Source organism: Cuculus canorus, chromosome 3 (genome assembly GCF_017976375.1).
Source record: "Cuculus canorus isolate bCucCan1 chromosome 3, bCucCan1.pri, whole genome shotgun sequence".
In the NCBI taxonomy this organism is placed as follows: Eukaryota; Metazoa; Chordata; class Aves; order Cuculiformes; family Cuculidae; genus Cuculus; species Cuculus canorus.
In genome coordinates this window covers 5,793,533-5,937,711 of record NC_071403.1, presented here as the reverse complement: position 1 = coordinate 5,937,711, position 144,179 = coordinate 5,793,533, and the positions used below count along the sequence as shown (strand labels likewise).

Sequence of the window (144,179 nt, the reverse complement as noted above, 5' to 3'; positions counted from 1 at the left end):
GTTGTGAAAGGAAGACAGCAGTTTCAATGTGCTTTAGTCCTTCAAAGACGTAAAACGTTAACTAATGCAATAATGAATTATCAAAATAGGTGTGCTTTATATTTGAAAATATACTTGAAGCTCTCTCCCATAAGGAAGAATATAAACTGGTTTACATCAACATCAGAACCAACTGGATTGCTGAAAGTAAGTGTAACAGGGAGTTGACAGGTTTGGCTTTGAAACTGGCTCTGGATTATTCTGTAGTGGGGAAAAAAAGTCTCAACAGTGTAAACTCTAGCTCAGAACCAAAGAAATAGTTTTAATAACCTCTTCTACTAGTTGGATTCTTATTTGATCTGTGTTACTCTGCCATAGTCTTGTGTTGCTTGCTAGAGGGAGAGAAGTGAAGATGTTACCATTGCTGAAGCAACTGCCTAGAAGGAAAGGCCAGAGACCCTTCTGGCGTTTGCACATAGTCCTTAACCAGAAGTGATATTCTCATCACACAGGGTTCTATTTTAATGTCTCTGCCATTTAGAAGAGAGACAGTTAGCATGATTTGGGGATTTTTGCAGAGCTTGGGAGAATGCTGCATCAACGAACAGATATTGGTTATAACACAGTATTTCAGACTGTTTTGCTAACATGCAATTACTTAAGATACAATTTATCTTTCTAATAGCGGACCTTAGTACAGAGGTAATTAGTGGAAATTGAGAAGAACAGTGTAATTTTGTTTGCTTTTTTTGTCCTTATTTTTGGATACTACTGCCCACACAAGGAGCCTAATAAACAATGAAGACTTGATGAAAAGATCATAATATTATATGTTCTGATTAAAAAAAATATTCCTATTACTCCTATTTAGTGAGTAGGTAAAATAGAGTTTGGAGTGTGTGGAAGAAGATATTGCTTATATCAATAAAGCTCTGCTGTGTTTATTACTAAGATTCTGATCTGTAAAACATGAGCTATATCAAATTAGTTAAAAAAGCTAATCAGCACATCCAATTCTGTTTCCTAACATATGGAACTTGGTTGACAGTGGCAATCTGGCTAAGGGAAATATCTTCATGAATTATAATATAGCTTCAGTAACTAAAATTAGATTTTGGATCTGGAGAGTTAAGTAGTTACAATCTCCAGCCATTAGGGAAGGAGAAAATTAGAGAAGTACACACTCACAAGTAATTAAAGTCAAAAAAGGAGAGGCAAAATGAAATGTCCAGAACACCTAAAGCTAGTGATATAAACTCAAATATGTCATTTCAGTTTTAAAAATACGCTAACAATTTAGCTTTACTTTGTTTCCTGACTCTCATTAAATTATAATATATCACTTTAACAAATAGTAATGCAGAAGACATCAGCTGAGCTAAGGCAATCTAAATAAATACCTTCAAATACCTCAGTCAGAACCTATGCTTACTTTTGGGTTAGTAAATGAACAGAACAAGAGCATAGGCTGCAACCGTGGTCCAAGATTACCACAAATTCTCAGACTGGTTGAAATTGGAAGGAACCTTTGGAGATCATCTAGTCCAATGTCCGTGCTTGAAACAGCCCAAGCAGGTTGCTCATGGACATGTAACATCAAGTTTTTAATACCTTTAGGGATGTAGACTTCACCAGCTCTCTCTGGGCAATCTGTGTCAGTGTTTGGTCATCCTCACAACAAAATGTTTTTTTTTCCATGTGTTCAACAATCATCTAGTTTATCAGCCATTGCTCCAAATTTTGCACTATCTGTGAAACTGCTCACAGTGCACTCTGTTCCATTGTGCAGATCTTTAATGCAAATGTTGAAGAGGATTTGACCCAGTATTGACCAATATGGTACACCACACTAGCCTGCAACTAGACTGAGTCTAACCATTCAGCATGTTTTCATTCTACCTCATTGCCTGCTCACACAGCCCAGGCTTCATCGGTTTCTTCATGAGAATCTTACGGGAAACAGGGCTGAAAGCCTTACTGAAGTCTAGCTAGGCAATATCCACTGCTCACTCCTCAGATACCAAGCCAACCATTTTGTCATAGAAGGTTATCAGGTGGTTCAAACACAATTTCACCTTTTCCAACTCAATGTCACCTGATTACCTTCCTGTCCTTCAAGTGCATGGAAATAGCTTCCAGGATTAGCTGTTCTGTTGACTTTCCAGAAACCAGAGCGTGGCTGACTGATCTGTAGTTACCCGAATCCTCCTTCTTGTCCTTTTTGAAGATAGGAGTGATATGTGTTTTCATCCAGTCCTCAGACACCTCTCCCAGTTCCCATTTTCATTTACAGGTAATCAAGAGTAACGTCAAAATGACATCAGTCAACTCCCTCAGCAGTCGTGGGTGAATTCCATCAGGGCTATGGACATATGTACTTCCAGTTCACTTAAGTGGGCTCTAAACTTATCCTCTTCCAACAAGAGTACATCTTCCTTGCTCCATAATTTCCCCCTGGTTTCAATGTCCTTGAGTATCTGAAAGCCAGTATTACTAGTGAAGATTGAGGCCAAAAAGACAATATCTCAGTCTTTTCCACGTCCTGTATCATTAGAGCACCTGTCCCACTCAGCACTAGGTCTGCTTTCTCCCTTGTCCTCCTTTTGGCATTCTTCACTGTATAGAAACACTTCTAACTGTCTTTGACATCTCTCACTAGATTCATTTCCAGATGGCTTTCCTAACTGTGTCTCTGCATGCTATGTCTCAACAGTGTCTTTATATTCCTTCCGGGTTTTCTGTTCCTGCTTCCAACCACTCTGTAGTTCATTTTTATGTCTGAATTTTGCTGTGATCTTGTTCATTCAGACGGGCCTTCTGACATTGTTGCTTGACTTCTTGCTCATCGGGATGGACTGCTCTTGAGGTTGAGGAGGCGATCATGAGAGCAGAGGAGAAAATGCTAAGGTCAAAGGAGAACAGAGGAATAGGTAGGACCAGAAATCAGCTACAATACATTTGATTTATAAATCTTGATACATTGACAGAAAGAAACAAGTTTTGTATAAGCCACAAGGTTTTATTTGCCATTGAAAGGGTCATATACTGAAAGAATTTGAACAGAGCATGGCTCTCTGTCAGTGGACTCGTTTTAAAAAAAATGAAAAACATTTTTCAAAGTAGAACAGCACAAAAAGGCAAAGACAGTGATATAAAGCAAAAGAAGAAAGATCTGAAGAGAGATTGGTAGAAATAAAGATAAAGCCAATGTGAGCACTTGAGTACAAATGAGCTAAATAAGAGATTAAATTGGGGTTTACAGACACTAATGAAGATAGACATACGCTCATTAATAGATGATTGTTTAAGTCCATCCAGCTATCTGCACACGGAGAAATGTATGATACTATGAGCCTAACTAGAATTTTGCTAGAAGATAACAATAAAAATATATTGATAACATGGGATATAAATTGGTTTTAGAATGAACAGCCAGTGTAATGATGCTCGGGCAATTAAGACAGAGAGGGAGCATTACAACTATGATATATAGGTAGGCAGCTGATTTTGCTGATGCCTCTCTCATGTATTCTTCAGCTAAAAAAATTTTGGAAGTACTGCAGCTGAACAAAATCACTGTGCGGGCTGTATTCAGAGAGTGAAAACATGGACTCCTTTGGCACTTACAGGTTTATGGGCCATAGTTTTGAACATCCTAACGTGGAGCGTACTTTATTAAAGTCCTTATCTCAGCTAGGGCACAACTTGTGCTATCTTCTTTTAGATTTACTGGTGTCTTTAGGGGTATGTTATTTCAACTAAATACTTTTCTGGGCATGCCTGCATAAAACTATATCCTCTGTGTCCATAATCCCAGAGGCTGTGATTTAGTTTCAATCTCTTTTTTTTTTTTTTTTTGGGGGGGGGGGTGTTCGTTTGTTTGTTTACTTGCTTTTGCTATTCAGACTCAAGCTCTTATTTTACCTCTAGCTTTACTTTTTTTTCAATTGCATTTCAAGTTGTTGCTATCTCTTCTTATTTATAAGAATAAGCATATCAGTAGATATCAGTAAGGATTATCCCAGTGCCTTCAGTTTGTTCTCCAAGCACCCAAGGATTGGGGAGATTCATAAGGAATTAAAAGGAAATCTGTGACATGCAGCTAATCCCCTAGAGTATCCCTCCCCTTGGAGAGAGGGAAATGTAGAATTTAGGAAAGCATTTGACATCAGCCATATAACAACACTTCAGCACTAAGGATTTAGGCCTCCTGCTTCCCAATGAAGATATCATGAATGGAATTTATGGTGAGCATTTCATACATGACATAAGCACACATATTTCATTCCCTTTCCCATTCTTTTTCAACAACATCCATATTTTCTTCTTCCACCTCTCTTCAGCTGATGTGTTTCTTTCAGAGTTGATACATATCTCCTCGACACTATTAAAAAGAAATCAAATGTCTTCACTGAGCTGCGGTTCAAGACTTTGGATCTTGGAACACGTCTGTGGCTTCGTATGTCTTTTAAGAGGAATTTTATACATGTGTCACCTGTAAGGCCATTCTTAGCTGTTTGGAATTAAAAAAGGTGAAGGTTCAAAACACAACACTAACAGAAAAGTATTGATGCTGCAACTCTTACTTATTAGTTCTGTAATTGTGCCAAGAGACTGCCGGCATGAAGCAGGACTTCAATGAGCTGTACGTTGCTTAAATACTAAAAGAAAGATGGTCCTTTTAAGTTCCGTAAAGGATTCACACCTTAAGGCATTTTTAAGAACTTGCTGGTTTATTCCAGTAAATTAAGACTGGAATATGACTGCTGTCTCCGAATGTGTTAGGGAGACCTAGGAACAAAGGACCCAAAACAAATTCTGATTCTAAAGACTAAAGTAAGTTGGTCTGATATAACCATAATCTTGAAAACTGACGGATTTTTTTAAACTATAAGGTTGAACTGAAAGACATACTTCTTTTAGACATAGTGTATACAGGGATTTTATAATGGAGTTAAGTATGTTTGTAAAGTGCGTGGGCTGTTCAGCGTTCTAGAGACTGTTCCCAGGAGACAGTTCAGAGGGAACTGTTCTGGAAGAAAAGAGATTTTGGGCATATGAATGCAAGCTGGGCCATATCATTTAGTCTAAGGATGGTCTCTGGCCTATCATATTAGTATGATAGCAGTACGGTTTGTAAGTCCACATTCCCTCGTTCTATTGACTTTCTTATCCCCAGACACCATCTTCCTCAGGAGGGTCACATTTTCCTTTCTTTTCTAAGCACCATTTCTCCCCACAAGCCTCCTTATACTTCCTTTACCTTTCCCCCGACTTCCCCACTCCTACCATTTCACTATACTGTGTTAGAGGCTCTGTCGCCTGTTTTGGCTATGACAGAAGGTCTATGTATGCCCATTCCCCTTTCTTCTGTCAACATTTTTTGTTTATGGATGATCAGAGAACAGCTTTGAATCAAAAATATTTTTAATGGCATTTATGCAGTTCTTTCATTATAAGAGAACTTTAATTACCTTCTGCCCCTCTAGGGAACAGATGACAAATGTCCATGGAGTTAGGTCCTTTGTTGCGGGAGCTGTTTCATGAAAACCTGAGACTCTATAAAGCACAGCACAGTGAAATTTGGATAAAAACATATTTGTCTTTAGTTCTTAGACTTTGATAGTTTATTTTAAGTTATGGCAAGGAAGTAGGCTTAAGCAGGTGTCAAGGCCCATGTGCATGAGTTACAAGAAAGCACAAAATATAGTGTTTCAAAACCACGGTCACCTTATACATTAAGGAGATAGTTTGCACCTATTTCAGGAATGACAAGGGGAAAGGTATTATTCTCCAGAATGATTTTAAAGAAAAAAAATAAACAGACCCAATAAGAAGTAGGGACAGAAAAGAAACAAAAATATGTTTTGGTTGCATTGCCATTTTTAATGATGGAAAGTTATCTTCACCGGCTCAACCTTTTTGCCAAGAAAAAATGCAAATACTTCTTCCACAATACACTCCTAGTGGAAAACAGAAGTTTGATGAGAAGTTACAAAGTGGTTGACATCAACTTGATAAAATGCTTTCAGCATATTTTCTGATGTTGAAGATTTATATCCTTCAGTAAAATTATGCTGTCAGTCTGTGCCTTCCACTAGGAACTTCCTAACCCACTGGTTATTTTAATATATATCCCATAAATCAAAGGCTCAGGTTCAATCAAAAAGAGTAAAAAATCCCAAAGACCATAATAGAAAGGACTTTTAAAAATACTAGTTACTTACTTTTCAAAGTATGGATGTTATTTATTAGCAGACTTGTAATGAAAATTTAAATGTGCTATCGAAGGCATAATCTGATATCAGTGTTGATGAATTTACTGATATGGTAAACTGGTATCCAGAAATTATTCGTGAAGAATTTATTTTTCCATGAAGGAAACTGAGATCTGAACCTATTTCAGGAGAAGCCATTTTGCCAAGACCAGCACAGACACTCAAAAAGTGAAGAACGCTTTATGTATTGAAAGGAAACTCAAATATATTAGAAATGGAAATAGAAATAGAAACCATCAAAACAGAAATATTGTAAAAAATCCAGAACTTGCATCATTTCCCTACTGAATAACACACTCTTTAAAGAAAAGTGCAATGTCGTCTGGAATACAAAAATTCCAGAAAAGCTGCTTAAAATAAATGCTAAACTACCCCGTATAAGTGGCTGAACTTATCGTGATACTTTCAAGGACTGTGATGCAAAAAAGAACCATAACATCCATTTTTTAATCACATCTTTCATTTTTACCTTGATTAAATTTAGTTTAATAATACTAAGACAGTTTTCCATCACTGGGAACTCACATGCAGCACTGTGAGATCCAGCACTGTGGTAGTATTTATGATGCTGAAGAATAAATATGGTGAGATATAAGGAAGAAAAAGTAAACCTCCATAAACTTACATGTGGTTAACTTCTATCCAACCTCGAACTTCTTTCTCAGCCCCAACTGCTCAGACAGCTAAAGCCAAGCAAGACCTGACAGTCCTCTGGTCTTGGGAAGCTCCATTCCACCTATGACCATTGGCAGTAACTGGACACAGTGCAGAAGGCAGACGGGCCAATCTGTGGCATTTTAGAGGGCACCAGCTCCCTGAAAGTCTTCATAAAATTTAAACCTAGAGATGAAAATGGTATATTAAGGCAAAGCTAAAATTGTTATCCTTTGAGGTTAGTATAGTGGTTAGTGCAGAGTATTAAAAATGGCTCAGGCGCATTCCTCTATATAATGTTTTTAACTTTTCCTTTCTTCAGTCTTAAATGCTTTGACTATCATTAGCTGGAGTGAAAAAAAACAAACGATGTAATTCTTGTAAATAACAGCTTGGTTTGTTAATTTTAGTTTAATGAGCCTATAGGATTACGTGAAATTTGGTTTGGACTTAGTTTTCATTTTAGTTCAATGGCTTTTAAATCAGGTCACTGACCAGAACACTTACCCATCTTCAGTTAAAGCAAATATATCCACATTATGCTTTGTGGAGCATTTCAGTGTAGCAGTAAGCTCTAAGAATGCATCATCTAATCCTGCAGATAACAGCGTACAAATTTATGTGAACAGCAACACTAGTTAAACATGATATGTCAGAAGAGTTTGCAATCACGTCTCATTACAGTTCTTCACTATTTGTGTTTAGTATGATGACTGGCAGTTAAATCTATTAAAATCTATTGATATCTCAGGAGCTGTGTAACTGCAAGGTCAGGGCTAAATTTTGTTTAATTCTTGAAGAAAAGAAGCTGTAACACTGTGAAACTTTGGCATTTTTCTGTGTTTTCTATATCTGATTACTTTTCAGTTCTTATCATAAATAGTGACACGAGTTGCTGTTACATTAAATAAAGTTTTTATTAAAAGCTTAGGCTTTTTTATTGGATTTTTTTTAGCTATGTCACATTAGAGTGAACTGTACATTGCTGGATTTTTTTAATATAGAAATGTTTTAATTTTGCTTCTTATTTTCATTATTATTATTTGTTTGTTCTACCTATTATAAGGCCAGTCAGAAACTCTCTTACTCTCTTATTGCTTTATAAGAACCTCAAAAGAGAAAAATATTGAAAAGTACATTTAAATAGCCTTTAAGATTACATGATATAAACATAAACGTCCTAGAAGTACTTCTGCAAATCAAACATTTTAAAATGCTTGTCAAAAAAACCCCCAAACAAACAGATTTTATGGTAATACGAAAGAAGTCTTTAATACCAAAAAGCATTAATGTCACACAATGTGAAACGTTTCTCTACTATAATGATGAAAGTGGAATTGAAATATTGGAAGACTAATCTTAGTGAAAAATTGATTCAGATGAGAAACTATCTAGTCTAGGAAGAAAGTTCTCAACAACTATAGACTGATGCTGTAATTAAAAAGTTACTATAAACACATAAATTCATTCAAATAACTCAAGATGGAGGGGGGGAATCTAAGGGTTTTAATTTAAACATTGAAGAAGAATATAGTTTCCAGCACCTTGGGTATAAGACCTTGAATATCTGTATACAAGTTACCTGCTGTAGAAGACTTTGGTTAGAAATATGAGTTACAAGACAGAAAATATTTTGGAGCTCTTCCCATTTTACTTTGAATAAAACAAATGCAGGCGGCATTTAGGCATTTTTTCAGTATTATTTTTCACTCTATCTTCACTAGATTTCACATATTGCCTTACTTTTCAACATTAATCTTCGACATGTTTTAGAAGTTGTGCCTAACAATGTCCCCTTCCAACACAAATTGTTCTCTGATTTGGTGATCTGCAGCCCTCCACTCCTTGGTGATGGGCAGGATGTCTGCTGCATCTCTTGCGCCACTTTGTTGGATGCCCTCCCAATAGGTAGAAGCAGTTTAGGGCTGGAACCAAGAACTCTTTCCCCACGCATGTAAGGGTGTTGGTTTCGATGTTCTACCTCAATGACAGCAATTAGTATGCCCAAACTAAAAAAGCATATATGATAAAAGATACGCTTTTCTTCTGAGAGAAGTGAATGATTACGCCCTTTCTGAGGTACTGGACCCTAATGAAGAATATGCAGTCTGAGGGGAACACAAGATCTACGTAATGAAGAAATGTTTTGAAGACTTCTTTTTAATCATCTTAGAGAACGCCACAGTAAAGAACCTTCTTGTTAAGGAAAAAAAAATAAAGAGCAGAGCTCTGGTCCAATTCAGCAGCCTCAGCAGTAATATGATCAACTCCTAATGTTGCTCCAATGTGTGCAGTCACTCCTGAAGCATCTTGTCTGATACCTGAGTGAAAACACTGGAGAAGCAATATTTGATAGTAAAAGAGCAGAGCAATAGCTATTGCATAAAAATTGGGTTTGTCCTTCTAAGCTTCCTTAAATTCTCAGAAAAGTACATACTGTGTACATATTATATAGTAATCTGATAGCTAAAATAACTCATGGTTGTTTCAATAAGCAAAATGCTTATTATTTTAGAAGTCTTAATAATAATTTCTGAATAAAAACTGCTTAAAGGAAAATGAATGCAATTATAAAAATAATATTATATTTTCTCACATATATTAACCTATTTTCTATCACACTGACAGAGATGATCACAAGTATAAGGAAATCATCTGGTTGCAAAGGAACATTAAAATTTGAAAACGGTCTTACAGTTCATTAAGGATTTTAAAAGAAGTGTAACCTAATCAACATCCAACTTTTATGTTCTAATTACATGATAATCAGTAATCACCATTGTCTCAGGTTTTATGAACTAATAAAAATTTCTCCCAAGTGCACAATAATGTGCCGCGACATTAACTGAATCACATAGTGAGCAATTTTTGGTTTAACATTTTTAGTAGACTTGATTGCATTGTTCAGAGCTTTGGTTTGTTTTGTTTTCTAATTATAGTGAGTAGGCAGAAATGAGAGATCCTTTCCAAAATTAAAAAAAAAAAAAAAAACTGATGGAAAATTCTCATTTAATGAGCTTTAGTTCGTTTCTATTCTACTACGGTGGGTTTCAGAACAATCTCCTACAGAATCCTACAGTGGTGCTATGAACCACGGGCAGTACACTGGCTTGGAGGAAATTTCCACTTCTCTTCTAGATAGCTTTGATAGCAAGTTTAGAATTGAAATGCTGCTGAATTAGTAGCATTACAATCTATCAAATGTGTAAATGATTAATTTCTTTCTCTTCTCTTTCTCTTCTCTTCTCTTCTCTTCTCTTCTCTTCTCTTCTCTTCTCTTCTCTTCTCTTCTCTCCTTATTGAATAAGTGATATAGAAATATTGATTAAATGATCATATGCTACTACATCATGCTGAGTGTACTGCCTCAGCCTATAATTTATGCTTTTTGCTCAGAAAAAAAATAAAAAGATGAAAATCTATTTTCAGAGAGTGACAAATGTCAACATTCAGCACCCTGTGATCAATTTTAATTTCTGTATGGTGCAAACACACATGTTAATTTCCTGTCATTACAGTAATCTTTCAGTAATTATAATTAAAATAAATATGTATCTGCAGTTACTTTATAGTTGTACCTTGAGCTATTACCGCCATTTCTCATTCTAAATGTGTGTACCTAGCTGCAAACATCACACGGAAATTGGACAGCTAGATTTTTGTGCAGCAAACACTGAAACAACAAACATTACCGGTTCTTACAATTTGGGACAGGAACTGAGTACTGTCAAGTATTTAATGAACTAGTGAAGTGAAAAGAAAGATTTCAGAAGCACGATATTCTCATACATCTGCAGAGATTTGTATTATTTTGGTAGATCTTTATTGAAAGTTAGAATAAAATTCGATACTTGATTGCTGACAGCTATAAATGTATGAAAAATTGGGGAAGCAGAACTTTTAAAGTATACATAACATTTTGAGAAAGGCAAAAAATGAAACGTTTTCTTTTGGTAAAAAATATTTACTTCCTTTTTTTTTGTTGTTTTTTAAAAGAAAATTCCCTTGCATTTAATTGAAGTTTACAAGACCTTGAAAATAGAATCATAGAATAGTTTGAGTTGGAAGGGACCTTAAAGATCATCCAGTTCCACCCCCCCTGCCATGGGCAGGGACACCTCCCACTGGCTCAGGCTGCCCAAGGCCCATCCAACCTGGCCTGGAACACCTCCAGGGATGGGGCAGCCACAGCTTCCCTGGGCAACTTCTGCCGGTGCCTCACCACCCTCATGGTGAAGAAATTCTTTCTTACGTCTAATCTAAGTCTGCCCCTCTCCAGTTTATACCCATGAAATAACATGAAACATTTTCTCTTTCACATCAGGTTAAATGCTTTGGCTTGTTTATAATGAGTTTTAAATATATTTATTCGTCGTTTTGTTGAGGTAATGAAAACAGCAGGTTTTAAAAAATACAAACCCTGTATGCTTTATATTCCTCCCTGCTGAGTGAGGGTTGTGAAATGTTCAGGAAGAGCTGTAGATTCCTGCTGGCATATTGTGCAGCTTTGCAGAAGTGTTTGTTGTTCTTGCAGGCTGCAGCTGGGCTCACACGCAAGGGCAATCTCAGCTGTGCTCCAGGACCCTGACTGCCACCGTACTTGCCTGCCCTTCAAATCAGCACAGCAGTGTTTATGTCGCAGAAAAGTCAAATTTAGCTATGCCTGACTGTAAACTGGTCTTTCAGCACCTTTTCCACAGGGACTGGCTCAGCTCATTAGGCAACACAGATAAAAAGTTGATTCGTGTCTGTAGGTGACACATCAACGTTTGTTTGTCTTTGCATAGAAGATGCCAACTGTCGCACTCACCTGGACAATCAGGGCACGCTAAAACCAACTGAGGTCTTATCAGAAAGGAAGGCATACAGCTGAGAAGACAAAAAAAAAAACCTTATTAAGCCTCACAGGACTCCCAGTAATTTCTTTTTACTGAAGGGAATCTCCCTTTTTGCCACCTGCCTCACTGTCATAGTTAGGAGTGCGAAGGGCTCCAGACAGACTGACGCTCGAGGCTACCATCCAGAAAGCCTGCTTGATGTTGCAAATTGAATACCTGCTTTAAGTTTTCTGGGAAAAATAGACCTTTGATCATCAGCATGGCATTCTTTTGGACTGCCTCCAGCCTGCCCTCATCTTTCTTGATTTGTGGGGATTGGAACTGGACACGCTACTCCAGATGTAGCCTGAAAAGCGTTGAGGAGAATGAGGAGATCCCGTAGCCTTAAAAAAAAAAAAATGGTCATGTTCCAGTTACTCATTGAAGGTAGTTTCCGGCTTGTGCCAACTTCATGGCATGCCCAGTTGATCAGGACAGTAGTAGCCGGGCCAGGCCATAAACTGTGCCAGGGAGCACTGCAACAATTCAGCTGTACAAGCAATTCAGTTGAAGTGCGTGCTTGAACCCTATTTAATCTACTTATATAGACAAATTCTATGATTCTAAGTGATGGGACTCTGCTGTAGGTTCTAAGGGAATTGTTCCAGACTTCCCAGCATTTAGTATAGCTGGGGATGATCACCTCTCGCTGTGAAGGCACTTGACATCCCACTAGAGTCACACATTAGAATCATCTTCAGCACTCTCAGTCATCACACCAGGTGACACACTTGGAGTCTGCAGGAACTGGATGCACAGGAGGGAAAGCAGCAAGCTTTAAAAATTCCTACGTAGCTGATTATCCCTTCCCTTCTTGCAGCCTTCCTCTTTCTCAACACTTCCATATCCATCCTCATTACCCTCTGTCCCACAGCTTCTTAGCCGCTTTATCCTTGCAAAGGCCAAACTGATCACTCACACTCCTCTAAGAGTATATTTAAAGTACAAGAACAAAATACTGACCGTGGGTCTCAGTTGTGAATACTTGTCTTTTCCCAGTTTCCTGCAGCTATCAGATCTTTACATATATGTATATCAGTATATAAGTATAAAGGTATAGACTGCTTATGAGTTGTGATTTCTATTTTGACATTCACTGCAATAGTCTTTCTTACGTTAGGGAGTCTTTCTTAGTAAGGAGTGAGTCTAAGAAGAGTTGTTTGGGAAGCTTCATGGTCCTCATGGACCTTTTCATCGTTCTTAACATCATTGTTCTTAACATATGATGAATCCTGAACTAACTGAGCTGGACCACTGCAGCTTCTTTGGGATCTGGAGGGACAAATCCAAGGTATTTAAGAACACATTCAAGCAATTGAAGCTTGTGTTATTGCATTTGGAAGTCAACATTTCAGCTGTGATTAAAGGAGTCCCTTTAACAAAACACATGAAGGAAACACGAGAATACTCTTGCTGCAGCCTGGGTTTGCTTCATAGCTTCTACATACTGAGAACCTGGAAGGAAAATTTCCCCTGAACACTTGCAACAGGGTAAATGTGTATAGGACTGGAAGAGATTTCCTGGATCAAATCTGTTCTTCTGTTATCACAGATAATGGTAAGTGTGACAAACTGATAAACTGACCAAGATATAGCTAACTCAGATTCCTCTCACTATTCATAATAGAGCTTCTTAGAACTCCAGTCCTGTGGTGACAAGACCCCTTCCAATTCCCAACCTAAGCGTATTTATATCTCCTCTGTTCCTATATCGATATTGTCAAATACAAGCACTTTTGTTCTTTTGCCTTCCTCTCATGAAAGACTTTTTCACCTTTTTTACCATCTCAGAATCCTTGAATCATCTTCATTGAATGCATTTTGCTAGTGCTTTATACTAATAATCCTTCTTTATCTTTCCTGGAAACATCCCGACCCAATAATGCCCATGATCATATTTATTTCTTTCAAAGCTACATCACAGTGATTGCTTCTAGTCATCCTGCTTTAACGAATGCACCTTCTTCCTATTCTGCTTTCAGTGGCACAAAACAAATATGAGCCCCTATTGTTTAGGACTCATCCGGGCTAAGATTAGCTTAAAAGATAACAAAAGAAAATCTCTTTGATAAATTCACCTATTACTGAAGCAGCATTTTATAGCAACTTCAATATCCAAAGCTGCATAATTTTATGTTTAAAAATTGTTTGTTTTCACTTGTTTTCTGGCTGAGATATTTTTGTGTGACATAGGTGAAAACGGCTAAGCAATTTTTAAGTAAAGTGAGCAAAATGAATACTCTGTTGCCATTATTTAAATATCTTAGGATGAAATTAATATCTGTGGCTTGAGGGGAAAAAAAAAGCCTTGATATTTGACAAAAGAAGTTTTGGAAGAATCCACAGGGCTCTGTAGAAAGCCAAAACTATAGGTAAACTAAGTGGAACAACTTTTAAAACCAGATATTCCCAAGTTTTCTTGATACCATGTGTATCTATAACAAAGGAACTGAAATAAGGAGGAATATATTAAAAATTCTCTGTGGTTATGTTTATAGGATAAAATAGGAACTTCATTTCATTCAGCTGAATTGAGAAACTGAAAAGACCAACAGAGAGGCAATGAAGTGCTTTGACTCTGCTCTAGAGGAAGACAGTGTAAAAACCAGCAGTCATATTTATCTTGCTTAGAGGAATCTGCTGTGGTATTCTGCACTGTTTGGAGCTTCCAAATAGCTGGTAACTATTTCTCTTATCTTCCACTGAATCAGAATTAATCTTAGAAGAGGAATATTAGAGCCAAGAAAATTTCTTGCCTATGAGTGGTCTTTGTAGAATACAGGGCTTGACCTGCAGAGGACACTTAAAACCATAGCTTTAAGAGTACACAAGATGTGCCAAGCAACAACTTTTAAGAGAGACCTATCTAGGCAAAACAGCATTCGTCCTTTCTACTTCCTCCAATATAAGATAGCTGAATTCAAGTTGTCTAGTGAGAGAGGTCCATGACCCATGTTCACCCTGAACCCTGCCAAGGAACCATTTGGGAAACTGATAGCTCAAAAGCATGCCAGGAACTGCTCTGGCAACTCACATGGTGAAATTTCAGCATGCAGAAATGTTCCTCGGCGTTATAGCATCCACTAGTCAAAGGAGCAAATAGATGTAGTCACAGTGTACAACATTTATGCTCTTCACCGGCTTTCAGCTTGTGTTAAATGGCTATTAATTTCTACATGGTCTGAGAGAAGGATTAAGCATCTCATAAACTCTGTGACTGTAAGAACCCATGGCCAATACCCAGTGAGATATATGGCAGAGAAGAGCATGCCCAAGTGTCTCCAGAAAGACCTACATTCAACAACAATGCCAGAACTGTGGGCCTGATCCTCAGATAGGTCTGAGTTGCCTGCTCCATCTCTCCTTTCTGAAGCTGTTTGATGTTACCTAGTCTTCAGATAAAACCCAGAAATAATCCTGTGACTAGAGAAAAGAAGCCACATCATCTGTCCAACAGGAATAATTTGCCATACAAAGTCATGCTTAATCGTATATGTTCTTATTATCCTGAAAATCTTGTCACCACCTTCGCACATCAATACAGAAAATGAAATTCTATGGAAAAGCTGCAATGTAGTTCTACCCAGAAAAAGCCATTTTCACATTGTTCAAATGTTATCATGAGGAACATGGTCAGGAACACACAAGCTGAGAAGGGAATTATATCAGTTTGAAAGAACTTAAAAGGGGAATGGTAACAGCAGATATATTTTGTGAGGTACCAGATACTACAGGTGTGAGTCAGGACACACTGAAAATTGAGCCTCAACTTTCTTTCTATAGACGTGTCTGGAAAAATTCACTTATTTCTACATCTTTACTGGGTTACAGATAGGACAGTTTGTTCTGTCAACCTGGATATCTCTGGAATACTGTGTCACACCAAATTCTACTTTTTTTATACTGTCTTTTATGCTTTTTTTGGCCACAGTTTGATACCATAGCCTTTGGCTGGAGAAAAAAAAAAAAAGGAAATAAATGTAAAGAAGTTATTCTTTTTCCCTAAGTCCAATTACCAGCATTCCACATAAATACACATGCTTCAAAACTCCTCTCCAAACAGGTCATCTATAAGCACAGAGAATGATAGGAAACAAAATAATTTCCTCCACTTACATATTCTATTTTCTGTGTAGCTTTTATACTGTGCAAACCATGTGAGTGAAATAGTTTCTTGGATCAAACTGAGCTGAAAAAGCATTAGTGACTGCCTAAAGCAACATAAATAAAAGAACAAAGTGATGGGTTTTTATTCAGTGTTTGACTTTTGTTCTTGTTTTCCTTTCCATTGCTGAACCACACTTCTCAAAAAAAAAAACAAAACAAAAAAACCCACACCTAATGTTTGCAGGGCACTTACATAATTTCACCTGGGGACTGTAAGCTTTAGTTCTCAAAAACCTACTCCAAACGTAGCCAAGAACACAAAAAAAAAAGATGAGCCACTTATAAGCACTAGGAAGTTTCCATTTTTGAATTCTGCTGTAAAGGAAATACAAATTTCAGCATGTAGACATAAAGTAAGCACTCCTGTAGTTAAGTCTTCAAGACCCCATATCCTCAAATCATCTGGAGAGGACTGCAATAATAAAGGAGAAATAACATGAGGAGATTCAGGTGCAAGGATAATACCAGTATGGAGGGAGAAAACTTTTCAGAGGACTGACTTCTCAGTTAAGTTATTTGCATTGCCTATACACATTCATCACTTGTAGTGCTCATGAAACAAAGGGATTTAAAGATAATTTACAGGTCACTCATCTGAAAATACAGTAGTGAATATCTGTCACCACTCGCAAACAACAGACAGACCACCTTATCAAGCTTGATTTTCGTTTTCATCAGTGTAACCTTGAGCATGCCCTAAACCTTTGTAAACAGATATTCATTTAAGTATTATAATTCTTATTTAAATGAAGTGAAAAAGTAATAATTCCACATATTGCGAAGCAAAGTTAGGGATCTAATTGTCCTGTTGTGTTTCATGCATATTTGTTTATCGGCATGAAGCAGCTTCTTATCTCTTTTCCAAGCCCAAGGCAAACAAAGTTAACATTTAATTAGAAACCTCACTTTCTAAACTTATTGATGTTATTGCCTTACAGTGATCTCCCTGCTCACTGACAAACACCCAAACAGCACATCTTTCTACATGCTTGTATCAACTAATGAGGGTAAACTTGTTATTAATATCACTGATTGCCTGTTGTTATGTAAACTCCTTTATATCAATGTCATTTGAAGAACCATTGAGCAGACAAGGGTTGATGGTTTAACCTGGTGAACTGTCCACTAGTGGTTTAGTCCTGTGAATGCACATACAAATGGCTGATGATGACTTTAATGGAAATTTGCCTACTTAAACATTACCCTCTAATGGGGGAGGGGGAACAAGAGCTACTCAGAATTTACATTTGGATCCTGCGGTTCATAATCTTTTTAAAAGAATGGGTCTTATTGTGCTTTTATGTACTACTTTGATTAACCTTCCATCGCTTCATAGACTTCGAAGCTTCAGGGATCTTCCGATCATCTAGGCTGATTTCCTGGATATCACGGACCATTTATTTTCAACCAGCAACCCTTTTATTAGTACAAAAAAAGCCTCAAACCTAACTGCCTTATGTTAAAGCATTTCACTCTGCAGAAACTAGAACTGTTGCGTAGCTCGAGGAGAGAAGCAGGAAAGCTTAGGGTACAGCAGCACTTCAGGGGCCCAAAATAGCAGAGACCTAAATAGAGGATATAAGCCTCCATAATCCTGCAGGTGCTCTCCGCTTCAGGTTGCCAAGGAGAAAAAAAGAAGGAATTCTGCAGCCCTATGAATATGAATGGCAAGAATATTTCTTTCCAGTGCTGACAGTTACTCATGCTGTAGTTTCCTGAACACAAACAATTGTTTTACTCCCCAGACAGGTGATGCGGTCCACCTCAGGGCACTGCCTTCTACTATCTTGTTCACCTCAAAGGTGAGAGAGAGGAAAAACAAAACAAAATAAAATAAAATATATAAATAAATTACATGCTTGGTGGTGCCTAGAAGAAAACTTTTCTTCAAATCCTAGAGAAAATACTAGAAACGGTACTTTCTAATCCAGTTTGTCCTAATGTCGAGCTGCACTTCTTTGGACAATATTAATGTTCTCAGAAGGTAAACCTTGTTTATATTTGTCTGAACTATGGTAAGTCCATTAGCTCCCTAGTGCTTAATTACCTGCACTGCAGGTAAAATTCTTCTTACCTTAAGGCCAATTTTGTTAAACATTAACTTCCATTCTTTGAAGTCTGTTTCGACTTTTTCTGGAGAAGTTAAAAAATTTCCACCCATCAGATTTATTTACGTGTGAAATGGTCTTTCAGCCTGCTTTTCAACAAGCTCAATGGGTTGAACACTTTAAGTCTCTCATTGTTTTGCAATTCATAGATCATTTTGAGTGTCTTCCTTCGCTATGTCTCCATACATCTCCCTTAAAATATGGAAGTAGATGCAGTGGATTATCATTTCAGCCTTAACAGTAGTGCAGCCAGAGGCAAGCTCATGACCCTATTTTTACTCTTTACCTACACAAGGATCACATTAACTTCTTTTGCCTCCAGCATTCCACTGTGGAGGACATGGGGGACTGGGTATTCCTGGTATCTTAAAGCCCTATTTTCCAAGATTTATGTTCTCCTGTAGACTCTCTGCGTTTCTTACCTAACCTAAGTTATTTTTCTGCATTAAAGTGCATTTAGTTGGGAACTGACTACTTATCCCGGTAATTTATAACCCTGTAAAGGAATATGCAGTCCTCGTCGTTTGTCCCCCCATCAGCCATCATGTCATGGCTGGATTTGCCCTTAGAGTTACTTCATCATCATTAAGAAAACTGCTATATAAGTAAATACTAAAATGTTTGTCCAAAGAGAGTCTTCTGTTATTTGTAACAAATAACAAGTAAATTTAGAGATTTGCAGTAGGTTAGCCTCTAATTCATCTGATAGATTTCCTGTTATTTCTACAGGTCAGACTTATTGATTAGCATGACATTAGATCTCATGTTATACCGCAAAATTGCCAATATAAATATACAAAATCTATCCAAAAGCAGTTCTAACTTTGTGGTTAAAATTATATTTTTAGGATTTTAAAATTCTTCACTAAATTCTAAATCCCAATATTTTTTTTTGTGAAGATGAAGGTCCAGAAACTTGTTCACTTTAGTTTCTTTAATGCTAAAAATCACAGACTCAGCCATCCATTTCTTTCACAGCTCTAGTATTAATTAAATCAATATTTTAATTAATTAACTAAAGGAATCTCCTTAAATAGTTCCTTTAATAGTCTTACATATATTATCTATCCCCATTTTTCTTACAGACTTCTAACAACTGTTCTACTGATAACAAATACAAGATACTTTTACCTCATAGAATCACTAGGCTGGGAAAGACCACTAAGATCATCGTGTCCAACCATTCCTAATTCCAACCTCATTTTAATACAAAACATTCCAAATGTATTAAATTTGCCTACCTTTTTTGTGCCACTACTGATGGGTTTATCATCTGCCACTATACGCTCTAACATATGGTTGAGGAGATCCTTCTTCTACTCTTCACTGGAAAAGCCACATCTGGGTTATTCAGCCCTGGACTCCTCTGGGCAAGAAAGGTTTGGACATGCTGTACCAAGTCTAGCATAGAGTCATGAAGATGATTAAGTAATTGGAGCATCTGAAATATAAGGAGAGGCTGAGAGGGCTGGGGCTGTCAAGAGAAGGTTCGAGGAGGGGTTTACCATTGTGTTTAAATACTTGATTGGAGGAAACACTTTTTTCAGTAGTGTCTGCTGGTGGAAGGAGAAGCAATGGGCACAAACTGAAACACGTGAGATTACATCTGGCACAACAAAGCCACTTTTTACTGTAAGGGTGGTAAAACACCAGAACAGGTTGCCCAAGAAGTTTGTATAGTCTCCATTCTTTCCTACAGGAAAGCTGGAGATGGGCTATTCGTAAAGGTTTGTAGGGATAGGACCAGGGGGAATGGGTATAAACTGGAGAGGGGCAGATTTAGACTGGATATTAGGAAGAATTTCTTCACTATCAGAGTGGTGAAACACTGGATCAGGTTGCTCAGGGAGGTTGTAGCTGCCCCATCCCTGGAGGTGTTCAAGGCCAGGTCAGATGGGGCCTTGGACAGCCTGAGCCAGTGGGAGGTGTCCCTGCCCATGGCAGGAGGGTTGGAACTAGATGATCTTTAAGGTCCCTTCCAACCCAAACTATACTATGATACTATGGTACTATGGCACTATGATTCTTGGTTGTGTTCAAAACCCAACAGGACACGGTACTGGATGGCTTGGTCTGCCCTGCCGGTGGAGTGGCATTTTAATGTTTGATTCTTGGTTTTGTTGTTATTTCCCAACACCCAAATTGGTAATGATATATTTAGATTAATTGGCAATAAATTAAGTTAACTTCCCCAAGTCAAGTCTATTTTCCGCACAGTAGTAATTGGTAAATGATCTCCCTGCCCTTATCTCAACCCATGAGTTCTCTTATTCTGGGTTTTCCCATTTACCTCTCTGTCCCACTGAGGAGAAGGAGGGCTGGAGTGAGGAGCAACTGCAAGGTTCCCTGGCTTCCAGCCCAGGCCAGCTCACTATAGATGGGGGGATGTGACATGCAGCTGGATTCTTAAGAACTCACATCTCCCAGAGCTGCAATGAGGACACACTTGAGCAGTGATCTGACTTTGTGTATTCACTGGAACCAGAGTTCGTTTGGGCTTGTATCAGCAGCAATGTTTGGAGACACTCATAATTTAGGTTGAATTATTCATGTTTATTTCTCAACAGAGGAAATTAGCCCTAAAAAGTGTAACAGAATTCCAGGTGATGTTGCCTTTTGACGATGGACTGCACAAATAAACCACAGAAAAGGGCTAGGATGGTAGATGTCTAGCTTATTCTGAAATGTAACCACAATGGTGGAGGGTTCAATGTGTCTTCTCTACCTGAACCAGCCTCCCCAAGCTGTACTTGAATTTATGTATATATTTTATTTATAAACATTGGGTCCTTTCCTTCCCAGAAGAGCGTTCTAAGAGGCAGTTTCCTACTTTCCACTAAGCAAATACTCATGGCCTATAAAGGGCAGGAAGCCAGGAACACGAAATATGCTGCTTGCCACTTCATCCTGTAGTGCTTAGAGTTTGAGGTGTGGGGCTGGATGACTTGGAGGTAAAGTTTTCCATCATCTTCTTGAATTGCAGGCATGGGTTAAGCTCACGTCATTACAGGAGATTGCCGGTCGATGTGGTCTTAAAACTGACGGTTATCTTGATTGCAAAAATCAGTACGCACTGACGTTTCAGTAGTGCTCAAACTTTCTGAAGAGATTATTTGTCAAAACACTGGCTAGGTGAAAGGAAAAGCCAGTCGCTTTTCGTTTTCCCTTTACAGGAAAGTCACTGTAGTTATTGCTCTTTGCTTGTATTTGATTGGCTTCCAGAAGAGATATATTAGTCTAGTCCTCAATTTTACTGTGTTTCTAAGGGACGGAAATATTACTGCAAACCCAGAGAGGTCTCAAAGGTTTGTTATTGTCTTCAAAAATGTTAAGACTCCTTGCACAGGAACATCTCTTTCAAAGCTTATTGACGGCTGCTGATTCAGAAACACATTCGATAAAACAGCAAAGCGACTCAAGAAAGTGGCAAAGGCAAAAAATTCCATTAGGAATGAGACTATCTGGTCGTTTTTAACATGTGGAGTAAGAACTACAGCACTTAAGGCCAAGATCCCAACATCTTCTGAATGTTTTATCACAAACATCCAAACTTGTCAGCTTTTTCTGTAATTAATGTCAAAGAAAGTATTTCACAAGGCTTTTGTCACAGCTTAAAAAACCAGGAATGTGCATTAATAGTGTAATATATGGCTGAAATAATGACTGTAAACTGGAAGTGCCACAAGCTCAAATGAGAATAGATATTTGATAATCAGACATCCAACATTCTTAGAAAAGCTGAAAGGACAGGCATGTATTCCATAGCCAAAACGTTCCAAAACCAGCACTTTCTACCACAAAAATAACATGGTATCCATGATGTTGCTAAGAGCAGAGAAGATGAACCCTGGAAGATCACCATGCATTAAAAAGCATTGTGAAAACACCATGTACTCCTGTATTGCTTCTATGAGATATAGTGACTTGGTTTACCTGTTTATTTCGGTGCATGGCAGGGGTTAAGGGCACAATTCATTTCAAGAGACACTTCCTGCCAGTGATAAATAGCATGCACAAGTTCTCTGCATCCTGTTATCATCTCTCTTTAGGCTGAGCAGATTGACCACCTGCACGTTTTTGAACATGCCTGCCTATGTAAAACTAGGCTATACAAGATAAGTAAAACAAATTCTATTGTTCTTAGATAAATTTGAACAAAAGATTAAAAACAGATGAGCTGTTGTAAAATTAAGCTCAGATATAATCCATAACACATATTGCATCTGTGTACTAACACACTCCACTTCTCATTTGAGTAAATTAGCCTTCATTTAGCTCTATGCTAGGCTGCCAAACTGCTTCCAAGCAGTTTGGTTTTTTTTCTCTACTTAATCCTGCAATTTAGACATCCAATAGAATATAAATATGAGTGCAGACTTTAAAATGACAGAGCTGGGAAAGAAACTATAAGAGCATGCTCTTGTAGCACAGAGTTTGTTTCTACTATTCCATCTATAAGTGAACAAATGCAAATGGAGAAACAGGGAAAAAAAAGAAGAGAAGAAATCATAGAATCATAGAATCACCAGGTTGGAAAGGACCCACTGGGTCATTGAGTCCAACCATTCCTAACACTCCCTTAAACCATGTCCCTAAGCACTTCATCAACCCATTCCATAAACACCTCCAGGGAAGGTGACTCGACCCCCTCCCTGGGCAGCTGTTCCAGTGCCCGATGACTCTTTCCCTGAAGATTTTTTTTCTGCTATCCAACCTGAACCTCCCCTGGCGGAGCTTCAGGCCATTCCCCCTTGTCCTGTCCCCTGTCACTTGGGAGCTCCCTCCTCTCCACAACCTCCTTTCAGGTAGTTGTAGAGAGTAATAAGGTCTCAAAGTAGCACTCTGTGAGTTTATGAGAGAAAGAGAAAGCATAATTAGGAAAAAACAATCTGGAAAGCTCAGACCATATGCCAGAGATTATTTCTAAGTATTGGATGCAATAGGCAATATGTACAGGTGGTTTATTTCCTGTATTCAAACCTACACACCATTTGTGCCATCAAAATTACAAAGTAGTTGTCCTATAATCCTTTTGGCAATCCTTCTGTTTTGCGGTTGTACTGCAGATTGACCATGAAACGATTTGTTTGATGACAGATACCCACACGGCAGCCGAGGTGAGCGTTGGCCCCAGGCGGTGGGGTGGCTGGATCACAAAATTGGAGTGCTGTGAAGATCGAATAAGAGCCTACAGAGCATAACACTGAGACCAAAGAAAGGGAAAATTATGGAACTCACTTGGACAACAGGCATGACAACAGTCTTCCATAAGGAGACTCAGTCATAACAGATTTGTACGTGTCAAATTTTGGGTTTGGGATATTTAAACAAATCTGCCTGGTTCTATGAAGGATAAGCTGCAGAGGCAAGAAAGTGCAGTATGGGTTAGAGTATAAGCACACATATATATATAGGAAAATATATTTCTGAAACTAAAACCCCAGGAAAATCAGTGCTCTGTGGATGGTGCTGGAAATTGTATGATGTTGTACAATGGAATGAAATACTGAGAAACACAGAGAGCATTCAGCTAAGATACTATGATAAGACATCACAACCCTAGGAGAGAGGAAAGCACAGGACTGGGAGTTTAGCTTACCGTGACATGAATCAGTATGGAAAATAATGCTGAAATCATCCTCATTCCCCTATTTTCTTCTTTCAAATACTCTTTAAAATTTTCTTTTGCCACAGTTGCTACAAGAAGCGAGACCACATGGCACCTATTTGCACGCAGAGCTAACCAGAATGGTCTCATTGTCTTCTACACACTCCTCTTTTTCTGTCTCTCTGCTGACTCCAAATTGTTGCTTCTCCGACATAACTATTTTGTGCCCTATTTGCCCAGTGTGTGTTTCGTACAATTGATTCCTCTGTATCACAATATAAAACTATTACAGGGCAAAACTACTTTTGCTCCTTATAACACGGCATATTGCAAAGATTTTCTTCTGTAAAGAGCTTCATAGGAGAAAGACATCAATATGTTTTATTGTCAAAATATGAATGTCTTTCCTATATCTCTACTAATCTACAGATTACATTTGTTGTTGTTATAATTAAACTGCTCTCCCAACCCCTACTTTTACTGAGGTAGATTTAGCAGGCTTTGTACAAGAATCTAATATCTATGATAACAATTGAGGTGGAATCAGGCTGCTTGTAGGTTTATTTTACATCTTCTAATTAGCTCCGGGGGGCATTCGCTTCTGAGCAATTGACAGAGATGCAGAATAGTTACCAATCCAGTTTAGAAAAAAAATCCAGTGATTATTCCCCTAACCATAACAATACAGCCAACAAAAGGCATAATCCAGTAAAGAACAGAAGAATTCATTGTTTTTAAAGAAAGTAAGTGTTCTGTTTCACTAAACAAATTTTTCCAAGGCAGCAACATCATATTCATATCTGAATTGAGCCCAGGAAGAACATTCACACTCTTTCTTTAACTTCATTTTAGACAACTTGCAATGAAGTAAAGAATTCAAATAATTGTAATTATCCTCTAGGAATAAAAAATTCTCCATGTAGCATAGTAAATTCCATTAAACTTTTAATACCTTCTGAAGGTGTTGTTAGCAACATGATTCAGAGACTGAAAAGAGAAAAAGAAGTGAAAAGGTGTATTTTTACATTTCTGTATGAGCACTAGGTGTAACCCAAAGCTTTTTTATTACATAGGATATTTTTTTATTTTGTCCTTTAGGCAGAAAAATATCATTAATCACATATATTCCAATGGATGTGGTAAGAATTCATGTCATGACTGTTGTCACTTCAATGTTTTTAACATTTCAAAGTTGGTAGCAATGAGAAGGTACTGAGATGGTGGTGAGTTGTTCAGCAGAATAGTGCCACAAATTTGTTAATTCTCAATCATTGAATCTGTTATTTACACACACAGAACGTTTGAGGTTGGAAGAGGCCCCAGGAGACCACCTAGGGGCAAGCAGGGTCTCCTAGAGCCAGTTGCCCAGGGCCACATCCAGATGGGGTTTACATAGCTCCAAGACAGAAGACTCCACTCCTCTCTAGGCAACCACTGCTGGTGCTCAGTCCAAGCTTACATATTGATTTCTTTAACAAGTTTTGATAATCGTACATGTCTTCTGTATATGTAACAAATCCACACACAGAATACCTATAGGAGATGGGAGATAATATTCAAGAGATCCCAAATTCTCAAAGGAAATGGGGGACCGAACATGGTGTTCCTCTTTTCCAGCCTCAGACATTGACATCTACACAAGTCATCTTCTTCCAGATTTTCTCCAGAAAGAAAGTAATAATTTGTTCACTTTATCTCAAATGTCTGCACCTGAACTAGTCACAAGTACACTTTTAGTCAAAGTAATCAGCATTTTTTTTTAATGTGCAAGTTATTTGATAGCTTTAAAAGCAATGCAAAAAGTTTATGATTAGCACTTCACAATAACATAATGTTTGTAATATGAATACTCATTAAATCAAAGGTATCCCTAATAATTATATTGAATAGATATGGAAAACTTATAAGAGCTTTCTTAAATGGTATGAAAGTTTTCTTAAACTTGATAGATTTACTAGTATTTTAGTTTTGCAAAACATTACCAGATATTCTCACTGTCTCAATTAAAACATCTGTGATTTTGGTACCACTGATTATAATAAGGAAAAATTATAAAAAAAAAGAAACAAAAGGAAAAGCAGTGTTTGGCTTCCTACAGTTACTGCCAAACAAGTATAAACACCTTTCATAGAACCATAGAATCATAGAATCATAGAATCACTAAGTTGGAAGGGACCCACTGGGTCAAAGAGTCCAACCATTCCTAACAGTCCCTAAAACATGCCTCTCAGCACCTTGTCCACCTGTCCCTTAAACACCTCCAGGGAAGGTCACTCAACCACCTCCCTGGGCAGCCTCTGCCAGTGACCGATGACTTTTTCCATGAAATTTTTTTTCCTGATGTCCAGCCTGAACCTCCCCTGGTGGAGCTTGAGGCCATTCCCCCTTGTCCTGTCCCCTGTCACTTGGGAGAAGAGCCCAGCTCCCTCCTCTCCACAACCTCCTTTCAGGTAGTTGTAGAGAGCAATAAGGTCTCCCCTCAGCCTCCTCTTCTCCAGGCTAAAAACCTCAGCTCTCTCAGCTGCTCCTCATAAGACTTGTTCTCCAGCCCCTTCACCAGCTTCGTTGCTCTTCTCTGGACACTTTAGAGCCTCAACATCCTTCTTGTGGTGAGGGGCCCAGAACTGAACACAGTACTCAAGGTGCGGTCTCACCAGTGCTGAGTACAGAGGGAGAATAACCTCCCTGTTCCTGCTGGTCACACCGTTTCTGATCCAAGCCAAGATCCATTGGCCTTCTTGGCCACCTGGGCACACTGCCGGCTCATGTTCAGTCGCTGTCAACCAACACCTCCAGGTCCTTCTCTTCCAGGCCAGGATAGGCAGACTTCTCCTAGTCTGTAAGCACTGATAGGGTTGTTATGTCCCACGTGCAGGACCCGGCATTTGGCCTTGTTGAAACTCATGTCATTGGCCTCGGCCCAGCAGTCCAGCCTGTTCAGATCCCTTTGCAGAGTCTCCCTACCCTCCAGCAGATCCACACTTCCACCCAGCTTAGTGTCATCCACAAATTTGTTGAGGGTGCACTCAATGCCTTCATCCAGGGCATTGATAAAGACATCGAACAGGGCTGGACCCAGTACAGAGCCTCTTCCTTCCTCATCTTTGACTTTTTCTCATTGTCTTCTGGTCTACTTTTGTTTTTCTTGGAGTTTCTTTCAATATTTCTCTGCTGCTTATTATTCAATAATTCCTTTTTTGTTCTTCCCTCCTGCACGTCGTTATGCGGGGCTGTCTCTGCTCCACAGTCTCCAGATTCAACATAGCAGGATTATGTTATGTGTGGTACTTGAAAGTATCTGAATTTATGTGGTGGGTATCAGCAAAAAAAGTTATTTGCTAGAGAAACCAGTGTAAGAAAAATTAAATCTTGGTCAGATATTAAAAATACTTCTGAAAATTAGGACAAACATTCAACCAGAGTAAATGATCATAATTCTATTGTCTTCAATTTACTGATGCACCCTTGAATAACTGCTTATTGCATCCTGCTTTGGAAGTAACTACATTGTGGTGATTTGCTCGAGCCAATAGCCTGGGAACAGCTCTTCAGTGGTGGAGAGGATAAATTAGACAGGGAACCACTGCCCCTCTATCCTTACAGTAGGTAAAGCCTTTCTGCTTTGCAAATAGCATCTTTAATAACGTCAGCCATGCTAGGTTTGTGTGAGTGGAATGGCACACATCACTCCGAGGAAATGAAAGGGAACATCAGGAGGCAGCCTAAATGGCAGTGTGTTTACTTCAGCACTATTCATATATTCACACCAGCTGAGGATCTGGCTCCTGAAGCTCCTTTTCAGTCCAAGAAAGCAAAGTACCTCATCACAGAGCAGTAAACTCCTCACAGTTGGTGCCATTCAAGATGCAGTGTGCAAAAGCAGGAAATACTGGAATAAATGAAAGGACTGTGGGTTTTTGTCCAGTTTACTCTGACTGTCACTGAAACTCTTCTCAGGTTCATACGAACCACCGAAACACTGTGAGATTTACTGCCAGTCCGTAAACTACTGAGGAAGCAAAAACCTGAATAGTTACTGGTGTTTATGTTTGAAAATTAATAACTCTTCTGTTAACATTTATATCATGCCATAAAAATTGTAGAGAGTGTTGTGTGGATATGAGATTTTCTTGTTTTCATAATTCACAAAACTCCCTTTCTCAAGCAGGCAAACCACCCACTCAAGCAAACCTATAAATCCAAAAGAGGCAGACCCAGCTAAGATGGATTTAGTTCAACAGTGCAGAAAATATGCTTTGTTACATAAAAATAGTTCTCTAGCAAAGTATACAAACAAGTAAAGTAATGATATTGGATTTCTGTGTATTTCTTTATCAAGAACTGATTTAATTTACAAGCTAAGGCTAGAAAATGCTTACAGAAGTAACATTGTTTAATTACATCCCGTTCAAATGATGCTGTTTATTATTTTTCAGGATGAGTGAATTTCTTTTGCCTCATTTCCTGTACACTCTTAAGCATCACAGGCCTAATTCATGCTACTGGGAGACTTTGAGGCAGGTTAGGTTTTGGAAAGATAGGACTGAATAGTGGGTGACTACCCAGCAGTATTGCCTACCAGCAGTATTAGCGGCTCCAAAAGAAACTATATTTAAGTAATAGCTTACCTCTGTGTGCTATGTATATGTAGAAGAGGAAAGTATGCAGACTGGGCAAGAATTCTGGCTGTGGTTAAGCCCCTTCATATGACAGCAGCACAGCAGCAGTCGGCAAAGAGCTGTAGTATGTGCCGCTGTGACCCGGACCAGGCAACATTTCCTAACTGCAGAAATGCAGAAAGCCACTAAGTGCTTGCCTGCAGCGGAGCAGTGTTGGGTAACACTGGAAAACCTGCATTAGCCTGCATCCCCTTGCCTTCTTGGACACCTGTGTAGAAGAGTTTGCACTTGATTTCTATCTGATTCCTTGGTAAACAGTCCCATCTCCTGCTTTGTACTTCAGAAAAATGAAAAGATAACAGGCTTAAAAGACCCTGGAGAAACGCAGAGACAGACAAAAGCAGAGAGCCCATAGAAAGAACCTGAAAGTGAGAGGACAGTGGGCTAAGAGCAGTATTAGTTTACTTGGGGAACTTCATTGTGCATCCTTTCTTGTCAGAGATTTGCTTCATTCCTGGTAACAGCTTCTCCACAGTCAGAAGAAATTCTGACCCGTAAAGACAATGACAGCTTAAAGTATGCACCTGTTTGAGCCAGTCTTATTCAGCCTTTTCCAAGGTAAGTTAACACACAACTTAGCAAAATGTTTTCCTAAATCACCATCTCTCAAATGTGGGGCTGAGGGAACAGAAAGCGGAGTAAGATTTTCCACAAATGGAGAGACTTATAACTGGTCTGTGTTGGAAACACAGGTCCCTCCCAACCATAACTATTCTATGATTCTATTATTCTATGATTCTATTACTCTATGAAACAGCACAGGCTACAACTTTTCTACACAACTGCTTCTCTGGCACCTCTCCTACCGCTGGCAGTCCCAGCTACAGACATGAACATTCTGAGAGATTGCTCCAAAGCCCATGTTCCTGAGCTCCCAAGCTTGACTCATTACCCTTCTCCTCTGTCATACCACACACCATCTTCGGCGAGTGATTCTGTTCAGCCTATTTCCCGGAGTCTGTTTTCATACAGCTCCACATAAACGTGTGTTATGGTAGCCCGTGGGCAAGCAATTCCTGCAGAGCACACAGAAGCTGTTCCTGTTTGAGGAAGCGGGTTAGGGCTCCAAAGCCTTCCCCGACTGCGTTTATGTCAGTCTGCTCGTGCGTAGGAGTGGGGATTCAGGAAGGAGAGAACAAGCAGAAGCAGGGGGAATGAGCAGCTTTTTGGCACTGACAGCAGGAAATTGAGACTGGCTAGTTGTTTAATTGGAAGGCCATCCTGAGCCCAGACTCTGCGTCTTACCTTGAGCCTAAGTTTTATATATCGTAATTATCGTTACGTTCTCTACTCTGCACTGGAATCACCAGTCTGCACACACTTTCAAAAGCCATCTGTAGACCGTATAAGTGTTCAACATGCTTCTCCATGGCCAAGATCTATTCTTTATCAGCTATAAACTGTGGGGAAAAAAATGATTATATAGTGCACACTTACAGAACCACAGAATAGTTTGGGCTGGAAGGTACCTTAAAGCTAATGCAGTTCCAACCCCCCCTGCCATGGGCAGGGACATCTCCCACCGGATCAGGCTGCCCAAGGCCCGTCCAACCTGGCCTTGAGCACCTCCAGGGATAGGGCAGCCACAGCTTCCCTGGGCAACCTGGGCCAGGGTCTCACCACCCTCATGGTGAAGAAATTCTTCCTTCTGTCTAGTCTAAATCTGCCCCTCTCCAGTCTATATCCATTGCCCCTCATTCTATCACTACCAGCCTTTGTAAACAATCCTTCCCTGGCTTTCTCTGGGCAACATTTCTCTTCAGCCAACAGGATACACCACTGCCTGTTCATAACCCATACATTCACACTTAAGGTACCAACACAAACAGGAAAGATGAAAACTTCCTATGTTCTTTGTTGCCATACTTTCAAAGGATAAAGATCTAGACAGAATCAATCATTTTCTATATAAAACCAGTATTAATTGGAGTGAGACTAATTAGTTGCCTACCTTTGATGAGAAATAAGAAATGTGATATCCTCCTCCTCTCTTTTTTAAAGTGAAAGATTTACTGCTCAATTTTGATAGCATTTTAAATGTTTCCTGCTCTTTTAATCTGTGGTACTAATTTAATATAGATACCTCTGCTGCAGAGAAACTATCTGCAAACAGATTCTGATACATAAAAGGAAGCAAGATCATTTTTCAGTACATTGTTGGAGTCAACAGTAAGCTGAATATGGTGCTCCGCTGCTGAGCTCAATTAATAAATTTGGGCTATGGATTTAAAATGTCAACAGCTGATGTAAACTCTAATAAATTATATTATAATTAGTATCTCTGACCATAAAATCTCCATTCCAATCTCTTTTAAAAGCAAGCAAACTAATATACCTCACAACTTGTGCTGACCCAATAAAGTCATGCTGATTACCACAGAGTAATGAATATATATCACAAATAGTTTCAGTGGCTTGAAACATCTGTAGTGAACATAAAGTATATATTAATGGCAAACAGTATTTCTAGAAACAATTTACTTAGTTCTGCTGAGTGTAAGAAAAAAAGAATCTACTCTTTACATTGGCTGAGATTTGAGGAATGATACCCATTGTTCTCACTGTCCGTGGCATTGGCAGGATGAGTATAGCCACCATGTCTTGAAAGTATAAAATATTCTTCATGGAAGTATTCTTCTAAGCTAGAAGAGAATTTAAATGAGAAAGCTGAACCTTCTGAAAAGATTTCTATCAAGGAAAGAAGTATATACCACAGTTCTCCCTCAGATCTTTCTGGATTTGTTTCTAGCACAGCTAGAAGTCTGTTAATACAACTATCTGATGAGTTAATGGCATGAAAAATTCAAGAGTTTTCTCTTAATGAAAGCTTCGTGGACTACCACAAGTATCCTGAGGCTTACGCAGAACAACTATAATTTTTCATACGATAATTCAGTAGCCTGATTTCTAGGGCATTAACTTGGAAATCAAAATGGGGTATTGCTATTTTGAGCAACAATGTGATAAACATAATTTTATCAGTAAATATTTACTAGGATCCTCAGGACCTTAACCTCAATGTTGATTTTCTATTGAGGACTTCACTTGCTCTTAATAATACTTTCAAAGGTAGTCAACCATGTAAATAAAAGGTGTCCTTACATATCCTTATATTTGCAAGTAACAAAAATCATAGTGTTTCTCAATCTATGTCTTTGTAGTATTATAAATTTAGATTTTATATTAAAAAATTCTTTACACATAATTTTATCTAATTGGAAACTTTTGTAATGTTACACACAGGATAAAAAATACTGCACACTAAAACTTACTTTTGGAATAAAAAAATTTTTATGGCATATGATGGAACCCCTGTGCCTATAATACATTATTAACAATTAACAATAATGATTCTTTGCATGGCAGTTTTGTCAATAACTTCCGTCCTGTAATTTCTGAAATACTCCACCAAGTATATATTACTACTTAGGGAAATATTGCAAGGCTGAACTTGCTCAGGAAGTGTGATTCAATGGAATTGTATGGGTCTGTGTTAACTCTGGATCTGGGTCTAGACTTTTCACGATGTCCAAGTATCACCTAATCCATAATCAATGATCCAGCTGCTGCTGAGACACCCTAAAGTATTTATGCGGCTCCTGTCCTACACAAACCTAGTAGAGGTCTGAATTAATATACTAAGTTATTTCACAAGTGTAATTAATTTTTAAGTCTCTGTATGCAGAAACATAACAACGTAAATATCAAATAGAGATAAAACTGGGCAGTGAGAGTTTAATTTTGCTACTGTTCCTCGATTTGGCTGTGTTTTTGCCCACTAGTATGTCATTTTTCTGTGTCCCACTTCCCCACTTCCAAATCAAAAGTAATAAAGCACAACTTGTGCAGTTCGCAGGAAATTTGCAGTTGACTCTTGCCTTACACACTGAGTAGCCAGGCCTATATTTGAGCATATGAAGGTCACGTGTGGAGAGGATCCATAAATTTCCATCTACTGGACTGAAAGCCTAGAGTAACAAGCAGGTATTTTTTTGCCCTGGTATTACTTTGGAGCTAGAACATACCATCATGCTAAGACTGCAGAAAAACAACTCTCTTGCCAACCGCCCTGACCATCCTCTCTCATAGCATTCACCCTCTACGTGACCCAAATCTCCCTCCTCGATCTTCATTGAGTGCCTTTCCTAGTGGGAAAAAGTTGGCACTGCAGGGAGGGAAAGGGAAGTCAGGGCAGAGGTTTCCCCAGCTGCCAAGAGTGCTCATGCTGAAGGGATTTGGAGACAGTGGTACACACATTCCAGTTCTCCTGTCAGTCTTCCTTGCCTTTGCTCCTTTCATTGTCTTTCTCTGTGACAGCTATTCAACATGATCCACATTTAACCTCAAATGTTTGTTTCTAAAACGCAAAGAAACCTCAAATGTTAAAAGTGGAAATGGAGGGAGGATAAACCTAGTGTTTAGAGGGAAAACCAAATGGATAAAAAATAGTTCATTGATTGTGGAGGAAAAACAGCTTTGCATAAATAGCTGTTTATTTGGAAATTTTTAAAAAAGTAATTTAGATATATCTCTATAATCTAAGTTTAACACAAATTCATTACAAACCAAAGATATTTAAAATGCTGGTTACATTGAGGTCCAAAAACCCTTCAGATCATGAGATAGTTAATGATGAGATAATTTCGCTTAATAGAGTTTTGCTTATGGCTCTGATATATGAGATCCACGACTGTCAAGCCCTTACCATCTTTCTGAAATCAAAGATAGAAGTAAAGCCCTCGAGTAATACATTACATGCTTTTCCCAAAATCTAAAGTAGTGCTTGTTACACCATTATATTTTTCCATGGGGGAATGTACTCCCACAGAAATTTCCACTCTCACTCTCTCCTTTACAAACTATTAATTCCAATGCACGTGCACACAAACTTATCTCTACCTGTTCGTAACCCACTGAGTACTGTTGAAGCTGACAACTAATCCTTCTTTTCTCATGAAAAAAAATGCATACACAGTTCTGCGCAGCAATCCAGTAAAAGCGACTCTCTTGGGAACTGTTGAAACATTACCCCCTTAAATGCCGACAGAGACCTGGATGGTGGTCCTCTCATCCAGGCTGAACCCTGCCCTGCTCTGTTGGAATTCCGGCTAAACTGCAGCTTTCTGAAAGGTGAGTCTCAGCCAGCTTTATGGCTTAATTTACATGTACTCATCTCAAGAAAGGACAAATAAATTCTCCTAAGTATCAGGCTGTCTCATCAGGTGCTTTTAAGATGTTAGCTGGGAGACTGACAAATGCAAAGCAGAGGGCTGTGGTCAAGACAGAATCAGAGACAATGGTGCACCTCAGTGGGCCGGCTAATATAGCAGAAGCTTAAAGCATTAGAGATGAAAAGAAACCCAGTTTGTGGGAAAAGTCTGTGACTGGTAACAGAAATCAAGCAACTTCAATTAGACTTGCCCCCAAGGAATGTCTGAGGCTGCGATGTGGGTACAAATTGCATTGAATTGAGAAAATACAGAAACTGCCTCATTCAGAACCACAAAATCTACTTTGAACAGACAATAGGCCTACTAGCATATCAAGCGGAACAAATTAAAACTGTCAACATCACAGCAACTCTTTTAAATTGGTAACTTAGCATGACCCTAAAGTGGAATAGAAATTAGATGTGCTGATAATGTTCAGAAAAGTGACGGCTGAGATCAGCAGCCTGCCCAGTTCTACAATAGCAGAATTGTAACGTGCAGAGCACTTCTATGAAGCGTTGCCTCACCCACACAAAACACAGCTTTAGGAACTTTTATAGGTTGTACAGTAATCTAAAGCAGAGTAATCATCTGAGGAAAAGATATCATTAGAAGTGAGTAATCATCAGATGAGTGATTTAACACTAGTTTTCTAAATAATTGGTCATGGTGATCATGAAAACTTTAGGTAATATTTTAAAAATGTTATGGAGTTCATATATAATCTCTACTGCATTGCACAGATAACCATTAATAGCATGAAGGATCAAGTACCATACACCACTGCTGTCTTTCTAGTGCTGCTATTCGGTTAAAAAATGAAATGTTTATGTATAAAATTCAAGAAAGCCAAACACCCATTCCCAGCACATTTTTTCAAATTCAATGGACAAATTGAGAAATTTTATAACTTGATTAGAAAATTTTTACTCCTAAAGTGTTCCCCATATGCACAGCAAACACTCATAATCAACAAAATATAAGACCCCACAAGAACTTATGAATCAAAATGTTAAGCAGAGCGGGACCTAACTGTGAGGCATAGCTAGACCCACAACAACCGGTGTACAGAGACATAAAGAGCAGTCTAAGGGGAAGTCGTGAAGAGGAGGTTTGCGTTGAGTTCATGCCCTGGCACTAGAAGGCTGCACAGTCTTCCGCTGGGGATTTGCAACCTGGAAACATCCTAGATCCTTTTTCTCTCTGCCCTCAAAACATACAAACAAACAAAAAAGTAAAAATCAGAATCATAGAATCACAAGGTTGGAAAGGACCCACCGGATCATCAAGTCCAACCGTTCCTAACACTCTCTTAAACCATGTCCCTAAGCACTTCATCGACCCATTCCGTAAACACCTCCAGGGAAGGCGACTCAACCACCTCCCTGGGCAGCTGTTCCAGTGCCCGATGACTCCCTCTGTGAAGAATTTTTTTCTGATATCCAACCTGAACCTCCCCTGGCGGAGCTTCAGGCCATTCCCCCTTGTCCTGTCTCCTGTCACTTGGGAGAAGAGCCCAGCTCCCTCCTCTCCACAACCTCCTTTCAGGTAGTTGTAGAGAGTAATAAGGTCTGCCCTCAGCCTCCTCTTCTCCAGGCTAAACAACCCCAGCTCTCTCAGCCGCTCCTCGTCAGACTTGTTCTCCAGCCCCCTCACCAGCTTCATTGCTCTTCTCTGGACACGCTCCAGAGCCTCAACATCCTTCTTGTGGTGAGGGGCCCAGAACTGAACACAGTACTCAAGGTGCGGTCTCACCAGTGCCGAGTACAGAGGGAGAATCACCTCCCTGGACCTGCTGGTCACACAGCCGCAAAAGAGACCAATACTTATTCTTCCTTTCAAAGAACTGCTTTTCATAGGAGGAGTTGTCTAAGACAAAGACTCCTTTCTCTATAAATACTAGCTGAAGACACAGGAGGAAGAGATAGAGTCAGACAGGCCGGAGCTTGTCCCAAGAGCTCCCTGTCCTCATCACAGTTGAAGAGCTACCAGGAAACTTTAGTGCTCCATGTTAGGTATTGAGCAAATGTAAAAGATGGGGATTAGATAGAAGCTGGGTGAGGGTTTGAGGACCATGGTTTTGGTGTTAGGTGTTTCCATTCGGTCTAAATGCCCCATCAGACCCTGTGGCCTTTTTCTAGTCTTTGACTGAACAGCTTTAGGATGGCCTACAAAAGCTGCCTCAGTCCTTCAAAGTCAAGGAAAACAAAGCACGAGACTGCAGCTCATTTAATGCTGGCCTGATAAATGTAATAATGTGGTATTATGCTGAACTGATACGCTCCACTGGTTGCTTGCTTACTGGCCCAAAATGTGCTGGAACTGCAGTCTGTGACCTTTCAGAGGTGAAAGTTGCTCCACAGCACTGACATTTACCCAGGCTTTGGGAGTTTCTGTCTCCTAATATAGTGACTGCTCTATGAGAATTCCTGTGTATTCCATTGGAAAAAAAAAAGAAATGAGAGGGAGGTGGTGTAAAAAGGACTTCAGCAGCCTAGGAGAGCAGGAGAAGGGAAGTAGAATGTACGAAATCCAGACATGTGGGCTGACTGTTATCCCTGGGGAGTAACAGCTCACCGAAACCCCATTAATTTTACAGCTGTGGCTTAAACTCGGTGGATTTTATTGCACAGATGAACAGTGGCTGTTCCCTGCCTGGGTCTGTCCTAGTTTCGCAGGATTCAATTGCTACCTCCAAACTTCTGTTCATTGGTGTCCCTGGCTGCAGATGTTTCTTCCTCTTCTCCCACCGGATTAATTTCTGTTAGTTTGTCTGTAACAACTATCTGCGGGTGATAAAAACCTGAAGATCGTGAAATATAGTCAGAAAACCCTGAAATACACAAGGCTCTGACCAAAAGCACCTGCAATATAATAGATAATACTTATCACTAAAAAGCAGGAAGCAGAGCAGGCAGGCAGCTTTAACATGTACTAATATCATCACGTTATGAAAACTGCAGAGAGGATGCCGTAGCGCTGATGGATAGTTTTGTGAATAGCATTGCTTTTAAGTCACAATTTTTTACCCAGGTGAACAGTCTTTTGATATCATTAAAAGCATTTCTTGGAACCAGGCTTTACAATTAAAGCAAAAATAGCATCCACGCTATTTACTATAAAATAGGTTGTAAAACAGAAACAAATGCAAGTCAAGGGAAAGTACACTGCCTTAGCTTGTCCCTTGAGTTCAAGATGACTTATAGCATTTTACTGGATTGAAAGTTCCAGAAGCAATGGAAAGATTAATCAGGAAGGAGTAATTTTCTAGCAGGGCAGAAAAAATGTAGCAGTTCCCACGTTACCTTCAACCCTACATCCAGAATAAGGGGGGAAAAAAGCCTGGCAGGGACTCAACGTGACACTGCCATTACATGGATGCCACAACAGCCATTCAGGACCACCCATAGCAGCAGTTAGAATATTGTAACTTATGCCACCGGTTTGGTCTGATACACAGCTGGCCCAGGGTCGTGGTAACGGCATCCAAAGTAATTTACAGCATCTGTGCACCTCCCCCAAGTTCTACTGCGTGCCTCGAGGCTGCAGTGAAGAATGCGGATCATTAACTTTAGAGTCATTTAACTTATGCTTGCATTATGACTGCTGCCTGATGGCATCCGACTCCTCTCTCCGTTCCTGGGTTGCCATGACAAACTGAAAATCTTGATGCAACGAGAAGTTAGTAAATCAGATGACGTCCATGAGAATTTAGGGGATGGCAGCTCTGCCTCCAATATCTTACCCGATAATCATTTTCATGGCTACTTGACAGTGGCAACAGTTATGACTTCTGCGTACTGCCTCATTAATATTTCTTGGATTCAGCACTCTGCAAAGAAGTTGCCATTCTTTGATTCATGAACACTGCAGCACTGCACAGCTACACATGGCCAAACACTCATTAACCCCTGCTTAGGCACTTATGTACGTGACCTGCTTTTCATCATTATTGGGAACCTTGAACACATCTCTTTGGCATCATGAGAATATTTCTGCTCCTATTCTGATAAGAAATTGCCTCCTCTTTCTCCTCTTTGTCTTAACCCTTAAGCTAAAAGAACATTTGCTTCATCAAGTTGTAAATTATTATATTTTATTAAATTATTTTATATATTGAGAAGTTGATGTTTCACCTGTGAATGTGAGGTAAACCGGTTGATTTGTGCATCTCTTAATGAACACATACAGGACTAGATACCTCCTAGACTTTAGTTTTCCCCTCCTAACAGAAAATCCTGAAGATCTGCCTTAATGTGAGCTCAGTTCAGACTAAGCTTCATTTTCATAAAAGAACGTCTAGATTTATTTTTTTTTTTATTCAAAATGCATGAAAAAAATAAGGGATTGTATTTCTCTTGTCAGGAGCAGAGATCTTATGCAATAATTTTCTTAATAAGCATACAAAATTTTCTTTTGGAGTACCACAATCACAAGCTGCAACAATGAAAAGGGTAGCACATTTGGTTGAATAAAGAAGCTTATTTACGGGTTTACAGTTGAAGATAACAGTTCTGTCCCTAGAATTGTGTATCATGTTATTGTGTGTTGTGGTAAGTAGACTATTATGTGACTATGATCAAGATGGCTTCTGGCACAGAGAAGGACATCAGAGTCTTGTATGAAGGAAAGCTTTGGGTTTGGGCTTAAGCAGGTTCTTTTCTGATTAAACTTGACCCTCACAACATTTTAATTACAGGTTAAGGCAAAATTCGTCTCATTGTGTTCAAACATAATTAACTATCAGCCAAATGCCTTGAGGTTTGTGATAAAATTATAACTTGAGGAAACTCACTCCACATCCAGAGATGCTTCTTGTGACTCATCAGAAAAAATAATACAGTTTACAGTCACTTTCAGCATCTCTCTCTCTTCGGGCAGTACAGCAGCAACCAAGGAGTAGGGGTTAAGTCTAATAAATTTAATTGCTTCTGTCATGTCATGAGGGAAGGATCACAAGGAAAAATGAGGAGTGGGTTGCAGCTGTAACATGGACAGTCAATGCAGCTGGAGGAGATATTTCCCCACCCCATCCTAACTCCAAGGAAAGAGGCTCCACAGCAGATAGTTCTCTAAGATGCTCCAGTGGCAGCAGCTCACTCCTGGGTACTTTTCTTTAGGTGCACCTGGGGAGGCCACACTTGGGAATGACGTAGTTATAGTGGACAAAATAAACCCAGTTCTGGGAAGTATTAAATGCACTTGACTTTTTTCCCCAGAAAGGATGAATTCTTCTATTTGCTTCTTTCCAGTATTTCTATCCTTTTCAAGTTCATGTTCTCAAGCTTTTCCTCACAACCAGATTAGAAATGCATTCTTATGTTATAAATTAAAATTGAGATATGAGTCTAGGACATTTGTTCTAAATTACGAGGTGGTACCACAGCAGCATTAGTAACATTACATCTCATTGCTGAATCTGGGATTACTTCGTACAACTTTTGGAACCATTCAGCCATGACTTTTAGCAGAAATTTGAATGTTATTGTAACAAAAATAATAAGTATTTATAGTTTTAGTATGGTGATTGGACAGGATTTTTTATCTATCCTGCATCACAAATATCACTTGAAAGATAAACTATCCTGCTACCAAAATGCAAAATGTTTTAATGAGACACACTACTGTAAATTCTCTCTTATTCTCATCAACTTTTTTCATTATCAAGGGAATGCAGTATCAAATTAGTTTAACTATTTGACTCACAAGAGAACACATATCGCTCACAAATTAAGATTCTCCTGCAAGGATGTTCTAGTGCCAGGATTAAATGTGAACAACCAGTTGATTGATAAGCAGAATTAACGTGGGCAAGTAAAGTCCTTGGAGGCCAAACCTTCCCAGTGCCCAAGAACATGTCACTTGATATGACCCCATTTATTTCAATAATATGACAAGCTCACGATTTGAAATTTCACCCTGATGATAGACAGGGAGCTGTGCTCAACTCAAGATCATTAACAACCCCCATCTCTGAATGCAAATACAGCTGTATCTTGTCATATATCTTTTACACTGGAAAAAGCTTTGTCTGTCCTCCTCGGTAAGGGAGGAGATGTTTCACAGAAGCGTCTAGTTGAATTTACCTTAGTTTCTTCTCACTGGTACTGAGTTGTACATCTTCATGATGACAGAGTCACTTAATCTTTTGGTCAAGACCTTGTCCATAAATCCATGATCCAAAGAAAGAATTAAGGATTCATTTAATATAGCAAGATTATATGGAACTACTACAATTGTTTTATACATTTTTAAGGCAGGAAGAAAATAATTGACCATCATGGAAAAAAAACCTGCAAACTAAGTTGAACAACAGTTACTGGATAACTCATGAATTAACTGATGTGTAACTATTCAGAAAAACTCCCTGTCTCAATTGCTATTGAAAGCTATGCTCCATATGTTAATTAAGTCTTACTGCTGAAAATTAGCTACTTGCTTCCCATTTGAATTCTGCAAGCCTCAACGATGGTTATTTCATCCTGATACCTGGGTTTGAATATTTATCAGTTAGTCACGTTTCAAGCAACAGGATGAGGGCTAGACTTTAGTACTGCTGGTATTTTCATGCATTGCTTTTTTCGCATGCTCACAAATGCCACATCGTGCAATACACAGAGTCTTCTATTTGTGTCTAGAGGTGGATGAGCTGTAGCTGCTATGAAGAACCTATCCCTGTAGGGAAGGATACTCCAGAGAGAAACTGAGATGTTGTGGTGGATCAATCACTGTGTAGAAGTGCTCAACTTCTTTCATTTTTTTTTTTAAATTCTTCTTGAAATTTTAGCAGGTGGGACAAGCTACAAAACATCTATTTTTATCAGGTTGTGTTGTCAGAACTTCCTACATTCCCTCTCACTGCTTTTACTGCAACTCACGACTTCATTTTTTTCAAGTCTCACTTTCCCATGATATATTTTTCGTGATGTTTCTTATGCCTGAAGTGCTTTACTTTTTCTCAGCTTTCCTGTCTTCTTCATTCTGATTTTCTGGGAAGAGTTTAAACATAGTCTGTTAAAGTTTTTCACTATAAAATATACTTTCAGTAAATTATAGCTATGGTGTTGCCATTCTGTCTTGAATAGGGATATTGCAGCAGTTGTTATCAAGCTTCCCAAATGTGATTCATATTGTAAAAGAGCTTATGCACTCAATCAAATCCTTATTAAAAAAAAAAAAAAGATTGGAATACTTGTGTGCCATCTGGGATGAGCCACCAAAATAAAATCAAAATAATAGGAAAATAAGAACTACCTGAAGTAGCTTCCCATTTCTTTTCTAAATTAGGCATAGGTTCATCATTGAGGTATTTATTAATATTATTCAGGAAAATAAAGAACTCTAACAAAACAGAGAAAATCAGAAAATGGAAGTTAAAATATAAAGATCTGTTTTCCTCAAGTGCAGTGCCACAGCTCTTCACATAATAACTCATGGTCACAACATGAGTGAATGGAAACAAAAGAAAACCTTGAAAACAAAATACTTCCAGAGATAAGAAAAATATAAGCAGGATTGTTGGGCTTGTTTTGTACCATTCCAGAAGAGCAAGGGAATAATAAACATTGGGGTTATGGCCACAATGTATCACCGGAGCTGGGTACCAAGAACCAGGGGCACATCCGTGAAACCGGCAGACCACGGTGTCTCTTATTGCTTTTTCTATGAACGATTTCAGCTTTGTAAAACCAAAGCAGAAAGCTGTATGCAGCTTAACAGATGAAATCACCGCAGAGAGAATACTGATAGCTACGCAGTTCCTGCTTTGCTCTACTTGACATCCATCCTACTGCCAGTCGACTAGAAAAGAATGTTTAATCAGGTTGTCTAGCCCAAATATGAATTCTTTTCTGTTAGTAGTTTTGTTGTTAGCACTTGGACAGCTGGTGAGGCAAAGAAAGTCCCCAGACTAAGGAATTCCCAACCAGCATTCCTTCAGATACAAGAGAGCATCCTGCTTCTCATGAAGAATAATGAATTCAGACCCCTCTGTGTTTCAAGTTTAGCAGATCCTCTGCTGTACAGAAATCTTGAGAAGGGGACAGGTTTAACTATCAGAAAGTTTCAGACTGAGATTTTTTGAGGTCATCTTGAGGATCTGGCCACAGACTTTCATTTATTTATTTAGAATCATAGAGCTGAGACCTGTAGTGAGCTTGGTAATCTTAACCTGTAGATCAAAGCTTTGCAGGAATACGTGTGTCACAACTAAAGGAACAACTGTTACGTTCATCTGACTACCTTGAACCTTCTTGTGCACCTCAGTCATAATCTCTACTTCTGAAGCCGGAGTCTTCTGCCACCTAACACATCCAGCAAAGGAAAGCTGAAAATCTGACATACTGCAAATATCCTCATATAGCCCTGATTATAACCACTATCAGTCTCCTCCTCAGCTTGGAAGCTATGTTGAATGTTTAATTCCTCTCTTTCTTCCCTGCATACTCTGATTTGTGTTATTGCCAAGTCTTGCATCGGTATCTCAGAGTTGGTAACTTTTCACATCACTCTGGCTGGTAGTCCGACAAGTTACAGCAGTTTTCCGTAGATTATAGCCACCTTTTCCTCAGTTTCTCTCTTCCTGACACTCCATCTTACTGCTTAGATCCTTCGAATCTCCTGAATTTCAGCCATGTTACCTCAGTCACTTGCCATGCTCTGCACCCTTAGAAGCTGTCACAGATAATGATTTGGGCTAATCAAAGATATATTTCATAAAATGTTCTGCTTTAAAACACACACAGACATCCATGGTCTCAGGCTCTGGAGAGAAATTTATGTCACCCAGCCCATGCTTTTCCCCTAAATGATTCTGTGTCTTCCTACCCAGCTGTATTCCATTTCTCTATTGCCTCTTCCACACACGTATCTGGGTACTCGTCTCAGCCTGACTGCCCATCCTCTTCATTGTAGCATCCTTCCCCTCTAACTCATGATTCCTCTTGTAGTTTCAAAACTCTTCTCTCGCTCTGCTCTTGTCTTTTTCACAACCAGGCCAATATCCCCACGTTCCGGTGCTCTCTGAAGCTGTCCTGTTCGCTTGCTCGATTAGCTGTCCTCCCAGCATCTCTGTGGTTTCCCTTCCCCTCTCCTCCTTGTGGTCCTGGGGTTCCCGCAACTCTCTCCCCTCACCTGCTCTACACAAGCATCAGCCACCTCCGTCTTCCTTCCCTGCCTGAATCTCACGGGGATGTAGGAAGAAGAACAGAGGTGGTCTTCACTGCAGCATCTACTTAGGAGGAGAGCAGGTGATGCCTCTGGCATCCTAGAGGAGTCATCTCAGGGAAAGGGTAAGATGATGTAGGCTGGAGCTTGACCTGTGCACACAGAACTATCAGAGACTTTTACCTCTAGGAAATCTCTGCTCATGTGTAAACTGCATTTTACCAACATGGCCCAGTTTAGACAGGTTTCCAAGAGGACAGCAATGGACAATTCTCTTCTGCAGATCCCCTTTCCTGCTCCTCTCTATTCAATCTCAAGACAAATTTCAAGGCCAAGTCCCAAATGTCTGGGAGACTGAAAAGAAAGAGTTTTGAGTAGGTTTTAGTCATCATAAAACGGTTAATAAACACATTTTGCAGATATATTTCATATTATAAAAACCCTACATGCACATATGTTTATATATTACACATGTACATATATATATATATAATGCACTTGATACAATTCCTCCTGACTTCAGTCATAGGAACAGTTGATATGTTTTCTAAGATACTGCCTTTTTCCTCTCAAAATACAATAATACTAAGAGAAAAACATTCTGAGCTAGAGAGCTGCCATGAAGTATTTCAGAAAAACATATAATAGTTTGTCAAACATAGAAGCAACTGAAAACAGGATTTTTTAAAAGGAATTGCCAGTGAACTTTCATATGCACTGCCTTTAGTGGGAATGTGAATTTCAGAGAGAAAGAAATATGCTTAATTTTATTCACATAACTAGATCAAAGAAAGAGAAATTTTCTCTTGCACAATGTTGCTACTAAAAATCCTTTCAGGCAGTGCTGAGATTGTTAAACTCGGCTTTTAGTGTGCATTTTATTACATTGCAGGTACGATCATGATGGCAATATTCAAACGAGTAAAGGTACTATTATCAGTTAGCACAAATACTGTACGTGTTGTATGCTCTTATGTTAGTGTGGTTCCATGCGTGTTATCTGTCTTACTGTCCTTAATAAAATCGGCTGATTTTGTGGAAAAATAACAATTAAGAGATCCATGAAAATACTTTTAAAAAGCAATACATTTTAAAATTAACACAGTTAAGAATAAGCAACTATAGGAGATTGTGTATTCTTTTTCATAAAACATATGTATTGCCTGTTATTTTAATAACACCATTGATGATTGTGTAAAAGGAATTGAAAGAAGAGATTTAATTGTTATTTTTACTTTACTTTTTTCCATTTCTTTTGGTTCAGGCAATGAATTTAGACCAGCCAATTGATATTCTGTTTGTCTATTTCTAGTCAATTCTGGTTTCTTTGGCACAAACCCAGTTTTGCACTATTTGAGTTGCAAACACTGCAGGAATCTGTTTATCTGTTGATCCAAAACACCTGAAAGTATTGGGAATGTTCAGAGAATGAGAATGCTGCCAGATTTTGCAGACATTGTAGAAACATTACTAGGAAATATGTATTTCGGGCGTGTTTGACTTGAACAGAATCAGAGTTTCTTCAGTGTTATTTTAGACTTAGTAACCATTTCTAGTACTTCTTTGATTAGGAATCTGAAATTAAAATATTCTGCAGGTATATTTCCTATTTGTCAGCTGTTTATTCACAATTGCTTGCCCTGAATGTTAATAGCACAGAAATGTTTAGGACATTAGCATCTGCTAGCCCATCTTTCCATCATTTTAAAAGGAGACTGGAGAAGGGCGAGATTTATGTGCCTTAAATAATGCAGGTGACCGTGTATAGGCAAAGAATTAGGTTATAATATGTGAAAAACAGAAAATTAAGTTAGTCCTTTGTCCATATCAGCACAGTAATTTTGTTTTCCTGCTATTTCTACTTTTTTATTCTCCTTGAGATAGTGAATGACCTAATTCAAGACTCTAGGAATCCCTGGATGCCTTCCTTTAATTCTGTGGCTCTGCTTCCTACTGTCTATGAGGGAACTGGGTTATACCCTGCTTTCCTTCACCCTCTAGCATGAGATAAGAATCAAAACACTCCACCAAGTACAGGATTTTTTTATTATTATTATTATTACGATGAAACCATGTGGTCTTTCTATCCATAATATTCTTTTTTATTTTTTTTTTCAGTTATCTGAAAACTCTTGCTTAAAAGGAATAAACACAAAGGGATGCACCTACGCAGAGGATTTTACTATCTCAAATCCTTTTCAGGCACTACGTTGGAAAAAGCCGCGTGCTATAAAATTAGGATAATTCCAAAGCGTTTGAAACAATTGTTCTTCCTACAGTCAACACTTACTAACTCCTCTACATCTCTGAATAGATCCTCAGGAACTGAGAGCCTTCAAGGCAAAATCTAGAGATGTACAGGTGCAGAAGGCAGATTTTCTGCCATTTGCTTTCAGTTTATGAAGCTGAGGAACAGGTAAGAAGCGATGATGTAACAACCAGAACAGCAAAATACAAGATAATCTGAAAGAATAAAGATGAATATTAGCAAGCTGCCAGTCCCGAGATGCCTGTGGAGCATCTGTAATTACAGCCTGAGGCCTCAGGAGGAGACGTGGGAGCACAGTTACTGCAAAGTCATTGGCCCATGGCATTTTCAATTAAAGCTTGTCAGGTCCAGAGGGACTGTGCTCAGATGGAAGAAGAATTACTAGCTATGCTCTTCAGAACAGAACAGCCCTATCAGTTCACATTTTGGCGTGGGATGCACGTGAAGCCTGACCAGAGCCCCTCAGAAAGCATCGTGCAGAGCTCTCAAAGTAATGGAAATTGTCTTTCTGAGTCTTCAGTACTAGTCTTCAGCAGGGATAAGGTTCTGCAAGGGGAAATCGTGGTTAATTAAATGGACTACAATGCAGGCGACTTGACGATACAGGAGACAGATGTCTGCAGGAGATACCCTCTGATTTGCAGTGGGAGACCAGGCAACCACAACAGGATGGAAAACAGACTTACTTCAAATAAGTAAGCCTGAAAATAATAAGATCTGTAGAAACTTAGCTGCCCTGAGACCAGTAAAAGGAGACAGAATTCTGCATGTAAAGAGGATTGTGACACAAAAGCAGGTCTAAGACCTACTGACAAAGTGAAACAGGTCTGAATGTTACACTTAAAGCAAAAGGATACATCTGAGGCAACCATGAAGCCTGTTGACCAGGCAAAAATGCCAAACAGACTAAAGCAACAGGGAATATGGACCAAGACAAGGAGAAAAGACTCACAAAGGCCAACTTGTTCTTGAAAGGTCAGAACATAACCTTTAACAGTATTAGCCGCCACAGGTGTTTAATGCACATGACCTGGAAGGCTATCCAAAAGCCAAGAAGAAAATCAGGAAGTTTAAGGTCTAAGCCTGCGAACTGCTTCATACGATAGAGAGAAGCACAAGTACTTATGTGCCAGTTAATCATCACCCATTTTTTCCTCAAAAAATTGCCCAGAAATTAGCAAGAAGAAAATTAGTGATGGATACTGATTAAAAGTCAAGAAACAGGAAAGGGTTGATATCCAGAAATGCTGGGATCAGCCACCAACCGTACAAAGACACACAGGCTGCTGAACCAAATATTTCATTTTCGTTAGGGTAAGCTTGCTTGCTGAATGTGGTTATGAGAGCAGCCACGTAGGCTCAATTACTTACTAACAGGACAGTAAGACTTGATGCTATCACATACACATTTCATATGGCTACTGGTGCTTGGACACTAGTTACAACCTCTGCTATTAATCAGCACTAAGGCATCAGCACTGAGCTTAATTAGCTGGTACTTTTATTTGTTCAGACTGACCTTAGCAAAGTTTTGGTGCAGGTCAGCTCACACATTCCTAAACATCTCCTGACTTGAAGTTAAGGTGCATAAATACTGCCTCCAGTGGGCAGTTCAGATGACATCAAACTTTCAAGTAGATGCTAGAAGAGGTTAATGTAATGTACTACAGGGTGTTGGCCTAAGGACTAGATAATTAAGCCCATCACTGTTTTATTTCCCTATACACATTCTGACATTAAATCAGTATTGAAAGTGAACAGAGAGAACGAAAGAGGAGCGCAGATCATACCAAGAAACCATGAAGTCTAGACTGTAACAGAAAGATACTTGGGGACTATTTAGAGACAAAAGGAGACAGGAAAATCCCGGGAGAAAGAGAATTCAGGGCTTTAGCCAGTCGCTGGACTGCCTTAGGCACAGTGGAAGAAGTTTGGCATATGAGAATCACAAAATCGTGCATGACAGAGAAACAGCACATGAGGAGTGTCTTATGGGCTTAATGAAAAAGCACTATGAAAGTCTTATAGCATCTATTGACTGAGATGTTGCCATGGACAAATGGCACTGAAAGAAGTAAAGGCAAGAATGAGTCCCACACTAACAGCAACATCACCACCAAGCAAAAACTGGGATGAAGACTACCGTATGTAAAAGAATAAAAGGCCTAACACAATGTCTTGGTAAAGGCCAAACCATGGGAGTTGACACCAAGTGGCAGCTGGAAGCCAGCAAATTTTTGCACAGAGATTTCAGAATAACATGGGTATCAAGAGAAGGCACCAAACACTGCAAGATACAGGGGTTCAGTAGAGAAAGCTAGCCTGTAAAAGCATAATAAAAATGCCTCTGTAAACAGACTTTATTAATTAAGGAGCTAATTAAATTAGAGAAAAACATGGTGTAGAGTTTATCACACCTAACTGCAAACACCAGCCATGCAGAGGTCCCCCATCCAGCTTGGTTATACTAAGCTCCCTTTATAGTCAGTGGAAAGAAAAGACATGATTTATCTCACTTATTTGAGACACCTGCTTTAGGACGACATGACTTGTGCCTTACTAGTACTTGTTTCTCTCCATTTTCCAAGAAAGGAGTTTCAGTGATTAGCTCAGATGGAGACATCTGCATGTGGCCTCATAACTCCCAGCCAGGGAGTCGTCTTGTGTTTTACCTCCCATTAAGCACCACGCAGGAGGTTGATTGCCATTTTCATATGTGGAAGGCATTTTTTCCCAGGCAGCAAAAGTGGCACACGACTATGTGGGGTTCTTTTTTACACATTATCTTGCAATCAGGAGGTCTGGCTTTGTGGTTGATTTACAATTGTTGGATTGGCTTTTAGTGCACTTCTTCGTTCAAAGTGGTCCAGTGGAGGTCACTAAGTCAGCAGACTAAAATTGTGATCATCATTTTTACCATGATTTAAAATGGTAAAGAGCTACACTGGCTCTGACTTTAAGAAGTTGTAAATCTTGTCTCTCTTCTACATGCTGTGTGCACCAATGTCATTGGACGGATAATGGCTTCACATAGAAGCTTTTGCCAGGGTGGAGGTCAAATTCCCTCTTGGCAGTCACCAGTGTCCGGTGAAATCTGCATGGGACAACCCTACTGGATAGTTTAGGATGCCATGAGAAAGGCTTTAGCTGCAGCTGTTAACCATATTACTTCGAACTGCAGCAGGATGTCTAAGTCTCTTTTTCCTATCCGAATCTCAGCTGCACCGTATTAATGTAAGAGAGGAACAACAATAACAGAAAATGGAGTTACGTTAACTTCAAAAACGAGGCAAGTTTATTACAAGTTAACAGTCCTTCAATGCACCCACACAAAGTTCAAATGTTCATAAAGGAAATTATGTGAGGTCAAGTGTGCTATTTTTAAAACATAACAACCTGATAAACCTTGAGCTAATAACAAAGGACAAAGCCGGTACTGAGTTACTGCACATTCAAATGAGGAATGAAATATTAATGTAAAAGGGGACTGGTAGTTTTCTACAGGTCTCGACATCACTGAATCTTGCAGTGGCAGTATTGAGAGCCAGACCCTGCGCTCTTTGCTCCCAGACCTCCCGTTAATTTCAAATGCAATCATCCCTCTCTGAAGACTGAACAAAAATTATAAGGCACGGGCCCTGCAGCATCAGAAACAGCAATTTGAAAACCTATGGAAGCTGCTAGGACTGAGAGCTTGAATTCAAATCTCCCTTCAAATATAGTCGATATGCTGTTGTTTTCATATCTCAAGAAGAAACTTGAGGTAACATGAGTCTCGCATTATTTTACAAGGTATGCTCTACCTCTTAATGTGCATCACGCAAAGATTAAGAGGCAGTGTCATTGTTTGCAGAATCACCTGCTATTTCCAGGAAACGGGCATTTGCTGGACCCGTCCTTGTCACTGGTGTAAGTATAATGCTTTTAATAATCTCTCATTCCCTAAATGATGTGTTTGCATCAAAATGATGGATATGCTATAGCTGGCAGATTTTTTTAAGAGGTGCTTGCTTCTGTCTTGTTCTTCTGGTGCCATCTAGAGGTTTTATTCTTGGTTCCACAAAATAGAAAATAAAATGTTTATTATATTTGAAAAGTTTCCTTTAAAAACTGTCTGTACATTAACACCACTTAGGGTGCAATTATCACTGAACCTCTGTCTCCGTACAAGAGCTGATTAACAAAGTGTGCACAAGCTTCTGAGCTTGGGATACAAGTGAACGTTGTGGGCTGGGGAAAAGTTTACACCGGAGGAAAATAATGTCATAAAAAAATATCTTTTTCTCATAAAAAGCACCTGTAAATTGGCCTTAGGAGGAATTTTCATAGAACATGTTTTCAAGAAAATAAACAGTAACATATCAAAACAGATTCAAAGCAAGCAGGTGCTCTGAGAAAAGGCAGCCTCGCCAGGATTGTAGCAAAATGCCAACACGACAAACACAGCTTCGGCTTTGGCCCATCAGCACAACTGGCTGACATCTTATCTGCCTCCTGTGACAGGTTGACGATGCTCCATTTCACAGGAGTGTTGCCTAGAAAAGCGCAACATGAAACTTAGACAACACAAAATTCACCAGTGTGACGGAAAATTTCTCCTTAAAGGAAACAGAAATAGCTAATTCACTGTAATGGGCTCCGGATTTATAAAAACAAAAAGCAGGTTAGATTCAGGTCGAGTATAAATGAGTCAGTCTCCCCTGACCTTAGCGTAGGCTCGTTTGGGGGAATGGCCTCAAGCTCCGCCAGGGGAGGCTCAGGCTGGATATCAGAAAAAAAATCTTCACGGAAAGAGTCATCGGGCACTGGCAGAGGCTGCCCAGGGAGGGGGTGGTGTCACCTTCCCTGGAGGTGTTTAAGGGGAACGGGTGGATGAAGTGCTTAGGGACATGGTTTAAGGGAGTGTTAGGAATGGTTGGACTCGATGATCCAGTGGGTCCTTTCCAACCTGGTGATTCTATATTCTATGATTCAATGATTCTATGATTCTATGATTCTATGATTCTATGATTCTATGATTCTATGATTCTATGATTCTCTTCTCCCTTCAAAATGTTTATTAATTAAACTAATGCTGACACCGAGCCTGTGAAGGATGTGTGCAAATGCTAATATGCCTAATACGTCTTCCATCTGACTTGATTACCAGAGCACCCTCTTTGTCCCTCCAATATCCACCCAACTGTATTGCCCTTGGGGCAACTACGTGCACATTCACTCTGAAAAGATAGAACCTTTTAAACAGAGACTTGACCTCCTTCATTTCCTACCACCCATAACAAGATTTTTATACAAAAGAATCACAGGTACACTGAACACTGAAAAATGAGAAACAGTTTATAGGAAGTCCTTAAGCTTTTGAATACACTGTTCCTGTGAATGATAATTTCTGTACTTCAGCAGAGGATTAACTGTCACAATAAATGATTTCTGTTTGCCTGGAAGGAAATAAGTGAAGCTTGCTTAACTAAGAAGGCCAGCTAAAGGTACAACCGAGATGAGAGTAACCTTGTCTCCTGTGCCCAAGGATACCTCTGAAAAGCTGCCATAACATGCAATAATTTGATAGTCTCAGCTAAAATTAACCTGTGTACTGTAGAAGGAGATAAGAATAATATTAAATTCTTGCTGATGCTCACTTCGTATGCTACAGAGACCAGCTCTGATGTTTTGTGAGCCTGCATAGAAAGATTTTGAAAACCTTAAAGGCCTTTAAGAAGAAATTAGAATAGCAAATAAGAAGTTTTTAGTTATTTTATTGAGAGTTTTGCTGACGTTCTTGTGATGACAGATTCATATAAAAATATATTATTTTGATAAATGTTTGGAGCATAAATCCTTGCTACGCTTTGCATCCTAAAATCACCTAATTAAGCTATCTCACAGCAATGTCATGTTCTTGAGTCTTTAACCCTCTTAGATGCTTCCATCCAATGACCAGACACAGAATGTGCCTCCATAGTGACAAGAATTTTTCACTCAAATGAAGCATTTTTCATCATTGTCCCACATAATTCTTGGGGTTTTTTTTATTCTGTGCTTACATGTAAACTCACTATTCATTGACTTTAAGTACACAAATCTTTCAAAAAGCTGTTTATTTAAAATCAAGCTATCTTCCAATATAGTGCAATTAAAAACGATTTCCTTTCCAGATCTGACCTGGTGGTTTTTATCATGACTACTTGCAGAAACTACAATCAACCCATCCTCATCCTTATCGCTATCTGTTTAAAACATCAGGTTCTTAAATACTCTACAGTACCACACCCTCAATCCCTCCTTTAGTACTGAAAACCAAGATAAAGCACAAGAAAGACAAAACCTCTCATGCATACGTGACATGTAGGACGCCTCTTTCTAGTTTCTTTTTTGAGAATCTGTTCACCCAGTCATAAAAAAGTTAAAAAGAATGAATAACTGGGAAAATAGCACTTCCAAACACAAGGATAACTGGGGATTAGTGCACTACCTTTGGTGCTCAGACATGGGTTAAAAGCCATGGATGGAGAGGAGAGCGAAGGGGAATGTTTCTCTCCTCTCTCCCAGGTAAGTGCTCCAACTTGCTGCACCTGACAGCTTTTTGATTGCCTTTTCATTTCCTCTGCTTTTCATCTATCTCAAAAATAATAAAACATATTTTGAATCAAGTGAAGTATTTGCTTGTCAAACAAAATAAAGGAGTGAGGAGAACAAAAATGAAAAAAAAAACCGAAAAAAAAGACCTAAGATTAAATTTACAGTTCATTTTCCTGGGTTTTGTTTTGGGTTTTTTTCACTTTGTCTGCTGGGAAACAAACAAACAAACAAACAAACAAATAAATAAATAAATACGTACATAGATTCCAGAGCAATTATTTCCATATTTTCCACACTTAAACTCAGAGGTTGTCAGAGACTCCGCGCTGGCTTTCAGCTGTGACCTCAAACACAAGCTACTGTCCCAATGCTTGTGCTGAACATTTTTATCCAGTTTCTTCAACTGAAGATTTTGCAGAGTGCCATTCCTCCAGGCCACCCATCATCCAAGCTCCCCTGTCCCCCACGACATTCTCTTTTCCTTACATTTATCCTAGGGACTGGGAGAAGTCACAAGAGAGGAGGCCTGGATCCAGGATGGTTTTATCTCCTGTGTTACTTACCATTAGAAGAAGTCTTTTCTGGAAGCTGCTTAGTAAACTACAAGGATTCGTCTAGGTAGATAAATGGACTTTTATTGAACAGAGAACCTCATCTCAAAACAAAAACGGTGCTGCAAATAATCAATCATGTATTGTATGACAGGTATGCAAGTAATCTCACTGAAGCCCATTCTACTGGAAAACGTTATGATAAGCATATATTGGAATCTTTTCCTAACGGGACATCACTTTAACCATTGCAAGAGTTCTGTTGTTCATTGTGGATAGAGGAGAATCAAAGACATAATTGTCTTAAGTGACCGAATGGTGTGACTGCATGCATGTCTTGGTGCTAGTTTAAGCTTGCACTATGATCTGTATTGTAAAGAGTAAAATTAATGTCTCAAGTGCCACCCAGTGACTGTGATTAACCATAATTTGCATTCTTTATTGAAAGTCGATAGCCTGCACGCTACCAGCTGTGAAATTGTGCAATAAGCAATAATTAAACAATGAAAGAGAGCAAACAGAACAAGTTAGGTGTGATTTGATGCAATGAGTAGCAAAGGTGACTTTTAGAAGTTTTATTAGCACAAAGCAAGAAAAACTAAACACAACCGTGTGAGCTAAGCTTCAATGAGTAAACAGTGAACATTTGTAAGTTTGCTAAAATCGCACTATAAGACAACAGTATCACTACTTAATAGAGACTATCCACTAAACTTACGGTGTCAGAAGCTTCACAGCCAAAGGGGCTGTGTGTAACAAAGCGGGAATCATCTGTGAATATGTATCTAACTGCAGTTGACTACAAGTGAGACGTTTGTTCTCAGAAGGTTGTTAACGGTTTTCAGCAGAGGGATGGGGATGGTGGAAATAGAGGTTTACTGTAGATTTGTGCAACTTGCTATTGCATACGGGAATCTCTGGCAGGCATTTGGCTTTTTTCTGTTTGCAAGTCCCACCCTGTCACATGTAATCATAATGAGATAGTTACAGACGTGTACAGCAGCACAGCACAGCTACCTCCCTAAAGCAAAGTCCTAAAGCTTCAGTTTCCCTTTGGATATTACCAATTAGTTATGTGCGGGAATACCTCAACTACAGCTCATGTATTCCATTCTGTTCATCAAACATAGAGTCAAGATCTACTTCGTACTGGATTTTGCCTCATCCTCAGGTTTGAGGACTTCTTCTGACGGTGGTATTGGCCTGGGTTTAGCAAGCTGGCCAGGCTTAATTTCAGGCATTTTTTCACCATGTCTGTACACACTTACAGTGACATCCACTGTTTCCCCACCATATTTGTTCTTGACGTGGATGCTATATTTGCCCGAGTCTTCTGAGGTCACTCCCTTGATTGTTAAACTAGCGTATTTCCCTTGTTCCAGCGAAACCGCGTAGTGCTCATCAAGTTCAAAGGCCTTGTCGTTCTTAAACCAAACCACCTCGGGATCAGGGTTTCCAAATACAGTACAGGTCAGATTCAGCGTCTGAGGGAGGAAAAAAAAGAAGTAATTTTGAGGATCAGTTAGTTTTATTTAACCATGGTATTCGCAGTACTGCTTTCAGGCACTTCTTATTCCCAGTCAATTAAAGAGGGATAGATATCATGTTCTCGACAAGTGAAAAGTTGTTTTTTTCCTTTAATTCGGTTTTTCCACCATCTTACCAGTGACTTGGATGCAGTAATAGCCTCAGGGCAAGCGTGTCTGAAGATGGCAAGTTGGACTGTCATTGCAATCCTGCCTGCAGGAGATTCCTGACAACCCATTAGTCTGACACAAGGTTCAGGAAATGATAGCTTTAAAAACATCCTTGAAGTTTCCTGTACACAGCAGGGAGGAGGACTGAGCAAATCTTTTCTGACCAAGGCCTCCTGAGGTTATTGCTCGAGATTATTTAAAAAAAAAAAAATCACTTAAAAAGAGAGGACATAACAAGAATCATTGGATGTTGATTCCAGGTGTAAAATGCAACTATTTCGTGAAGAATAAATAATATGTAAATTTCATATGCGCATGTATAGTGTATTCGGAGAATAGAGGAAATGACCTAGTAGACCATCTTGGCAGTTCAAGAATTTTCCAAGGGCTGAACTGAAATCGAAGAAAGAAAGAAAGGGAGGGAGGGAGGAAGGAAGGGAGAAAGAAAAAGAGGGAAGCTCTGGAGATAGAGGAAGGAAGGAAGGAAGGAAGGAAGGAAGGAAGGAAGGAAGGAAGGAAGGAAGGAAGGAAGGAAGGAAGGCAATTAACAACCCAAAACTGATAGTTTCTACCAGAGTATTTCCTTATATTCCCTCCTCTCCATATTTCCCTTCAGGTTTTGCTGAATCCAGAAAGAGCAAAGAAAGTCCATCTGTGTGCACATGTTCATGCTTTAGTGCAATATTGTTCCTGAATGATGCTGTCTGAATAGGTGTGATATAACTCAGAGGGAAAAATAAAACAGGAAGAAATTTTAAGTGATCAGAAGTGCCATACGTTGACAAGCAGAAGCTGTTCTGTTTAGTGCATTCCTCCAAAGTCAGAGGGGAACACTGAAAGAAGATTTACATGCTCTGGATACAACCTAGTGACAACCTAACTGAGTGAGTACTCTTAAAGAACTGATACCATGCAGATATAAAGTTAACTAACAGTCTATAGGAACTAGATTGAATATAAAATATTTAAAGGAATAAGGATGTAAACACAAAAATAATTTTTTGTGAAACCAACCCGATGTCTAATATCATGAGTTTAAATCTTACTGTCTTTTCTGTAACTCGGGCAACATTTCATGACTATTGCCCTCCAAAGTGACCTCATTTAAAAGGAATTAATAATTAATTCATAATAATTAATCAAGTCTTAATAAATTAATATTAAAAACTTACTAGAGAACAGATATATTCCAGAGTCATTTTGGATCATTTGGACCTACTTTAACTTATTAAATTATAGATATGACCAAAATCATTTGTACTCTTTTAAGAAGCATAAGTAAAGCTTTGGGTTTTGTCCATATATTTGTGTAGTTATAGCATTCCATTGCATGGCAAATACTCTCCCCTATTCTATTTTTTTGTTTTGTACAGTCACTTCTCGCAACTTAGAGTGTGTACTTACACAACTCCTGCTTCATACCCAGTCATATTTAATTTAGAGGTGATTTTAACGCTCACTTCCTTGTGATCCATATTGTTTTGCCTGACTTCAGAAATCAGAGGGCTTCTCTTCGCATAGTCAGCAATCTTATCTTCACACAATTAGATTTCCTTTGAAGCCTTTTACTTCTGGAAAACCACCGTGTATCATTTCCTTAATTTAAGTAGTTTTTGGGTCATGACTGTATAAGGAAACTGCAGCCAGTCTGTGCATGTAGTCAGGAGCGACTTTACCGAGCTCCTTCTTGACAGTTAGTCTACTTCAAGATGCTGAACGTAGAGTGGCTTACACCTAACCTCCTAAAGACCAGCTTTCTTGCTGTGAGGTGCCTCTGCCACAATAAGAAGGCACCTCATATGAACACCCATTTGAGACAAAGAAAGGAATAGGACAAGAGGAAAATCACCTCTTTCATCCAGAGCTGAGCAGTTTTCAGTATCCACTACAAGGGCCACATTTTCCCCAATAATTCTAAAGAGATTGATATACAGATATTCTGGATATACAGAAAATGGCCAAGTAAACAGAGAGTTAGAAGAGTTGTGTGCAAACTCTTACTCTAGTGATAAGAAAGAGGGTTTCTACACGGAAAACACAGCTGTAGTCATTGAAAATGCACTTCATGCAAGAGACGTAAGCAGCCTGATCAACATACTCTTGTTAGCCAGCAGACAGTAAAAGTCGCATTGGCTCATAAGCTCATCTGCTATAGTCATTCAGACTGAAAGTTCATCTAGCTCTTTGAGAGGTCAAAAGCAACTGCTTAAGAAAGTGTACAAAAATACAGAGAATGAATAGTGTGATCCTATTCCAGTATGCCTTCCTGCTTTTCACAATTTAGTATTTTTCAAACTGGTTATAAGCACAAGTTGTGTCAAAAACATTGTATTGAATGGCTTTTGCAGGACTTCCTTTCATGATATTGCCTTCTTTCTTTTTTTGGACCCAAATCTATTATCACCTAAGGTACTAAGGTACAAATTAATTATGAACCACTTGAAAAAAATACTTCCTTTTGAGTCTTTAAAACCCGTAATGACCATGTAATTAGACACTTCCTAGTTCTCGTTCTATAAGAAGTGCTGGTTAATGATTTCCAAGTACCTCTTCTGCACCAGGCACAATGCTACAGATTTCTTTCTTTTTTTTTTTACCCTATACTCTTTCAGTACTTTTTCTTCACAAGACATAATTTCTCCCTATAGGGGAGGACAGGGAACACAACAGAAGAAGATTTACTTCAGGACAAAGAGACAAAAACTTAATATCTGTGTGGAATATATGAAAGGAATTTGTCTTTCTGGGACTGGAGGCTTCGGAGTCTGGGATCTGGAACTTACACCCAGGGATGAAATGATGAAAAGTAGTAGAGTTCTACTACTTCCTTACACCTATAGTGACTAACAGCAGCTAAGACTAACGGTCTTCTCTTCTGTCTTACTATCCAGAGAGTTTGGGCTGAGGTTGTTTGAGAGCCCACTCCTCCATGAGAGACATCCCTGTGAGCAATCCAAGTCAGTCAGTATCGTGAAATTGCATCTCTACCAGTCAAGCTGACCTCGGAAGGGACTTCATAAAGATTTACCAATTTTTACTTTGTATCTGGCCATTCAGTTATTATGTATGTGAAAAGTGTGGATATTCCCTGGCCTTCAATCTCCCATAATTATATATTGTAATGGAGAATGCCAATACATAGGAATTGTGAAACAGCCCCTCGGCCCAAGCAGGTTCTTTACCCTCCTTTATGCTTACCAGTCACAACAGCCTATGTCTGGTATGCTGGAAATGGGCTCTAATTTTTGTTTCTGCTGTACTGGCTCTCAGAAAGTGGCTGCTTCCTCCTGCCTCTTCAGTTTCTTCTGCAGTGCAAGAGGGGACTCTCCCCTCTAACTGCTTTTCTCAGTGCACGGAACTGAAAGTCAGCCCAGGTTTGAGCGTGCAGTTAACTCAGAGCCTCTACACAATCAGCACAGGCCCAGCTCCTCTTGAGGCTGACCTTACTGGCCTAAGACTCGAATCGGGCTGTGCCGCTTCTAACTGTATAGTCAGCTTACAGTACCTGTGTGCGCTTCATTTTTCCATGTTTCACTTAAATTACTAACATTAGCTGATATAATTATCCTCCTTCTGCTTTCAGCTTCTACAAAATCAACCGCATTTCCTCCCCTTTTGCCATAAAAGCACGTTTCTCCCTTGTCAGCTTTTCTTATTGTCAAAAACTGTCCTTACCTTCCCATCCATTATAGTAACAACATCAGGCAAACCACCAATCACTTTACCACGATCTAGAAGTTAAAGAACAATATACAGTTTAGATGTGAAAATTACATATTTCTTAACGTTTTTATAACTTGGTGCTATCTTCATCACAACTTCCATTTGGATTTATCTTAAAAAAAGCCGTTGTCCCTGGATAATTAAACAAAATAATATTTTTTGTGACATTTTGTGTTATTTCTTTTTAATGCATTTTATGATTCCCGCAGAATTTTTTTTTATCAGAGGTTGTGCTATAGCTTTCTAAACCGATATGCATAAAAACCTTGAGGCTACTGCCAAGCTTGACAGTTTGTGTTTTAGGCACACAGCAAAGCAAGGCGGATGCTTTTAGCATCTTGGTGCTATCTAAGATCTAAGCAAAATTTGTTCTGTCACTCCATCTGTGGGCAGAAGCATCTTGTCATTACCAGGGGAACTGATATCAAAGTACCAGAATTCCTACAGCCCCTAATAGTAACAGTAACATGCTTTCTCACAGTCTGTGTCTCAGCAAGCACTGCCCGACAGGCATTAGCAGTTAGTTTTTTACTTAATAGGTAGATCCAAATATTCAGTATCAGCAGCAGCTTTCAGTCAGTGCCTCCTTATAAGACACACAGAGGTTCACACCTCACAAAACCACTGTAGACACAAGAAGATACAGCAGAGGCTTTTAAAATATGTAAAACTTTTAGTGGGTTTTCTTTGGAACTAAAAACAGATAAATCCACAAATTACTATTATTATTACAGTATTACATGTTAACAGAGGATTTTTGCAGTCGCAGAACACTAAAATCTGTGGCAGCATTTAATGATGGATGCTTTAAAGAGAACACCAGACTATATTGCAGAGCACAATCAATAGAAGGTAAAATAAACTTACTCTTTTCAGCAAACGCAGCTGCCCTAAAATTGTTGAGGAAGAGAGAAAGAAATATACATAATGTTATTAATTAAATTATTACTAAAATGCTTTTTGTGTATGTTAAGACACTTGTTACAGCATTAACATGTAAAAGATATAGCACTTACTTGAGTCTCTGGAATTCTGCAATTGCGTCATCAAAAGCTGTAATAAAGCAATTGAGAGAGTTATTGTCCACAAACATATATTTGGGGCTCAGTATAAACATTTAAACACAAACCTATGTTAAAGCTCTTTTTAAACTCATATAAGCTAAAAATTGTAGCAAAATGGGAAACCAGACTCCTTACACTCAATGCCACAGGACACAAAACCAGACTGAAAATATCGTAACAGTTAAGCAACTAAACTATAATTAGCTCTGGCCAAAGGCTTTCTGGTTTTACTTATTCCTCTGATTATTGCTGGTGAATTCAGTTTAATCCATGAAAAGTCACCATGTCTTATAAATGTACCTTGGCCAGACAGGTCAAGTGTGCGTTTGTAGGATTCCTTGTCACCAAAGATTTCAAAGGTGTAGTTTCCCTTATCCTTTTCAGTAGGTTCTTTTATCTGCAGCCAGGCAACATCTTCTGCGCCTCCAATCTTCATTTTTTCACCTGAAGAAATCTTAGATTCCCTGGAAAAAAAAAATAAAAGAAATGATTTTGAATATACTTTTCATGTATATTCTCCATAGGAGATCATCTATAAAAAGTTACAAAGAATAACATGCTATTACTAAACTACAGATAAATTGTAATTAATAGGAGAAATCTCTTTTCTCTGTAGTGTAGCTATGACACACTTTGGAATCATTAGCATGAGCCTTCATTCGAGGTACTAATTTGTTCTTCTCTTTCTCCTTCTCTCCATAAACAAAATCATCAATGCTTATATCAATATGCACATTCAAGTCTGTGTGTGAAAACGCTGCATGACTTTAGAGCTCTGTGCCCTCCATTCACACACTGTAGAATGCATCAAAACAGCATATTAGAGGCAAATAAAATCTTCTGATGAGGAAAAAAATCTTTATCTTTCATTAACTTCAAAACTTGATTAAGAAAATAAAATTTGCATAGAATTTATTACTCTTGCATCAAGTCAAAATGTGCCTTTTTGTTTTCCAAGAACTAGCAGTAAACAGGTCTTTAAGAACCAGTATCATTTCCTTGACTTATCATCGCTTCCTAAGCTGTGAATATAAGAAATGCCCTACTGATTGAGATCAATGGTTTTCCTGGTCCCTGATCTGTCCTGAAGAGTGGAAACAGCAGCAGCTATTTAGGGAGAGCTCACAAACCAGACAATTTTCAGTGGTTTGAAGAGAACTCTCCTCTTTCCCTCATTAACTAAAAAAATCTCTCTTTTCATCCTTCCTCCCCAAACATCTTTAGCTGGAATTTTTAATAGATGAAGTCAGCATTAGCTTCTCTTTGATTGGTTAATTTATTTGCCCAGACAGGGCTAATTTCACTTCATAGCTAGAGAGTTAACTTTGACTGGGAAAAGGAATTTTTACTATTTCCCTTTCTGTGAGATTGACTACATCGAGTCCTGCATACTAAATTAGATACCTGGCTAGAAACTCCTATATATTAGAAAATACTACATATAATATTCCCTACTGTGTTATGAGTGGATAATGCATGCTGGCTTTAGGACTTGTACTATGTTCCCTGCTATGCAGTACAGTGGATAATCCAAAGCTAGCTTAAAATTTGCATGGCCTTTTTTGTGATATGTGGACAACAGAGAAAAGATCAAACTAAAAACCAAACATAAATTGGCTAGTCTTCCTTCTTTTCCTAGAAAAACATTGCTAAAACTCCATTTTAAAAAGCCGGTAGGTTTGGAGAGGATGGGGGAGGTTGGTTGTTTGGTTTGCTGTTTTATTTCAGAATTGGTTAACAACTCTTGCTTCTAATCCTTGTATTCATGGAAGGATTGAAATATTATCTGATCAAAATCTGTCTTTAATGATCTTCAAGACAATCAATGTGTAAGATATTATAAATCTGAAATAGTAAGAGGAAGGAGATGCTTGTATGCAAATACAAATACACACACTGATGTTTCCATGTTAGCCATGTAACATTCTCTAGTTTTATATTTCTGTGAACTGGACGGTGGAATGGACTAAGCCACCTTTAAAACTCAAGCAGATGTAAAGAAAAGACAGAGGCAAAAAAAAAAAGAGGTTTTACTCTCCTTTCCATCATATCAGTATCAAATTTATTGAAAGAAGGAGCAGAATTTACTGAATGCAAAGCTTAAGTTGTGAGTACAGCTGCACACACTTGCAGAAGACTGCTGGAGCATCCTTAACCCCATGATCACTGACATTTGTGTTCCTGTCTTCATAGAAATCAAGAGCTGAATGGCATTGCAAAACTAGATTGATATGGTGATATGTCAGCCTCTAGCTGTCCAAATCAGACCAGTTTCACTGTGTATTGCCTTTGTAATTCATAAAGGACTGGGAAAGCTGAAACCACTTGGAGAGCTTTAAAATCCTTCCAAACACTACCTGTGGTTTCAAACAAATGAAGACCTGACACAGCAAAGCATTAGAACAGACATTTAACTGTAAGTACACAGATGAGTAAAGAGTACCTCCAAAGTCAAAACATAATCTAACATGAGAGTGGAAAACTATTGGGAACTACAAAGATCATTTCATGTCATATTCTCAACTCTCACGGCTATTCTAAAAGTATTCTGTGCCCCATTGAATACCTTTTCAAAGAAGAGGAACAGAAATCCAATACTTGGAGTTACTTAAGACTGTATCAGTTAAAAAAAAGATTTCTTTATACAAGTTCTTTTATTAAATTGTGGAAGCAGATGCTTGGTATTCACCCAGTACCAGAGGAGAACTTCATTCCTCTAAAGAGAGGGGCAGCACTGAATAGGAAACTACCCTTGGATATTTTGCTCTTTCTAAACCAAGCACTTATAGTTGAAGACAAACAGCCCTGTGTTGAATGTATTAACTGACATACTGTAGATTCTTTTTTCCTGGATGTGTTGAACAAATCTGTTAAAACTTCTTTTACAGTATGTGCTATCTATGTGAAAGAGAATATGAAGTGTTGGAAAGAGAAAGTCATTAATGTGCTCCAGTTATTAAATGAATGCCACAGGATAGTAACAGTTAATCATTAAGACAGCAATTTTTCTGAAATAAAATTGCATGTAGGTATTGAAAAATCTTGAAAAATATTCTTATCTACCTGTGAGACCAGTTGACTTTCATTTCTTCATTGTAATACTTCAAGAAACACTGAAGCCTTATTCCCTCCTCAGTACAAAGGATCTTCAGTGGAGAGGCTGACTTACCTACGTAAGATCGAGTAAATACAGATCAGACAGGATAGTGGAATGAACAGGAAACAATCACATGGACCACTTGCACTATCAGGAGAGAAAATATTCAAGATCTGGGCCCCTCTCTAAGGATTTGCTGATTTTTATTAGGTGAAAGTTCAGCATGAGCTTATGCTTTTATGGTCATATATAAGCATTACAATTAGCAAGATCTGTTGTGAAATAATAAGTTAGTCGTGCTGTGAAACGGTAGTCACGATTCTAATTGCAAGCAAATTTTGTCCTCATGCAACCCCCATTCTTTCAGCGGAGTGAGTCCCAACTTCTTACTGGGGGCAGGATCTGAATCTCATTCTCTCTGTTATTAAGACTCACTTACTAATGGGTTGTAGGAAGAAAATTATTGCCACAACATTGTCAGAGTGTTTAAACCAAACAAGCCAGGTGGAATAATACTTTGTTCCCTTTTAATAACGTCAATTAGCAAGGTCAACTGCCTATTCAGAAACTTAATAACATGTCCATAATAATATAAGCATCATGCCTTTCAGAGATTTCCCGCTTAGAATCAAAATTTTCTGCCTCAGGCTCAGACGATTTTAACATAAAAAACTATATGAAAATCCAAAAAGACAGCATTGACTTACCACTGACACTGCTCAATGCCAGAAGTATATCATCGTAAACTGAAGAAGGGAAAGGGAAAAGGAGAGGAAAAAGGGAATATACCATCAAAATTCAATCAAAATATAGCTTTATGTTCAATTTCATCAAAGCGATAAGCAATATGGGAAAGGAAACTGTTATAATTGCAACAGGTGGATAGGACAAGTCGAGGACTGTGCATTATATGAATTCTGAGCTGTTCCACTGAATATCTCCATTTTGTGTGGAGTCAGCTGTATGCTGTCAAATCTTTGTCTTTGTATCACTCAGGCCAGAAGAAATAAAAGTCATTATAACTGGATAGTTCACATTCAGAGCAGAGTGCAGGGGAAATAAAAATTATTGCATTCTAGGTGAAAACAGTTTTCACCTGCTCTCTGTGGGGTGCCATTTGACAAATGTAGAAACCCCTTCAACAGAAAGAAACCAGGTATGGTGTCACGCTTTTGAAATATCACAGGGCTGAAGGGTTTGCAGGAGGGGAGAACCCTGGAGAAAAGGGCAGAAAAGCTAAGGAACTCTTTCACAGCATCCTATTCAGTGTTGCTGCGTAAGATGGAAAGAGAGAGGAAGAAAGAAGCTCCATAATCTGAAGAACTTTTATTCAAGACTGAATGATGTATATTAAAGGCTGAAGAATTTTTATGAACAGAGAAGACAGTGAAATTCATGAAGTTCAAATAATAGTACCTGTGTATTTGACTTGTATTGATCTGTACCTGCACATTTTTATCTCTGCTAAAATAAATTGTGATTCTATTATGTAACCCTCTGCAGACTCCAGTGTGCTTTTACTTGTATGTTGACAAGAGGACATGAATTATATACTATATATTCATCATATTATAGACATCTCGGGAAATGAAGTTGCATTGCAAACATTGTCTAAATAGATCTTTTTCTGCAACAATAGTGGACAGAGTTTATGCAGAGGAAAAATGCCTGAGAGACTATCAAGTGATGATATGGCCTTCTGAGATAAACCACACCTTAGGAAGTCAGCCTAATATTATTATTTCCTCTTATTTAAGGTACATCCTCAACCTGTTGAAAAAAAAAAAGTGAAGATCTTTGGTGAACTGAATTAATTTTTGAATCTTTCTTTGTTCCTCCTGACAGAAAATATTCATTATTTGAGTTAAATGACCACATACAGGAGGGATGAATCCGTGTCTACCTTGCCCTAGTTAGTTGGACCTAAGCAGAGAACCCAGGGATGCTCTCTCTACCAAAGCTGAGTAAAATTCATTTAAGCTGCCAATAGATCAGCTATAGCAAAGACTCAGAAGTAAACAAACAAATTTTCTACTGAACGAATTTAAGTATATATAAAATTAGAGTAGCACACTGTGATATCTGCTAACCGTATGAAATCTTATTTAAATGCCTGACATTGGTGCATTTTAGACTTCTTAGCCTTATTTGCATTTATCTTCATTTGAATGCCAATGAACATTGTGCTCCAACTATCCTGTCCCATATAATATGCAGTCTTCTATTTACGCTGGATTTTTCTGCCTATGTTTCAAGGCTAAATCCACCATTTAGGAGATCCACTGTTTGGTTTAACATTGCAGTTCTTGTGGTATTCCTAGTTAATATTTTCAAAGCCTCCTGGACCCTCACAATTAGATACTGTGTGTTCTCAAAATAGGCATTTCACTGTCTACATGTTCAGCACGTTTTCAGTCTTGCCATGCCTGATGTATAGTCACTGGCAGGAACCCTGACCATAAGATGGAAAACTATAGTACTTTTTATTCATTCATGCCCAGCAATAAAAGCTGAGGCAAGAAGAAAGGAACATTCATTAGGGCATTTGTCTTCCCAAGTAACTGTTAGGTGTGACAGACCCTTACTTTCTGGAGATGGCCAAACACCTGCCTGTCAATGGGAAGAAGTGAATTAATTCCTTATTTTGCTTTGCCTGCATGCACAGCTTTTGCCTTACCTATTAAACTGTCTTTCTTTCAAAACAAGCCTTCTCTCCCTTTTTCCCTTCTGATTCTTTCCCCCCATTCTGCTGAAGGGGAGTGAGCGAGTGGCTGTGTGGGGATTAATGTGTGCGCACTGGGGTTAATGTACAAAACAAATAACAACCAAAATAACTCTCAAGTCTCCACTGAGAGTCCCACCTCAACATATTCAGCACTTTAGACATCTTTAGGGGGTTTTGTAGATATTAATCTTAGCAAATTTGTGTGTGAGAGAGAGCTCTTTACAAAACATCTCACAAAAAATGGGGTGTCTGTCTGATTAGAAATTTACTTAATTTCTTGTTTGTCAATGTGCTACAGATTAACCGTTACAATGCTTAGTGTTGCCCCTCCTAAACCAGGGATCTGCAGTTCAGGCCTCTATAATGAAAGAAGAGAACTGAAACACAAAGGACCTCTAAAATAACTTGCCAATTACAAGGGCAGATCTTTGACACCTCTTGAGAACATGTGGAGATCATTATTTTGATATAATAAACCGAATTTTACCTTTTCCTGATAACTCAAGAGTAGATACATCATGACCTCTATCATCTGATAGTGTTGCCTTATAAACTCCTTCGTCTTTGCGAGACAGCTACAGGGAAAGCATAAGATGTTTACTGACAAGCTTGATAATGGTACAACATTTACTCAACCCCTGTGCGATTTTCTAAATCGAAAAACATACATTGTGCTGCATTCTGGTTAAATGTCTTTCCAGAGATGAGATATAAACTATCAAATATGCATGCATTTTTTTTAAGGGGCTGTAGTTAGTCCTTAAGCCCAAAACATATTCTGATTTCCATTCAAGTGCCTTGAGAAATCATAGTTTACTCTTGTTCCAAAAGAGACAAACAAGATTAGTCCTAGTCAGCAGACATTACAAGTGGTGTAGGAAGATGTAACTGAGGGTAACTTCAACCCATCCAAGCTTTAGAATGCCTTCAACCAAGACTATTCCTTTTTTTAATCAATCAGCGTAACGAATAACAACAGCTCTACATTGTTTAACTGTCCAAATATCAACCTAGTGGCTTTCATTTAAGCACTAACTGTAGTCAAACTCTATCTATGCAAAGTAATCAATGAATTTATTACCCTTGAAGAGCTTGCATTCCAAAATCTAAAAGAGTGACACTGCATTAGAGGCAGTAAGGGATTTTGGTTTAGGTGTCTTATTTTAATTTATTTTAAGGCATGAAGGAAAATATATAAATAATTTATATAGAGAGATTGGAGGTTATTTAATTGAATCTTAGATTTATATAAGTCCACAAGCAAGTAAGTAATAGTAAAACATCAAATAATTTAATTACAAGTAACATGACCAATTCAAGAGAAGCAGAAAACACCCTTCCCAAAAAAATTTGTCTCAAGAAAAATGAAGCCACTGAAAAGCCAGTATCCTCTTGCAAGTGAAAAGAAGGAAGTAAATTAGAAGAATGTTAGGCCAATTAATAAAATAAATAAGTCAAGTAAATGGGTTACATATTTATGCTGAAAACAGAAAACCTTGGTTTGAGAAGATTCTCGCATTTGATGAAGAGAGCAACTATGCAAGCTAAGGCCTCAGACAGAAGTTAGGTTATTCTGTTTGCATAAAGATAAATCTTAAGAAGCCATATATCTCAAACCTATTCATTTTAGGCAATAAAACTGCAGTACCATCAGAAACGAGGTTCTTGAACAAATTGAAAAATTAAGGAGCAATAAGAAAGAACGAGATATATTTCACCTAACGATGCTGAAGAAACTTAAGCATGAACTATCTGATCTGATAACAAAAATAGATAGGCTTTTACTAGCATTAGTTACTCACCAGCTAATTGAAGGGTGGCAACTATGGCTTTTCTTAAAATGGTTCACAGGAGTTGTGATAGTTGGCTTAGTGTTCTGCCTGGCAAATCTATAGCATTTGGAGTAGAAACTGTCATTTCTAATCAGTAGGTGATACTGTACCTGGGGAATACTGAGGTGACATTCTCCCTTCTGCAGATCAGGAACCTCATCAACGTCAATCCCAGAACCATCCCTATACCACTTGAAAACAGTCTCCTTCTTTGTGTTTGCAACCTGTACAACAGAAAAGGTACATAATGCTGGCCGTGGCCTGAAGAAAGGTATTGTACTGTAGGTAGTCACACAGGTACTTTCAACATAAGAAGACAAGATTTTTGTAACACATGTTAAATAAAGCTAAGTGGAAAAAAACAAACAATTTCAACCAGGTCCTACTAAGCAAATCTTAGTCCTACTGCATTCATTTGTGGCACAGAACTGGTCAAAAGTACATAGTTTACAGTCTCAGAGCCCTGTCAAATCCTTAAAGGTAATGCTGCCAATCTCTTCTCTTAAAGGGCTTTACACCCTTGCTATGTGGTTGCAGTTTCTCTCTGACATATCTGTGAGAAGTATCTTTGAAATTAGAGCTGCTGAACTCTCCTTTATCTTTGTGTTTGTCATGTGTCTCCAGAGAGCTGTAACACAGAACTTGGGTCCCTTCTCAGAGAGTCTTCAGCCAATTTGCAGATTTATCCCAGCTACCTAAGCAATATCTTCCAAGGTTAAACTGCAGAGAGTAACTAAAATTACCATTCTGAAAGCATTTGAGACTTCAAAACTGGAGGCTGCACCAGAAATCCTTTTTTTGTTTTACTACATTGTGTCCCATGGGAAGCACAAAGACTTGAGGGATCCTACAAATTGCAGTCTCTCCCAACACAAAAGGACTCAACAATGTAGTGTAAATGTATAGAAGTTGCTTGAAAGCTCGAATTTTGATGTAGTAGCAGCAGCTCAACTATATAATGCATAAACAGACTACAGCTATACCTCTAGTACTGTTACAACTTTGAAATATAATTTGTGCCTTGGTGATGCTTAAAATATTGCAGGATGAACGACCTCAAACTGTGAATTCCAAGAAGCTAAAAGCCCAGTTCTTTGTAGAAACCCTGGAAATATAATTTCGTTTTTCCCCTTTCAGAAACACTATGGTTTATTGGATGTCACTATCCACATGCCCTTCTAAAAATCACAAAAATGTAACGGTATTCCTGTGTACAGCCTGAATTCCTGGTCAGCATGGCTTTGGTAGAAGGTCAGTGCTGGCAGGACATTTCTCAGTTCTCAGGCAGTTGCTTTAAAAAAGCCTCCTTAAAAAAAAAAAAAAATAAATAAAAAAGGAAAAAAGTGGATAGAGGGCAGCCCAGAAGCTAATATAGATCTGCTATAGTTTTCAAGTGACTTGCTTCAAGGGAATAACATGCACCAATTTCTAACCCCTTCACATTAGGGAAGTCATTCCATAGATGAACAGCTCTATGAAATCTCTCTGTATAGATGACTAGACAAATACGAGTGCTTCCTATGCTGATTTTTGGACATGACTCTAAAACCTGCTCAAATTAATCACATGTATTGCTGCTTAATAACCACTGTGGCTGCTGTGGATCTCTAACACAGTATTTGAGATCACAACCTGGCCCAAAGTCTTACTTGAGTAAATCAAGCAACATTTTACATTTACTGGTAAATACAAAGTGGCTATTTCTGTAGTTATGTGATGCGAGTGGCAATTTTATTTGAACAAAGCCCAAAGGAACAAGCTTTTGACACTTTTCACCAATTTTTCATCAAAGACTGTTAGCTCAATCTGACAATAAACAGACCGAGTCTCACACATGCACAATTTGCAGTGTCAAAGTTATTTCATGTTGACATTTACTATGAAAAGTTATCTTTCTCGCTGTTCAGCTACACACAAAAAATCTTGCTTTTACCAGACACAGTACAAACAAGGGTCAAAGTTATGCAAGAGTAGGTAGCTTTTAAATGTTCTGAAATTTAGAAGTACTTGAAGAAAAATGATAGTAGAAACTGACATATGAAGAAAAATACACATATAGCAGAAAGGAAAAATCGTCAAACTATGATTCAGACTGGACATTAGGAAAAATTTCTTCATGATGATGGTGGTAAGACATTGGCCCAGGTTGCTCAGGGAAGTTGTGGCTGCCCCATTCCTGAAGGTGTTCAAGGCCAGGTTGGTTGGGTCTTGAGAAGCCTGAGCCAGTGGGAGGTGTTCCTGCCCATGGCAGGGGGGTTGGAACTAGATGATATTTAAGGTCCCTTCCAACCCAAACTGTTCTACGATTCTATGATTCTATGACTCAGATGGACAACCATGTCCCACTAGCACTCAGGGGCTATAACACCAAGAACAAGGTCATCAATCCAAACTATTTCAGAATTAAGTACCAAGTCAATTAAAAGTCAATCAGATCCAATCAGATAGCAAAGAAGTGGTACATGAGGTATCGCATTATTTTTCATATACTCCTTTATAACACAAGTCATTATTGCTGTTATGGACCTGGATCATACAGTCAGTGCTCTGCCCCACACAAGCTTCCAGTTGGCCTGGTTTCCTAACTCCCATAGTTCATGCTACGACCTTTGAGAAAGTCATGGCAAAAAGCCTTCTCTTACAGGTACTTCTTTCATGTTATCCTAGGCTCCTTCAAGAGGTAAAACATCCGTGACATCTATTTTTGCACAGGAGCACTAAACAGAAGAGACCTGGGCCAAGTTTTGTGATAAGGTCTGGAGAGGCAGAGATTGTTCCTTGGATGTTTTTATCACCATGGAAATAGCCCAGGGCTATTGAATGTCAGATATTTGAAGCTCCTAGGACAAATCCAGGCTTTAGTGTTCGAACTCTTCATATGTACAAATATCGGTTTAACAGGTATAAACAACAGTATCATGTGAAATTAATGGCCAGTCACATGTTAACATTAACAAACACTGTAAGGTCAATGGCATAGTTAAAATGATGAGTGTGCGAACAGCCCACATCTAGATTTCATTTACATAAAATCTGATGACCTTTTGAACAAAAAGTACACTGGTGAAAAGCATATAATAATCAATGTTCAGCCTTTCTCAGTTTCAGTGATATATACAGGCTCGACAGTCAATGAAAAGAAGGATAACTCCAGATTAATTTGTAGAGAATTAACACTAGTATAACCAGTTCAGGAACATTTAATTTCCCATGTGAACGAAAGGATAAGCAGGATTCATGCCTGAGGCAAATGCATGTAGAGATTATAAAGTATCCGGCTATGCAGCTCAGTACCAGCAAAAGTACCGTGTTAGCTAATGAGTGTTGAGTCTTAAAACGGAGACAGACAGAATGGCAGCTTCACTACCCAGGTCAGTTCTGCTGGGAATAAGTTGAGGTTAAAGGTCTCCTAATTAGTGAGCGGAAAAAAAAAGAAGGAAAAAGAAATCCAACAAATGCGCACATAAATTGCTCCTAATGAATGGTTTAAGTTAGTCTAATTAAAAGCCAAAAACTTATTCCAAAGAAGTGGAGAAAATTAATACAAGAGAATCCGCATTACAGCAAAAGGCAGTGAAAAAGTCTGATGCCTGTTGAATTCAATTAACTTAGCTATTCAGACCTCTAATTAATCACTCTAGAAAAGCAACAGAAATGGAAATATATCAGTTTAAAATGGCATATGAAGATGCTAATAGCTGAATTCCATGCACATTAGCATTAGTTAATATTCAAAATTCATTAGCCAAATACAATAAAAATTATGGCTTGTAACTTTAGTCCTAGAAGCTTTTGTTGCATATTTAGTTACAGCTGATTAAATAACAGATGATTCAGTAGACGAACCTCCAAATCAGAAAACAGTGAGGAAAAAATCTGAACTCTGGCTTTTTATAACTATTTTTTGAGGAAAGAAGAAGGACCATTAAGGAATGAATACTTTGTTTTAATTCATTTTACAGCTCTATAATAAATAATCAGATCAGCGAGCACATTCTGAAGTGTCTCGTAATGTTTCTGTTGTTTTAATGAAGACTACTGGTGAAGAGTATCAAGTCAGAAACTTTTATTATAAATATTTCTCAATGATAAAAAGTTTTCATATGAAACTTTTCATTTTAAAAATATCAAATTCTTTCCTCACATTTTCCTACCACAATTTTTAATCAACACATTCTAACAAGTTTTTTCAGGTGTATTTCCTCACCTTACAAGCAATTAAAACTTCACATTCCTCTGTAACTTCCCAGTACAAAAACTCTGAAAAGTGAGGACCTAAGAAACAAAAAAAAAATCCCATTCCAGACATTATTTGTCCAAATTACATACAGTTAAAAAATGTGTTAAACATTACACATTCTGCTTTAAACATTAAAGCAGAACAGGATATATTCCTTTTCCCCACTGAGGTTCTAATCCTGCAAATATATATCTTTAAGTAAATTTAGGGACACACATAGAATTTTAAAGTTACTGTGGTTGCTCGTGTCAGTAATGTATATGTTTTTGTGTCCGCAGGATCATGGCCCACAGTTGCAACATTCAGAACTGGGAGTTAGCAAAGTCCCAGGCTTTCATTTAAATCACTTAGAACTGAAAGATTTTGCGAGTATAATTAATTTCCTAAATCTATTTAAAAAAAAAAAAATCACCCTCAAAAAAGCCAGAAAATCATAGAATTACATTGCTTATATGGAGATTCTTTCCTAAGCTGTTAAGACTAAATGTATTTAACTATTATTGTTACTTTCATCCTAAAATACACATGATTGCCAAGTGAAAAATACAACCTAGAGCTCAATCTCATTGTTTTTAGGATAAAGAATATCACAGTGACGAAGTTCTAAATTAGGTACCCAATAGTAATTCTTACTTTCAACTGCATCAATATTGATAACAAGTACATCATAGAATCATAGAATCACCAGGTTGGAAAGGACCCACTGGATCATTGAGTCCAACCATTCCTAACACTCCCTTAAACCACGTCCCTAAGCACTTCATCCACCCGTTCCTTAAACACCTCCAGGGGGAAGGCGACTCAACCACCTCCCTGGGCAGCCTCTGCCAGTGCCCGATGACTCTTTCCGTGAAGAAAAACGTGACAAATTTTCTAACAGTATAGAAACTAGGCAATAAATATACATTTGGTTCCTGCTGTTTTGCCTGGACACAAAACACAGGATCAGGTTCTTAATCTTCCTCGTCTGACACTATGTTGACTATTCTTCTGTCAAGTATATCGAAGGGACAATTTGTATACTTAACACTAAACGTGCTGAAATGTTTTGTTGGATCAGAGCCCACAGTACACACGCTTCTCATGAATACTGAGCAAAGACAACATCTTGTAATGACTCCCACTTTATTTCTCTGCTAAGTGAAAATTCTGTCACAACTTGTATGAGTCATAGCAGCCCAGAAGGCCAACTGTGTCCTGGGCTGCATCCAAAGCAGCGTGGCCAGCAGGGCGAGGGAGGGGATTCTGCCCCTCTATACCTCTCTTGTGAGACCCCATCTGCAATACCATGTCCAGTTCTGGAATCCTCAACGTAAGAAGGAGATGGAGCTGTTGGAACGGGTCCAGAGGAGGCTACAAGGATGATCGGAGGGCTGGAGAACCTTCCCTATGAGGACAGGCTGAGACAATTCTGCTTGTTCAGACGGGAGAAGAGAAGGCTTCGAGATCTTATAGCGAACTTCCAGCACCTGAACGGGCTACAGGAAAGCTGGAGAGGGGCTATTCATAAAGGCTTGTGAGGACAGGATGAGGGCAAATGAGTATAAACCGGAGAGGGGCAGATTTAGACTGGACATTAGGAAGAATTTCTTCACTATGAGAGTGGTGAGACACTGGAACGTGTTGCCCAGGGCAGTTGTGGATGCCCCATCCCTGGAGGTGTTCAAGACCAGGTTGGATGGGGCCTTGGGCAGCCTGATCCAGTGGGATGTCCCTGCCCATGGCAGGGAATTTGGAACTGGATGATCTTTAAAGTCCCTTCCAACCATAACTATTCTATGATTCTATGATTCTAGATTCTATGATTCTATGATTCTATACCACAGTGCTGGCAAAAAAAACATCCACCAAGAGTTCGGTGTCTACTCAAACTGGGCGATATGCTCATCTTCTAGTGAAATAAATGAAAGTTGGAAGCTCTTAGTATTGACCAGAGTTGCATCACTGGCTGCAAACTGGGCTTAAAGTCAACAACCTGTTCTGTCTTACCTTGCTTCCTGAGGAATTCCTTTCGCTGGAGCTCAGACTCTGCCAATACTGCCTTGAACGCTAGATTTTAGAAGAGGTGAATGAAAAACGAGATAATTACAAAGTTAGTCAAGGAGTAATTAAAGTTCATTTCTTCATCAGATTCAGAGCTACAATGTTTCAGTGAACATACCATCTCCAATGAGAACTAATGAAGACTGGTTTTTGGCCTTTCCATCTTGAATCTGTACTGTGTAGGTACCTTCATTGTCAATTGTAAATTTGTCCATCACCATTTCTATAATACCATTTGAACGGTCACAATTTATTTTATGCCTCTGAAATAAAGAAGTCATAACATTACTCTAGTATGCTATAAATTACATATGATTCCCTATGGAATTAATCATGTTTTATATCCCTGCCTCTACACTCTTTTTCATGTCCTTTTAATTGTAAGCTATGGAAATAAGGCTATGCTTGTATTTAGTGTTTTACACCAAGGTTGCAGCTGCGACAGAAACCTCTGTGTGCAGCTGCATTTGGAATCCTTGAGTCAACATAATACATCCCGTTTAGACTTAAAAATAATAGTTTATGCACTATGCATATTTGAAGAACAGCCTATACCATCATCCTTTAGCTGCAAGACAGCTTCCAGTTCAACAAGGGGTCTGCTAGGCTGAAGCATTATTCCTAGCAACATCCAGAAATAAATGGAAGTATTATGTTTGCATACACAAAGTGGATCTTCAAATAAACCCAACACAACAAATCCAAAGAGTCATCACTACTAAATATTTCTGCGATGTACGTAGCAGCTCAATATTGAATTTCTCAGCAAAAAAAGTTTATGCAGGAAGACTATAATGATTTGCTCATTTAATGCTAGGTATTCTTTTCAAACACTAAAGTGTCCATAAGAGTAATTTGTGCAAAACTAACAAAGCTTCTGTGAGCTAAATAGATCAACCAAGTCCAGCAAAAAAGAATTAGAATTCTGTCGAAACATCTAGTTACCCACTGAAGTGCTTGCAGAACACCCAAGACACCAAATATTGACTTGAAATCAAAGTTAAATATACTTTTCAGTGTTTGTGCCCTTTTTGCGTTTGCTTTCTATAAAATATTCCAGAAAGATAAATTATTGGCAGACATTGCCAAGGAAACAGAAAATTGCAGGCAAATATTAGACAATACTTGCAAAATATGCGTTTTGAATTTGCAGTTACTATTTTAGATACTACCACGTTTTACTAAGTAATATCCTCTTTCATTCAGTGGGAAACAACCATGAGGACTGTGTCCCCCACTAACAGGGATGCCCGACTAACAAATTCCTAAAGCAAAGCAAAAACAATCCACAGAAGAAACTGGATAAATGCTTCTAAGTAACCAATGTAGCCAAGAATATTACGCACCAACTGTCCCATTCATGATGGGGCAGAGGAGTAAATGTCACTCACTAGAATGAGTTCTATGCAGCAAATTATTACAGACACTGTTACTTTTAGAAAGAGACACATTGTGTTATAAACAGAATGCTTTTATTTGGCTCCAAGACTAGAAAAAGGTGCTTAAAGCCAAAGGTAGATAAAGTTTAGGAAAGGAGAAGAAAGAAGGAAGTTAAAAAAAAAATAGTAAAAATACTTCTTATTATCACTTATTAAACTCTCTGGAATCACTTAAGTGGAAGAACCTTTGAGTATTGATCCAGACTTAGTAGGAATGACCCCACAGATATATACACTTCAGCTTGGAGAATCAGCTCTTCCCCAACCCCAAGAACAGATTCACTGATGTATGGAAAACAAGCCCAGAAGAATAGTGTAGATGTGGTCAAGATGTTTAGAGCTCCTAACAGGTACTTTCAAATGTAATATACAAATAGTTCTTGTTAAAATGTTGATGGGGTAACTGAAGAACCAAGAAAGAGAAAAGATAATGTAATTAATAAAGCAGTAGCCAAGAGATTGATTAGGATAATAATTCATTAAGTAAATAACTTAAAGGGAAGAGACCGAAGTATAAAATTTATATAAAATAACAGAAATGCTCATATAATTTGGATATACACCTTCCCATATATGGTTAAAAAAAAACATATAATGTCAAAGAAAAATACATTTAAATAATCAGGAAATTAAGTAGAAAAATTACTTATGTAAGAGTTCATCTATAAGAGTTGAGGAGACAAGCCAGGCAGGTTAAAAATAGAAATTATAAACTTCACCAGACTATCAAAAAGTGCAAATTCAAATTCTCATTCACAGTCTCTTGCCCAGAGAGGTCAAGGACAACACTTGCATTCATTTCATGAGTTCTCAGGGAGAATATTAAATAGAGACTTGCCAGAAGCAGAAAAAGAAGAGCAAGTTATATATTTGAATCTGATCCTTTATCACACCTCTAGAACTTTTTTTATTTCTTGCTTTGGGGTAAAGTTAAAAAATAATATTAAAAGATTAAAATGACAGCTGTTTAAATGGGACCCATTTCATTCTGTTCTCAGATTATTTTGAAATCTTACCGCAACTGTTCCCTGTTAGGACCTAGGAGGAACAATTTATCACTTCAGCCAATGTCAAGAATCAGACTACAATTCACCAGCATAACGGTCTATTGAACATGTTCAGTGACTGTAGCCCAGTCTCCAGGCAGGTTTTAGAGTGTAATTAGGCTTCTAACTACTGCCATTATGCAGCAAGATGAAGTTCAATGATTTTATGGGCACCATAAATACTAGGCTTTTATGTGACTTTCCACAAAAATATCATCAGTCTCCAAACGTAAATGTCACCTGTGGGTTGCTAATTAAAGAGGTGAAATAATGCAGCTCCACTTCAAGACTCTTTCTGATGTCAACACTTCCAAAATATATGTGAACTAAAAATAGCTCGTTCTGTTCCACAAAAATTGCCAAGACAGAATATTGCCACTTCAATACATTCTAGTCACTAATATTCAAGTTTTCAGTGCTACAGTTTATTACTTCTTAAATTGAGGAAAGTAGAGAGGTATTTTACTCAGAATCAGTTCTCCTTCCATTTGTCAATATGTAATTAAACTAAGCGCTTTTTGGTTTTCTATGGTTTAAAAGTGCTGATAAGCTTCTCTGGTGAAAAGCAGAATTTGCATCCTCGGGAATAAACTGAAGCTTTCAAACAGCTGCCCTGGAGGTGTGTTCCTCACAGGAAAAGATATTTCCAGTGCTGTATTTGATGCCCAGTAGATGAACTATAATCCAGCCCTACAACACCCTGACTTTGCTTTCTTCTCAGCCCAATCTGACCACTTCCTTTCCATGAAAAGTATTCCTAGAGTTATAAAAATGCAGGAAGCTGGTGGCCTGCCCTTTCACCTCCATGTAGTCATTCCATACCCATTTAGTGTCTACGCCAAAAGTTTTGTAACTATGGTCATTGTTGCATCGTCCAGCGCTTCCCATATTATATGTAAAACTAGTAGCCTCGGAGAGTCTCTGGGAACAGTATGTCATGCTCCTTTGGAGTCGAAAACTACATTTGAAGCAGTTTTTTGTTTTGCTAAAATATTTGGGTATTATTTTTAAGTAGATGTATTTAATACTGGTCTATGTCTAATTTCTCTTTCTCTTTGCCTCTGCCTAGCTATCCTGAATGAATACAGACTTCTGAGGGTTAAACTTTGCTTTCTTTTTTTAGGTTCCCACTGCAACAAGGATTCTATCATGTAAAAAAGATTCAAGATAAAGATTTACATTCTTGTCAGGTATTCTCAGACCTTAATGGGTTTAAGCAATTATAAAAATAGAATAACTTATAATGCCTAAAGGTTTATTAAACAAAATCACATCTATATAAGTACTCGATATGTACTCACATCACTGTTTTCGACTTCTTTATCATTAATTACAAATCTGAAGGTAGAATCTGGTGATAAGCTTTCAGCCTGAATCCAGAAACGGACTTCTCCTTTCTCAAGAACCTCATAAGCTAATTCTGATTTCAGAGGTATTGCTGCAGAAAGAAAAGGAATGAAAAGTCAATAATGCATGAATCCTTGTAAGAAAAAGGATTATTGTAGTAAAATATTAGTATCTCCCTATTATTTATGGAGTGCTGGATATAGGATAAATATAATGCAGGAAAAAGACATCTAATGTAGTCTTTGGCTCATTTTTAAATTAATTTCTTAAAGGGAGAAAAGACTTTACAGCTTATAGTTTGCACATCATTTAAGGAACTGGCTAATAACAACTTATATTCTATTGTCAAAGTTAACCATGAATGGACTTTTAGGCAATGATGATTTAATTCAATGTATTCTTCTAAACGAATGCAAAGATAAAGAAGCAAGTTGTTCCATGACAAACGCAGCTGCCATTGTCTCAGGAAGAACCTTTCTGGAACTCTAGTCATGTGTAAGTAATTATAATTCTTCTTGAAGTATTAAACAAATTCATAACTTCAACTTACTTGGATTCCTTATTTCATTGCTTAACGCCATCAAACGTTCTAACTCTGAAATTAAGAAAAACACTCATATTTTAATTTAATCTGAAAAACATAGTCAGAAAACAAGTGTCAAAGAAGGTACATATCAGCAGATAATCTCCTTAAGTCTTGCACATGAAATACCCAACCCTCTTCAGAAAATGTTGACTGAAAAATAATATTCAAGAAATTTTAAATTCTGATACCTGTGTTCAGGGAGTGTTCCTATTTCATGCATATTCATGCAAACTTTCTTCTGCAAAAGGATCTAAGCAATGGATTAAACCTATTTCAAACTCTCTATGGCATCTAAATCAAAGATGGAAGACAATAGCTTCTAAGCAGTGTATGGGATTCCTTTATATACCGACTGCCATTCTGACACTGTACCTCAAGAATCTTGTTTTACTGTGGCGAGAAACAAGACTGAGAGCACGTTAGTCTGAAAAAGATAAAGACAGTTCTATGTAATGCTCTAAATCCTCATGTAGGCTGTGTGAGAGTCCAGAAATCAATTTGTTAGGTTTTCATACTAGCCCTGTTTACAATATTCATTACTAAGAAAGATTTGGAAGATGAACATAACTGTCATTTCCAAACTTACAGATAATTTAAAGAACAGAGGGAATTAGCAAGGGTATACAACGTGGTCAAAGATTTAGCAATATAATCAGAGAATTTATAGCATTTAAGTAAGTAAGTGGTCAATGAAATCATGGCATTTCATGCTAAGATACAAAATCTGACACTTGTGAAGGGATCTGGTATGAATACAAGTGTAATTTTGACTGACAGATATGACCAGAGAAACGCAAGATTAGTGTGGGGTGGGAAACACATTTAGTACTCTTCTACAAAAGAAACTTGAAGGTAGGACTGACAGTGACAAAAAATACGGACAGGTTTCAGAATGTTTCTTGAAAACTAAGCCAATGGGAAGTTCTCATGATCAAACACATATTTGTCTATTCCTGAAGTATTCATTGGAAAATTAAAAATATTACAAGCTAAGCTTCCCTAGAAGTAGATATTTGTAATAAATGAGTCTGTATAAATGGTCCATGTCCTGGAGAACCACGTACTTTGTGGCTGCACATAGGTTTGTTCTCAACACGTATTTTGAATGGAGATTTGACATAGTTCCTACTGTGATTAAAGTTCTGTCTATTGGACATACACTTGGTCTCAGCTCCTCTCCTTAAATGGCTTAGAAAGAAGGCAAGCAGAGGGATTTTCATGGTTAAGGAACTGGGAGTACCTATTACAACTTGTGAGCTGGGAAAGAACCGAAGTAATTTTTGCGCCATTTAGAAACCGCAAAGTGCCCCCCTTTGCCTTTCACCCCAGCATCTCTCCATGGTAAGCCAAAGTCAGACTGAGGAAAATTCATTCCAACTCCAATTAAACAAAACAGCTACAGTGAAATAAAGCAAAACTAATCTAAATTTAAGCCGGATGTTAATTGAACGGAATGAATTCAGATTTTGTTAAAGCGACATCATTTTTCTCATATCTTTCTTGCTAATCCTCTGTGTCTCAGTTATATGAAACTATATAACCTCAAGGTCTATATTAGGTTCCTTGGTAAGCAGAGATCTGGTATCAGCTTTACAGCAAACAGAGAATCTATCACTACAAGATGGGAAAGGCTTTAAAAGCAAAGCACAGCAGAAGTAACTCATCAGAGAAAGAGATTCACAAAATGGTGGAAAAAACCAACATTTTCAGACATTTCATTGAAAGTGTAACAGATATTTGCAAGCAGAATTATAGTCCCAACATAAGAAGAACATTTCTAATTGGGATAGTCCTTATATTTTTTCAAAGGAAATATGACCTTGAGTTGTCTTAACTGACAGTATTGTGATAATCAGAAAAATACGTAATCACACAAAACCTGTTGTATACTGGTTTTCGTTTTACCTTAATGCACAGGAAAGAATGTGAAAGTTGTGGGATTCCTTTTTTTTTTTTCTTGGACAATTTTTAGTGCAGTTGAGGTGATAAAATTAAGACTTGTGATAGTAAGGAACTTACCTTCATCGTCTATAACAAAGCTGGATGAAATCCCATCTGTGTCACTAACTGAGATAGAATAAGTTCCCAAGTCTGATTTATCTGGGTTTTTGAAGTACAGCTTAGATCTAAAATCATCAACAAAGGATATAATTAACAGGGTTTCTCATGTTATTGATACTTTTAATAGGACAAACTTCTAATAACTTCATAGACTGCCATGACTTACTGAGTTCCGTCTGTTTCAATCTTAAACTTATCGGAATCCTCAAGCTCTTCATAGGATTTACCCCATGCAAAATGTGATGCATCTGTAGCTTCTTTGCATTCAAAACCCAAGTAAATATTACCCTCATCATCCACACCTGAAAAGATTTCTTTTGTTCCTGCAAAATACAAATCAACACAGATATTTTTCTTTTGTGCTGTAATATTACTAAAACCTGTGCAAATTGTGTCCACCTTCAGTAATGAATACTAATCTTATTTGCAGATCTTGAAGTAGACCTATTTGCAGGTCTATGACATATGCTGACTCAGCATCACATACTAGCAAATTCTTACTCTATATTAAAAAAAAGAATACTAAGAAATGTTTATTCAGTAACAAACGTATAAAATGAAGTAATATGGGAAGATATGAATAGTTTAAGTATATTCATTTTATTATCGCTCTTGAAACTTTAATAAATGTTTTGTCATCCTCCTTTTCACTCACAGCAAGTCACCTCTTTCTTTATGGGAATAAAAATAACTATAAAGTATTTCCTGAAGTAAGAAAAGAAAAGTCTTGACAGTACCCTCTGTATTCACGTGATTTACTCTTTAAGTTTTAAGACTAAGAGCTTCTTAACACCTGAAATACTTCTCCGTGCTGCAATATCAAATCCAATTGACTAAATTCACTCCAAAGTATTTCCGTATTTTAGAAGCAGAGAAGATAAAACAGTTCATTACCTGGCCGTGCCTCGACAAGCACTGGTTCAGTTATCTCGGATGATTTGCCTACTCCAGCGTCATTCACTGCACGAACTTTGAAAACATAGGTATGACCCTCATGTAAATCAGTGACCTTGAAAAAGATGAAGAGCAAAGCCAATTTAAAAATCAATCTGAACTCTTTTGTTTATTTACTCGAATATATTAGTAGAAGCCCAAGTTCAGATACACCTCTTTGTTGCATTAAATCAGCTGTTTTTAGCACTCAGTTTCAAATTCACACTAACTAATGAAAATGTTACCCTAACTAATGAAAATGTTACCTTAAAATAGCGCTTTGACGTTGGCTTTTCATTAGCAGTTATCCAGTCCTCTGCATCAACTTCCTTATAGTCCACCAAATACCCAGTAATAGGGCTTTTGCCTTCATAAACAGGAGCTTTCCAAAGAAGAACCAGTGATGTATTTCTAACTTCACAAGTTGTGAGACCATAGGCAGGACCTGAAATATTTCAAATATTGGAAGTTCATTTCAAGATAATAAAGTTTTGCAAACTGGCCCTGGAGAGGCAGAAATGCCCCACTTTAATTTTGTTTTGACTGCATTTGCTTTCAAAGATTTTATCCTTTAGAATAAATCTGGTATATACAGTATTTAGGTCCTATTCCCTTCATAGCCATATAGAACAATACCTGCTTTATGCAGAAAGTGAGACTGGTATTCTGGAGCATACATTCTCAGTAACTCCATTTTAAGGGAAAGTTATTCATGTGGAAAATCCATGCAGTTTAAAATTTTCCAACAACTAGTAGAGGCTTCTTGCCTATTATTTAACTCACCAACACCACAGCAAAGTTGTTTCACTGAGCCTGACTCAGGTCTATAGTTTAACATCAGAATTTTTATTATTTGTTGGTATAGATGAACCATGATCCTCAGAGTAATTCAAAATCCACAGGCAGCAGTGGACTTTGGATCAGGCTTCTCATTCCGTGATAGAAGAATTTTTCATTGGCAGGTGAATACTGATGGCCAAGAAGAACTTCTCAAGAGGATACATGTTAGGAGAACTACTTATGTCAAAAACATCCTAATGCTTCATGAATAAGTGAGAGTTCATACCTTTGCGGCTACCAGGTTATGTTCTCCCTACTCTACTTTCCTTTTCCTTCATCTAACTGTTCCAGTGCCATTCACTCTACCTTGTAGCAGTTATTTTTTACTATATTCTTGATATTTATTTATCCAGTATACTATAAAGGCATAAAAATACAAGTTTTCTACCATGGTGAAAACACAATAATAGAATACTGATATTCAGCCTAATAACACTGCTAGAATCTTGCTCCTTGTGCTTTAAATTTAGAGTAAGGAAACCTGAAAGCACCTGAGAGTTAAGATTTTCTCAGAATGGTCCGTTTGGACTAATTCAAAATATTACTTTTCCTTACACCACATCTCATCATTTAAAAAAATAAGAGTAGAAAAGCCTTACAGATAAGCCTGATTGATTACCATGCCAGCCCACATTATTTTAACCAGTGATGATTGAATATGAAATTTTTAAAGGATGATATTCAGCAAACATACAGAAAAACAAAAAACAAACAAAAAACAAACAAAAAAAACCCACAAAAAACTGTGTTTCTCTGTAGTGGATAAGCACATTCAGAAAATAAACTTATAAGTACCTAATGCAGAGCTTATGAGGATAAAGACCAGATTTGTCCTGGAAATACTGCAGTTTTCAGGAAGCCTAAAGCCTCCTCTCAGAGCTCTTTAAAAATCCAAACCTAAATGTCTATTTATTCACAGGTAATTAAAATTCCACTGGCAAATGCACCTGCTAGAAATCTAGACATTAGAAGGAAATATGTAATGAAGTATGGTCTATTTCGGGGATTCTGAGACCACAGGTATTTCAATTTTTTTTTTAAGTCATGTAAAATAATTCATTAGCCATCATTGCTAACTCACAGAGGCCCTGAGATAGCTAAGACTAAAGTTCTGCAGAAGGATGAAATAATTATGGGCTCTAGGCAAGGAATCCATTACTCACACTGGAAATCCTGCAAGGGGTTTTGGCCTTTCTAAGGAAACCTCCCCTCCATATAAAAAAGGTATCAGAATATTTTGTCGATGCTGGGAGTGTATCGTAGTCACATTACATGACCCTTCAGTATCTTTAGTAAACCAGGGAAAAGGGTCAGCCTCTTCCTCCTGGTCTTAAATCTCAGTTCTTGTTTTTTTTCATTATTGCTAAGCCATTATTTAAAACCTGATTCTACAAAAAAAATAAGCTTATGAAATATTTTAACAGGTTTGTTGACTTGCAGGGGATGAGGGTGTTGTTTGTTTGTGGTGGGTTTTTAAGCAGTAAGAGCACAACACTCTTCAACTGGTTTCATAACGAGAACAAGGTAATCAGCCAAGGAGCAGAAAGGTCAGATTGTTCATTATGAAAATGGAAATTTCACTCTCTTCATTTCCTGAAAGTGCCGTGTATTTTATTTCTATATATATCATTTAAAATGAAGGATAATCTTCACTCATTTATACACTATGCCATTCCTCTGATGTTTTGAAAACACTGTAGAGTATAAGTCACAGATCCTTTCTTTAAGGAAAATAATTATTCTACTGATGATACATTTATATTCAATGTAACAATATTATAAGAAAATGTAATTAACATAAAAGGATTTAATGTCAGGAGATTAAACATTTTGTTATTAACAGCTTTGCTATATCATTAAATATAGAAAATAAGATTTATGAGCTCAGAGGAATTTAGCTAGAAAACGTAGAGAACAACTCTCTGACAAGCAGCTTTGCAGAGAGAATCTAGGCATTAAAATGAAGCAAACTAGGAATTTAGCATAACTGTGTAAAAGTTCTTTAAACAGACAAATAGAATGGTATTTGTAAGCAGGCAAATAATCGCAGGAAATGTGGAGTTACCATTTCTCTGCTCAGCAGTGAAAAAACTTTATTTGAAAGAATGTTTCCAGTTTGTTCATTGCCATTCAAGAAACACATGGACCAACTAGGAAAAGTTTAAAGAAGAGCAAAAAATTCTTTAGTTGTAATATATGAGTTGCATGAACTGGATTTTGGCAATTAAAGGGGAAACATAGAGGCCTGACAAAGTCTTTAAACACATAGAAAAGCTGTTGCAAAAAGGAAAAGAATAACCTCATCTTCATGTCAGTGTTGGACAAGACAAGAAACAAACAGCCTTAAATTTCAGGAATAATGATTCAGGAGTGTTAGAAAAACTTTTAAACCGTAAGTATAGTAAGATTAGGAATAGATCCTGTCCAAAGAATCTGGACTTTTTCACAGGTGGAAGTCTTTAAGGATGGATTAGATGAGCCTCTATCAATAAAATAGGGATAGGTAATCCTGCACATGGGCAAGGAGCTGAATTCAATGTCGTTTGAGTGTCTTTCCTAGTAAATGATTCCTTGATCTTAACTCAACTGTTCCCTGTTCCAGGCAAGAACTACTTTTACATGTAGCACAAAAATAAAAACTCAAATTTTCCTTCTGCCTTATGCTAATTAGGCTTTTTTGAAATCACTAAAAATTCCCATCATTTTATAAAACCAAATTTAGGTGTTGGATTTTTTTTTTTTTAACTGAGAACACAGTTTGGTTTTTTTAACTATGTGAACGTTTAGGCATGAAACAGATTTGTGTAGGTGTTAGACAGCTCTGATGACATTACCAAGTACTAGAATGGATCCTTAATTGCATACCAAAGCTTAATGTTATAAATAGAATTCAATTTAACGACACTGCAGTATTTTACAACTTTTTGGGGAACAGAAGGTAGAAATATATTAAAGTGGTAGGTGCCTGTGTTTTCATTATAGGCTGTATGGTGACAGGCTTTGTTTAGACAAATCAGTACCACACATCAGAAACAGCTTCAGCAATAGCGTTACACTGTATGAATGAGGGTGTTATAAAATAAGCAAAATAGGCCTTCAAAACCCCGTCAGAGTTTATTTACAGATCTCAAGCTTTCCTGATGGGAACCAACTCCCTAGACGTCTAAAAGTTAGATATAATGCATATGCTCACGTGAAGTAGATTAAACTTTAACTTTCTTTTGCTCAGGGTCCTGAATTCGCAGTACTTATTGCACAATTTTTGCAGAGTTAGCTTTGCAAATAACGGTCTTCGGTTACATCTACACTGCTAATCTACAGAGAACCTAAACACAGGGCTGAGTAGTAGGACGCAGTTGTTCCTACTGTGTTTGTTAACACATTTGTTCTAACACCTGGCTAATAATAGTCTCTCAGGTAACACCTAGAGGAAATATGTGAATAAAGGCACACTAGCTGAGACTGAGCGACTGGCTGTAAAGTGCAAGCTGTACCTGCCTCTACGTCAAAAAACAGGCTCCCGTTATGTCTTATTTATGACCAAAAACAGTTTGGGAGCCTAAAACTCCAGGAATATCCTTAATAGACTGAGACTGTGGGGCAAAGATGCCTATGTGTCGTACAGATAGTGAGTGTGAAGTAGAGCTTGCAGGGCTGAGGGTGAAGAGCTGATAGAGATAAAAACATAGGCTAAAGGCTGAAGGCTTTCTGCTCTGAGCTGATGTGGGCAGTAAATAAAGCAGACACTCAGCAAGCTAAGTTCACTCACTTCCCAGGATATTCATTGTCAGTAGGGATGTGCAGGTAGCTTATAACCGGAGATCTTTCAAGCAGTGGCAATCTCAACAGGTAACGTGGCAGAAATCAATCAGACGACATCCAGCAGAGTCTGGCTGGAACACTACACTGGCTGTATTTTAAGGTGTTTGTACTGAGACCTTATTACTCTCTACAACTACCTAAAAGGAGGTTGTAGAGAGGAGGGAGCTGGGCTCTTCTCCCAAGTGACAGGGGACAGGACAAGGGGGAATGGCCTGAAGCTCCGCCAGGGGAGGTTCAGGCTGGATATCAGAAAAAAATTCTTCACAGAAAGGGTCATTGGGCACTGGCAGAGGCTGCCCAGGGAGGGGGTCGAGTCACCTTCCCTGGAGGTGTTTAAGGAACGGGTGGATGAAGTGCTTAGGGACATGGTTTAGGGAGCGTTAGGAATGGTTGGACTCGATGATCCAGTGGGTCTTGTCCAACCTGGTGGTGGTGATTCTGTGAATTGAATTAATGAGGAACTAAAAGACTTACCAGGTTCTGGCATAGTCCAGGCTTTACACTTAAAATGCTCACTGGGATCTGAAGGTTGACCTATTCCAACTAGATTTGCAGCAGCAACTTTGAATTCATAGAAGGCATCTTCTATCAAATCCTCTACCTGTTTTGAGAAAACAATTCAAAATGTCAAAAGCCATGATCTATATTCTTTTAATCAATTAAATACTTAAAAATAAGCATTGGTTATTTTAATTAATAATTAAATTGGTTATTTTAATTGGTTATTATAATTAATAATTAGGCCTTACTGGTGTGCTGGAGTAATGGAATGATTTAATTTGAAAATTGTACTCTTAAAACGTGCACACTGCTGGGATTTACATTGTACTTCCATGTGTCAGTCACATCATCCTAGGAATAACAGCACTCAATGTATTGGCATGAGAGGTTGTAGAAGGTTAATGTTAAGGTTCAAAGAGCCCACTCATTGAAAGATCACTAGGAGATACTTATGAGTGGGTGTTCTAACAAGAAATATATTTTTGTATTGTTTATGAGCGGCTCTTCACAAGCGTCTCTTCTTAAGCAAGAGTCGGAATGGTGGTTTGGTCTAAAGAGATCATAGCAGACTAACCAAAGGAAAAAGGACAACAACAGGAAACTCAAGGAAAAGCCAATCCAATTAATTCTGCAGTGTGCTGAGATAACTCTGGGAAAGATTATCTTCGTAATTTTTTTCTGTCTTGTGTATATCTTTTAATATTACCTACCATTAAAACGTGACGAAGTAAGCACTGGAAACAGAATGATCAGAATCTGTGCTATACCATTGTAAATATCTCCATTAAAAGAACTCTGATGTAGTCCATCACTACATCACTGTATCATATTTTGAGGTCAAGGTAGACAAACTATATGGCATGAGCTTCTTGACACCCTGAAAGCCTCATGGCAGCAGCCTTCCTCCATCCTTCAGCTTCCAGAACATGCTAAACCATAAACAAGCCTTCTAAACCTCAGTTATCTGCATAATTTTCCCAAATTTATATTTAATCATGTGCCTTGAGAGAGGTGCTGCTGAGGGTAGTAGTGGAGATACTGAACAGGTCAATAATAAGTAAACTATAACTATATTCTCTGGGAAAATGTGAGATAAAAAAGGATTGAGGTGTGATTTTTTTTTTTAATGGTAACAAACATATGATGGGATGGTAATCTGACACGGTAGCATCAAATACAAGACCAAGGCAAACACCATAAGCTAGGAAAAGTCAGACACTAATAAAATTTAGACAGAATTTCCTGAAGATAGATAGCTATATGATGTGATTCACAAGACAGAATAACAGCTCAGCCTGTAAAAATGGTTTTGAAATCCCACGTTACTAAGGGAAAGAATATTTGTGGGGTTCCCATTGAATTTAGAAGGTTAAGCCTTTAGTAATTTCCTGGTGCTCTACTGTATATCTCAGGGCCTTCTCTGCTTGCAGTGTGTCGTAAAATATTCTGTGCTACTAATAGCTGTCTTGCTTTTATTTCCCATCAGTATTTCAGATCCCAGTCATTCAAACTAATGTATGAAGATCACCTTCAGGCACAAATACAGTTACTGGCAGGACTGAGACTTAAATATCCAATTAATTAAACTCTGAATGGCTTTCCTTAATTTACATTACTCATTTGTTTACAAATGCATTCAAAATGATAATATCTGGAAAGCCTTGCTTAGTATTGCCCTTTCATGCCTATCCTACCCTACCTTTTTTATTTCCTAGCATCCATCCTCCATCTGCTGTCGGAGATGCCAGTTATAAGCACAGATACACCTGAGTATTGTCAGCTGCCTTCTGTTCATAAGTCATTCTTCTTGAGCTCATCTGTGGCATTATTTTATACTTTGGTGTCAAGATCTACTTTGGCCCTAAGGTTTATAGGAAAGTGTCTAACTTGCAGAAATAATTTTAAGGAGTATTCAGGAATAGAATCTGCTTAACTTAATTTAACAAGTGTCAGATTGATTAATTACTTGCTGTATCCTATCTTCCTAACCTTTCCTCATGGAACTTCACAACAAAATTTTCCTCTCAGATATATTGAGTACATTTTAAATGCAACCAGAAGTAATTTATTCCAAGACTAAATTCATCGCTTTGGTTTTCTCGAAAGGGGGTAATGAGGCGTAATTGTAGGTTTATTAATACACTCCCTTTTCCAACTGAAGGCAGATATTGAGAATACCAACATGGACAGTTACATTTGTTCTTATCCCGTCTCCATTTCATATACAATTCTCCAGTTCTGCAGACAACATGGTCATCTGTCCTGCTAAATGTTTCTGTCTTTTCTCTGCATGTTATTACAGTGGTGATACATACAGTCCTGATTAACGAGTATAGTTTATGAAGCATTTTATAGCTCATCACGTTCTTTGTGAAAAATGTGCTTCACAACTTTTTACTCAAAAGTTCCCTCATCTGAATGGCCTTATTGGTCTTAGAATTTCGTAGCATCAGATGGTACTGATTTTCTACCCTAGTTTTTAGGCTTGTTACACTTCAAAATGCACAATGGTTTTGCTATAGTTAAGTATTTAAAGAATTTCTCTGCAAGAAAGAACTGTGCCGAAAGCAAAGAAAGAGCACGAATCAACTCCTGAAAGACAAGGATTAAAAAGTACCAACCATATAAATCGTCTGGGTAATAAGTGAAGAATTGACTTCATGCCAGTTTTGATGGTTAGCTTCCCGTTTATCCATATAATAGCCAAGGATTGGTGAACCTCCACTGTACCTTGGTGCTTTCCAACCAAGGGTCATTGAATGACCATCACAGTTCAGAAGTGTGATACCATGAGGATATGATGGACAAGCTATAAGGAAAGAAGCATCCTGAGAGTTAGGACAGAGTCTTAAAAACTGCAGTGTAGAAGTGGTATAGTGGTTTTCGTATTGGTTTTATTTTCTGCAGCTTAGGGCTATCAGTTGCATGTCTGTAATTAAGCAGTTCCAAAGCTGCTAATCAACATTAACTTTATCTCCAAATATAATCATGGAAGCTTTGGAAACATGTTTAATATGCTTGCCTCTCAAGGGTCTGCAAGAAGGAAGATAACCTTTGGTATGGAAACGATTATGCCAGTAAAAATGCAGAATCACACAATCAAAATAGTCCTACTAAATTCCTGTTAAGGTTATTGTAATGGATAGACTCCACACACACCCCATAAATGTGTGCAAGATCCTTGTGCTCTGTGTTTGGTGACATACCTCATGCAACCCTCCTCTTCAAAACACACAGTAACAAAATAAAAGGTGCAAGTGCATATAAGACACATGGGTGACAGATCAGAAAGTGTTTGTGCACCACCTACCCATATGAGATACACTTTGTCCTATAAAAGCAAATAGAATAAGTTTGTCAGTAACATCTCATCCAAATTTATTTTCTACTACCCATTCTAAATCATAAATTTTTCAGAGGATTTTGTCTGACAAGTATGCATGTTGCTCTTCTCCAAGAAGTGGAGGCCATTCAGGTGGAGGAAAGCTGTTCTACTTTAAACTTTTCAGCTTGAAACGGAAACTGCGTAGAAATTACAATTAGACCACAGTAGCTGAGTTCTGTGTACTCTTTGTTGTAAGTAATTATCCAGCCCGCCACTCATCATGTATGATTCCTACTGAAGGTTGCACAGTGGACTATTCTTACACTGAAATTTTGCCTTCAGGATACCAGAGGAGGAAGATTATGCTCCAGCCTGGAGCAGTCAAAGGAATTTCTCTGTTTGGCCCACATAAATGAAGTTTCTTGAGATTCTTCTAAACTGAGTAGATTCCATGCTAAACTGATCTGCAGCACTCCAAATCACCCAGAAGATACTTGTCAAATTTGATCAAGATATATTTTTCTGTTTTTACAACCGAGAAGCAGAAAGCAGCCTGGCCGTTACAGAGAACTGACTCGATAGTTCCATCAGACATTACGAACAACTTTTATTTTAATATATGTTTTTTTCTGTACAGTGTCACATGCCAGAGCATAAACTTCACCAAAGAGATGTGTTTGATAGCTGGAAAGAGAGCAGTTATGGCAAATGAGACCAAAGCAGTTGACTGCTGAAAATATGTGACTCATTCAAGAAACAAAAAGGTGAGTTGCACACAAGTATACTTACTAAGCGCTGCCTGCACTGTGATAGCTTCCGACTCCTGTGAGTTTTCACTGAATCCTACAGCATTCACAGCTTTCACACGGAACACGTACTGCTCTCCAGTTTCCAAACCATGAACAACAAACCTGGGTTACATAAAAACAGTCTCACATATGACTATGTATTTTACAGGAACCATTCTGTGCTGTAGTATGAATTCATGGCAACAACAACAAAGCTCAGAGTCATTAGTACTTCACAAAGGAAAATACTCCCAAGAAGGAATACGTAATACAACGACGTATTGTAGTACAATATCTTTGGATGGGAAACTGGAACAGAACTTACAGTACTCATTAAACTGCCAGTGCTGGTCTACCAGGTAAAGTCAGAAAAACTATAACATATTCACCCTAAACTTTGGCTTGCTAAATTTTAATCTATCTGGGGAAGGGACTGTATTTTTTGTTGTCTTTTCATAGTTAATATCAAAAATAGCTTTCAGGTTTGATCTGAAATTGTAGGCAATTATTGTAGCAGATAGTGTAGTCAGAACTATCCTATCGTAGGATATGTTCACATAGAACAAATGCAATGTTTTTCTTATTTTTGTGCTGTCCCGATCCCATTGACCAAGAATTAGCCTCTAGTTTTTCTTTGATCAAATTCCTTGACTACTTGATCAAAGGATTCAGCAGACTAGAATCACTCAAAATTAGTTAATAACTGACAAAATACAGTAAAAAAACATGGTGATCTTGTTATATACCCATAACAAAATATAAACTACACATCTAAACATTGCATTTTGTGAGTGATTCCAATAAAAGTAAGCATGATTATCACAGAGGAAACTACTTGAAGAATCACATAATGAAGTGAGATATTTTGAGGAGGGAGTTAGAAAGTATCAGAAATTGATGGGACTAGCGTTATAATACAGGAACTAGAAACAGGGGCTATTATTCTTTACCCATAGATGAAGAAGATCAGGGAGCCCTGGTGTTTCTTGAATGGGACACTTGGATCTCCTGCGCTTTCCCTACCTTGTTTGTAGCAGACATGGCGTGGCCTTTTTCGTTGATGTGCATGGGAAATGCCCTGGAAAGCTCATTAGTTCCCTCTCTTTCTCATACTTTTCCTCATGTGCACGAGGTCTGTTTACCCAATAATAATTCAGTCTTTAAGAAACGCATTTATTTTATGCTTACTCACGTCCAAGATATAAAGAATCATGTCTGTAGAATCTGCTTTTTTAACTCAAAACAATGCAACAGGCAAAGGATGCTTCTGTTCAGAGAAAAATAAAAGAGCAAAGGCAGAAAGCCTGCCCTGCAATCTAAAAATCTTACCTCTGATAATCTGCAGACTGTACTCCTTCACATTCATTCAGCATTCACCTTCCACAATAACACCATTGCTTAGCATCGAAATTGCCTTTAAACTACCCTTATAGTTTTCAAACCTCTCCACAATAGAGAAGTATTTTCAGTACCTGTTATATTTAATAGGTTTATGGTTACTAGGTTCCCAGTGATTTGATCCCACCACAGAATAGTCAATGTAGTAGCCATACAAGTCCTCTTCATGTTTTGGTTTATCCCATTGAACCACAACTGATGTTTTGGTATTTCTTGTGGCCACTACTCGACCAGGTGCAGATGGGACAACTAAAGAAAAAGAGATAAAATATTTACTATTATGAAATGCATAAAAATAAAAGTATCTTGAGGTAGATACAACACTGTATGAAAACTAAACATATTTAATCACTACAGCTATGACTTTTCTAACCATGTCATTATGGTTATACAATATATATTTTAGCAATTTTATTTCATTTGTCTGCAGAATTCTATGTATGTATGTATGTATATATGCACTTATTTTTGCATTTATTTACTTAAACGACAGAGTTCCCTACCTGTCTGGTTTTATATAGGTTTTCTGAGTGAGTTATAGGAGAAAATATTTCCAAATATCAGTGTGTGTAGAGTCACACAGATATGAAAATGTGGTTTCTCAAAAGTTCACTCTCAAATAAGAGGCTACTGCTTTATCAATAAGAAATGTACATAAACTGTAAAGGTATTATAGTCAAGAAATGTTACCTTCCAGTCAACTAATGGCAACCGCAATCTAAAAGAGGTCAGCTTTTCAGGACAACTTTAAGCATACATTTTGGTGTTAAGTGTTTAGCTAAATTTAGCTAGATTGATTTCATGGAAGCGTAACAATCGTGATTCGAAAGGATCTCTGAGGATCATCTAGTCCAACCTGTCACCAACACTAAGCTGGATTGTCAGTCAAAGGTTTGTCTGAATCTTGAAAACTTCTGACAACAGGGATTTCAAGCTTTCCTGCACAACGTACTCCAACTTTGCACTGTTGCCCCTTTTTCTCTAAGAGATTAAGGTGCAATTTGAATCTTCTGAACTACAGTTTGTGATTGCTTCTTTTTCTTTTGTTATCTGGCATTGCTGAGAAAAGTTTGGCACCATCAACTTTGTAAGTGACCAGACTGAACAAGTCCAGCTACCTCCACCTCTCTTCATAGGTCACAGCCTTTGGGCTCCTGGCTATCTTGGTTGCCATCCAGTGGAGCTCTCCAGATTGTCTTCATCCATCCCTCTAAATTAAGGGAGCCAAAACTGGAACCAGTACTCTGGGATCAACATTGCAACACCAAGCAGAGGTGGATAAAGCTTTCTTTAGTCTGCTGACTACAGCTTCAAATGCAGCATAGTACCGTTCACTTTACATGCAGTGAAAGATTGCCATTGGTTTATATTGATCTAAACACACAGCGTGTGCATAAATAGAACTAGAAACGTTAAGATCTTAGTAAGGGGAAAACATACAATCTATACACTATGAAATATCTGTCTGAGTTTTTGTAATGTAAGGAACTGAGGCAATGTCTCAGTTTTTCATGACGGTTTAAGAGAGGAATCTAGCACTTGCCTACTGTAGTCATTTTCATTTCCTCATATCTATATGTTTCAGAGAACTACAAGCAGCAAGAAACAAAAGAAAAGCAGCATTTTTTTCATTTAGTCTTTCAATCTCAAAATTAAAAATAATAATTTTATAGTATTGTACTTTATGCAGTAAGTCAGTAAAATTAAACAGGTTCAGTTTGAGATAAAGCAACTTAGCTTTAAGAGTTTATGTGTGTCTACAGGCACACACTCTTATGCTGCTAACATAGTCAGGATCTACGGCTCAATTCAGTTACTCAAATAATTCCTTTAGTGTCATTTTAGAGCATCTGAGTCTTCTTCATAGAGCTGGCAGATATGACGCAGGAGATACTGAAAACCTACAAGCATCAGAAATGGCAAACTGAAAGCATTTCAAAAGGTGCTAATTAAGACCTAATTCAACCGAGCCTCTGATCGATGGTTGGCAGAGTCCTGAAAATGACTCATCTCACCACAAGGTAGACATCTATGGCTGGGTGCCATGGAACAACTTATTGCAACATCAGCCAACTTATTCTTCGGGCTCCATTTGCCAGAGTAAGAGCAGAGGACATCTAGAGCACCTGTAGATGCCTACATGGAAACACCTAACTTTAGATGTTAGATCCCTTTCACTACTCAATCCAATTGCATAGTATAAAGTGCCGTTTTGGATGGCCTAGGATACCCCATCAGTCCTCCAGTTTCTGCTTAAGAGAGAAATCGATCCATCATTCCTGTGCAATGTTTGCCAGCCCCATGAAGTTGTCTCAGCTACCCTCAGAAATGCCAAATCGTACTATGTGCAAGCAACTAAAAGGAGCCACGTGTGTTTGAAGCATTTTAGCTCTGCTGGTAAACTCTATCTCTGAAAACACTCCTGTCATTTCCCTTTAAAACAGGATCTTCTGCTTTTTCCTTTCAGCTATAGCTATGATTTATTCAGAACATCTTGCATTAACCCCTGAGGGATAGACTATTTTCTGTACTAAGTAGAATAAATACAATATTTTTCTTCACTACCTTGGGGAATGTTGAATGGTTTAAATAATTTATACGCATTAACGAGACATCAATTCAGGAATACATAAGAGCAAAAGATGTTTATATTTCCTCCTGCATAGTTAGAGACCAAGCTAAAGGTAATGGATTATATTGTTTTAGAAATTATGGTAAATATTAAGAAGGCTATATCCATCTAGTGAACTGTGGTATATCAGATACTGTAAATATTTCTTATATTTCTTGCAAGTGTATTTGTAAGATACATGCTCTTAAAGTGACAGCTGTCAATACACGGGGCTTTATTTGTGGCTGCTGCAAAACTGCAAGAGCAAACCAAATATTTGAGCAACAAGATGAATAACCACTCTCTAAATTTCCCTCTTTTTTTTTTCAGTGTGACCCCAAGTTAAACAATTCATTTTCATTTGGAGAGTCACCAGTGAATATATAGATGTAACTTCTCTCACCTCTAAAATCTGCTCATCTGCATGCCATAGAAATTCTTCACCAGCAGTAATTTGCAGCTTAGAATACTAAGAAGGAAACGAAAGACTACCTTGTCTGGCTGAAGCTGTAGAAGTGTATGATTACCTCAGTCAGACAACATGATTATCTAAGTTAACGATGAACCTATGTAATCGTATTTTTGATGAGTCACGTTAATAGAACACTCTGAAAAATGAGTAACTAAAATTAGTTTGATTTTTTAACAATTATTGGTCTCAGCAAAGAGACTTGTGATCATTAGGAAAATTTCGGAATATTTGTAATATTTAGCATCTCGGTCTTTTTTTAAATCCTTCACAGTATTGAACCCAAATCAATTCAATTACTGATATTGTAATTATAGTGACCTAATTATAATGAAAGTTGTCTATTTCCATCCTGCAAAATACCAATTGCATTTAATAGTAATGCCTTATAATTAATGCCTTACCAATGGTATCTTGTGGTTGAATAGGTTCTGTGATTTCAGATGGATCACTGATGCCATGCTTGTTTGCTGACAAGACTCGGAAAACATATGATTTTCCTTCTGCAAGGTCAAACACTGCATAACGAGGAGATTTTACTGCAACCTGTGCATTAACTCTTTGCCAGCTTCCACTGCCAACCACAGACTACAGAAAAGAGGGGGGAAAGAAAAAGCTGTGAATCACTTCTGTGAAGCGTGAAAAAATGAACGTATGGCTGTGTTGCATCCTGTGATGAATTTATTTAAGAGCTAAAGGAGAAGGATCATTCTCAAACGCCTTGCTTTAACATATGTAAATTGTCATAGCTCATGCATTCGATTACTCCACAAAGAGATTTGAACACCTCACTGCCTCCTTGCCTGTCTAGACTTGAATTTATGCACGCTTGTACATACAGCTGGCCTTCAGGTAGGGCCATGGCTGTCGACTGTGATTGGTCCCAAAAGAATTACTCTCATGTCCTGCAAAACTCACTTGAACACCCAAAAGTTGAGTATGCAGCAAGCAAATCCTAATCCAGATTCTGCAGAAAGGTAAGGAGGAAGGTGTTTCTTCACTCATTGTTATATCTTTATATATTCATAGAATCACAGAATCATAGAATCACCAGGTTGGAAGGGACCCACTGGGTCATTGAGTCCAACCATTCCTAACACTCCCTAAGCCATACCCCTCAGCAACTCATCCACCCGTCCCTTAAACACCTCCAGGGAATGTGACTCCACCCCCTCCCTGGGCAGCCTCTGCCAGGGCCCAATGACCCTTTCCATGAAAAATTTTTTTCCTGATGTCAAGCCTGAACCTCTCCTGATGGAGCTTGAGGCCGTTCCCCCTTGTCCTGTCTCCTGTCACTTGGGGGACATTCTTGGGACATTTCCCTCAAATGAGGCCATGTCCCTAAAAGCATAAATCAAATGAAATAATTACTTTTAAATATTCTCACTGTAGCAGCTGCGCTAATCATCATCACAACTCCACATGGAAGAGAGTCACTATACCAGCACTTTGAGAGAAGTTTGCTGTCCTTTGGGTTAGAATGATGGAATCATAGAACAGTTTGAGTTGGAAGTGACCTTAAAGATCACCCAGTTCCAACCCCCCTGGCATGGGCAGGGACACCTCCCACAGGATCAGGCTGCCCAAGGCCCATCCAACCTGGCCTTGAGCATCTCCCCAGATCAATTGTTAACCCAAAGAAAAAGTTAGTCATGGGGTCTTTCAGCAATTTTTGTACTATCCAAATGCTCTATAACTACCTTAAGTAACATTTCCTTTAAACACAGAAAGGTGCATGTAAATTAAATGTTTACAAAATTTTGGAAAAGAGAGTCTGTGAACCAAATCCAATAAACTGTGAACTTCTCAGAGGTGGAACAGTATTTCAGGAGTGCTTGGAAACTACACTTCATATAATGAGGTCAAGTACAGATAAATAATGAAAAGGTAAGGAAGTGAAGCCTACATATCAAAATCTTTTTCATAGAGACTGAACCCACCGAGTGTTCTCAGAAGAAAAATATAGCATCCATTTTCTTCATAATAAAAAGATGGAAAATATTAAATGAACACTATTTTGACATCTATTTTACTTCCTAGCATGAAAAATATTAATTGTTGCATTTCTTTTTCACAGAGGAAAGAATAAATATCACATTTTATTTTGTAGATTGATTTGATTAAAGGAGGTTGTGGAGAGGAGGGAGCTGGCCTCTTCTCCCAAGGGACAGGGGACAGGACGAGGGGGAATGGCCTCAAGCTCCACAGGGGAGGTTCAGACTGGACATCAGGAAAAAATTTTCACAGAAAGGGTCATTGGGCACTGGCAGAGGCTGCCCAGGGAGGGGGTTGAGGTGTTTCCTCCACCTTCCTTGCAGGTGTTTAAGGGATGGGTGGATGAGGTGCTGAGGGGTATGGCTTAGGGACTGTTAGGAATGGTTGGACTCGATGACCCAGTGGGTCCCTTCCAACCTATTGATTCTATGATTTATCTGTTTTTATCTGTGTTATTGCTGTGCAGCACAGAAAACTTGCTTCAATTTTGTGTTTGATTCATTTTTATTTTTCAGGACTGAGACTTCTGTATTTGAAATAAATTAATTAGAAATTTTGCTTTTCTAAACTGACCAAATGTTAGAAAGAAAAAAACAGACTTTCAGCTCTGATTTTAGATTCAGGTACTAAATAGTATAATGACTTCTTTTTTTCTATAAATAGCCTCTTAATATCCATTCTCACCTCAGTAAGAAGAAACACCTCAGTAAGCTGTGGATTTAATTAAGACGTGTTTGGTCATCATTGTCATTGTTCTAGACTGTTTCTGAAGCTATATAAAGCTATTTCTGTAAAACATGCAGACACATGCATTTTCTAATTCAAACTTAGAATGAAATTCAACTAAACAATTGTAGGTATCCACTCAATAAAAATCTACATCTTAGTTTTTTATATGGTCTATTTCTGGAAACAACTAGGTATTTTCATGCCAGGAGCTGGTTCAAAATACTTAAGTCAGTATGCTTGACATATATCAATAAGACTAGATATATAAAACTTGGAATAATTACAAGGAAGACATTATATGAGTTGTATTGCATAAAAAGAAAACTAGATATTTATTTGCATGGAAATTTTCATTAGTTTTCTTAAATGTGAAAGGCAGAGTGGGAGAAATCAAGGACATGGTTGCTGGAAAACTTCGTTAGCAACTGGACTTAACTTTATACCTCTTGTTTCAACATCCAGTGCGTAAAGAAGGATGATGAAGGATGTAGAGATGAGCTGTAAAGGGTGTTTGAAGTGGAGGTTTTGATGTGACTGGGAAAGAAAAGACAAGATGGGGGCTGCAAAAAGAGAAGTGATGCGAAGAGAATGATTGGCTGGAAAATCAGCTTTGGAGGAATGTGTTGAGCAGATGTGAAGAGGAAAAAAAAGTGCATGATAAGGGTCTGAGAAAAGGCTGTCAAGGCAAAAATTGGATATGTGGCAGTTTTATGGATAGTTTTAGTATTTGTGGATTGTTAAGAGGGGGCATATGATAGTGGCATAATTCATATAAACTAAGTATAGCTTGGCATATAAGTGTTTTTGAGGTCAAGTATGAGGCCCAATTTACCTACTGAAGTAATAGGGAAACTTTGTAGCAAGGAGGAAAGAGTATGACCTCTGGCTGTGATCCAAGATACCTAATTCAGACACCTGGCTAGGGACAGATGCATACACGTTTTAGCAGCCTTCATGGGAGAAGAACAAACCTCCCTTACTGTGATCACTGAAGACCTCTGTCAGGTTAAAGGGAAGAGGAAGGCAGCCACAAAGACTACCAGCAAGCAGTGAACCTGAGACAGACATCTGCCTCTCTGTTGACCTTACAGAGAATAAATTGGAAATGTCAGGGTATAGCAGAGGGGGCCATAAGCCTGCAAAAAGGAAAGTGAGGATCAAATTGTGAGTCACTGTTTGTTCTTTGCACTACCGCAGGACTGCCAGAAGCTTCTCTTTAGTACAGTCAGTATGTGAGCTTCCAGTCTCGTCTATTGGACTGTGAAATCTTAAATGTTTCTTTTTCATTAAACTGCTAACTTACATATGTAGTTTATTCTCGGTTTAGACAGCAGTAAGCAAATAGCACATGGGCATCCTTTTTCCCAGACCTCAAATTTCAATGCTTATTAAATCATATAATAAGATGTTTGATTGTCCATGCTTCTCTAGCATCCCATTACCAAATCCTGTGAGACCTCAGAAAGTGTTAGTTTTATCGTTTATTCTGCAGTTCTAAAAATGAGTTGACTATAATTGCAGAAAGCAATGAAAGCCTTACAGCCAAATACCACTGTACAGTACAGTACCTTCTCAATGAAATATGTCAGTGGCTCCCTGCCACGGGGAACAGGTGGATCCCAGCTGATTACAACATATGTTTTGCTGATTTCTGAAGCATGTACATTGGTGGGAGGGTATGGAATCTGAACATCGCCTGGAAGAAGAAATAAGCGTAGCAAGTGTCAAACAGCAGATTAATCCCTGGGTCAGCACTCATGCTACAGCTCATCTTTCTGAATTCCCAGCCTGCGGTGCAATGCTCAGCTATTAACAGCTACAATATCTTCTGTGCGGTTCACTTGCTCACTTCAATTAAATTTTGAGAAATAAAGAATCAGTACTAAAAGCTGGTTATTTACTTTTTCAGTAAAAGTTAAATATGCCCCCTGAAAACCTGTCCCTCTGTCATACTTCTTTTTCTTTGATCATATTTGAATTACTTCTAACCACTGGGCACAATGCCATGGAAAATACCTACTAGATATATACAAAAAGAAAGAGGTTTTTTTATTGAAGACAAAAGTCTAAAGTGTTATTATGAGAAATTACACTAGAACATGATAACTGGAAGTGAAATACAGTAAGGAGAAAAGCAGCTTAAAACAAAGTGGAAAGCAGAAAAGGGAGCAGAACCTATTGGCAATGTATCCTGTAACATGACGGTACTACCAGTTAGTGTAGCCTAAAGCACTTCTAAAAACTAAGAATCAGACATCAAAATGTGTCGCTAGCTCCCTGCTGACTTCATGAGTTGGAGAATCTTCATCCAAGCCCTCTCCTGATTCACCCTGTAGGGTTACCAGAAATGGGAAGCAGGTCCTGCACACCCTGGGCCAGACTGGAGGAATTCAGCATGGCCCTTTGTGGCCACAGTCACCCACAGCAGTCTGAGGAGTTGGTTTCACTACCCAATTAATTACAACAGAGCAAATCAGCACCAGACAGGAGAGGCTCAGACCTATGACAGACCTCTTCAAGCACACCTACGCAGCCCAGATGAAGCTTCCTCTTGGTAACTGGTCAGAAATAGCAACTTGGCAGATACCTCCAAATATTTAACTTTTATGGCTTGAAATAGAGAAAACAAAAAGTTTTGTTCTTTTAAAGTTCATTTTGCTATTTCTCAGGCTAGCAAGAAGCATATATCCTCTAAATGTTGAGGATTTGACATTAAAAAGAGAAAAATGTTTTAATAATAATCTCTAAATCATGAAAGTGATGTTTTAACAGTTTATGAACATCTGTGGAACCAACCGGGATCAAAATATACACTAAAGTTATTTCATCATATACGTTTCCCAATCTAAACCAGACTTCTCTTAAAGCAAACTGACATATCCAAAGAGAATTATTTTCTCTCAAAGCTTTCTATGTTTGATTTCCCAAGAAAAACACTTTTCCTTTAAGAAAGTCACAGAAATCAGATGAGCTTAAGAGAAAATTGCCAACGCACAGTCAGAAAATTACAATAATCCTTCACAGCATAATGCATAAAGTCAAAAGGTTTCCAACCGGTTTCACGTAACTAAATCTCAGCATTTTTTTTCTTACATCCTTAAAAACCACCAAGCTGACATAATTTGTAATGATATAACGTGATGGCATAGCCTGCTCTTTCAGAATGGAAGGTCATCCAGCACTGAAGGGGAAATCCATTAGTGATCGATGAGATTGCTTTGTCAGAAATGGTCTCCAATCTTGCAGATGAAAGTAATGATCTATGTAAACAACAGTGTTCGTAAATTCATACTCCTTTATTGAATGCTCACATTCATGTAACAGAAATCCAAATGCTATCATTCATGCTCATGCCAGAGAGACCATTTAATGCCTCTGATCATTCTCAGGCAAACCTGAGAGCAGGAGTACATTCTGTAAAGCCAAGCAAGTAAGACAAATCTATTCTGATCCTATAATGTGATTTCAATCCTATTATAGCCATATCAATTCATTTAGGATACCATTGTAAAAACAGGGAAGCTTCATCTGACTTGCCCATGCACTTTGGAAACCATTTAACGTCTGATTCTCTTTCAAACTACCCCTGTTCTCAGATGGTTTCTCTTTTACTATGTTATTATTGGAGTTACAGCTTTATAACCTTTGTGGAAGAGAGTAGGCAGACTTTTTTTTTTACTACTGAGCCATTATAGTTATATTATATATTAACATTTTTGACAGTTTAAGTGAGAAGAAGAAGATTATGAAAGCCTAAAAAATCACCACATACAGAAACAACCAAAGACAGATGAAATTCAGGATTTATCTGAATTAGCAGTGATCTCCCAAGTACTTCTGAGAAAAAAACAATATTTAGTGTATAACTTTAACCTTAAGAACAGGTTCCATATTTGCATATATATATTAATTAAAGAATTGAGATGGATTGCATATGTTTTCATGAAAATTACTTGCTCAGATCATCAAATTCAGTCTGAAGAAGCTGCATTTAACTCCCAGAAGATCAGGAGGAAGGGAAATATGGGCGATAAAATGCAATATTCAGCTGTTTGAACTCAGCTTAGCACTAGCCAGAACAAAAAGCTGAGGAGATGTTGTTGGCATATAATGAAAGTAGTGCTGTTGGAAGTGTGATGTTCTCTGTCCTTTTAGACTTCACCCTTCACTTGTGTTCTCTCAGCCTTGCAAGACAGGATATCTGTCTTTTTTTTAATTATTATGAAGAGTTTATGCAATAGGTTGATTTCCTTTCAAGCTGTATTTCTAATTATAATGCTAAACTCCTGGAATATAAACAGATGGATCAAAATCATAGAACTGGTACATACCTTCAAGGTCGTCCTTACTGATCACAATCTTTCGCCCTTCATCCACGTGAATAGCTGTTAATCAAAATATTCAATTAATTTCTTGAACGAATTTGTCTTATTTACAAATTTTGAGAATTATTGTTTGCCTGTTCAAAAAGACTGTATACCTTTCTTTCTCTAACCTTGTTATTATATCTTTCCCCACCTGGAGTCAACTTAAAGTCATACACTGGTTCATTTACTAGGAAAATGGAGCATGATAAGACAGGACTATCTAAAGATGCGCTAAAAAGCAAGAATCATAGTCACAGTAATGGAATTTATTCTGTGACAGACTGGTAAACAATTGTATCATTAATTAGATTTTGTTATAGGAATTATTCATAAAGCTAACAGCAACACAACACATTCAACTCAGAATTTGCAGCAACACTGGGGCAGTGCTCTGCAGTCTTCATAATGAGTTGAATTCCCCTCTGAGCAAAAGGAGCACACAAAACAGAAGGTGTGCAAGTACACGACATACAGAATCAGCACAGGGGTTTAGGACAAGGCTAAATCAATAGAATTACTCCCCAGAGGAAGGCAGCTGACTCTATTCATAGAGAAGATCTTATAGGGCTTTGCAGTCTGCAGTGGCCTTGAGCGCAAGACCAGCTTTCAGAAAGAGCTTGTTCATCAGATTGACTTTTTCCACCTGCCAGAAAAGTCACAATACTAGAGCCCCTCCAACCTGTAGCATGTGCCCGTACCGGTATTTCAATCCGGAAAAAGACATAGATAAATACATCAATCAGTCTGTGGGCCAATGAATTGATATGACAATTTTAATTTTTTCTTTAACTAAACCAGACATATTCAATGGCTTTTCCAAAATTTGCTACCAGCAAGTGCGGATGTTTATAGGATCTGTGGGCACATCTCCCAGTGCAAATGATACAAGCTTCCAGGGAATATTAGCTCTTTTGAAAACATTGGTCTTTGTGATAATGAGTGTCTATATTTAAAGCCAAGTAAAACCAGCCATAAATTGAGATGGAGTCTCCAAGTCCTGCCAAATTGTCTGTACAAACCTTGCCATCCCACCTACATCGCCCACCTAGTGAGCTAGTCAACCAAAGGAAGAAATAAATTCTGCTCCTTGGGTCAACTGAGCAAGCAGAATCCAGAAAGAAAAAAAAAAAAAGAAATATTCAACATCTATTTCAGCCTTGCATACGTACTTTGTGTTCTCTCCAGGTCAACAGGGTCAAGAGCAGCAACCGGTTCAGAGACTCGGGAAGGTCTGCTAATGCCAGCGCTGTTCACTGCTCTCACACGGAATATGTAAGACCGTCCCTCGTAAAGACCAGTCACAGGATACTTGCAGATTTTTACAGGAGCATCATTGCACTGGACCCAGTTGTCCAAACCTACTTCACACCTTGGAGTAGCAGAAGACAGAATTTAGCAGTACCAGTCCACAATAAATATACACATCTATTAGGAATTAGAGAAGCTGAGGAACTAAGCCATACATAAAGTCACACACTTTATACACTCTTTCCTCTGATCAGACAACCAATTTCCACCTTGCTTATACTTATTCATAACACAGTTGCAAAGGTTATTTGTCTTGCACAATTTTTGGCTTTTGCAACTCTTTCTGTTTCACTTCCTTTTGTCTCTTTTCCTTGTCATCTAAAGAACAAGTTATTCACTTTTATTTTTAACATGCATCTCCGCAGAACATGCTGAAATTGCACCATCATCTAACCTTTCTATCTCTTTCTTGGCATATTTTTAAGCAAGAATCTTTGTGGTTTTCCTCCAACAATGGTTGGGCCACAGAGTGTAGGAGAGTCATCAAGGAGTGGAGTGATGCCCTCGTACTGGCTCCTTTGTGTGCACATATATCTTTTGAGTCCTACTACTATAAATTTTGTAGAGAAGACTGTCTTTTGCCTTGATAGTACCAGGAAAACCAGGGTCACGATTAAGGACTCCTTGATGCTGCAGTATTCCAGGCAAAATGTCAAAAAGCACTGCTGACTAGATTATACGGAGAATAGGTGAAATCCTCTCATGATCTATGCACTGCACAAATTGGATATAAATGGTAGAGTCCCCGTGGCTTAAGTTAATTTCCTCATACTGACTATCGTTCGTAAGCCAACATTTTCCAGCAATTCCCAGACAGTTGTCGCTGAACTAGACTAAATTACAGGGTAGCGAAGAGCAATGAGCTGCATATGTTACTTTTAAGCGTAGAGCAGTGCACACTATGAAATCATTTCAGTAATATTTTTGCTGACTGACAGTTTCAGACACTAAGGATCAGATGTTCTGCTCCGGCTCCAAGGGGCAAGCATGCACTTCAGTGGAAGAGACATGCAAAACAGCGCCTGGACCCCTGGTTCCCCAGCTGTCTGCACTGAGCTGAAACCTCAGCAAAGTGCAAAGCAGAATGGAGGAGAGAGGACTGCCATTCTGATTTAAACTAGCAGCTCCTGGGAGTCCATGTCTTGAGCACCTGGTATGCCACAGCTAAGGCAGAAATAAAAAGATAATGTAGTAACTCTCATATTTCAGCTTTTGAGGTGTAGAGATTAAACAGAGTAAACGAAATTTAAGATGCCCATGGATTCTGGCTTCCATCAATTAAATATTGCCAAGTTCTCTTATTTGGCAACATCCATATTATTGAATATTTTTAATATCTGATAAAGTATGGCTGCCTGGAAATGGTTACTGGGAACGGCCCTTGGCCCTTGCTCACTCCCAGACTGTGTCCAGAATTGTCTGGGAAGGTACTAGGTCATCTGGGCCAGGAAAATATCTATTAATTTAACACCGTAGGCAACTGAATTCCAACACATAGGGTCTGTAAAATATACCTAGAGTATCCAGGCGTTGAAGGATATAATCGTAACATTTTTCTTCAATATATACATGTTTTTGACAATTAACAAAATTAAATAAATCCCAACGTTTACATACTTGTCAACAAAATATCCAATGACTGGGTTCACACTGGTTGTGTTTGGTGGTTTCCAGGTAACAATAACATAGTCTCTGTTAGCATCATGACATTTAACATCCATCGGTGCCCCTGGTGCTCCTGCGATCAATGCATCAGCATCTGGACCATAAATAAAAATAAATCACTTTTGACCCTGACTCCTCTGAAATCCACTACAAAGACAAAAGGGAAAATTTCCAGTTCACTGTGCTATTTTTTTATACGAATGGGAGCCCAAAGACTTGATCGCACACTAATTCATGGCACTAATGAATCAGACCCATAGCACCTATATCTCCGCATGGATAAAAATGTTCAGGGATATTTCTGAGGGCAGAAAAAGAGTTTAGGCATCAAACACCCATTACTTCTCATGTGAATTAAAAGCCCAGCTACCCCAGGTGCTTTTGATGCTCTTTCCACTGAAAGCTATAGCTCACTGGGTCACTGATCGGACCACGGTACTCAGTTAAGAGCATGTAGCTAAGGAAAATAAATCTCTTCAGAAAGAAAAACTTTGCAAATACCTGGTACATTTCTAAGGCTACTTCTTACATAAAGTCTTACAGTACCCGGGGACACTAGTAATCAATGTTCTACCATTAAGATACTGTTCTGTGTCTTCATTCTGAGAGGGGTTAACTGATGTGGACCCACAACTCCTAATGAAGTCACCTAAGAGGGAAAGTTCTTTCCTTTCAAATAAAGATTTCTACAACAAAAATACATCCCATATAAAGTGTAAACTTATAGACTCCAATCACAATCAGTTGTGACATGGCTGGTGTTGAGTCTTAGATCACAACCTATATGAATGAAGGCAAGAGGAAGGCCAACAGAGAGCACTAGAGACTCCAGAGGACATAGCTTAAGACCAGGATCTGACACATGTCAAGGCATCAGGTACAGGATAAAAGGGACAATAAAGGTAACTAAAATTGACTCACCATTACAACTAAAATTTCTAGGAAAGCTTTTAGATGTTAGTGGGCCCTCTTCACCTGGGTACTTTACATCTTAGAAGGTAACTGGAAAACAGAAAGCTCTAGCAAATTGTTTCCAGTTACCTCAGGGTGGCAGAATGGCTTGTTCAAGACATTACAAAGGTGATGAAGCCCTTCCACTGGTCTTATGAGGAAGGTGGTACTCAACACTCTGAAAAAGCTGTCACATCCTTCTACCCCACACAAAACGTCTGGATGACACTTCTGCAAGACACATATGTTCCAATACATGTCCAAGAAGAACAAGATTTAAAATTAATACAACTTGAATGACTTCAATGGGGCTGCTCCAGTTTGCCATGATCAAGGGTGTTGCCCAAGATATTAAAGAGAGTGGAAGAACTGCTCAGCCAGAGATACATTCATCTTTCAAAGAAAAAGTAAAAAAGTGAAAACTAAGTTCTGCTCACAGGTGCATGTGGAAGCTCATTCGCACTTCACTCAGAGTTGTGCATGCAAATGTGAGGGAAAAATTCTAACCTTTATTCTATTTTAATACATATACCTCCTTTTATCCATGTTCCTTGTGAAAACTGTATTTCTTCAGTGACCTAATTTCTTACTTTCTTCTTTTCTCTGATTATTGAGATGACTGTGACTGCTATAGCAGTGGGAATATTTCTTTTGCTTTCTCCTGTTCCTCCCCTAAGGCCAGGCAAGGGGTATAAAAATGCCCGACAAGGCTCATTCCCAGTTGGCAACCTCTAAAGTTTAAATGATCACAGAGAGGACTGGTAGTATGCAAAGGTGTTTATTTCCTACCGGGAAAGCTGTATCTTTGCAAGAATGATTTTTCTGCTTCTTCAGGAAAGAGAATGTCCTCAGGAGCATGTTCCTCTTGAATCTCCCCATTCATGTAAGGTGACTGTTTTACTCTAACAGAGACTCCCATATAAATCAAATTACTGGGAAATTCCACAAGGCTAGATTTCTTTTGTACTTCAGTCTTTACATGGGATTGTTTAATAAAACTTATCTTTCTACCACTCTTTTCAACTTCTCCCCAAGAAACAAATGAAAAGTTTACCTCTGACAAACAAGTATGCACTGTATTCGCTCACGCCACCTTTAGTAACCATGCGCAGGGTATATAAACCTTCATCGTCTTTGTTCAGATGAGTAAATGACAGAGCTGCCTGGCCTTCTCCAAAGTACAACTTCGTCCACTTGGAGTCTTTTATCAGCACATCTGGAAGAAAAGACCCACCAGACTCGTTACTAAGCTGGTCAGAACAACTGCTCTGTTTTGAGGTAAAGTGGAATCAATTTTCTAATTTTTAAGCTAAGCCTCCTTTGAGTAGCTTCATTTTCTGAAAGTTAACAGCATGTTTTTCAGACACTGTTTCTCTCTGTAAGTAATAACACAGGTCACTGAGATGCAGAAAGGCCATCACTTATATTGATTCCTACAGAAACCGAGGCCGTCATGAAAAAGTCACACCTGCAGGGAGGAGCGGAGAGGACAGGTGACCCAAATCTGACCAACAGAGCATTCCATTCTATACATGTCATAGTTGGTATAAAACTGAGGGAACACAAGGATCAAGCTCTGTTCTTTGATGGCCATTGTCCAGTGAGGACCTTGTCTGCCTTTTTACCCTGATCTGTGCATTCCTGAATCCAGTTCCTGAGTCCAGCTCCTTCCTGCCACCGAGTCCAGCCCACGACCTCTTCCCTGTGCCTGCTTTGTGGCATCTGTGGTTATGTTGTCATCGGGGGTTCATCTACTTGTATATATTTTATTATTTTCTTATTAATAGTATTTTCATTATTATTGTTACATTAAAGCTGTTCCAGTTTGTTTCCAACACACAAGTCTTTCTCTTCCAGTTCCCTTTCCCCTTTCCTTGGGGTCCAGGAGAAGGGAATTGAGAGAACAACTCCTCACGTTAAGCTGCCAATCAAACCTCACTGGGGCTAAACCATGACAACCTACACCCTAGTGCAGTTCCGTGCTAATCAGGGCACAAACTAACCTTTATGTCAGCTTTATTCACAGTGATAGTACTTTGATGCTATGACAACTCTACAGAGAATAAGCTGAATTCCCCGAATCGGTGAATTAGAGAATATTAAGTGTCACACTACCTTGTGCAGCATCAACAACAGAATTTCCATCACTATAATTTTCAATACACTGGCAGGGAAAAAAAACTATCCACATTTTGAAACAGCGACATGAAAGCCTGTCACACCCTATGATGAATGCAGGGTGGAACTTTTTCTCAGTTTTAATAAGTTTTTCTACCTGTTCAGGTCAGATGTCAGATTACTCAATTTCCTCCTTCAGGCTTAAACATCAGATTTCTGTTTAATCTGAAGGCTGCTATAAATATACTCTAAGTTTAAATCTTCAAGGGATGCCTGTTGAGCAATGAATAAAATTAAATTTGAGTCTCTCACGGGTGAGAGGTGATGACCCATGATTAATGCAAATTAATCTGATTGCCTAGTGAAACCAGAGCAAAGAATGAGTAGGATATTTTATGCTAGCCAAGGGACTTTCTCATATCACCCTTTTTAATAATTGATTGGATTATTTTTGATTTTTAACTCCCTAAGAGCTAATGCATACTAATTTATTTTAATCAGTGCAGCAGAACTGTATTAAAGGAGCTGAATATCTAGAAATGTTTATTATTCTACTGCTTAAAGAAACTTTGGAGCAGACACTCAAACAGTGGCAAAGGAATTAGTTTTCCCACTTACCAGCTGAATTTTATAAGAAGTTATAAAAAAATCGCACACATCCAGACAATAAAGGATCTGGAAGATACATATTACTAAAAGTAACGGCAGTAAATTACATAATCAACTAAGCACACAGCTGTTTTCTGAGAAGTGTATGAAGAAAATTCAGTCACATTCCTTCCCATGAGATCTTTAATCATGAGATACTTACCTAGAAAATGTGTGTCCCCTTTCTGTCACACATGTCGCAGGGGTACTTACACTTTGCATAGAGACATAAAGTACTTTAAATCAAATCAGAAAATGTCTTCACCTAGAAACTTTAGCCAATGCATGAGTTCTGTGGAAAATCTGAACGAAAAAATGAAGTTGAGTGACCAGCACATCTGAAAAGCAGGTCACTTGTTTGAACTCCAAGATAGAGCTGAATGGTGGATACTCTAATTTGAATTTATAGGACCTGTAATCTGTATTGTCTGTTAAGGACAGAATCACCCATTTCCACCTTTGATGTGTATCTGAGACCAGAAACTATGGAGGTATTTGTGTTTGATAAGAGACAAAGACCCACCAGATCCTCTAAGAAAGCAGGAGCTCTGTTTTTGAATGCAGTGTGGATGAATGAGTTTCTAGGCAAGCCAAGAAGAAGATGCTTAAATTTTGGAGGCCACAAACACGTTTAGAAGTTCTAATAGACAAGGTATCCATGCACCTGCTGCCACAATAATATGATTACAGGGTCTCACTACTGTGCTCAAATTCTCGATCCATTCACATGTTGAGCTCTGTCACTTCTCCCTGCACTTACCAAGGAAGAGCCCTGCAGGATACCAACCCTCAGAGATGGTATGACTGAAGCCTGACATGTTGTTTTCAGTACATGAGACATTTTTCCTAAAACATTACTCTGCTGAGAATTCACGTAGAGTGCGGAATTCCTATATACCTAAAATTCTTTTCATTGTCTATTTTGCTTGATGAAATTTCAGCTAAATTTTGCACTTCATGATTTTTTATTCTGAATTCAATTATTTTATTCTAGATTGGAGCATAAATGGCTGCAGAATGCTGGTATGTATAGCTTTATAATGCTTATATAACATTAGAGATCAATAGCAGAAAGATCCTGTTACCAGTTGAATTCATATCCAGATTAGATATACATTCATGGAGCATTATTTTGATTTAGTTCTTTCAGTGTCTTAAATTGTTCTAAGTGGGCTATGAACTATAGACATCAAATTCATGTTTGTCGAATCCCAGACCACTTCAGAGGATTTAATTCAGTTGACTTATATGCCCCTAGGAGTCTAGTAGACATCCTCGATAAGGGTCATTCAGAAGCAGCTTTTTATTGCTGGATAAACACATATTTCTCTTGTGTATAATTATCAGAAGTAAATCATATGTATCCATCTCAGGGCTTTATTGGATTAACACAAACTGAAAAATTTTATGGAAAAATACAGTTTGTCATAATGCAGGAGTAGAATTAAGTATTACCTCTCAAAAAAAAAAGGAGGTCTGAAGCACATGACCTTGAATAAATTATTGTTTATATTTATGCACTGCTTCCAGCTCTCAAGAGACTCAACAAAGGGAACAGTAGCACATAACCAAGATTCATAGTGCAGGAACTCCTGCCCTTTTTGGGAACAAGTTCTGCCAGTTGATGGATCTGTGCATCTCTTGGAAATATTATGATTCATGTATGTGTACCAAAGGACAAAAGTAAGCTTATTGTAACACCTTATTTCGTGTAACATAAGTAGGTTAATGGGATGAAGGTCTATCTGCCTCACTAGCAAAAACCTATCAGCTTGAAGAAGACCAAGTTTTCATCTCATGTTTTCACAGGGGAGGTAAACTTAAGTCAAATAACAGGGAAAACAAAGAGTATAATACTAAAAAAAAGGGAATTATCCTGGCATCATGAAGTGTTAAAATGAAAGGGCCATACGCTCTTGTTCACCTCTCTATAACACAAGAATAATTCATGTTGAAAGTGGAACAATATGGGGTAGTCCTTGAAAATCAACAGTTCCTTAGGGCTACAATTCCAACCTAACCTTTCAGAGCTCTGGCACATCAAGAACCTGGGCCCAGTAGGAGACAAAGTAAAGGTAACGTTGAAACTGATGGCTGACCTCAGAATGATGTTAGTGAGTACTTCCAGGGACTGCAAATCCCTGTGCACTTCAGTAGGAAGAGAATGTGGGTTCAAGGATGAGCCTTAGATTTTAGGTTATTCAACAAACAAAAAGGCTATTTTTATTTTAGTAACATCCAGTAGTCCCATCACAATGAAGTATCCACAGTGACTGACAAATAGGAATGAAACAGTAAGCAACAATACGTTTCCTGAAGGATCGGGTGCAAATCTGTGTAAAATTGTGATGTACATGACAAAAAAAAAAGGCATAACTAACAGCAATAAAATATTCCTTTTTCTGATTTTCCTTATATTGAATTTTCTTGGCTGACTTTATTAATATTACTGTTACTTCTTGGTTTATGCACCACATTTTGTCAGCTATGGAAATTTCTACTGTCTTGTCTGGGACCTGTCCAAACATCAGTCTTGGATGTCCACTATTATCAAATGTAGTCCCTTGGGGAAAAGTCTCAGTACTCACAAGTAACCAAGGTTTTCATAAGTCCTCAGGCAGAATATTTATTTTAGATTCCTTCACAGAGCTGGTGGTTGGTGAAAAGTGGCGAGCTAAACATCTACAATAGCCTGCCATCTGTTAAAATCTAAGCAGTTAGTTTTATGTTTCAAGACCTTTTCTTGTGGGATGAACAAACACTACTCATGCAGGGTTTGCATATCATCCACCAGAGTACATGATATGCTTCAGCAATGTTATTTTTCACTACTTCCGGTTAAGACTGCTTCACTTGCCATAGTTTTTCACAGGCAGAAGAGGCAAGGAAATTAACCTACCTACATGGCAGTTAATCAGCAGCGCAAAGGCATGTGTTTCAGGCCTGGCTCCTCTGAGTATTTCTGAACTATGCATTAAGTATATTTTAATATAAAATTCACAATAAACACCAGAACAAGATGGAAGTTGAAGTCCACACCCACACCTCAGTGCTTCAAAATTTAATTTACTGCTCTGTGAGCACCCTTCATCTCAGTGGTCACAGCAATCAATTATGGTCAAATCTAGAACTGAGTTTGGATCTCCACTCAATCAGTAAATGTTCAAACTATTGTGTTATTAGATAATATAAGACTAACTCCTGTTCCTTTAAATGTGTGCCTAAGAAAAATTTGACCAAGTCACTAAAGTGAAAGACAATATAAGTCTCTGTATTATAGAGATATTTGTTTGTTCTAGTCCAAATTTAATTCTGAGAATGTCATGTCCTAAGCCTGATTTGTGTCCTCGGTGTTTCCTCCAGCATCTTCCAAGCAGCTTCTATCCCATGTACTAACTTACCATCTCTATACCACTCAGCACGAGGTCGTAGTCTTTTCAGGTCTGGGGTGATCAGCATAGAACACTTCAGGGTCAGCGTTTCACCCTCCGTTCCAAAGGTGACTCCAAACTTCTCCAGAAACTGGACATCAATGTGGGTGAAACAAACATCATAGGACAGGGGCACTATGCATGAGAAAATTAAAACATTCTTGAGTATAAGTAAACTTTACTTGGCACAAATTACTGTCTGATCTGAACAGGAGATGGACCTCTCTATTATGCTGTACGCTGAACTAGAAATGCAACTGGGAAAGCAAAACCATCTGGACAGCCCCTATTGTAACTGAATGCTTAGAAAGTAAAGCCAGAAATAACAAGTCGTATCCAATTTTCTCATCTGCAAAACGTTACTCTGATAAGAGTATATAAACTAAGCAAATACTAAAAATGCTTACAGTGGAAGGGCATGATCCCGGCTGGGTGAGGCTCTTCATCTTCTCTGTATCCTATAAATAAACATACAATAAGCATTCAATGACACGAACTTGACATTTATTCTTTGTTTTAATCATGAAGTAGGACTTACTTCGCACAATCACAGCACAATTAGTTGATGCCTGCCCATGGATATTTGTTGCAACTGCTGAATAGGTAGCAGAGTCATCAAAATCAGCTCTGAAAATGTGAAGGAGGAGAAAAGATGACTCTTTATCATAATAAAAATTCTCTTAATGGTTGATATTACAAACCAATTTACTTCAACCCCAAGAAAGTGTACAAAGCTCTTCGCTGGTGTCACACAGAGCAAGACATTGATGAAAGACGACTAGAAAGCTGGTACTGTTTTTACTGCAATTTTAGCACAGCTTATTGTGTAGGCTGCATTAACTTGAGCAAACTGGAAATGACCTTTAGAGAACGATCAAAAGGAGATAGCTGGAGGATGCCAGTCTGTCTATTCCCTTTCTGAATGTAACCTTCTTCCTTAATCCATCTTGCCCTTCTGCAATGTACGTTCAGGAAGAGACAAGAAAGGAAAGCATGTGTGATGCTAGCAGAGATTCCTCCTTCAGTGGTTATTCCCAGCAGACAGATACTGGCACTTCTTTTGCCTCCCTCATATCTCTTAGGCAGTCCAGTGGAAATGATGCAAAACTAGAAAAACTGACCAAAATTATTTATGGGCATAAATGCCCATAAATAAATGCCCATTTTATGCCAATAAGAAAAATATAGTTATTATGCAAGGACAATATAATGAAAATTAAGTAAAAAAAATAGTTACTTCATGTAAAACAGGACCCAGTGATTGGTCATCTTGCTTACATCCTTCCTTGAAGAGGAAGTTACATTAGCAGATATATGGACAGAAGTTAACAAAGGCACAAACTTTGATGTCCCAGTTCTTTTCTTACTTAAAATGGGGTCAGTCAGGAGAAGAACTATTGACATAAAATTGAAATAAAGGAAAGAAAACTAAAGTGTTTGCAAATTTATATTCTCGGTGCAATTACTCATATTTTCAGTTGAAATAGTCTTATTTGCTAAGTTTCAAATAAAAATAAATATAAGTTACTAGAAAAAGCTAAAAAAAGGACTAGTTTTTGGTAAATTACAGATTTGAGTAGAATGAGATTTTGTTAATTTTGCTGAAAGAACTCAGTCCAGATGAATAAACACTTTTGGAAAAGGCAGAATATATAGTTTCAGAATTAATTATTTCAGAATTAATAATTTAATTTGAAAATCATTTCAGAATTTACTCCTGCTCTATTTTCAGAAGCATAATAAATACTCTAATATGAAATAAAACATTTTGAGTTTAAATGAACAATTTTAATTTGGTCCAATTTAATATTTTTCATAAACTTTTCCATGACTCAAGTATTCTACGACACGTCATACAAAATTGTTGATTTTATTGACTTCTAGGAGTTTCTACCACGTTTAGCCATCAGCTAATCAGAGTTCTGTCTGAAACGTACACAATTAAATCCTATGTCTGAAAGGGTCATCTAGTTGCGCACCTAATGAAGGCTACTCTGAAATTTCCCATGATGAGACACAGCGTTCTGCATATATGCACTTATTTTCCCCTCAGAAGAACAACTGCCAGATGAAAGGGATGAAATTCTGGTTGTATTTGCCTTCTGAGAGGTCATATACCCCAGATGTGAGAGAAGAAAGAACATGTAAAAGTGTTTGATGTAAACTGCATAACAGGATGACAATTTTGGGGTATGCAGCACCCGTGACGGGCACATCAGACACCTATTTTTCAGGTCCTGCATATGTTCTGGACAATGTCCTATCACAAAAATGATACTATCTGCACTGTGACATCTAAAACACAACTTGATGAAGGCTCTATTTGATTGTGATCTCTCCTTCTAAATGTAAAGGACTAACAGCTCCTCCTAGAGGGAAATCTTCAACCACACATTTCACAAAATAAAGAGGTAAAATACAAAGTTTATCATTCGAATAATTATCAAAACCAGATGGGTAAATCCTAATATTGGGCCACTTAACCAAAAAGACTGCGGTTGGGTATGAAGCACTTGAGCATCCTAATAGTCTGGACAGGCAAATAAGCCTAAAAAAAGCAATTTAAAAGGAGTGAAATAGTAGGCTTGATAATATTCAACTTTTGTTTGTTTGTTTTCAGGAAGGATTTAAAAAGAAATGCAATGCCTATTTACAGATCTACATAAAACTTAACTGATTCTGGACTTGATTGAAGATTATTGGACTCGGTGACATTTCCTTACACTGACTTATTAAAAATAAGAATGATTTTTTTACTATCTTAGCTTCGCACTAAACATTTGGGTGATAAGATGCCAAATGCAGGGCAAACCTGCAGTAAAACTGCAAACTTCTTTCCTAAGTTACATATAATGTACGTAACTCATACGATTCTCACAACCCAGTTCAGTGTCTTGCAATAGTGAAACAGGCTAAAAACAAAGAAGGCATCTCAAAAATTTCATATAGGAAGTTGCATTGCAGAATTTACTCTGATGGAGCTGTAAGGCGTTCCCATCACTCTGCATCCCTACTTTAAGGAGATATATAGAGTATAATATGAACAGCATATAGCACATAATGTATTTAATAACATGTATTGTGCATTAGTAAATTAACCAGTGTTAGGTTGTGTCCCTAGAAACTGGATCTTGATCACTGTAATGCTGATCTTTTAGGACAGTCCTTTGCATTCCTCGGCGTGTGCTAGTTTGTCAAAACCATTCCTTGACACAGGTCAGGACACAGCCTGTGCAAACCTCGTGAAGTTTGAGAAGGTCAAGTGCACCTGGGTCTAGGAAATCCCAAGCACAAATACTGGCTGGGCAAAGAATAGATTGAGAGCAGCCCTAAAGAGAAGGATTTGCAGGTGCAGGTGAACAGGAAGCTCAGCATGAGCCAACAATGTGCCCAGAAAGGCAACCATACTCTGGGCTGCATCAAAATTTTGGCCAGCAGGTCAAGGGAGGGGATTGTCCCACTCTACTCCACTCTTGTGAGTTCCCACCTAGAGTCCTGCATTTAGTTCTGGAGTCCTCATCACAGGAAGGGATTGGATCTGTTGGAGAGAGTCCGGAGGAAGGTCATAAAGATGATCAGAGAGCTGAAGCACCTCCCCTATGAGGACAGGTTGAGAGAGTTGGGCTCGTTTAGCCTGGAGAAGACAAGATTCTGGGGAGACCTTATAGCAGCCTTTCACTACTTAAAGGAGGCCTCCAAGAAAGCTGGAGAGGGACTCTTTATGAGCGAGTGTAGTGATAGGATGAAGGGTAATGGTTTTAACCTGAAAGAAGGTAGATTTGGATTCAATATTAGCAAGAAATTTTTTATTGTGAGGGTGATGGTACTGGCACAGGTTGCCCAGAGAGGTTGTGGGTGCCCCATCCCCAGAGATGTTCAAGACCAGATTGGATGAGGCTTTGAGCAACCTGATCTAGTGTAAGGTGTCCCTGCCTGCTACAGGGAGGTTGGAAATAGATGATTTTTAAGGTCCCTTTCAACCCAAACCATTCTATGATTCTAGGATCTCTAACGTAACTCTCCAGGACGTAAATCAAAACATTTTAGATAGCTTAGTACTCAGTGTACTGCCTTCAAATCTGATACTGGAAGTCTATGGCATTAGAGGGTAAAAGCTAAGAAGAAGAATTTGGGCAAGATGGTAACTCACGTAAGGTCCTGACTCTCTTTTTTTGTGCCAGGTAACACTTAGACTGAGGATTATCCTGGAGATGATCTACTTCCCTGTATGCTAAAAAGCCTAGATTTCCTAAAATGCACTGTATAGTGCATTGAGTTAAGACCAGTTAGAAATGATATTTGAAGTGCCCAGGAGGCAAGGCGCGGCCTCTCCAACAGTTATTCTTACATCATGATGGAGAACATGTTTTCCAACCTTTACAAAGGTCAGATAAAATATGCATGGAGTATGTTTCGATAGCACGAAGTGTGAGCACAGAGCTGTATCTGTCCCAAGGTACTAATACTTTTTGTGAAAATTAAATTGCCCTGAATCCACATGAGGTTCTGAAGCACTAATGTTTGTTCAGGGAATATTCCCCAAGCTGATACATCTGTTTAAAATGCATATATTCATCTATCTGCCTAGTGAAGACTTATACACAAGATTTAAGAGTGAAATAACATTTTTTGCCTGAATTGGAACACAATTCGGTGCATGTCAAGAACAGGAAGCAGAACATAGTAAATTACACAGCGTTAAAATTGTCTCCTTTGAATTCAAATGACAAAATATTCAGGGTTATGGCTGTATGATATCAAAATATGGAAATACTCTACAGGATTACCATCTCACGGACGGATTCACCAGTCAGACCAAATCTGACTGATTCTTTTTGGCTGGCTGGGTTTTGTTTTTACTGAAGAGGAAGCCTTTGTTACGAGGTGGCCACTTTCTCAAGCTCCCAACTATTGCGGTTTAGAGGGGACAGCGACTGACAGGTCGAAAGATCACAAACCATTAAATTTGAGGTCTGTTGTCTGTGTTTCAGTAAGGAAAGAAGAGCAGATATGCCCCGTGCCTGCTGCCTATACACCCACTGGTACTGCATACCTGCAAAACCCTGGGAGCTGCAGTTTATCAACCGCATACAGCTCAAAAGCTCTGCCTTCTTATGCCAGAGGATTGCCTTTGCCGCAGTGCCTCTTCTCTGCCGCGCTTCCACCTCCAGCAGAAGGAAGGATAGGCCTCATTCTCCATCTCTCCAGATTAAATCATCTCAAGCCTTTCCTACCTAATCAAACTAAAATAGCACTGTACTGACTGCACTGTGTCATTTGTTAAATAAGAAGACTTAGAAGAGGTTTATTCAATTTTTAAGCTTTTTTTCTTTAAAAATAAAAAGAAAGCAACGCTGCTGGTGCTGAGGAGCTGAGTGCCTGACCAGAGGGCAGCTCCGCTGCTGGCAGCAGGTATTACACTGCACTCTGCTGGCTCTGCCACACATTTGGGCTGAGGCAACCACAAACCTTTTCTGCTGCGATTACAAGCGCTTCTTTAGCGATGACTTAATGAAACAGGAAAGAGAGGGAGCACTAATGAAGGACAAAGTACTGCCAAACTTTGAGCCTTGAGTGAGTGAGACTGTGCAGCCACATCACACTGACAGAACTCTGGAAAATGAGACTTCCTTCCCTGTTCCTTCTACTGTCCAGCCTCTAGCAGCTCCCCTGCCTGCTTGCTGAGGGGTGAGGGTCAGGAGCATACTGCTGTCTCCTTTATGTCCTGGTCAACACAGCAGGGAATGTAATATATCTACCCATGTCTGAATTAGCTAAGTGATTAATTTAAGGAGGCATCACAGTAAACAGGCAAAAAAAAAAAAAACCCAAAACCTGTTGCAAAATGAGTAGAAGCAACTAAGAATTTCAAAATGTTATGGCTTTCAATTGCTAAGAAATACCCTAGAGCAGAAAATACAGCTTTCTATAAAGTAACAGGACATCCTCATCTTGACTACCTCTGATATAGGAATCTTCTCTTGCATTATGTGCCTATTCATAGTTAAATTAGATGGGATGAACAAACCCTCACATTGTCAGACGCATATTGATCACTACTACTACCAGCAGCTTTGCCTTAGAGGATCCCTCAGTCTCCTCGGAATCACCTGTCAGAAGTGAGATGAAAGATGAGATGAACCACTACCCCAGAGTGGTGTGCAAAAAAATATAATGAAGCTCCCAAACCCTTTTCTTCACTGCTCAAGCGAAGAAGCCTAAAAGGAGGAAGAAAGCAGCACTATACGATAATGATAGTGCTGAATGCATGCAGAAAATGTGGTAAAATGAGTACAGAGCCTCGTAAAAATATGAGACAGAGAAATAAAAATGATCTGGTTACTGTATAGGCTTATGGGCCCTGGAAGACAGCAAATGGGGTGGCGTGAAGTTGTGTCCAGTTACTGCTTTAAGATGACAAGGTGACGTTCTGGTTTTGGTGCCTCAAGAATTTTTCCACTGGGATCAAGGAATACTCATAGGAATAAATATCACAGTTGCATCAGAAGGCAAAGTTCACTCCCCAAGCTTCACTGAAGCTCTAGAATTGTAGCCAAGACATTCCGAGGCTGTTCTGAGCTGCTGCAGATCAGATGACATGCAGCTCAGCACTTTGGTATGAACAGCTGAGAAAAGCACAGAAGTGAATAGGTAGGAAATCTCAGCAGTTCTACTTCCTTGAAAAAAAATAATCCTCCAAATATACATGCATAAAGGTATATGTGTGACATCCAGAGTTAACTGATACATAATTGCGTAAAACCGTCAAAAATATGTATATTTAAATCACTACCAAAGCTGATTGTGTATGGTGTCTGCATGACAGAACACAAGAACAGGAAAGAGAAATAAAGAACCAAGGGGATGTAAGCCATTGATACCTTTCAGCCTGGTGGTTGCAAATGCTCAGAAAGCAGCTTCAACACTGATTCTCATTTCTTCAAAAAGCTCTTTACTCTCAAAATATCTCAAAAGGAACCTATGTACTGCCTATCCGACAGCTGGACTTACTGAAAAGCTGCTCATGGACACAGGGGCGGATTTAGACTGGACATAAGGAAGAATATCTTCATGACGAGAGTGGTGAGGCCCTGGCCCAGGTTGCCCAGGGAAGTTGTGACTGCCCCATCCCTGGAGGTTTTCAAGGCCAGGTTGGATGGGCCTTGGGCAGCCTGAGCCAGTGGGAGGTGTCCCTGCTCATCGCAGTGAGATCGGAACTGGATGGGCTTCAAGGTCCCTCCTAACCCAAACTATTCTATGCTTCTATGATTCTATGATTCTATGATTCTATGATTCTATGATTCCATGACACTAACCAAGGGAAATAAATATTGTCACAGTCACTCACTCGCAGAAGTCACCAAAGTTTCATTTCCTGAGTGTCACTCACACATCCAGACGGAGGAGAACATTTTCCATCTTCCTTGCTGCAAGGGAGGGGATTGCAGGAAGGCAACCTGGTTTTATGTTTTAACCTCTCACTTTCATCTCCAGAAGTCGTGGAAAGAATCTGCTGTGTTGAGACACATTGCGGATACAGAGAGCAGTCAGCAAGTTACCTGTAGCCTGAGGGCAGAAGGCTGTGAGAATCTTAGAAGTTCTTAGAAGTACTGCTACTCCTTGAGAAGCATCCCTTAAGAAGCAACAAAACAGTGGTTCTTGCTGACAGTTTCTGTACAGGGATATGTTTCTTCTGTACAGGGATATGCTTCTCCCATGCTGAACTACGGAAAAGTGGAGAATCGGACTGAACTTTGTTGCAGGATGACAAAGGCGAGTAGTCCTTCCCAAAAGCAGAAGGAATGATGCACTTATTTTCCTTACTAATCATAGAATCATAGAATCACCAGGTTGGAAAGGACGCACTGGATCATCGAGTCCAGCCATTCCTAACAATCCCTAATGCCACAAGGCCGTGCTCAGGGCTGCTTCCACTGCTGACAGATGGAGACAGGGTAGAAGATGAAATATTTGGCTAGCCAAGTTTAAGCCACAAATATCCAGCTATTTCAGCACAGCTGATGCTCATGTTCTGGAGAAATTAAAAGGAGGGGGTTGTGTCTCTGTTCTAGATATCCATTTTCTCTTTAAATACCATGTTCATGTCCTCATTTTTCTTTTTCATTCATCTTTTTCCAAAAGCTTGTACCAAGTAACATATTATGACAATACTTTCATTATTTAGGATGGTGCAGGATTAGTTTGGAAAGCTGTTTTACCCAGGCATTTCCTATACCACAAGGTAAACATCATTTTGAAAAATACAACTAATTAAAGTAGAACCTATTTTTGAAAAAAAACTTACACTTCCTTACTTTTTTTGAAAACAAAAAAAAAACAGATATCAGATAGTGAACAGATCCTAACACATAACAACTGGATATCCTTGCCCTGACCACTTAAATATTTGCTTGCCTTAAAGAGCTTCATGATGGCAAGAATATAAAATACATAGGCAATGTTCCACTTTGAATATGAGAATATATAACTCTAATAAAAAAGGATCTACCACTCTTTCAGCTACTTACCTTTTCTTTTCTATCTTCTGGTAGATTGCTGGAGTTAAATAACAGAAATATCTAATTTTTCATCTCATTTTCATGATTCAGCTACTCAGTCAAATTTCTCCAGACTAAATGTGAGCACCAACAGAGAAGTCAGCTGAATTTAACAGTGCTTTTGCAGCCTTTGTGTGAATTTTTAATTGCATTTGATATAAAATACTTGTGTAGAGTATAAATATCTGTTGTATTCTGCGGAATAATGTACCTGTTTATATGCAACACATGTACTCCATATTTGCTTTCAATTCTGTACTTCGCTGGATCACTTGCAGGGGTAATCAATTCCTCATTTTTGTACCTGACAATCAAGAATAAATGGGCTTATTAGTATCAGCTACTATTCACTGCGTTAATTTAGTCGATTTTTACATCCAGATATCATTTACCATCATCTGAACTCTATTTTCTACTTGTATATTGTGTTTTCCAGTGTGTATATATAGATACAAATTGGGCACTGAAGGCAAAGGACAATCATCACAGTAAGAAAGTGGAAGGGAAGATGTACACCCAAACCAGAAGAACAAGTAGTGAAGTAGCGAGGAGTTGGCATGTGACGAACTTTCTGATTCACCAGCCCTGACGCAAGATGGGAAGAAAATTTTGTCGTGAATCACAGGAAAGCACTCTAGTAAAAAGAAGGGAAACAGCAAGATTGCTCTTCAGGTTAGATCTTCACAGTCCAGCCTGAGGCTCTCACGTATACAGGACAGTACCTCTGGAGAGGGGGGCAGCTTCAGGTGTGTTCTACTAACATCCACCTCAAGGGAGGCTGGCACAAAGTGGACACGGATACAGTCCATGACAACAATGCTGCTGCACAAGTTCAGCCAGACTTAGTAAGTAGGCTGTGAGCTCTGTGTATTTTGCCTTTTTCTACTTCATCATCAGGGAATTCAATGGCCAGGGAAAGACTGGAAAGGGTTCCACAGTCTGCATTCTGAAATAACAGAGTGTGCTTCCCCCACTGCGCAGGGCCATTCAATAAGCTGTCCTCCCACTCCTTCCACTGCAGTATCAACTGCTACAATCCAGCACATCTATGGGGATTATAAAGGGGGTTTAACATAACCATTATGTATGTGACACTTATCTGTTCTGCCATAACTTCCAAATGAAAAAAGCTTAACAACATTTTTGGAAGGCTAGGAGTCTCTTACCATTGTACAACAGGGGTGGGATATCCTTGTACAGTGAAGCAAAGGCTCACAGACATCTTTTCCCAGACAGTGTGGGACCTCAGGCGCACTAGAATTTCAGGGGCTCGACTTATAGTTTCCTCGAGAGCGTGTCTTTCCAGAGACATATTTTCTTCTACCTATTAAACACAGGAAAAAAAAAATGAAGAAGCCTCTAGCATCAGACTCAGGGTAAAAATTTTAATCTTAAATCGACAAAATTAAAGCATGCTATGCCACTATTGGTGTTTGAAACACAGGCATAAATTTCAGTATATCTTCTGATTCCGCTTCGAAAGGAACAAAAAGTTTCAGCACTGTACCATCCTTTGTATAGCAAGTCTATCCAGATGTTCTCTAGCACGGTGCCTGGCTGTGTGAATCTCCTTTTCCAAAGCAGACAACTCACTGGCGAAACGAATCCTTTTCTCATCACTCGCGTGAAGAGACTTTTGTTCCTGAGTCCTGTAGAACAAGAAAACATATCAGGTAAGAGTAAGCATACGATGGTCTAAGATTGTCATTCATATGCATTAGGCAACTGAGGGCTGTGAAACCGTGCCGCGGGATGTAAAATCTAGTTTAGGAATTATTCTTAGAGATTATGTGCCTATCCTAGTAAGCAGGTGAATTTAATATGAAGTTTCCTTCATTTTCTTTCCTCCTGTATATGTGGTGCCTAGTTTTGGATCTTGAAAACTGTCGTGGTCATGTTGACACGATATCCCAGAGTCTTAGTCCTTTCATAGTGGAAGACTTGTCCTCATTCTAGTTCCCAATCTTTCTTTCCATGAATGCAAGAAGGCAGAGGAGTGAAGGCTTGTCCTCTGCCTTTTAACACCCTGATAAGAGCTGAGCCTTGCTTACGGTGTGCCCTTGGTTCTGTGGGCTCTATCAGCTGACCTCACCTGAAAGATACAGACCAAGGAGCTCACAAGGATTTGGTGAATAGCTGCATGCAAAAAAAAACTCCCTCGGACAAGAGTGAGTGGGAATTAGTACAGAAACTATCAGGAAAAGACAATGTTTTGAGAAATTGTGGGTTTCTCCTTGAAAATCTAAGTCCATAGACTTTTCAGTATCCCTAAAAAAAAATCAACTCATAGCTCAAGCTCCTGTATTTATGCTGATTCTGTAAGCAGCCTATGATACTCTGCCTTGCCAACAGGACAAAAGAAAGGAGCTCAATATCATAAATTTCTAACATGATGGTCAGTATAGAATATGGCAAGAATCTCAAAGAATAAACCAACACATTGTGAAACAAACAAGAAGACTTGCATGAAATTCAGTGAACAGTAGATCAAGACATTATTTTTCTGGTATTTTAAATATATTTCTTTGTATCATTTTAATGTACTTTAAATACTAGCCTTGTTCTGCCATTATTTTTTTTTACACTGATAAAATTTAAGACAGTTCTAAAAAAATAAATTAGATCCTACAGATTAGTTTTCTTAGAACATTCTGTTCTAGGTTATACATTTCAAAACAAAGTACCAGAACCATACAGGTGTATATAATTTCTGTAACGCATTTTCTACGTACATGACAGAATTAGCTCTTATAATTGTAAATTCTATGTGTCTTTGGTGCAGTCACCGTAGAACATGGCAGAGCAGAAACAGTCAAATTCACTAACAGGAAAATCGTCTTTGGCACATCTACTATAGAATTCCATATTGAGGCTGTAACTGAGACGTGACAGTGAGCCCTCTTGTCATTAAGGAAAGAACTCAGAATGTTTAAATTAATCTAAACCAGAATTTCAGGAATAGTGGAGTAGACCTGTTCAAAAGGGGATTTTGAATCCCAGGCAGAATCTAAATTATTTTGGTTTTAAAGGTGTTTCCAAGGGTCAAGGTACGTATTAGGGGAACAACTCTGGGTTGAAATACGAGACTGTAAGTGACACTCAGTCATTTAGTATTCCAGCCAAAACAGATTAGTGAAGAACAGTGACAGAGAAGCCTCCAGTCTTGTCAACTCTGAAAAGAGCCCTGGCAAAAGAGGGATACTAGATGGGACCAAAGCCACTACACAGGTCAGATAGGACCGACAGCTTTACCTTTTCCTGGATTCTTGTATTGCTTCATGAGCCAAGGTGCGTGCCCTCCTGGCACAGAGTCTACATGTTGTTTTTCCCAAGCCCGTTGATTCATAATAAGCAGCCTGTCTGGAAGCAGCCCTTCAAATATAACAGACATTGTCATAACCCAGCAATCCTGGTAAAACACGAACTAACAGAAGTCAAAGAAATTACTTTAAATGAGCTGAATACTATGTCTGAGCACTACTCAGTGAGAAACCTGCTTTGCATTCCTCACTAACTGCACTACGGTGCCAATTCTTGGTTGTCCTTCAAGGACTTAATGTCCATCATCTGTCATTGGGGATCATTAGGCATTTTATTTCATCCACTTCTGTTAAATTTGTACTTGTCTCGGCCTCCAATCATTCAAGTGCTTTGATAGCGCTTCAGTGAACCTCAAGAGTAGCTGGTTGCCTCATACACAATTCACACAGAGTCTCTATAGCATTTTCTATTTCTAAATATTCCTGCCTTTCTATATTTCACGCAAATTTCTGCACAAACTCTTCTCTTCCATAAGGGACAACGGACACCCAGCTAGGCTTGTTAGGCATCTTAATTACTGAGAAGAGAGGGTCTGTGATTCTTAAGCAACCAAGGTTCAAGGCTCCAGACTTTGAGATACATAGAATGTGCATCTTGTCGCTAAAAGTCTGAAATTACATGTGAGCGGAATTAGACTTTTATTTCATTTTAAAAAGAAAACTGAACAACAAAAGAATATAATTAGGAATAGCCAGGTTCAGGAGAAGGAACATCCTTGTGTCATCTATAGTGCACAGGTGCAGTTGGGTTTGATGGTCGCAAAGGTGTTTTCCAACTTCTAGGAGTTTATGAAGAATGGGTAAGAAAATATTTCTGTGATATACAATAAATTTCGTGGCATTTTCTCTTGTCAGAGTTTCAATTGGAGCCTAAAAGGAAGAATTTCCAACTTGGAGGTAGTAAATATGACAGATTTTGAGCTAAAACATCTGTGTAGGTGAATTGCAACATAGCTATAAAGTCTAGCTGTACTGGTGGGAGACTATGGACAACATGCATCCTATTAAAAGGAAGTGGAAAACAAGTCTTCTGAACACATCACAATTTTAGAGGATGGCATGGAAAGGTAAATATCTAGATTCTTAGACCTTATTGGCCAAAACAGAAAGCGCTCTGTGCTCCATATGTGAAATACATGGTACTTACTTCCTTGCTGCGTATTCCTCAAGTACATATCTTGTCTGAATGTTGCGATAGGACTGATCAAAGTGTTTGTGCCTCCTTTGGTAAAATGGCACCGCTATGGATGACATACTTCAGGTTTTTATGATCAGTAATTCCTGCAGAGAATAAAATCACATCTAGCCATACGTTTCAGACACGTAGGTTTGATAGTTTTACATCCATACACACACATATATGTGCACGTGCACAAATGTAGAAGATTCCATCAATTTATGACACATAGAGCTATCAATGATGTACATTGGCACCTCAGGGCGTATTTTATCAGCCACACAGTGAGCCACGGAATTATAGATGATAGAGTTAGAAGAGAACTCTTTCAATTATTTCCCCTTCTTTGCAGATGTCATTTAACATATTTATATGCTAACATTTAAAGAAATTTCCAAGGATGTAAATTTGACAGCTTTCAGGGCATTTTTACATGTTTCAGATCTGTGCTCTTCAAACCTTTTACTTTGTCCCTTTCTGCAATTTATGCTCACTGTTTCTTGTCCAGCTGATCCAGACAACAGAAAAAAAAGACCACGTGCACCCACTTTTGCAGCAGCCTCTTGAAGATTTTGTTGACATTTCCTTTCAACTCTTGTTTAAACGAAACAAAACTGGCTTGTCCTATCTTTTCTCATGGGTTACTTTTTCTAGACCTCAAATCATTCTGGTTGCTCACCTGTGGACTTTCTCCAACGTATGACATAGTTTGATCAGTATTGGATAGAAGGTTCTCAGGAGTGTTTAGGGAGCTCCCAGAAGCAGTGTGGGTGGGAATAGCATATTTACCACTAAGACAGAGTTAAGCAAATTCCCAGTCATGGCAATAAAATCACCTGGAGGTGCCTACATCCCTTTACCTTCGTTAGAAATATGATGATAACTTCTTGCAAAAGTGGGGAATGTTACCTGCCACGTTCTGAGTAGGTGCCAGCTTGTATAAAGACTGGATGCTGAGTAAGTCCCATTTACAGTCCCGGTTGTTGAGGGATTCTGAGGACAACTGAATAGCCAACATGATCCCCAAGAGATGGCTTCACTTCAGTGACAAAGGAAGCAATTTCCCAGTACAAAGTCTGTAAAGAGGCTTGGGCCGAATCCTGAAGTCTTTAGCCAGATAAATTCCTGTAATAACATCTAATTTCTTCCTGACAGGTAAGGGGAGAGCCCCTTTCTTATAAGCCGATGTGGGGCACGGCCTCTCCGCTTCACTCCAGAAGCTGAGGCACAGACAGACGCATGGCCTGGGACCCACCTCAGGGCTACCCATGGGAGATGAAGAACACCAGCTCATCCTAGGGGGGTGTTAAGAGGGTATCAGAGTCCTGAGGGCTGCAGTGGACATGACTGGTCCTGCCCAGCCTCCTCCAGGGCTCCCTGCCCTCAGACCACTGCCCAGGACCCCATGTCAGGCCCCAGTGCCACCAGCCTTGTCCCAGTAATGCTGTAGAAGGAATGGTCTCCAGATCCTCACAGCCTGGCCCTGCCCAGCCGTGACCCCCACCAAGAACAACCTGACTGTGACGGCAATCCTCAGACCCACACCAAAAGCCCACACTGGCCACAAAAGTCCTATAAGTAGGCATGTAAAATGGAAGTGGATTTGTACAGAAGTCCTATAAAATTATTTAGATACAACATGATCTCCTCTCACTTAGTTTCAAAGGCACTGGAACACGGTTTTAGGCCATGTTCTCTCTCTTATCAAATGGATATTTGTGCTTTGGGGACAAAAATGAACATTACTCAGACTAAAATTCAATTAATAACTGCGTCAAGAAAAAAATTGGTTTCCAGTGAGAAGAGATCAAATTCAAAATTGAAGAAATTCAGTCACCACGTCATTGTAAACTTTCAAGTTTCATGTAATTTTTTTGCTTTCTTAACAAAATATTACTGAAAACAAATTCCTAAATGCTTATCACTTCTTCTGAAGGGAGTGACGTTTTCTGTCACATAATGGAATTTTTTTTTTAGTATCTCATATTTGGAAAAATCATTTTGCAAAATCCCCATTTGAGAATGGGCAGCAATCATAAAATTGTTGAAAAAATATAGATATTATCAAGACTTTTGTGCAAATTGCTAAAGTGTACTTGCTTACATTTTTCTAATTAACCAGCATCACTAGTCAGATTTTACATGCAGAAAAAAAACAATTTTCTACATTTCATTACATCAATTTATAGTTGAAAAATGAGGGCTAGAGTTCTTATACAACAAGACATATTTTTAAAAATAAGAATGTAAGATTATTCAATGAAAGACTATATTTCTTAGTTTAGCAAGTCGCTCCACTTTATGTGTTTGGCAATTTTGCCTTAACTGTATAAAATTAAACTCAAAGTAAGTTTAAAAAGCCCTCTATTTTATAAGCTAAGGATACAAACATAGTAAAAATACCTGTAAAACAAATATTTTTAAACATAGTAAAATACCTGTAAATACCATAATTCAAGCATATAGTATTTACCAACAAAAGGAAATGCTAGTTATTAAGTAGTATAATAAATTCCATCTGCATCCGATTGTGAGTTTCAGGTGTTCAAAATCTGAGTCGGATGCCCCCAAGTCATGGTGTTCTCATATCTGATAGTTTTACTTTTCCAAGAAAAAGGTCTCTGCAGAAGAAGACTGTAGGTATATTTAATAGCAGATACATCTTATTAAAAAAGTCATACGATCTAAAAAGATGAGCTTTACAGTTTATCGCCCGGTAGCTGCATCTTCTGCATAACCTATAGTTACCTTTTCAATCCTTTATCAAGAGATATGAGTATGACAAGTCACGTGTTCAGGAATGAAAGCTTTAGGTAAAATACCAGACGCTGCAAGACAAAAATAAAACAAGTTCACAACATTACTATGGGACATTAAAGAAATAGAGTTCCACGTTTCTCAAGAAATAAGAAAGTTAACATGACCAAAGTTAATACAACGTAGTGCAGCACCTTGGGGAGATGCTATCTTACCTAAGTGCCCTCATGCAGTGTTGAGCTGATGTAGAACATATTAACTTATCATACAGTGCATTGTCTTAGCTACATGAACACCTTTCCACGAGCAGGTTTGGCTTCTCCAAGGCTTCGTATATGTAAATGATATTTTGCTGTAACTGTAGACGTCAAATACCAATTTCTCTTCCAGTTGTCTAACTATATGACTATTGTATATAACACATTTTACTTCCCTCTTACATATATTAACTGGACCGTTAATGGTATAAAGTTCCCTCTTTTCTATTTTTAATTAGCCCTTTCACTTAAACGAAGGTGTAAAGGGCAAACCCATAGATTAAGCTGACTCAGCTGTTAAGTGCTACTCAGGTTTACATGTGGCCTGCGTAATAATTCTGTGAATTTATCAACATGCAGTTTATGTGTTGCTATGTATATAACTCCCACTGTGATCTGACATATGAGTGTTGCAGAGTAACATCTGGGTGGATCACACTCTGAGTCATTTTCACTTTTGAGACAGGAGTGAACCTCTTTGCCATCTGCAGTTCAGCCTTTTGCACTAAATGCAAAACTTGCATTTTAATTGCCATATCATGTTCTAGCACCCAGCCTTTCTCAAATTTTGGGTGCAGATGTTTTTCATGTTTACCTAAACGCCCTTAGAACAGAAAAAACCATAATCATCCACTCCCAGCTTTCATACAAGCAATTAACCAAGCTTGTTAGCAGCCAGACTCATTTTGCCTTCTGTTAACACAGAAGGGAGCTGCCTGGCAACAATTCCAAATGTAATAATCTTCATCAGTTAATTACAATGATGCTTGCAGAGTATGTATTTAATACTTAATAGTGCTGCAAAGACGAGTATCTGAAGAGCAAAATCATAGCCCCACTGCAAACCCAGCTTCAGCAGAGTCCATAGAATACTTAGGGTATCTTGAGTTCATGATAAGAGAAGTTTCCATGGTCTTCCTGGGAACAATATGTTGACCGTTCTCCCAGTTTTCCACTCATACGCATTTACGTTTGAAATTTAGTCAACCTACCACTAAGAGTTAGATAACATGATATGCAGATGACGGCTTAGCCTCACTGAAGTTAGCAATTTGGGTAAACCAAGATTTTATTACTGGCGGTAGCTGAAGACTTAAGCATATTGGCATGCCCGTTGGTGGAACTGACCCAACAGCAAGATGCAGGTAGTGGTCTGGAAGAGGCATCCAAGGGAAAAAAAAAAATCATTTCCAAATGGGAAATTGAAAATTTAACAAAAATTGCATAAATAGCCTAAGAGAAAGATAAATTATTTTTCTGCATAATTGTAACAAAATAAAAAACAAATCTCAATTTTTAGTCAACAAGTTCTACTCATATGTGACTGCAAGCATTACAGAAAACTTGCTGAAATACATGGCCTGTTTGTCAAAAGCAACCCTTGAACTTCACCCAGGCAGATTATTAATTCTTATCCATTCCTAAAAAAAAAGAGACCTAGAGTTACAGGATGAGTCTGTCCTAAAACGTTGTCATCTGACCTTTACTTCTTTGGTGAAACACAGCACCATTGTACTCCTACTTTATTATTGTTATTGCTGCTGCTCCTGTTGTTGTTGTTGTTGTTATTATTATTACTGTGTGTTACTGTGAATGCTGAGACATCAATGGGATCTAAAACACACGAATATATGATTGCATGAACCACTCAGAAGACTATTAAACCCAAACAAAAATAATAAGTCAGACAAAATGCCCTTCAGGATTAATGATATAAAACAAATAAATTAAACTGTTCAAATCAGTTTACACAATTATATATTTTTACATGCTTAGTAGCACATATATAACAATTTATACTTGGTCATGAGTAAAAGGCATAGTTCCCAAGCCAGGATACGCATAGTTTCATGCCGTAGTAATACCGATCTGAATAGAAAGTAATAATCTAGGACCACGTGACAAGGGGCCACATTCTGGAGCAGAGGAGCCAAGGGTCTGATATTGACATTGTTAGTTTGATAAGTGAGTTAATTTAAGATTTAAAGGACAGGCAGTAAATTCTAGCATGGTTATTCACGTAGCCTCAGAGAGCAGGCACACAACCAAATAAATTGATGGATGGGATTGACAAATGCCATGGGAAGTAGAACATGGTTGTGCTCACCATAGATAGACAACTGGCATTCCTAGACCCAGGAAGGTCCTGTCATGAGCGACGCACTATACAGTATGTACTTTCTCTGCCTGACCTGTCAATGCTGCACCATGCAACATGTACTTTGCTCATCTCTGTCCTTGTCTATCTACAGAAGCGTCAAAAACCATCTGTGGGTTCTTGCCTGCCCTCATGTAGCCTATCCTCCTCATTCTGGCTGAAAGATCAGTACATCCTGTTCCTACAAGCATACCCTCATTCTTGATCTTCCTCTGTACCTCACCTTTCTTAAATATCTTTGACCATTCGTACTGACTTGAATGTTTGTCCAGTTCATCCCACACTGTTTCCTCTACCTGTCTGTAGACCACATTGTTCAAAGTTGAGTGTTTTTAAGAAGTCTGGTTTTGCCAGTTTATACTTCCATGGTACATTAAAGCCCATGATATTTAACTGATAAAATATAAAATATATTTAATTCAATACCACCTATATGTTATGATCAAAGATAAAAAAGAGCAACTCTACTCATCAGTTGCTTCTGATGATCAATTGAAAGCTAGGACAAAAAAAATCTACCTTTATTTTCTGTCTACCTACAAACACATTTTAAACAGAAATCTTGTAGACAACAGGTTCAATCTGGTTCAGATCCCCCCCAGAAAAGCGTGTACTGGTCTTCTCATTAAACCTGAAAATGGAGTTCTCTCATCTATTTTTAGTCATATGAATATCCAGCAAAGCAATATTTTCAGGCTTTCAAACTGATGATGCTGGCCATCACAGATGGGTCTATTCTTCATTAATAATTTCATATATTTCGAATGACGTGGCTTTTGATATTTCACTACATCAAGTGATTGGGCTGACAAAGTAGATTAAGACAAGTAGATTAAGCATTTGGTGAAGCACATGTATTACTAGTTAGAATGCACACCTTGTACTTGTAACAGTCCCTGAATGATTTTCTCCACTCTTTAGCCATAACAGTTTGTGAGGAGGCAGTTTGGTATATCCTGTGGGTGGTCATGGTCACAGTCATAGCCACAACCATTGATGGAGTTAACCACAAGCTATACTCTGCAGTGAATAGGCATGAGACAGAGCTGCAGGTATCCTTCCCTCAAGTGAGGTCATTGTAGTGGATGGGAGTCCCAGTTCCTGCATTTTTGTGAGTTTAAAAAATGCAATTTTGGCTTTTCTATGACTCTCATGATGAAAAAGAGTGGAAGCTGTGGATTTAATTTCTCTATCCATATCCTTTTTATAAACTAAACTCTAGTATAGTCCTCAGAAACCATCTGCACACTTTTCTTATGAATTCTTTACCTGACATGACTACGAATTAAATTAGGCTGACTTTGGCCACATTGACTTGAAGCCTTGTCATCCTAACACTCCAAATGCACAGAGTCACAATACATTCCATAAATTTTAAGGTCTCCCTTCACTTGCGTGAGTGTACTACATCCCTTCAACTGGACAGCAAGGGGTGTGAGACAGCGGGACAGTGAAAGTCAGTCAACTCCCATCATCTCAGCCTTCATTATCCTTCATTACAATACTTCCGTTGGCTCACAGCTATTATCAACACACAGGCACAGTTTCAAGAGCCTGAACATGATTTCCCACAAGTCTGTCAGTGGTATTTAGCTGAAATTTTCACGTGGCACAGAACACAGCATGTAGCCTAGAGCCATACAGACACCAGAAAGGTGTCTTCTGAAGCCATGTACTTGAAAGCATGGTAGACAGAAAATAAAGGAGATTTTTTTTGTCCTAGATATATCCTATTCTTCAGCATGCCAAATAGTTTTGCCAGCTACTATAAAAATCCATTCTTTTACACCCGTACTTCAGATAAATCATGTTTTGTCTCTTTATACAGTTTAAGCACACAAGAAAGTAGCATTGTCAATATATGTGCAATTGGAGAAGTGTATATACTAATAAACCTATGGACTTGTATAATGTAGTTCTTCATATGCAGAAAGAAACAGAGGAAATATAATACACAATCAAATCAAATCAAGCTCACTATGCACAGAACAAAACAATTCTACATTAGTTTTTTGCTTGTCTTTTCATAAATCAATATATGTCCTCCTTATTGCTTGTTTTCCATGAGGAAGATAATTTATTTTTTGATAGAAAAGCACCTAACACCCTCACACAATCACTCCCTTTAATTCTGAACAAGAGAAATCTAGATGAAAAATGCACTTACCAAAGGATATAGAAAAACTGAAAAGCAGAGAGAGGAAGACCAGCCTTTCCCAGCTTAGTAAACTCCGACTGAGGAAAACAAAAATAATTCCCCTCTCTAAAGGCTACTGCCCCTTCACTGCCATGTAAGGGCAGATGCAATGCTATATTTAGCACTAACCAAGTGATTCTCCCAAAACTGAGGTCAGCTTAATAGGCAATAAGGGTGTGATATAAAGGCAGAAGAAAAGCTCTGCCCCATACATAATTTTATACCGGTTTTTAATAAAAGTTAGACCCCATTCCTAAAGAAAAAAAAACAGTTGTCTATGTTAAAAGTGAGGATTCTTTTCCCAACAACACCAAGCACATGGGAAATAGTAAGCCAGTTCAGAAAAGAGTTTAAACATTTTATTTAGAAATTATTGATTTTTTTAAACTAATCAACAACTTAGACCAGTGAGGAGATGTGAACTCCAGAATCTTATTAGTAGAGACACAAGATCCCCTTGGTGCCTTAGGCTGTAAAATGAGCTTCCCCATTGCCTCGTTAAGAGCGCCTTGGGTTTGATGATATGGCTACACCGTGTGAAGGCATAGCAACTAGATACAAAGCCTACTAACATGGATTTAGAGAAAGTCCAGTTCCTAATCACTATTTCTATCTCCATAACGTCACCAGTCGACCTAAGAGAGATTCCTTTGTCTCTCGTAGGTAAAGGAAGAGGAATTAATATGATAGAGGTGTATACAAGCAGAGGAGAAAACACAGCCAAAGCTCTTGACTCTATAAGACCCTGATTATCACCAACTAAAATGGAGGTTTGGTGCCTGTAGGGCTCCCAGATTTCTATTTCTAACAGTGGTCTCTCTGATCCATCGAGATGTGATGGAGTAGCAGCACTTGCTCTGCAGAACTGGTGAGTGTGGGCTCATCCCTCTGCCCCATTCCAGTGGCATGCAAGACCACAGGGATTTCTCCCGTGATGTGAACCCATGTGAGGGAGAGGAAGGGAAGGAATGCTGACAAGGCTTTGTGATGAGCGTGAATCAATAATCGCATTCCTCTTATTCTGCCTGAAAACAAGGATAATATGACTGGCAAAATCTGGCTATATGGCAAACTTAATCACACTTCATGACCTGGCTCACAATGGCTCACATACCCCGTGAGCCAGCAAAACATGCCGTAAACAGGGAATTGATTGATAAGCATTATATTTGAAAATAACATCTATTTTCAGTTTACTTATACAGGAATGAGATCAAGACCAAAGTCATTAAGTGACAATTAAGGTCTTTCAGTGCTCTCTATAAGAAACTTGGAGACATGAACAATGCTCTCTCAAGTCATCCTTTCTTCTTATACACATGTGGGAAACAGAGCAAGACACTGAAAAGCCTTTAACCTATCGCTTCTACTCACATCGGCAGTATTCACTGAAGTTTCCTAAACAGCTCTGCTAAGGGTTTTCTTTCCCAATTTCCTATTGTCTAGGACTACCATTTACTTGACGCAGACTTCTCTCTTTCTCCTATCAATCTTAAATTATAACTGAGGTTGACAGAATTCAGTTTAAAGAGACAGACACAATGGAATGACTGCATACGCATTGAGCATAGATGTTGCTTCAGAAGCAGCTGACAAAGTAATTAGGATGTAATAATCCAGAGTAAGACCACTTTAATTACACAGCTCCTTATCTTCTCTCCTATTGCATTTTCCTGTGGGAGGCAAGTGGTCAGTTTTCAGGAGAACTTTAAAGTTCTCATTACAGTCTCTGCTTTTCATTTTTTGTTCTATATTTGTTATCTTTAATAAAATGAAGGAGTGCACAAGCTGCTCTGTCTGCCTTTAAAAAGGACCAGCCCTTTTAAGTTGTTGTAACCCTTCCCTTTTAAGTTCTTTCGTCAGGGTGTGGTTGGATGTGGTCAAAAATGTGAAAGTGCACCCTGAGAGCTATGGGAAAAATGCCATGGGAAAGACCCAGTCACGCAGCAGGTTCAGTCCCAGGTGTTCTCCAGGTAAGTCAATAAATAAATCCTCCTTCTTTTCATAGATATTCACAAAAAAAGGAAAGAAGGGAAAAATGCAATGTTGTATTATTCAGTGGTGTTGAAATTTAGGCAGCAGAGCATCTACCATCCAAAACCTATCCAGCATTTTAATTGTAAAATAATTTACATTACATTCTCAAACAAAATCCTTCCCTGACACTAAAGGCATCTTCCTTTGATCCCTGCACTTCCCGGACAGAAGTTCTTCCCTAAGAGGCTCTTTCTTAAAGATTTAGCAGGGTATCAAAAGGATTATTCAAGCACTTAAAACTGAGCATGTGCTAAAATCCTTTTGTGAATGTGGTATTTTAGAGTTACCTCTGTATCTTCTACCCGTCCCTTTATGTGGGTCGTTTAATTGATATAGGCTTAAGTAATGGCTCAATTACTCCCATGAAGGGGAAGGCTAAGATCTGAAATGGAGCTCTGAAAAAAGAGATGCATTAGCTTTGTAGCTAGTGGAGGAAACATCAAAACAGCTGTGAAAGGAAATGTAATGATGTTAGAATGTTTTATAGCCTGTAAGAGTGCCTTAATAGTGGTCTTGTGCTTTTTAGCTTTCTCCAGATCCCAGAAAACCTAATGCATCTTTGTACAGCCGCTTCTGAAGTCTGACTTTTTTGATATGTTCAGTCTTGGTTTCTTATAATGTTTTTAGCATATTTATAGTTTCATATGAATTAAAAGATGCTAATGAGCAAAGTTCCACATCTCTGCATCAGTCCTAATTATCCACAAAGACCTAAGGTAAGGTTTCTCGAACCGTGTTAGAACAATGAGTGCAGTGTCATAGAGCAGTGTCTTAGGTTTTCTTTTTCTCCACAGCTACCCAGGTCCTAGCATCTCCCTTGGCATTACAAATTAAAGACAAAACAATGTATGCAAAATTCAAACGCGAAAAATAAATCGTGCTCCTTCCTCAGTTACCGTCTTTGGTCAGAAGTTCAGGATTATCAAGTATGGGGTTCATATACGTATCAAATAGAATGTGCTTTGCTCAAAAGAGAGTATAACCGCCTGAAAGGCTTAATTCAAAAGAGATTTTGGAGACAGTGCACCTGCATATAAAGATTAGCTGACAAGAAAGCAGTAACAGACACAACTGACTGCTGACAGCATGGTAAACATCTCCACACAGCTGAGCACAAATCCCTAAGGGAAAACACACCTGACTGCCTGTTTAGGCAGCAGAAAACAATCCCAGCTCCTAAAACATTTCTCTCTCCATCTCCTGCTTTCTGCTGATTTTCATTTTTCTTGATGCATTTTCTCTTCCTCTATTAGAATCTTATTTTCTTTTCCAGCACCCAACTTCCAGGTATTTTAAGGCTAAACACATGCAGCTGCAAACTGCCTAAAGCTAAAACTACTCCTCCCAGAAGTGAGGATAGCCTGTGTGGAGATGAGCCTGTACAAGAGCCAAAGTATTTAGAGGAGGAGGAAGAGACGCTTGCTACCAAGGGAAGGCTGTGCAGCTCCTAGGAAAGAGGACAACTACAGCTGCAAATAAACCACCTACTAGAAGCTGTTTTAAACAATCAGGCTGGGATTTTCAACTGGCAATTCATCAGAGACATGCTGAACGGCATCCAGAACATCAGACACTTCTCGTACGAGCTTTGAACAAATACTTGAATATACAAAACACTGAGATTTTTTTTTCTCCCGTGAAGTAACCTTATTTATATCTAAGACGACAAACACACCATTGTGTTACAGCGAGTTAATCCTGTACAAGGTATTTAAACAGTAATGTGTCACCCTGCTGTCCAAGGACCCGCTCCGGAGCACATCAGACTCGGTGGCAAGGTTTTACTGACTCAGGAAAGTTCTGATTCGTACCCCTCTTGATTTAATGCCTCTTTAAAAAGTTGACAGAGGGTTAGCTCAGCCACAAACAGAAAATACAGGGTTGCCTGGTGCAGCAGAATGTTTCAACTGCTTATTCTGTGTGTTACTGCAAGTGGCAACAAGAGTATATATTTACCACTGCTTTGGACAACACAAAATACTCTAGAGCTGGGAACAGCATGACAGTGACACTTTAATTAAAATTGGGGTTTCAGCCAGTGGGAATGCTAAACTGAATATGTTTTGCTAAATTTTAGGGTGAACCAAGCAAATTACAGTCTCTCACCAGTGACGTGAAGTTACGGCTCAGTTTTCAAATGTTGGGTTCTTTTAATTTAATTGGATCTTTTGGAAGTGTTTCTAATAAACCTTAATAGGAACAAAAGCGTGTACTGCGGTTTACTAACTGTAGATACTTAGACAAACCATAACGGAGGAGACCTCACCAGCTCAGAATCGTAGAATCATAGAATCACCAGGTTGGAAAGGACCCACTGGATCATCGAGTCCAACCATTCCTAACACTCCCTAAACCATGTCCCTAAGCACTTCATCCACCCATTCCTTAAACACCTCCAGGGAAGGCGACTCAACCACCTCCCTGGGCAGCCTCTGCCAGTGCCCGATGACTCTTTCTGTGAAGAATTTTTTTCTGATGTCCAGCCTGAACCTCCCCTGGCGGAGCTTCAGGCCATTCCCCCTTGTCCTGTCCCCTGTCACTTGGGAGAAGAGCACAGCTCCCTCCTCTCCACAACCTCCTTTCAGGTAGTTGTAGAGAGTAATAAGGTCTCCCCTCAGTCTCCTCAGGTGGCACCTCTTCATTTACCATTACAACGAGATTTACCTTTCGACTAAGTGCAAGGATAAGGAATATAACAAATTTTTGTCTAACCCTGGCATGTTTACTCAAGTGTCACACAATATGCTCTGCAGATATTTGCTGCAGCAACAGTTATTTCCCTGAACTAATCTCAATGTCAGAAACAACATATTCAATCTAGACACAGTCACGAGTTGTAAGAGGGCAGAGACAGGAACAAGTTACACAGCAATCATGCAGCCCAGGGGCTTCTGCACTCTGTGAAACGCAGGTGAGACAGCTACCGTCCCAAATCCACCGCTGGGTAGCACTGCGTAAAGTCTATTGGAGTGCCTTCAGGCTTCAGTAGCTGCCAGCTGTGGGGGCTACTCCTCCTAACAACACCTACACAGAGAACTCACACCAGTTACAGAATCACAGAAAGGCTGAGACTGGGAGGGACCTCTGAAAGTCATCTCGTCTAGCCCATCTGCTCAAGCAGGACCACGTAAAGCTGGTTGTCCAGGACAAGATGGCTTTTGAATATCTCCAAGGATGGAGACTACACGATCTTTCTGAGCAACCTGTGCCTGTGCTTGGCCACCCTCATAGTGGAAAAAAAAAAGGGAGAGGGATCCCACACCTGTGGTTACCGCCAAGTACCTACATGTGGAACGTAGGGGTATCTACACCCCCAGTCTGACTCTAATAACTGGTGCCCAGTCCAGTCATGCCAGTCCCCGGTAACTGGCATTCATTCCGAGCAGCACTCACAAACATGGGATAAATAGATATTTAAGAAAAGTTTTAAGGGAGACAAGACAGACTATGGTGATGAGGTGTGGGGCTCAGTCAGACAAGCGTGCTGCCTGGCCCCGTTTTATACATGACCAGCCCCTTTTATACCCCTTTCTCTCTGCTCTCACCTTGTTCCTCCCTGATTACTTTCCCTACGCATTTCTTCATCACCTTTCACAGATCTACCAATTCCTGTTCCTCTTGTCCAGCATTCAGGATCTTCATTCACCCTATCCCAACTTCTCGGTATAATCTTATCAGTTGCAAAGTCCAAGTTAGTTCTTCTGGAACAGCCCATCAGCTAGCGTGGCTGGCAAGGCTTGATGTAGGCTCACTGCTGGCTCACTGTTTGGAATTCAGTCATCAGTAAATCAGTCGTTCACTAGCATCCTCAGTCCCCAAGTTAAAGACTCATTTAATTACAAAGGGTGCTTTTATCCAAGTAAAGACAGGATTCCCCACGCAAACACTCTTCACATTGAAATGCAACTTAGTCAGGTTATTCATATTTTTTTCTTTAGAATTTTTTTTGTAAGTCACCCAGCCTTTGTCTTTCTCACATGCTGGGCTAGCCGAGTCACTCTCTGCAACTATATTTTTATCACAAGCATATCACAATGTAATATTTACATTGCTGATTGAAAAACTTTTACAGATATAAGCGTATGCATTTTGAGTCCTGCCTTACTGATATCTGAATCAAACACTTTTCTCATTATTCTTAATTTTATTCAAAGGAAGTCATGGGTTCTAGCTGTGGATAACTTGAGATTGCAGTATTTTTTTTTCTCCATAGACAGTACAGAACCTGTTTCTTTTATTTCTAATCCCTATCGCAATAAGGGAGCATTAAGTGCTGCTCTCAGTCCTACCGTAACATACCCTAAATAACAGGCAGACCGATTCAGAGAGCTGCAAGACCAAAAAAAGTCTTTCTTCCAGCTTAATAGATATCTTGAGGCCCATGTCACATCAGAGCACCACAGAATGCAAAGCTTTGAATGCTTCGGACAGCTGTCCTCCCTCCCTGCCTCGGTGGCCTGTCTGGCTGCACTTGTACCCAATCCCATCCACTGGCAATGTTCCCCAAGTGACACAAATACTACAGCAGTGAAGGAGAGGAAAAAAAAGTCTTGAGCTGAGCACAGTCGTCGAGATGTCTGGGAATTTACAACAGGACAAGATCACCATAACAGCACAGTAACTATTGGGATTGCTTAGGACATCTCAGAGAGTGACAGATCGTTACTCCCTCCCTGACAAAGGGACTGAAATCAGCTGCTCCAAGTTTCCGGTGCATGGGAGCTTTTGAATGGAAACAAAGTTCGAGTCCAGAAGAATCATAATGATCGCCTTATTTATGCCTCACAGTCTATGATGTTATGGTTTTTACCTCTATTCTGCTACACCATGTAATTGATAAATTGAGTGATTAAAACACCACCTGGCTGAAGTACTTTTCTGTAATCTGTCTTAATTTGGACATGTCCAGTGTCGAATACTTCCCTATTGCTTGTATATTCCTCCAGCACTTAATCATATCTAGTGTAACAAAAAATAAGTGCCTTTTTTTTCCTTGAGTTGAAATTTTCCAAGCATTACTTTCCATCCAGTAGTTCATGTTGGCTTCTTAGATTTAAAAAACAGAAACACAGTATTTTCTGCCTCTGAAGGTGCTCACATACTAACCCTCAAACTCACCTTCCCGCTGCAACTGCTAGACAGAATATCTCCTTATGATCATACGATACCAGTGCAGTCTGCTGGCACAAAGCTGTCAGGAATTCTGTGAACAACAAGGTAGACAGGACCAAAGAATTAAAATAAGTTTGGGTCTGGGATGTTCATAATTGTCATTGTCCAGTCATGTTTAAGGAACGGGTGGATGAAGTGCTGAGGGACATGGTTTAGGGAGTGTTAGGAATGGTTGGACTCGATGATCCAATGGGTCCTTTCCAACCTTGTGATTCTGTGATGGGAGAAAAGAAGGTGATTGCTTAGGAAATATTAGAAGTAGGCAATGGAGTAAGAAGGAAGTTGGCATGTGTTGACTTTTGGAAAATGAGTCAGAGATCAGGGATCGGCATAGATCATGGTCAACGTTAAGCAATGAAAGAAATAGTTGGCAGTGGTGCATCACAAAAAAAAATTAATCTTCTAGAAAGAGGAAGCTGGTAGAAAGAGAAAACTTGTCTAAAGGACATAGGATTACCATCTTTTCAGAAACTGCCTGAGAAATACTAACTGAGAAACCTGCATTGCATTTCTACACTCTATTATAAAAGCTTCAACTTGAACTTCAGCAGTGTGCATGTAGAAAGACAGTACATTATATCTTGCAGATGTCTTTTTTCCTGCTTAATCCTTGGTAGAATTACCATAAAGATAGAAAGAGTGCAATGTTGATTGTGATAACCATGGTTGAAAGGCTGTTGGACAGCTGGGAAGGCCATGTCTTGACAGGAATCACGAAAGGAGCCAGCAAAGAGAGGCATAAGGCAGGGAAAGTGAGAGTTCTCTTCTTGTCTCGTGAGTTCTGATAGGGAACAAAAATTGGTGGCTGGTTTTCTGGGGATCAATCACACATTTTAAATTCATTCGTGATACATCTGGAACAGAAATATGATCTCCATTTCCAATTTTTAAAAACATGGCACTGAAAAGAGAATAGACCAATGTACATGTATTTCCCCACGAGGTGAAAGGACACACATGTGCAGTGTTAATTCCTTTCTGATGGAAGTATGCCAGCAACTTCCTAGTCTGTCTGGGAGAAAATTGTGCCTCATCAGAGCTACATGGAAATAATCCATTAAAGTTCCGGTCCCAAATAATATATAGCAGCTGTCTCAATATTTGAACTTCTGACTTACTGTGTGCCTTGCTCACTACTACCTTTAGCTATTCCTCCTCCTCTTTCCACCCCCACACCTACCTCCTCACTTCCCCACTCTCCATTAAAATTCCTCAAGGAGAAAGAAAAGGGAGATGTCTACATATCCCATTACTGGTGCCAACCCAGGGGACGAGAGAATGACCAGGAAGACAATGCCACCGTTTCTCACCACTGACAGAAACACAGAGCAAGCAGGGTTATATAGAACTCATCAGCACAACTAACCATGAAATCCATCAATCTTCTGATGGGACTCTCTACAGATAGTTACGCTTCCCGCTGACGGAGCTCACCTGGGACATGGTGGGCTAATGGTGGTCCTCAAAGCTGCCCTCTGCATCCAGCCTTTCTGAACTCACAGCTGCAAAGGTCCTATATTGCTTTCACGGACCCCTTGACCTGAAACGGAGTAAGAGAATGGAACTCAGGGGAGCAGCACAACACATATACTTTGATTGTTCTTTCAATCCTTCCTAGGGACCTGCTATTTGCCATAGACAGGGAGAAGACTCTAAATATACCTCTAGACCTGGCCTAATAAAGTCATCCTTACGTTAAGACAACACATAGAAAATATGCACTAAGGGTCTTAAAGAGGAAAAGGTCAAACAGTTAGTTTGCATTCCAGAAGCTAATGAACATTTTCTTGGTGAATGTAACTTGTTGAAAGAAAAGACTAGGGAACAGCAACCAAGTCAGGAGGAAAGATAATTCAGAGCACGTATAAAAGAGATAATAAGAGAAGCCAAGTACAATGACATCTTTCTAGGTAGATACATTAAAGTTAAAGATCAACACAAAAGATCAATAAGTCCCTCCAGGAAATAATTTAAATACTATCTGTCCAAAGATGGGACCATACGTACAAGGTGTTTAAGTGTAATAATATTCAGAATCACCTCAATTTTCTTTAAACATTCAAGGAAGTTTCATGACTTGATAATTTTGGTCACTACTTACAAGACTACCAGCTAGCATTTAATTTAACACGCTTGGATTGATTGTTATGTACCATATTAAAAATGGCATACATAAGCAGTTACCCTGAAATGTCATAATGATGACTAAGGGATTAGAGCAACCGACATAGCCAGGGACGAGGAGAGAGCTTGACTCTTCAGCCTGGAGAAAGGAAATCTCGGGATCATATGAATATGTGTAAATACCTGAAAGGAGGATGTAAAGAAGGCAGAGTCAGGCCCTTTTCTGTGGTGCCCAAGGCTGCAAGATGCTGGCAACCAGCACTGCCGCAGTGTCACTGGGATAGGGACTGATGGCACTGGGGGGCTGAAATGGGGTCATGGTCAGAGCAGAGAGACAATTGGCCCGTTAAACTGGTCAATGCAGCGAATAAACGCAAGGACTCCGTTCGGAGGTGACAAACGAAACTGCTTTAATGTAAAAAGGCAAAGGCTTATATAGTGTCTCTGTACCCAGCCAACGTCTACCCCAGTGAATTTCCACTGAGCAATGACTAATGCTGCAGTTGTGGTCCTTATCTTCATGTTTTGGTTTTCTACTTGGAGTTGCGCATTCTTTTAATGATTCCAAGGTCTTCTAGCAAGGTTCAGGGCTTCGGCCGCTGGCTCTGTGCTTGCTGGTGATACCACGGGTATGCTAATGCATCGACCGCCTGTGTTAACGTACAAATGGTAGTGGAATCTTTTATGCCCATAGGTCAATATTCAGGTAAAGCCTCCTTTAACTTCTGCAATATATCATGACTCACAAGCCCTGGTTTCAAATACGTAAGTTTCAGTCAGCTATTATTTCAGTATTGCCAATTATTTAAACTTCATGCAGCAACATATTTAATAAATATCAAAGTCTGAACAAAATACCATATTTGTAGTATATGAAGTATTAACTTGCATTCAACAGGAAGGGATTTAATACTTTTCCTGTGTAAGAAAAGTAAGCCAATACTAGCAATGATTAATGATTCAGAAAACTCCAGATGGCACCGGTTAAGTCTCTTTAGGACTCAAACATTTTAGCCATATCAACATGAAGTTAAACTCAAGTTAATGAGCCAGGCAGATACATTAATTTACTCATGAATGCAGGGTAACACAGCCACCCTCCCACAAAGAACGATGCTGCGCCGTGTGGTACCCACTGCTCAGCTCAGCACCAGTTTACGCTCATCTGAAGTACGATCAATGTCCACTGTGAAAATATTTACATGTGATTTAATGTTTTGGGGAACTGAATAGATCTGTTCAGGAATTCTCTGGATAAAATTTTGTTTCTTGCCAAAAAAAGTCTATACCAAAGCAACTTACCTTTACCTCCATATAAGTACATCTGTGGATATGAAATTCCCAGGTTCAAGGAGGAGTTTCAGGCCACAATGATGATGTATTTACATAGTTTATGGGTTCTTGGGCTACACTTCTGCCTTCCCTTTTACACGGGGAAAGCACAGGACAGCAGATTAGCCCCATATTGTGCAGTTGGAGGAAGAGATGAGAGGTCGGGCACTTACCAGGCACGTGGCTGCTCCCACCAGACTTGTAGCTGATGCTGCTACTGGCTCACCAAGCCTGAGCCCAAGGTCAGAAGATATTCCTCTGCCTGAAGGAAGCATGAGATGATAGTTTCTGAAGGTATTTCCAGAGAGAACCTGCCCTCTGAGCTGACGGGAGACAGGGACAGCCTTCAGCAGTGCAGCTTGAGGCTTCACACTCTGCCCTGGATTTGCCCATCCCCTCTCCTCAGTCTCACTGCCCACGAACACCTCTGCTCTTCCACTGCAGCTCCTCCTCTTTGGTATTAACTTCTACATGGATTTAAAAGGGGATTAAATCTCCCCTCTCCAATTAATTTGTTTTTGACGTTGTGTCCAGTGTCTCTAAAATTCGAATAATAAAATATTAGATGGAAATAACTTAACTAGGGGAACATAGAGGACTTAGAGCCCAGCACTTGACTCAGGGCAAGGGAAGGACTTCCATTTATCATAAGTATCACTGCTTCTTCAGTTAAACAACATTTTCTGAAACTCAGAAATCATAGTAAAAATCATAATTTCTGTCTAATCTGGAGTGGAATATAGATGTGATACAAAGGTTGTCTCACAAATATAATCTGTTTCCTGAAAACATTACCAACATTCACCTCTGTCAGTCCTTCACGCCTTTCCTGGGGAGCTGAACTAGGACAATCGTTGGCCAGTGAAATGGATCTCATGGGACCATTCCAGCTGCTGTAACTCCAGCACTGTGCTTCAGGTCATTTGTTCTGAAAGTCATTTTTTTCCAGGATCATTTATTTTGGAAACTATTTAGGCCCTACAGGCTGAGAAACACAGTGAAAAAAAAAATTAATAATAATAATTTAGAGAGTCTCCATGCCAGGAAAGGATTTAGAGCTTCTCCAGGATTTGCACAGCTAAAGATGTGGCTCACTCCCTACATGACTCCTGGGACACTGTAAAACCAACATAGACTGTCAAAAAAGACAGCTGTAAGTGTACTGCAGAACAGATGTTGGTTATAGGAGTCAAAGAAAATAATAAGAGAGGCTGAAAACGGATAGAAAATAATATAATTGGATATGATGTCAATAAGGGAAAAAAAAGGAAAAGCGATTTGTCAATCACTCATTCTCACAAAAACACATACACACATTCCTCTTTTAAAATTCTTTCTCTTTTATAAACAGTAAACTGAAGTGACAGATTTTCAAGCTACGGAAAGCTTTCCAGATACTGCATCACTTATCACTTCTTGTCTTTTTTTCTTCCTCTACTAAATTTAAAAGAAAAAAAAAAAAAAAGAAAAAGACAAAGAGGAGTGCAACATCATGGTTCAACGGTCAAGTTAAAAAAGGCTTCTTTCCCAACAATGCTCTTTTTATTTCAGCCAGATTTTCATTTCCAATATCTTGGGAGTTTCATGCAGTGTTTTTGAAATAACCCTGCTATGCAGCTTAATGAAAATATTCAGCCTATCCTTTGTGTAATAACCTTTTGCAAAATAACTTGTTGCACAAACCCAGGAGTACTCCACCTCTTATGATCCTCTCCAAAGACACAGACAGCACAGAAAATCTTCAGAAAGTGCTTTCAATGGGTTTCATTTTAAATTGAAAGACTGTGACCTATGTACTGTTGCAGACGTTTTCTTGAAAACAGTTCGTTCTGTAGAACACATTTGCCTGAGAAAGACGCTTTATCTTTACCAAACAGTTTAGCTATTTCCTTCTTTCTTTTCATCTTTATTTTAAAAAGCAAGTTTTTAGACAGCTAGGGCCTTATGTTCTTTCTAGCTATCGATCTTACCCCCTCAGGTTACAGTGAATGACTTCAGTGCAATTGAAATCCAGATTTGACTCACTAATTTTATTTGGCAGATGGATTAGAAAAATGTCATTTGTAAATATAACTTCAATGTAGCCATAAAGTCTCTTTCCTTTCTCAAGCAACTTTATTTTCTTTTCTTAATATGTACGTGCAACAAACAGTTCATGCCTGAACAT

The 144,179-nt window shown here is 38.6% G+C and overlaps 1 protein-coding gene across 2 annotated transcripts; it reads right to left on the bottom strand.

The window, feature by feature from the left end:
* Positions 1-51,745: 51,745 nt before the first annotated feature.
* On the bottom strand, positions 51,746-131,397 carry MYOM2 (myomesin 2). 2 transcript variants are annotated; one of them, XM_054063401.1, is made up of 38 exons: positions 131,318-131,397; positions 126,727-126,806; positions 123,949-124,082; positions 122,734-122,853; positions 120,989-121,130; positions 120,648-120,805; positions 119,693-119,785; positions 111,462-111,550; positions 111,331-111,381; positions 110,894-111,058; positions 105,781-105,942; positions 103,728-103,869; positions 101,972-102,171; positions 100,767-100,820; positions 98,004-98,131; positions 94,116-94,299; positions 90,706-90,880; positions 89,235-89,356; positions 87,742-87,929; positions 85,094-85,220; positions 80,224-80,402; positions 79,919-80,033; positions 79,191-79,347; positions 78,983-79,089; positions 76,928-76,972; positions 76,332-76,468; positions 72,664-72,808; positions 72,492-72,551; positions 70,470-70,537; positions 66,373-66,486; positions 64,918-65,005; positions 62,413-62,451; positions 61,672-61,777; positions 58,909-59,072; positions 58,561-58,597; positions 58,412-58,434; positions 57,497-57,552; positions 51,746-53,608 (listed from the first exon to the last, which is right to left on the bottom strand). In XM_054063401.1, the coding sequence occupies exons 3-38, from the start codon at positions 124,053-124,055 to the stop codon at positions 53,264-53,266; spliced, it is 4,392 nt and encodes a 1,463-aa protein (XP_053919376.1). In that variant the 5' UTR covers positions 124,056-124,082; positions 126,727-126,806; positions 131,318-131,397; the 3' UTR covers positions 51,746-53,263. The 2 variants fall into 2 exon arrangements, with proteins under 2 accessions (XP_053919376.1, XP_053919375.1); XM_054063400.1 differs by lacking the exons at positions 119,693-119,785; positions 120,648-120,805; positions 120,989-121,130; ... (2 more) ...; positions 126,727-126,806; positions 131,318-131,397 and adding an exon at positions 88,431-88,451 and having other exon boundaries at positions 51,748-53,608; positions 111,331-111,480.
* Positions 131,398-144,179: the final 12,782 nt, after the last annotated feature.

What these genes read in the sequence shown, in the direction of transcription:
- MYOM2 (XM_054063401.1), bottom strand. Translation starts at nt 124,055, where the DNA reads ATGTCATCCATAGCGGTGCCATTTTACCAAAGGAGGCACAAACACTTT. An exon ending in ATTAGTTCTCATTGGAGATG is followed by an intron (nt 72,552 to 72,663) that starts GTATGTTCACTG and finishes TCTAAAATCTAG; the next exon opens with CGTTCAAGGCAGTATTGGCA. An exon ending in AAAGTCAACTGGTCTCACAG is followed by an intron (nt 59,073 to 61,671) that starts GTAGATAAGAAT and finishes TTTTTTTTCCAG; the next exon opens with GGAATCTAAGATTTCTTCAG.